General features: G+C 44.7%; 9 protein-coding genes across 11 annotated transcripts; 6 read left to right on the top strand and 3 right to left on the bottom strand.

Annotated features, from left to right (window-relative positions):
- Nucleotides 1-24,407: 24,407 nt before the first annotated feature.
- Nucleotides 24,408-53,760, bottom strand: srbd1 (S1 RNA binding domain 1). Its single transcript, XM_061286054.1, has 20 exons — nucleotides 53,364-53,760; nucleotides 52,989-53,247; nucleotides 52,702-52,917; nucleotides 52,372-52,538; nucleotides 50,958-51,075; nucleotides 50,744-50,882; nucleotides 50,533-50,629; nucleotides 50,282-50,465; nucleotides 46,530-46,633; nucleotides 46,343-46,450; nucleotides 46,114-46,271; nucleotides 44,466-44,556; nucleotides 44,277-44,384; nucleotides 35,496-35,587; nucleotides 33,759-33,841; nucleotides 30,284-30,390; nucleotides 30,045-30,209; nucleotides 29,572-29,715; nucleotides 25,330-25,514; nucleotides 24,408-24,762 (listed from the first exon to the last, which is right to left on the bottom strand). Exons 1-20 carry the CDS (start codon nucleotides 53,426-53,428, stop codon nucleotides 24,470-24,472), a joined length of 2,883 nt encoding a protein of 960 aa, XP_061142038.1. The 5' UTR covers nucleotides 53,429-53,760; the 3' UTR covers nucleotides 24,408-24,469.
- Nucleotides 53,761-54,543: 783 nt separating this feature from the next.
- LOC133158717 (SLC35A4 upstream open reading frame protein-like) lies at nucleotides 54,544-56,290 on the bottom strand. Its single transcript, XM_061286095.1, has 3 exons — nucleotides 56,208-56,290; nucleotides 55,672-55,770; nucleotides 54,544-55,353 (listed from the first exon to the last, which is right to left on the bottom strand). The coding sequence occupies exons 1-3, from the start codon at nucleotides 56,220-56,222 to the stop codon at nucleotides 55,156-55,158; spliced, it is 312 nt and encodes a 103-aa protein (XP_061142079.1). The 5' UTR covers nucleotides 56,223-56,290; the 3' UTR covers nucleotides 54,544-55,155.
- A 9,446-nt stretch (nucleotides 56,291-65,736) lies between these two features.
- LOC133158701 (inactive phospholipase D5-like) lies at nucleotides 65,737-73,767 on the top strand. Its single transcript, XM_061286062.1, has 10 exons — nucleotides 65,737-65,877; nucleotides 69,081-69,217; nucleotides 70,141-70,327; nucleotides 70,817-70,925; nucleotides 71,077-71,204; nucleotides 71,272-71,469; nucleotides 71,574-71,710; nucleotides 71,797-71,962; nucleotides 72,060-72,150; nucleotides 72,374-73,767. The coding sequence occupies exons 1-10, from the start codon at nucleotides 65,872-65,874 to the stop codon at nucleotides 72,820-72,822; spliced, it is 1,608 nt and encodes a 535-aa protein (XP_061142046.1). The 5' UTR covers nucleotides 65,737-65,871; the 3' UTR covers nucleotides 72,823-73,767.
- Nucleotides 73,768-74,932: 1,165 nt separating this feature from the next.
- dnajb12a (DnaJ heat shock protein family (Hsp40) member B12a) lies at nucleotides 74,933-78,838 on the top strand. 2 transcript variants are annotated; one of them, XM_061286074.1, is made up of 9 exons: nucleotides 74,933-75,129; nucleotides 75,266-75,443; nucleotides 76,154-76,299; nucleotides 76,368-76,538; nucleotides 76,616-76,695; nucleotides 77,026-77,135; nucleotides 77,221-77,393; nucleotides 77,477-77,619; nucleotides 78,273-78,838. In XM_061286074.1, exons 1-8 carry the CDS (start codon nucleotides 74,997-74,999, stop codon nucleotides 77,596-77,598), a joined length of 1,113 nt encoding a protein of 370 aa, XP_061142058.1. In that variant the 5' UTR covers nucleotides 74,933-74,996; the 3' UTR covers nucleotides 77,599-77,619; nucleotides 78,273-78,838. The 2 variants fall into 2 exon arrangements, with proteins under 2 accessions (XP_061142058.1, XP_061142059.1); XM_061286075.1 differs by having other exon boundaries at nucleotides 76,368-76,520.
- Nucleotides 78,839-79,151: 313 nt separating this feature from the next.
- Nucleotides 79,152-80,909, bottom strand: LOC133158713 (DNA damage-inducible transcript 4 protein-like). The gene is made up of 2 exons (XM_061286090.1): nucleotides 80,602-80,909; nucleotides 79,152-80,156 (listed from the first exon to the last, which is right to left on the bottom strand). The coding sequence occupies exons 1-2, from the start codon at nucleotides 80,750-80,752 to the stop codon at nucleotides 79,642-79,644; spliced, it is 666 nt and encodes a 221-aa protein (XP_061142074.1). The 5' UTR covers nucleotides 80,753-80,909; the 3' UTR covers nucleotides 79,152-79,641.
- A 2,301-nt stretch (nucleotides 80,910-83,210) lies between these two features.
- LOC133158705 (zinc finger protein 501-like) lies at nucleotides 83,211-86,550 on the top strand. 2 transcript variants are annotated; one of them, XM_061286072.1, is made up of 3 exons: nucleotides 83,211-83,317; nucleotides 84,794-84,903; nucleotides 85,047-86,550. In XM_061286072.1, the coding sequence occupies exons 2-3, from the start codon at nucleotides 84,801-84,803 to the stop codon at nucleotides 86,153-86,155; spliced, it is 1,212 nt and encodes a 403-aa protein (XP_061142056.1). In that variant the 5' UTR covers nucleotides 83,211-83,317; nucleotides 84,794-84,800; the 3' UTR covers nucleotides 86,156-86,550. The 2 variants fall into 2 exon arrangements, with proteins under 2 accessions (XP_061142056.1, XP_061142057.1); XM_061286073.1 differs by lacking the exon at nucleotides 83,211-83,317 and having other exon boundaries at nucleotides 84,398-84,903.
- Nucleotides 86,551-87,390: 840 nt separating this feature from the next.
- mcm8 (minichromosome maintenance 8 homologous recombination repair factor) lies at nucleotides 87,391-96,232 on the top strand. The gene is made up of 21 exons (XM_061285525.1): nucleotides 87,391-87,491; nucleotides 88,402-88,686; nucleotides 89,081-89,146; nucleotides 89,219-89,301; nucleotides 89,363-89,512; nucleotides 89,795-89,892; nucleotides 90,148-90,346; nucleotides 90,413-90,498; nucleotides 91,236-91,381; nucleotides 91,479-91,553; nucleotides 91,622-91,763; nucleotides 92,374-92,404; nucleotides 92,479-92,616; nucleotides 92,698-92,758; nucleotides 93,034-93,114; nucleotides 93,593-93,788; nucleotides 93,866-94,082; nucleotides 94,284-94,493; nucleotides 94,569-94,645; nucleotides 95,083-95,272; nucleotides 95,730-96,232. Exons 2-21 carry the CDS (start codon nucleotides 88,404-88,406, stop codon nucleotides 95,820-95,822), a joined length of 2,622 nt encoding a protein of 873 aa, XP_061141509.1. The 5' UTR covers nucleotides 87,391-87,491; nucleotides 88,402-88,403; the 3' UTR covers nucleotides 95,823-96,232.
- A 175-nt stretch (nucleotides 96,233-96,407) lies between these two features.
- Nucleotides 96,408-98,998, top strand: crls1 (cardiolipin synthase 1). The gene is made up of 7 exons (XM_061285526.1): nucleotides 96,408-96,950; nucleotides 97,363-97,500; nucleotides 97,669-97,798; nucleotides 97,889-97,974; nucleotides 98,076-98,144; nucleotides 98,245-98,336; nucleotides 98,609-98,998. Exons 1-7 carry the CDS (start codon nucleotides 96,546-96,548, stop codon nucleotides 98,700-98,702), a joined length of 1,014 nt encoding a protein of 337 aa, XP_061141510.1. The 5' UTR covers nucleotides 96,408-96,545; the 3' UTR covers nucleotides 98,703-98,998.
- A 2,971-nt stretch (nucleotides 98,999-101,969) lies between these two features.
- plcb1 (phospholipase C beta 1) lies at nucleotides 101,970-115,321 on the top strand. Its single transcript, XM_061285844.1, has 32 exons — nucleotides 101,970-102,306; nucleotides 103,363-103,440; nucleotides 103,813-103,881; nucleotides 104,217-104,357; nucleotides 104,412-104,491; nucleotides 104,644-104,697; nucleotides 105,362-105,437; nucleotides 105,579-105,679; nucleotides 105,935-106,098; nucleotides 106,270-106,416; nucleotides 106,499-106,656; nucleotides 106,776-106,858; nucleotides 106,995-107,079; nucleotides 107,151-107,322; nucleotides 108,582-108,637; nucleotides 108,988-109,084; nucleotides 109,194-109,278; nucleotides 109,749-109,873; nucleotides 110,247-110,401; nucleotides 110,479-110,646; nucleotides 110,831-110,930; nucleotides 111,021-111,125; nucleotides 111,280-111,392; nucleotides 111,594-111,738; nucleotides 111,890-111,949; nucleotides 112,072-112,249; nucleotides 112,318-112,444; nucleotides 113,592-113,668; nucleotides 113,764-113,853; nucleotides 113,954-114,011; nucleotides 114,090-114,176; nucleotides 114,309-115,321. The coding sequence occupies exons 1-32, from the start codon at nucleotides 102,208-102,210 to the stop codon at nucleotides 114,459-114,461; spliced, it is 3,486 nt and encodes a 1,161-aa protein (XP_061141828.1). The 5' UTR covers nucleotides 101,970-102,207; the 3' UTR covers nucleotides 114,462-115,321.
- The last annotated feature ends 385 nt before the right edge of the window (nucleotides 115,322-115,706 follow it).

Consider the following 115,706-nt stretch of genomic DNA (forward strand, 5'->3'; position numbering starts at 1 on the left):
TCACCGCTGCAGTGGCCATTTGCAATACATCATGTGTGTGCTTGTGTGTGCGTGGGTGGAGCAAATCCCCATTTCATAGTCACGCTTATTTGCTGCCTTTGACATCAGGTTTCTCAGGGACACACTAAATCTCTCCAGACAAACTACATTCATGATAGATGTGCACGATCTTGTTTCACTCGGTCTAAGTGTGTGTGGTTGTGTGTGCGTGCGTGCGTGTGTGAGAGAGAGAGAGATTGAGAGAGAGAGAGAGAGAGAGAGAGAGAGAGAGAGAGAGAGAGAGAGAGAGAGAGAGAGGGAGAGAGAGAATTTAAACTGCTTAAAGCAGAATGTAATGGATGCTATTATATCAACTATCTGAAAATCATTTCTTAACAGTTATTAAAAAGGACTTCCAGTCGTTTACAGCATCATAAATTGTTCATTTTGCCTCTTTTCAAATTGTCTGCACAAACGTAAACAGTCCATTCACACTGTCTTCACTTTTTTTGTAACATCAAGAGGGTTGCCAAGTAAAAGTGATGGAGAATTGATGGAAGTGCAGAGAGGGCGGCGCTCAACTCCATGCGAGGCACATTCGTGACTGCAACACAAAGCGTGTGAGGTTCAAAGAATTCCAATTCAAAGCAGGGTGAGGTTCAACAAATTCCAAGTCAAAGCAGCCAATGGTGTCTCCTCACCGTGTTTCTACGGGACATGACCGCCTGGAAAGTGACTTTCTTCGCATACAGACTAAAATCAGGAGGGCCGCTCCTCTGGCACAAGACTCGTCAGAGCAGAAACACGCACGGTGCTAATGCTACCTAGCAAAGTTGCATTTTGGCTTCAGTGCTTCTCATCCAAATTTGCCGCCTTCGAAAACTCCAAGAAAAAGCTCCTTCCGCACTTCATCCAAGTCCGAGTCCAAGAAGATTGCAGAGAGCAGAACCGTGGGCGTTTCCGTCACATTTGCAGAACAGCGAGTCGTTCACAAAGATGGAGGACAATCTTGGTCGGGGAAAATCGACACAAGGGAAGGCCTGAACCGTTGCAAGTGTTGGTTTGGGTTCAATTCAGTTGGACACTGATGTGTATTGCGGATCAAAGGCGGGGAGTTTATTGTGGTCCGCTTCCACTTTGGGCCTTCTCAACCTCCCAACTGATAACCTTGGCGGCGCAATCACCTGCCGCACGGCGGTTGCCATTCCAGTGCGATAATCATCTCACAAAGCAAAGTGTTTTGAGTCGCTCGTAAAAACCAGAGCCTGGCCGGCCGGCCGGCCGGGGGGTAGGGGGGCGGGCATTCATTTTGATTTACTCGCTCGGCATCTGTCTGGTCTTTTTCTCCCTGGCTTTTCCCAGACACCTGCGCGAGTCTCGGGTTTCGCCCGTGGCCCTGAAAAATAAATGCAGCGTTCCAATCTCTTAATCCTTTTGGCTCCATGCGGCCACGTCACATGACACCAACGCGGCCATCGCGGCCGCCGCCCCAATGCCCGGATGACATTCGGGGAGAGATGTTTGAGGGCCAAAACTCAAGCATATTTGCTGCCATGTTGTAACCATGACACAATCCAGGAGATTGTTGTCACGTGTAGGACAGGTGAAGATTTTATTCAGGTTTAGCTTCAAATTTAGCCTCGCCGGAGATCCATTTGTCTGCAGAAAAGTCGTTAAGATTCATCAAATAAACAGAAAACAACAACCTGAATGTTTTTCTTTTGAAAAACACAACATGAGCGATTCTTGTCATTGAATTGGATTCAGCCTATCTTGATTGTTTTTTTCTTTGTAAGATTCTGTCTTGCACAAGCACAAACATGAACAATCCAAGAGACTGCTGGCACACGAGGGCAGCTTACCTTAAGAATTTGATTTAGGTCTAAATTAGCTTAGCTTGGGTGTTATTATATGACAGAATGCTTTTGTCTCCTCATCCTTCCTCCAAACGTATGAAGAATAGGGGCAATTGCTGTAAGACGGGTACAGTTTAGAATCAGGCTGAAGTTCATTTTAAGGAAGAGGGATTTTATTGATTTGGCTAAATGGACTGTCCTCACAAAGACGCAAGTATGGACTGTGTGTGTGCGCGTGCGTGTTCACATGATACCATATCCAGCAATCAGTCTGACCTCCGCTCCGGAGTGAACGCTTCTCAATGATTAATGGATGTGCCTCTGCGCTCAGTCGCCAAGGCAACCGGAAACCCGATAGCCCTCAGGAATTTGCGAGCTGGCCCTCAAACTTGAGACTGCGCGCGTACGTGTGTGTTGCTAGGATGCGGGTCGGAGGCGTAGGCTACTCAAATGTGACTTGTTGGAAAGATGGAGTTGGTCCGATCCTGATGGAGTGATGACAGTTCCGAGATGGGCCGACAGTCAATCATGTGGGGTGGAGGCGAGTGCATTCTGACTTTTAGCTATTGCTTGTAACGGATGGATAGAAGTCTTGGCCGCCGCCATTTGTTTTTCATTTTATATGAACATTTTGGAGCACGAGAACACAAATATTTCACTGAGCTTTGAGAAATGGAATGACTAACCGCTGAAATTCATCTGTAAAAATGCTCACTTGTACATTTACCACCTCTGCGAATAATGTTGTTTTATTTTGGAGTCTTTAATAAAGCATGCGGGGGATTGGCGTTACATGTATATCAAGTGGTGGTTTTGCGTCAAACAACAACAGCAACAAATGCTTGCCACCCTCATCCCGTTAGCTGACAAGCTGGCTAGCATGCTAGTGACAACATTTATTTTTTGTTTACCTCCGTATGCTAATGAAAAGCTAATGATTGTTTGTAGTGTGCACCTCTTGAACTCAAGTGCTTGTGGATTGTTGACATTGCGGAGCCACTTAAGGCCATGAAGGAGTCCTCCCTCACTGCGATGGGGGACTCATTAGCACACGTGGAAGGTTAGCGTCGCTATCTTCATCTTGTCAAGCAGGACTTCCTGCCGTAGTCAAAGTACTTTTCAAACATTTAATGTTTCACTCAGGGGAAAATGTCTTCGCCCTGGCCTGGATTTTCTGAGCTTGAAGATGGACATGCGTGCGAGTGTTGTTTGATGGCAGCCCAGTAAACGGGCTCTCGGACAACTTTATGGGACAATAACAGGGCAGTGGAGTTTGCTTTTTGGTTGATTTGCAAATCTCCCTGGACAAAAAGTGCAGTGTGTTTGCGAGCGAGCTGTTGTGGGACATATTTATGGCGCTCGCTGACTTCACGCGCGGGGAGGACTTTGTGTGTTTATTCCTGAAGGCACTTTTCAAAACAAGCAGCAGGCATCAGGTGACGTCCACGTGTGAAATCACAGCGGAACATTTGACACTCATCCCAAATAAAGACGCTTCTGTGACCTGGCCCAGCGCAGCCTAATGAAATGTTTATTTTTGCTAAGTGTCGTGAAATCATCGGTCGTGGCAGCAATAAAAGTACGAGAAGGTGCGTGTATGCGCGCGTGTGTGCGGTGTTACAAGATAATGTGCCGAGCTCGGCGACCGCGGGTGTCGGAACAAATCGATGATTGGAGCCGACGCTCTGGCCATGAAGAGCCGATTGTTCTTGAGCGGAGCGCTTTGACATTCAAAGGCGTTCTGTCGGGCGTTTTTCACAGCCGGCGTCCTGACGAGCACCCTGAAATTAGCCCGAGTCAAAACACGCACGTGTCGACGCCTCGCTTCTTCTGAACGGCGGCGGCGGACAAGCCGCAGGGCCACGACCGCAAACGACAGCTTCTGCTGGGAGCGCACTTTCCTTCCAGCTTGTGCACACTTGCTTGACATAATTCCCCCCACCCCCCTTTTCTTTCAACATAATGACGATCATGATAATGTCCCTGCTGGGAAGCTCAGTTTGCTCAATACAAAAGTACAAATGGCAACATGAAGAATGAGCCGCTGCACGTGTCGACTTTTTGCTCCGAAATGGAAGGACACGAGGAGCGCAGGCAGGTCTCCCACCTCCAGCCCTCATCAGGTTACATGATTAATGAGGAGGGGGGGGGGGGAGGCCATACTCAAGAGGGTCTGGCGTTGTATCGAGAAAAAGCACGTCTGTCCCAACCCAAAGCGGCGCACTAATGCATCAGCCATCGACAGGAAAATCGAGACGCGCTGTTCGCCGAGAGGCACCGCATCCATTCTACCCAATTCGACGTGTTTCTCGTCGTCTTTCCCAAAGCCAGAGGTGGTATAAGTACTCATGCAAAGAAAATCTGGTCATCAGATGAGAATTATTTTTGAAGCTATACTGCAAACCAGCTGAGCCTGATCATACAAACGGCATTATTTTTCTTTTGATGGGCTTTGAGCAAATGTTGATTTTTTAATGGGGACTTTTGATTCGAGAGTAAAGTGAGTCACAAGCTGGGCCACGGAACAAATCCAAAGTCTTGCAAGGTACGGCTGGGCTCCATTCAAGTCCACTCGGTGGAGTTGCAAAGTATTTGTACTTTTGACTTGCCTCACTGCCAATGGCCGTCCGGCTGTCCGGCCGGCTGGCGTTTTTCCACGCGATGCGATGGCCCGTTGGCTCCATCCTCAATGTGTCAGCCGCACAAAAGCATCAGTGTTGTCTGCTTTTTCGCTCCTGCGCGACTTAAGTTCGCTTCTGGCTCGGCGGCCGCGGCCGACACTCAAGCACGGGGCGCTCCTTCCATCTGCGTCTGATATATTAGCCGGCGCTGCCTGCTCCAATAAAGACGCCGCGCGCTGAGCGGGCAGAAACGGCAGCTTGTGGGCCTCCGACGATTTATTCATTAATAATATAGCTCGGCATTCCCTTAGATAAATAAAAAATCAAAAAAAATCATGAAATGGTTTCTGTGTGAGCGGGCACGGTTATGCCTCGGCAAATAACGCGGTGACGCGGGCGAACGTATCTGTTGCGTTTTTCACCGCCAGGCCAATTAAACGCTTTGAAGGTCATCCGGCCGAGCGCCGATGAGTGATGAGCCGCCACTCCAATGCAAACAGCAGCCTAAAACAATATTCGCCCGTCGTGGCCGTTTGTTTGGCTTAACAGAGTGAAGGCAAGGGAATTTTGGCTTATTTTACTGTCGCTTTTCCATTTCTGTGATGATTGACTAAAAGGTTCTCAGAGTTTGGTGCTCGTATTGGGCAACATTGCCTTCTGTACAAGTTCAAAATTTGTTGTGGATTTTGTTGTGATGAAAACATCTCTTAAGGGAATCTAGACTGAATTGGGGAGATCTGAGATGGATCGTTGTAGAGCTTCCTCCCTCATCTGGCATGTGGCGCGTTGGGGGCCAGCCTGTGTTTTACTGCCTTCAAGTGAACCATCACCTCCGACTGGGACGTTTATGCTACAAAGTGCGTTCACGTGCGGAGACCCAACGACGAGGCGCGTTTCGGGACAACAAAATAACCTGCGGCTCGGAGAAGACAATCTCAACAAGGGAGAAGATAAATAAATAGACGCGGGCGGGACGGAGCGCTGCTTAGCGCAGGAAAGCCCGCAGCGATGGAAACAAAGCTCCAACAATGTAGACAAAGCATTAGCGTGCTGCGTCGTCCCAGGAGATGAGTCGCCAACGAGGCGCCGGGGTAAACAAGCGGCGCTCAGACGGCACTTGCGCGTGACCCCTCGCCCCGCCGTCGCATTTCTTTCCCCGTCATGTTGTGATGTTCTCATTTTCTCCCCTGTCAAACAAATCAAACGCGCCGAGCCGGCAAACGGAGGCCAGCGCCCGAGCCCGTGGCTCACACTTTCCGAAGCGGGCTTCACAAACGCACAAACGAGGTCTGTGCGAGCAGACGTGACCGGCGCGAGCTCATGGCTCCGATGCGCCGGCACACGCAAGCGACCAAACAGAAGTCATTTTGTTTGGGGTCTCTCACTCCCTCCCCCAGAAATTGCTGACAGAATTTGTAATCCTGACCTAATTAGCTCAAATATAAAGACAGTTCAATTATCATGATAATTATCAAAAACCCATCTATGCGAGTACACGGAATAGAATTTTATTTTATCCTAATTTTGAATTATGATCATTAACAGTAAGAAATCAAAAACACAGACAGAAAATTATCGCTGTAAATGGCAATACGAGAACAGAGAAAACATCATATCTGACCAACACAAAACTACCAATATTCAACAATTTTAAAATAAAATGAGAATATTTCAACTTTGACAAAGATACATTCCCAAAATATACAGAGTCCATTTCCGTCACGGATGGGTCAAAGGTCGGGAGGATTCATCAAGCGCACAGCAGACGAACTGCTGGAGATTTGCAAAAGACCGCCAGTGTTTACGGCTCTCCTCCATTAAGCGGCGGCCGAGGCCCGTAGCGGACCTTCCATTAGCTGCTGTTTGGACACCTGTGGAGGTCCCGACCAGATACGCCCACCAGGGAACACTGACAGATGATCCAAACAGTGTGACACTTGCTCAGCAAAACAATCCTGACACTCGGCCCCGCGGGGGAGAGTGAGGGGTTCTCGTCTCTACTGTATACACGCACGCGCCTGGCCACAACAGTAGGTACACCTGCACATCATCACACTGACAGGAATGTTTGTCAGGATTGTGACAAAAGAGCAAAAGAGGAGACTTGTGATGACGAGTACGCTTGAAAGATTCGTTTTTTCAGTTCAGGGCTTGTATTCAACGAGGAAGCGGCTCGTTTGCTGCCCAGTATGAATGAGCGGCATCGACTCCATCTAACCAACCTCCTCTCCTCTCCTCTCTTCTCCTCTCGGCGCACACGCAGTGTTCCCGCAAATGCACGGAAAATGAAATCATTCCATTTCCTTTCCCAAAAAAGCATTCAGTGCATTTCATCATTTATTGACACAGTCAAAAGCCTCCTTCTCCACCTCTCGACATGCACTGTAATCCGTTTGTATGCTTGTAAACTCAGGGAGGGATTAGCGGAAAGAAAGTCAGATTGCCTGAAATAAACATTTTGTATGAATGTGGTGTCGACGTGTCCAAATTGAAAACAATGCAAAGTCATTATTGTTTGATTTGGGTTTGACTGCTAATGCGCCGGTGTAATGCCATCGGGTCCTAATTGGCCGTTTCAGAGGCGCCGGCGTTGACGCTGCAGGCAATAAGTGAGCCGCTTGATTAAAAAGTGCTTTGACGACGGGAACTAAATTCATTAGCGCACTCTATTAGCGCGCCTCGGTGGCAATAAGGCGGCAAAAGCCTCCGGCACGCTTGCAAAGGGCTGAGCTTGCTTGCCTGCCTGACAAAAAGTCAAATATCATTAGAAAAAAAGACAAATTCAAAGTACATTTATTAGGAACGCCTCACAAGCCCTCACTTATTTCAACATAGTTCAATGTCCCCTCCAACACTACCACCAAACCCGCATGTGCCCCGCCGGGAGCCCCTTGCAGTCAACTTTCACACTGGCAAAGTGTTTAACCCAAAAAATCCAAACACTTATTTTTCCGCCCACATCTTTTTTTGGGGTGTTTACGAGCCGCCACTATGGGAGCAGGTCTCAAAGTCGGTTTGCGATCAGGAACAGATGGACAGGGTCATGACCCCGAGCGCAGGCCGCACCAACTGCCACTCAAAACGCGTGCGTGTGTGTGCACGTGTGCGTGTGTGTGTTATGGCTGTGTGAGGTATACTGGCTCCACATGATGACTGACAAGCAACAAAAATGCATCGGGCCCGGAGCAGAAGATCGAGAATTTGTTGCAGGGACATTTGGGGGCTTCACGCACACACCTTTCAATATGAAGACACGTACACAGCTTCCCAAATGGCCCCACAAGTTACATAAACCTCACAATGATAAAGTAACATATATGTATATATTTTTTTGTTTTTGTTCCAAATTATTTTATGAAGCAGGCTTTCGAATCATTTTATACTGCATATAAAAAAATGCATTTCTGTGTGCGCAGGTTTAGGTGTCAATCACATTGCTTTTATTAATTTATGAGTCATAACGTTAGATCGCGGGAATGCCGGGAAAGAAATTCTTTCATTTGATTGGAAGGCTTAAAATGAATATAACTGCAAAGTCAACCTAAACTTGAAATGAACACGACAATACGCAAGTTTGAGTGTGTGAATAATCCTCAATTATGCGCCTCCTTCACTTATAGGCAGCTTGAATCGAGAAAAAAAGAAAGAAAGAAAGGTAGCCATTAATCATCAGGTTGACAAGCGCTCTGGACATTGTTGTGGCGTAATGAGCGTTATTAGAGCTAATACACTCGGCTGCTGTTGCTGCTTTGGTCAGGTGGATGGCTTCGTGCTGCACGGTGACGCCGCACAAACGTGCCGACGGAGGAGTTGGGTTTCACTCATGAAATTAAAATATCAACATGATCGTCAACAGCTTTGCTGCAATGAATTTGGTTGGATCCACCGAGCCGTCCAAATAGATTGCTGTCAAAATTCAACTGGAAAATTGCGGTGGACGCTCATGAATGAGATTCACGTGCTGCGACAGACCTTTAAACTTAATTTCTTTCTCTCCTTTGGTGTAAATCAGTGACATATCAAATAAATGTAAACACGGCCTGCTTGGGAGAGGGAATCATTTTAGCACTGATGATGACTTGCACAATGATGATGTGTTGTTGACAGGTTGTAGTTGTTTTGGGGGTGGAGAATGTCATATCGTTTGAAACGGGCCAAAATCATGTTTGGAGTCTTGGTAATTACTCACATCCCTTTCTGGCAACATTGACACTATCCAGATCTCGCTCCACTTTGCCACCACACACACGCACGCGCACACACACACACACGTACACACGCACGCACGCGTACACACAGAGGACGTAAACATAGCCGTGAAAGGCAGTCAAACACGCTTGGGCCGCGCTGCCAATCAACAAGGACAGACAGATGGAAACAAAATGTTCAAAATGATGAGACAAAGGTTGAACTTTTCCACCAGCCTTCCCAAAAGACACGTTTGGAACAAGCAAGAGCGCAAATGGCCAAAAGGACGCCAGGTGGAGCGAAGCAATGTGGCAGTCGGTGTTGCCAAAGTTACCTTGAAAAAGTAGCCAGGTTACTTGACTGATGGCAATTTTAAAAGCAACACTTTTTTGAGTGATGACGCCAATGATGCACTTTGCATAAGAATGGCAACTGGTCAGGCGAGAGCATTTTTAACACTTATGTTGATGGATAAAGTTTATCCGAAAAATTAAAATCTATTTAGGCTTAAAAAAACATAAATAAAAAAAAAAATGCTTCGTCAATGGTATGGATTGCACCGTCCTTTTTAATATTTTTATCTGTTGCTGTCACAACCTCAACATAGTTTGAAGATACAAACATGGCTGCTTAGTTTTGTTTTCCTGGAAAGTGGCCTGAAAAGGATTTGATACGACTTTCTACTGTCTTGATAAATTTCACTAGAATTTGAAACGAACGAAACGAGTCGATTTTTGAAAATGCTTCATCCCGCCGTCATTTCAGCACTTCGGCCTTCTTCGCAGCCATAATATTGACTTTCTGATCGTGTTTTGGTGATGGGCCGCCCGCGTTCCCGCGCAGACCAAACACGTGGCGCCTCGGCCCGGCCCGGCCTGGCCCGGGACAGAACGACTTATGTTGCCGTCGCCTTTCACCTTCTGAACCAATAAATGGCGTTCTTTCAGCCGAGCGCGCGCGGGCTCATCAAGGGCGCACTTGCCGCGCTCTTAAGAGGGGCCCGTGCTCGTCCAGGAAATGGACGTGAAAATATACACAATTGGCCCTAATTACATGTGAACGTTTATTTGCCTTGGAGGGGAAGCTGGCCAATGCACGGGGTGGGGGGTGGGTGAAGCTCCCTCTATGTGTGCGTGTGCCACATTGTGGGCTTGATGATGCTGTCTGAGCCAATCTGGCCAAGTGAATGGTTTGAATTTACTAGGCCGCGACACTCAAATTGTCTGTAATCACAAAGTAAACAGATACTTCCCCGAGCTATCGAGGCAAACGCACACACGTGCTCACGCACACACTCACGGCGGCTCCAAGGCCGACGGGGTGAAAAAGAGAACGCTCGCGCCGTTAATTGTTGTTTTCCTTCTTAGCCCAAGCCCCCAAACATCATTTTTCATAAGTGCCACTTTGATTTGGTTGGAAGAGGCTTAAATTGTAAGTCATGGAGGCGAGCGAGAGGGTCTCATGGATTGAATTACGCAGCTCGTGCCCCCGGCCCGGCCCGACCCGGCCGCCGCTCATCTAAGCCAAGCTGCCTTTTGGCAAACCTTCTGCCGCCATATTTTTTTACATGCCGCGGTGCGGGGTCTTAAGGGAGGGATGGCCACTGATGAAAATAATCCACTCAAATCAATTAGATTGGTCTGGGAAGGGAATGGGCCGACTGGTGTAAACATTTCATTAGAATTCGCAGCGGATGGAATCGGGATACGCGAGGCTTCCAAACAGACGCGCTTTCGATTCGAGCGGGTGAAATTGAACGGAAAATAAATCATCACCGTTCACGCGCTTCTACAGCTGGTACAAAAGAATCCTTTTAGAATTGAATAGGCAATGGATGAGTTAATCAATGGCTCCATAGTTCATCAATACACCGCTTGGGCTCCAGTGGGCTTTTGCTAGCGCGTGCTATCGGGTTGCGGCTCATTTGCATGATGAGGCACAAACACACGAGAGGCCTCAGCTCGGCTCGGCCACCGTTGCTCTTTGATTGCTTTGCTAGCTTGCCTTTGCTTTTGGCTCGCTTGCATGTACACAAAAGTGCAAGTGAGGACAGACAGAAAGCAGAGAGGCCGTCGTGTCGGGGAGCTTTACTCTTTGTAATTGCTGACAAATTTCTGGCAATGTCCCCCCCCACCCCCAAAATAGGTCAAAATTGAAGCACACTGCAAAAATAATTTGAACAGATATCTTCGTGAAATCAAGCTCAGACAAAGCGATCCGGAGCAAGTTCCACGCTTTTCATTGAACACCGACATTTTCTGTGACAAGCGCAAAAAAAGGTCAATATCGCACACGACTTATTCCAGTTGCTCTTTGAATTCAACTAAAAATAAACTTTTGGCGCAGTGGGCAATTTCTAGTGTTTACCTTCCATGTTGGAAAGTGCGACTTGCGGCCATGCATGTTGGCCGCACTTGAAACAGACGTGACAGGCGTGAGTCTATTTTTCCTGCGTGTGCATTGACGTGTGACTGAATTTTCTTTACACTTCACTCTTGACATTGACATGAGCCATTTAGGCGAGTGTGTGTGTGTTTGTTTTTACGTCAAATCAAATGCCACGCTCACTTGGACGTGTGTGCGCTGTTTGTTTGCGCCTGTGTGTTTTTTCAGACGCGCTTCCATTTGCAAACGCTGCAAGCAGCCAAGCGCTGCCGCCGGTTTATTTATCTCCAAATGAAATGAACGTTTCGGGACAGAGTCCGGTCGGGAACCGGCATGTTTGTAAATTTAGCCGATTACGACCGCAAGCGGCTGAGTGAATGCGCTGACAGTTGCAGAAGGAAAGTCACAAAATGAAGATGGCACTTTGTATTCATCGTCCTAAAAATACCAGACGGGCTCTCGTCCGGGACGTCCGAAAGCACGTTTACTGGATTTCACGCAATTGTTTCTCCATTCATTCATCAAAATGCCCGTCTTGATTTCCACACGATGCCTTTTGAAAATCTCGTTGACATAGTAGCGATTGTTCGACGCCAAGGAGCTGCCAAGACGAAAGTCAAGCGGAAGGTTCCCACATCCCGTGTCGGTTCATCTGCCTGCTCGTTCAACCATCCCGTTGTTTGCCTCAGAAGCGTCTTTTCTTGCTCTCCCCACTGGGCTTTGTTTGAAGTCTGCTCGGGGCTCCTAAAGGGACTCGGCCCGCTTGCATAAATGACAGCTAGTGAAAGGAGATACGTCGGGGCGACTCACTTCAAATGTTGCTATCCGGCCCACTGTACTGGATTTGTGAATTTCTCCTTGTAATTGTCCCGTGCCTAACCAAGCGCACAATGGGGCTTTCCCGTGACGTTAACCTCTGACCCCGCAGCGTTGCTTTCAGGTCTGAGCATTTATATACGGTCGCGCCGCCGTCAAGGAGTTGAGGACCGGGATGACTCTCGAGGGAGCCTTTCCAGTTCGCCCACTCCATCTCTCTTCAGTCCTCCCGCCTCGTCCGTCTGCTTTTTCTACATCTGCAGCCTCGCTTGCTCTCCCATAAAAACACGTTGAAGTGTCTGATCACTCGGGAAGAGGGCATAATTGCGGTCATGTGCCATTGAGGATGAACGGCGGCCAACGCGATGCATGTTAACCATTTCCTGCTGTCACTTTTTGGCAGGAATATGCAAATACTTTGAGCGCTTGTGATTGTGAATGCAATTCCAGATTTTCTGCAGTTCTAAATGGCAAAGCAACATGTGGCTCTTCCATTGCGGAGGCCTGACCGCCAGTGTGAACTGTGTCTCGAAATAGTAACAGCGCGTAAGCGACGAGTCCGCGCTCATTTGCTGGCTGCAGTGGATTGCCCACCTGTTGTGGTGCCCAACTGAAAGGACCGTTCCCAAAAGCTGTTGGTTAAAATTGAGTTCTAATCTTCCGACAAAAGCTAGGAAACATGCATGATTAGTCGACACGCACAAAAAGCAAGAATGGCTGAAAAGAGGAAAAAAGTCTGCCTCTCGGCTTTTGAAGAGTCAATTTTCAGGGGGCCGACAAACAATTCAATAGCTCAACTCCGTAAGTTTGACCAAAGATTTGGTGTGGTGACAGTGCTGCCCCTCCTGGCAGAAACGTGCAAATGCAATAATAACTCCACTCCTGAGCACAGATTTAACAAGGTGCTGCAGTGAGACACACAGCAAAAGTCCTGACCTTCTTGCTTTGACACTTTCACTCCAGATATAAATAACACTTTAACACACATACAGGTAACCCAACACTCAAGACCTCCCACCCAACACGCCTCCGATTGGCCGACACCGATCACATGCCCTCGCTTGTGCCCAACCGGCGTCAAATATTTTTATCCCAACTATGCGTTGTTGGGAGGCCTTGTGCAGAAATTGTGTTAGGGGTTGGAGCCGGCTGGTGTCAGGTTGCCGCACGCCTGAGGACCGAAACCCGATAAGTCGGAGGAGCTTGCGCTACTATGCGGAGAAGAATGCTAATGATGAGGTGCTAACGCGCAGCCGTCGCGACCGCTGGTGGCTCAAAAGAGGTGGTGGAAAGGTGCCACCGTGTGTCATTGGCACACAGCGTTTGTCAAACGATATTTGCTCTCTCGCTTTCTTTACATTAGGGGTGAAATTCGAATGCAATAACTTGCCACGCAGCGGTGTACCACAAGGTTCTCTACTAAGGGCCATTTTCTTTTTCTCTTTTGCTAAATTAAGAACTGTCCCCAACTCCCAATGAATGATGATTAATATAGGTACAGGGCATATGGTTACAGTTACATCATTTTATAATAGTCATGTTAAGGGTTACATACGCTGTACCCCGGGTGTCAGCAGAAATACATCGAAAGATTCCCAAGCTTATGTTGCAGGTCAAATTAACACAGCAATGGAAAAAAAAAAAGCCTGGACATGTTGTTCTTTTTTAATATTTTAAAATCTACATAGTATATTAAATAGAGGATACTGACCATGAAGTGATCAAAGTAGCAAAATCTAAAGCAATTACGTGACAATATTTTAAGAATTCTTCAATTTCATTTTTCATTTACTTCCCAATTTTGAACAATGTTCATGGCGATTGGTGATATTTCAAATTCCAATTGTTTAGTGTGTTGTTATAAAGACCTTAAAAATGATTTATTTTGTCTCATAAAATAAAACCTAGTCTGTTTGTCTCTTTGGTACATCAAAAATAGAGATGGGCGACCCACTACATGTGTAACCTTGAAAAAAAAAAAAAGGTAAAAAGAAAACAAAACTCATTTTGTCATAGCTTTTGTTTCAATCTTAACACAGGTCAATTTGACACGCCAGCCACCTATTATGAGGCTTTTTAACGTCCCAACACACATTATCAACTTGATCAAGTTGCTAATGACTAAGCATTTTGTCTATTAAAAAATTAAAAACATGTTTTCATCTCACAATTCTACGTGAAATAGAATTTCAGAGGACGATATTGAGACACTTTGACGTGTGGGCTGTTGAAGAATTTGAAAATCTGTATTTATTAGCATAACTAATAGAATGATCCAGCCGAGCCTGGCCATCACTCGGTGCACCTTTCTGGACATCTGTTTGTAATAAAGTGTGTGGGCACATTAATGCGTGCGCCTGTGTTGATCGATAGCGCTAATGGATTTTCTGCCGGCCAAAAGTTTGTTTGTCCAGTAACCCAAGATGAACGAGCAAATCGCTTTAGAATAGAAGCGCGACTCACTGCGACCGTGTCGGACACTCTGTCGGCCCAACAGTCCGGTTAGGGTTGTTAAGCGACGGCGGCAAAAAGGGGACGACCATGACGATCGATAAACAAGCCAAGATGAAGTCTAACTGCAAAAAGAGAAGGAAACAACTTGGATGGTGGATTCAGAACAGGAGGGAAGGGGAGGAGAAGTGCTTGAGATTAAGGGAATTTTTCAATACTTGAACCGGTTACTCATGTAGAAATTGGAAGAATAAAGTGATGCATAAAATCTTGGACACAATATCCACAGATTATTTTCTGTATAAAACACCATTTAATTTAAAACTGAAGAAAAGTTATTTTTAGTCCTTTGAATATATAGGAAATATATTGTTGGGAATATTGTGACTTTTTGTTTAAAAAAACAAATGATACTATTTTTTTTACAATCAATAATATTGATAAAATCCCTAAATAATTTAATACCAGTTGGAATATATTTTCAACTCAAGATCAAAACAAGAAATAATAACGAACATACGTTTTAATGTGTTGTTGCATAATTTCTTTTTCTCCAATTTAGTAATTTTAAAAAGATAAAAACTGATTCAATCAATTAATACTCATAAAGAGACACAAACACACACAGACGCGCACATACACACACGTTCCCAATTTTATATACCGTATTGCTGCCAGTATTTGTTTTGGTTGAAAAATAAAAAAAATGGGGGATTTAGGATGCATACTTTTAAAAGACCAGAAGGACGATATAATCGTGTACATTCTTATAAACACATTGACAGTTAATATGAACTGTATTAAAAATTTAGAATGTATTTCTATATTTTTTCATTCTGTAACCTCATTCAAATATACCAAAAAATAAGATATAATGTTAAAAATGTTAACATGAAAAACTTATGTAGAAAAAAAAAATCGAATCAAAATCAATCTGATTGTGAAATTAAACAACCAATTCAAACGTGTTTAAATCCCAGTGTACTAACTTGCTGCTCGGCTTTGTGTTTCTGGCTCCTTGAGGTGGGGAATCCAAAAAACACTAATGCACGCACAAACACACACTCACACACACGCACGCGGTAGATGTTATCAATCACATCAGGTATGTATGAGAAAAACGACACACATACACAACACACACTCTCACTTGCCCTCTAGATAAGGAGGTACAAGTTTCCAGCATTCTACTGCAGACGTATCCTATTACTAATGCTCTGCCTGAAGCGTGCACACACACACACACACACACACACACACACATGCACACAATGGCTTGAGGCGCCGGAACATCATCTCACCGAGCTTTCTCAGCCTTTGCGCGTCTCTCACCTCACCGTCACCTCGCAGCTGACACTTTGACCCGTTCACACCTGCTCCGGCGTGAGCCTGCCGAGGCGGCGCGAAAGCCGATCACTCATCATAACAAGCTCGTTATTCTGCAAGTGTCGAGTATCGCCGAGACAATAAACACTCGCCGCCGGTGGAAACAACCGCTTGGAGTCAACACCGCGGACGAGGCGGCTTGGAGACAGACAACCGCGCATCGGTCACTCATAAGCAGTTTTTGTCTCCGCGACCGAATCAAAGTTGCGCATCGTTCACGACAGTGGACAGCTGCCCAGAAGCGGTTGTGAAATTTATGCATCAGTCATGACAGTTCCATTATTCCAGTTGAGGAGACCCTTAAGAGCACTTTTCATTTTTTTCACCATTCGTAATGGCTGTTACTCTGATTGAAACTAAACTTTGCCACTGGCTCTAAAAAACAAAAACTGCCTTGGAATAGCTGTGAGTTGCTGAGTGACGTTTAGCAAGGTCAAATGTTAAAATGACTCGATAAATACATATAAAAACAGCAAGTGACATTCAAAACACAATTAATGATCAATTGACGCTTTTTTTTTTTGCTTTAACGAGCGTTAAAGACAAAATGGCTGTTCATAACTGACAAGCACATAATAAGACGAGAGTATCAACGGCTGGACGTGACCTCCGGCAACAAGGTAAGACACAACGTCTGACATAAAGCACTCAATTGTTTCCTTTCACAAACGCTCAGCCTTTGCCCTTTTAGCCTCACTCAATTAAAATAATACACAGGCGACACATTTACGGCTCGCTGCGCGTAAATACGCAACACGATTAGCCGCTTGGCAACCTGACACCCACTTGTGGACAGATGCCGCTTGTCATGTGTCACACTTTTTCTCACCGCATTTCACTCCTGCTTTCAGTGTGTGTGTACGTGTGTGCGTGTGTGTGACAGTCAAGCCAGCAGGCAAACAGATGCATTGGCTGCGGGTGACACTTTTAGGTCAAAAAATGCTTGCAACTTTGAGGACGACTGATGGTTTTGTGCCTGACAGGCATTCTCGTTCATTTATTTTACTTCTATTACGACAATTGATCTTTTTAATCCCATAATTGTGCAGTCAGACTATGAGCTCAAATTGAAAGGCATTGTTTCTCCAACAACGATTGAGCCAAAGCACACGCGAGATTGGAAACATTTCACGGCACCAAACAAGAATAATAAAAGGATGTGCATACTTTTTGTACGTCATATTTTTAGTCGAGAAAATTGCACTATCCTAATCACACAACAACTTGTCACAGCGCGCCTGAGCCAAGTGACAAAGGAACACAAGTGAGCAACAGTCCTGACATGTTCTGTACAAGTGCCAGATTATATGGATCCACACAAACGCACACCCTCGCACACACACAGACGATAGTTGGACAGCTCCCTCACTAAAAATGGCCCACAACAGGTTTTGGGTGACATGTGGAAACGGCTCTTTCGTAACAAGCTCTTACACAGTTGGGAATAGTAGTGTGCGCTTGGGTGTACGTGTGTGCGTAAGAATGCGTGTTTAAGTGGCAGATTTAGCATGATGAAGTGGGTGAAGTCAGAAGAGATTAAAAGTGTGAACAGCTGGCCACACGGTGGCAACACGGGGCAAAGGCCATCGGCACTGAACGCAGACTGCGGGCTTACTCAATAGAATGGGTGATGCGATATGATCCAGACAAAAGTGAAATACAAACTTTGCTAACAGCTAGCATGCTAACAATCAGTTAGGCGCTAATCTGCGAAAGCCGACTCAAGATAGGTAGAATGCTAACATGCTAACAGCTGCAGCGCTAAAGCAAGGTGACAAGTGGATTACAGAACGGATGAAGGCAAATTTTCTTATTGACTTCCATGAAGAACTCAGAACAAATGACAACAACTGTCAGTGTGGGTGACACAATTTGCTATTCAAGTATTTTGACAAATATTGTGTGATTGCTTCCGCGGGCGCTAGGCCGCCGTTTCTGTTGCGTCTGATTCAATTTCCTGGTCGTTACCTAATTTCCAGCCGGGTGTGTTTGCACTTGCTCTAATTTTAGGCCCTGACATAATTGGCCCAGAGTCACAGAGAGTTCATCCAACAAGAACGTGCCAGGACTGTCCTGCCCTGACAACTTTGTATACACACCTAGCTACCCACGCACATACCGCCTTCGCTCTATTAAAGTCTGAGATTCGGAGAGTCCCTATACCCCCCCCCCCCGTGAGCCAGTTCCATGAAAGTCTGGGGATACTAACAGCAGTCACTCAGATGAGGATTTTATTTCTTGCCCAAATGGTCCTTGAAAAAATGCTAAGATGCTAACAGTTGGCAACCTAGCAACATCACATGGAGGCATCACGGTGAAAAAATAAGCCAAGAGAACGAGGGGGTTTGGGTTCCCTGGCGTGATGCAGACGGACGTCTTCACTGGATGCTAGCTGGCTTTAATTGCGCATATACACGCACACGCACACACACACGCACACACACAAACACACACACACAAAGCACTTTTGTCTAATTTAGTGAAAATCAACGCAGGGGTAAATCAAGTGCATACGCCCGCCGGTTAAAGGCAATTAATGACAAATGAATACAAATCAAAGTGGAAACACAAGAACGGCATGTGCGCACTTAACAAGAAGGTAATTTGATCGCCACCCACATGAGCAGGAAAAGTGACACCACAGATGCAATTGTGGGAAACCCCGCACAAGCACAACGTACAAATGATTCACCCGCAAGCACACCTTCTATTGTTGAGAGAATTTGACTTTGGGCCAGGGACTGCTTTTTTGTCCAGAGTAACTAAGGGATATCATTTGAATATTGCTACAATTTCCATCTATATATCGCAATATTGTACCACTCAGCAATATTTGTATCGTTTTTACACTTTCCCTATGACAAGTGTCTATTTGTAGACTTTGTACGGAAAAAGCGACTCCAGCCTTCAGTTAATCTTGGCAAGTGTACAGAAGGAGAAGGAGCCGGACTGGGATGGAGATTGAAAATATAATTGCCGCAAAATGAGCTCTGAAAAGTGTGTAAATTGACACTGCAAGACGTTCATTTCCCGCGGTATCCGAGCAAATATTATGAGTCGTGCAGCGCCCGATCTGTCAAGCCTGACCGCTTTCATTTTATTCCGCTGTAGTCACAATTAGTCGGAGGCTGTCGACTGGGGAAAGTGGGCATTTTGACGGAGCGTCGAGATAACCAATGTCTCAATCGCCAGGCTTTCAATCTTGCAGCCGGTGGGCTTTTATTGGAAATCAAGTTTGTTTCTCCCCGTGGGACGCACGGCTCATTGGGCAGAGCGCCAGCACGGTCATCCGAGTTGGGTTTCAAAGCAGCTCTGGTGCAGTTTGCTTGCAGTCAGATAGTGATCCAAACACATCGAGTAACCTTAAATGACATCATAATGTCAAACCTGCAAGTACAATTTTGCCACTCCCGCCCCTTTTAAACACATTCCCTGCCAGCCCAGTTAAAAATGATCTTTGACATTGTTGCCAATGGCGACACAAAACCGGTGCCAAACCCGATGGGCGGGGCTTCCCGCGGGCAGGCGGTTTGCACCAAGAAGCTTAGGACCCATCACGCTCTTGTAAAGAAATGGTCATTATTTCAAACGAGCTCATCCACTTTGACAGGACAGAAATAAAGTGACACACTTTTCCATGTCTCCATTTGTATTGGAAGTGAACAGGCCCAGACAAGATTTGTGTTATTCATGGCCAAGCGGCAAAAAGCCGTCACGACTGCTAATGCTTGAAACAGACTTTGGTTGGGACGAGAAAATTCTGAAAAGGATCATTATTTCAAGATGTACCAGAAAAGAAAACATGCGCGGGGCCAACGCAAGTTGTCGGCTTGCTTGATCTGCAAAGCCAATTTGCCAGAAGGAGCTTTTTATCGTCACTCTGCAGTTTGAATGGACGCTTAAAATTGTTCAGCAGGTGTCAGAAAGGACACAAAGGCTTCCATTGTCAAAGTTACGCTACAAGTTGCAGTCACGGCACTCAATGGTTGCATCTTTATGTGAGTCTCGTCTGGTCTTAGCAAGGAATTTTAATATCAAAGATCGCCTGCAATGTTAATTTGATGACGACTGCACCCTGTTCGGGATTAGCTCAATTTCCTTGCTATTGGACAGTTTTTGTCTCGACTGTCTAAAGTGACTTTAGTGCTGTGGTACCTTAACTTTTCAATTCCCGCCTCTGGGAATTGGTTAAATCACATGACCCAGATTAAAAATTTACACCATCTATAAGATTTCAGATGTGGGTTTAATCTCCATCCAATCCAAGTCTAATTTTGCTAGCCCCGAATCCATATGTGTCAGTAAACTGCGGAATTGCTCCCGCGTGTGTTTAAAGCTACTCCAAGCGCTATGACTCGTCGGTATTAAGAGCTTGGTGAAACTCACAGCTAAACAAACACGTGCCAAAGCTGGCTAACCCCCGAACGGTGTGGAGGCACCGTAGTGCTGCGGCATGTTCGAGCGCCGTCAGTGACAAGCAAGAATTAAGAGCAGATTTCCAATCTCTGTCAAGGTTTTGTTATCGGCGCTGGTTTTAGCATTAGCATTCCCGCTGCTATCCGGGAATGTGAAACGGGGAGCATAAACAACAAAATATTACAAGATCTCAAAATAGACATTTCCCGTATGTAATTGTTTGTATTTTTATTTTTTATAAAATAATGTAATAATAATCTTATAATATAATATAATTATAATATTTTTTTCCATGTATAATGCGCAAAATTTAACTAATTTATTGTCCTAAAATCTGGGGTGCGCATTATACATGGGTACATAAAAAAAAAAAAAATCAAATTTTTTTCTTTTAAGAAAATCATGGTACAACAATTTTTGAAGAAAATCTTGCCACGGATGGTTTCACTTTCCTCTCTTTTCATTTTAACCTAACTGATCGCGGTGTTGCCTTTCTGGGCAGTCGGAGAAATCAACGCCAACAAAAGTCAAGTTTATTTATTTCAAAAAAATACATCCAGCCTAGTTAAGAAATTACCAGAAAGATCACCATGACAATTGTAAATAATAAATAAATAATTATTATATATATTATATACGTATATGATTATTATAATAATAAATAATTGTGATAAATAACTGGAACATCACTCAAATATTGGTGATCCCGTTGAGAGTCTCACATATTTCTTCGCTATCGAGTTTGCTACTGCATGCGCAGTGATACTGACCGGCAGAATAACATCCGGTTGTTCCCAAAGATGATTTTTTTTCTGAAATAATTTTACGTTTACGGACTTAAGTAACCCGGCCGGGTCATACCAAAGACTATAAAAATGGGACCCATTGGTTCCCTGCTTGGGACTCAGCATTAAGGGTTGGAATTGGGGGGTTAGATCACCAAATGATTCCCGAGCGCGGCGCCGCTGCTGCTCACTGCTTCCCTCTCCCCCAGGGGATGGATCAAAATCACACGGGGATGGGTCAAATGCAGAGGACAAATTTCACCACACCCAGATGCGTGTGTGACAATCATTGGGACTTTAAAAAATAAAATAAAATAAATAAATAAAAAAAATTAAAAAGTTAAAATTTGGGTGCGTATTATATATACAGTCTTTTTTCCAGCATCGACATGCCATTTTTAGGGTGCGTATTATACATGGGGGCGCATTATACATGGAAAAAAACAGAAATTATTTTTTACTTGTGAGTACCTTTTGCCACCTCTGGTTATTTTAAGTCAGCAGAAATTCCACGGTGACTAAAGCACACAGAACCGATCCAAAATATATTTACAAAAAAAAGGAACGTAAGGGATCATAATGTGGTGCTTTTGGTATTTTTTTATGGCTTAGCGGCATCTAAGTGCAAGTGAATTCCCCCTAAGCTCCGACTTCCTTCCTCCCGCCCGCCTGCCCGACACAATGTTGCTGCGATCCCAGACTGGATGCCCCGTGGGATGAACACGAGATATGCATGCCAGATATGTTCATCCATTTTACGTGGATGTGTGTGTGCGTGCGTGCATGACACAACATCCCGGCGTACTGTGGGAGAATTCTCGCCAAGACTTGTTGAGCATTGGACTCTTTTCAAGCAACTGCCTGGCGGTGAATTCCCAGAGGGGGCAGCCTAACCCAAACAGTGGGCTGTCAATCATAGCGAGCCACCAATGGCGGTCACGACCCGGGAACAGGAAGAGGCCTCGCTGTCCCTGAACGGAGCCGCCGCGTATGTGTGTGAAACGGAGCGGTTGACAGAATTTTCATGCCGCTTCGCAGGACGACAAAATAATATCGGCTTACGCGGGGCCCAAAAACGTTCACATCGAGAGTGGGGACGGCCAAATGCTCCCCTATGGAAGGATTGTTCTCCTCTGGTGAAACGATACCTAGACACTCTGAAATCAGACAAAACTAAACATGCTTTCTCAAAACCATTCCATTCATCTATCCATTTTCTATAACTCTCATCCTAGTAATCGTTCACTGCCATTGACGTGTATATTTGTCAAGTGGAATCCGAGCGTTTGCTACCAATGCTCAGCTTTTCGTAGGCATAGACCGATAATGGCTCAGGGCTAATTCATCAATATTCAATTATTTGACAAATGTCGGCATCACACTTTATTAAAAATATAAATAAAATAACGGCCAATAATAGCTCAATTTAAAACTGTGTGCATTTTAGGGATCTATTTTTTAAATATTATTGCCAATGTTTTGTGATGTTATTTTATGTTACATGGATGTTCTGTAAAGCGTTTTGCTCCAGCAATAAGATTAGCAGCGAATCCTCGATTCACCCGCCAATGTGGCTGTGTCGCTTATCTTCCCTCGTTTGTTTACGAAATCGCAAGTGACACTTTGTAAAGCGTCTCTTTTGATGTGTTTTTTTTTAGTGCTGAGTGACATTTTCAAAGACACAGAGTGAAAGCGAGAAGGACGAGCGCTGGAGGAGAGATGGAGGAATGAGGCAGGAAAAAAAAAAAAAAGCTTTCTCCGGTTTCACTTGCAGTGACCTCATCAGAGTGATGGTGGCTTTTATGAGCGTTCCCTCTTGACGCCCACGCGGCAGCCAGCACGCGTACACTCACACTTTGACGGGCAAAACGCTTTTGGAGGTTGAACGCCATGTCACGTTCATCAAAAGTGATTTTCAATTCTCGGCAAGGTGTCCCATTACTTTTGTCGATGGCTCCGTTTGGAGGAGTAACACTTCAAGCCACCCGGTGCGTCGTTTAGTAAAATGATCATCCCTCAATGCGCAGTTGGGCCCATCGTGTTTGATTTAAAGGTTCATAAACGCAATCGATGTGTTTTCCCTCCGTTTTTAGTCGAGGGTGGGATCCTCTTACGCGAAAAGCTCGTGTTTTACACCGAGGCCTTTCTACCGCCCACGGAGAAGCGGCCGAGTGTTGCTTTGCTTGAACGTCAAGTGTGCTGATGATGCCGAGAGAATAGCGCTTGTGCTGCGCTGATATTCCCGTCGGTGTGACGCCATTTCAAACAAGCTTGACGCTGAGAGGAAAAACTAATGGGGGACTCAAAGTCAATTGAGCATGATTTCGGTCAAGGCATAACTTTTGATCCAGCTCGAGTATCAGCTCTTATTACCAGAGGACTATTGCGAGTTTAAACTTTTTACGAGGCGCTCTGGGAAAAACATTCCTCTGCCGGTGTGGCGTTTGTTATGGTTGGGACGCGCTCAGCCGCAACTTTTACAACGTGGATTTGTCTCTTTGGCTTTCACAGGTGGTAAGTCTCTTAGAACGGCTCCCAAGCCAGTGAGGCTCGCTAGCGCTTTGCTCAGAGAGATGGAGAAAAATTGACTTGAGCCATGATCAATGTCTGAAAACGGAGGGCGTGCGAAGGTGCCAACGCACATTTGGGACGGGGACGACAAGAGCAAAGCGAGAGTCGGCCGCAACGCGACGACAAAACTAGTTAACATCAAAAGCTGAAAATGTAACCCAGCGGTGAGTCAAAATGATTGCGCGTGATCTTTGCCAGATCATCTCCGAGCAAAGTGCCGCATGTGATTAACCTTAATCCAATCTTCCTTTGTGAAAATGTATTCTATTGGCAGCCCGAGGGGAGGCGGCAGCCGGCCGGGCCTATAGCGTGATTAGCTATTCCGCATTCGCTCTCAAGTTCAGCGCAGGGGACCGGCGGCTTTCTCACAACCGCTATTACATTTTGCGATCTGCTATTTACTGCGGCTTTCCTAAAAACAAACAAATGAGATAATGCGGACGGGGAGTCTGGGATTAATTTTGAAGCAGCTGATTAGTGCGCTAGCGTCCCGGGATAATGATGTCTGGGACCGAGCCGAAAGAGCCTCAGGGCTACAAAATAGACGTCCCACATTGCAGCCAACGCCCCTCCGTCCTCCGGCACACGCTCCTCCGTCTCTGCTTCGTGGCGTTTTACAGCAGGCGAGGTCAACTTACGACCTGTGAGTCGTTTAAAGCCCCGCGAGAGCATTTGATCCGCCGCACAATGGGAATAACTTGAGCAAGTGTGATTCCGAAAAGACAGCAGGAAACATTTTTCAAAATGCCATCATTTACAGTGTGGATTACAACCATTGTTGTATGAGTAATTTTTGTATAGTTTGAACATTAAAAGCAAACACACACCTTTTTGGACAAATATGTACAGTATATCTTCCTAACGAGTTCAGTGGCATTTTTAGTTATTTCAAATACGTGTGTCCACCTTGATTTTGACACACAAATTGAGTGGATAAAGTAGATCAGCACAAACAAGATTATTTTTTTATTCATTGGAGGAAGCAAGTCTTCCCCGAAGAACAAAGAAGTGCAAGTCAGTGCAGCAGCCGGATCAGGTCCAAGCCGATGCGTCCCTTCTGAGCGTCCACATTTAACACACGCACCTCCACCCTCTCCCCAGGTCCCAAGGCCAAGCTGCGGCGGCGCTGGCCAACGGGCAGTTTGTCCAAAGTAATTTTGCTCTTATGGATGAGGCCCGAGCGGCCCACGCCGATGTCTACGAAAGCCCCGAACAGACACGTGTTTTCCACACGGCCCGTCAGGACTGCACCCACATGTAGGTCCTGAATGGACACAATGCCTCGCTTAAAGTCCTCCTGCCCAAAATCTGGGGATGGCAAAGACACAAGATGACATCACGTCAGTTGCTTCGGGGCGGTAGGGGAAAGGGATGCGGTGGAAAAATAAGAGGCAGGACGTGAAACGGCAGGATTACATTTCAGGAAGTAACCAAATCCTCCTCTTTACATTTTTTTTGTCTTCCAAGTGATATCTTTCTTCCTTTCTGTCATTTTAAAGCAAACAATGAAGTAAAGGAAATGTTGAGGTCCAACTCTGCTCAACAACATGAGAAGCTCAAGGCCGTCTGTTGACTCAGCTGAGCGTGATGCAGATACTCGACGTCACCAAAAAGCTTCGTTTTTGACATTCTGGTCACGGAGGCCCGCCCGCACAGGCTTTTTACTCGCAAGTGACCGGCCAGCAAATCAGCGCTTCATCGCATTACGTCATTTAGGTTGACAACCCATCAAGTATCACTCAGGTGTGACACTTTTTCCATTCCTAATTACATACAGTAGCTTTATGGATGACAACATCAATACTATACGTCAAGGAAGCACGCGGTTTTGTTCAGCACAATGCTGCGGTCGGGGTCCCCGTGAGACGGACTTACCTTGCCGGATGTCAAAGCCGGGAGGTTGGGTGAGGCCATCGACGATGAGCCCGAGAGTCTCAGGAGTGGTGCCGAGCATTTTGGACAGTTCGTCCATGCCGCTTTTGGCCACTTTCTGCTCCACGCTCCGTTTGAGATCCGCGCTGCCGATCTGGCTGGCACTGCCGCCAATGAGGTCAAGGAACCTAGAAATAACCATGACACAAAAAAACTGAGTTTGAGTCCTCTTGGCTGGGCTACTTTAACCAGCCGTGATCGACCCGTCAATGGAAACGCAAGAAAGAACACCAATTTTTTATTTGTTTATTTTTCTGAACCTGTTTGGGCACTTTTGGTTTTACAAAAACTTAAGTGTCATGGCACTACTTTTGTGTAAGTTGCAATGCCCGCCCCCAAAAAAAAATAAGGGAGAAAAATTACATGTAGTGGTGACAGGACTGAGAGAAAATGTAGCGCTGCTTACATGTTAAATATGCACCTTTGCTAAATCCAACACATGTTGACTGTGCTCCTATCCCAGTCACACCTCATCTCCACTTGTGTGGCAAAATCTCCTGTTTTGGGGATGTTGACACCGATTCAAAGCTATTAACGCGTGCGTCTACTCAGCACCAACTCCAAGTGGCATGGGAACCGCAGTGGTAAATAAAGCTTATGGAAAAACGTGTGTGCGTTGCGTGTATTATTTACAATGGAGGCTCCCCACAGCTGGTGATAGATGTGAATGCATTTGCCTGCCTGTGCGGACCAGCTGGATGGTGCCTGTGATGGATGTCGCTCGCTGGTAGCCTGACGCCAACCAGAACCACCCCCCAGCTGTCCCACCCACTCGCCGCAGTGATGGACTGAACAGGTGGGCACGCACATAACATTGCTTCCTAGAAAATGTGGTTGGGAAATGCTTATTAGGCAGCAGTAGGGCCAGTGCGGATGTGAAGGGTGCACGCTTAAAATGCTCCAGACAGCTGTGAGGGGCAACGGAATAAATGTCACATTTGTACGGATGAGTCTTCCTTTGTTAAGGATATTTTTTTCCAAGCCATGTTAGCTGTTTTTTGGGGGGCAGCAGCTTGGCGGTCCAAAATCACAGATCACTGTTGCACAAGCTGTGAGGCGATGCCAGAAAAGGATGCGCGTTTGTCACGCATGTTCATGCTTATTTGTTTGGACTCAGCAGATAATTGAATTTGAATCAACATCACAATATAGACGAATGCACTTTTCAAATCACAGACGCCTTTATGGAAGTTTATCTGTGCCATCGGATTTTGAATTCGAATTTGTAGCACTGAATTTTTTTACATCCAATTTTTAACACAGAATTTTTTTTTGCATCTAAATCAGACTTTGAATTTTAAAAGCCATCGAATTTCTAGCACTGAATTTTTTTTTCCTAAGACTTTTTTTTCAATGTCTCAAAAAATCCAGTGTCAAAAAATTCAATGTCTTAAAAAATTCAGTGTAAAAAAATTCGACATCTCAAAAAATTCAATGTAAAAAAATTCAATGTCTAAAAAAATTCAGTGTAAAAAAATTCGATGTCTCCAAAAATACGGTGTAAAAATATTCAGCGCGGACATCCGGGGTAACCAAGGGAGAAGTAATCGATCCCTGTATCAAATCATCCAACGTTCAGCCAATCAAGTTAAACTCCATTGGTCATGTGACGTCGAAACAGGAACGTCGTGAAGTTCAAAGGTAACAGTAACAGTTAATACTGTAATACTGTAATGAACTTGAACTTCACGACGTTCCTGTTTCGACGTCACATGACCAATGGAGCGTAACTTGATTGGCTGAACGTTGGATGATTTGATACAGGGATCGATTACTTCTCCCTTGGTTACCCCGGATGTCCGCGCTGAATATTTTTACACTGAATTTTTGGAGACATCGAATTTTTTTACACTGAATTTTTTTAGACATTGAATTTTTTTACATTGAATTTTTTGAGATGTCGAATTTTTTTACACTGAATTTTTTAAGACATTGAATTTTTTGACACTGGATTTTTTTAGACATTGAAAAAAAAGTCTTAGGAAAAAAAAATTCAGTGCTAGAAATTCGATGGCTTTTAAAATTCAAAGTCTGATTTAGATGCAAAAAAAAATTCAGTGTTAAAAATTGGATGTAAAAAAATTCAGTGCTACAAATTCGAATTCAAAATCCGATGGCACAGATAAACTTCCATACGCCTTCTTTATTTTATTACAGCTAGCATATAGATTTTATTTATTTAGATTGTGTCGAGATAGGTTCAGTGCTTAGGAAGTGCAGTCCACATATGAATTCCTGCTTCAATTGCCTCGATTTTAGCATAGGTCGAAGCCATCAGACCACTTATGAAAAATAAAGCAATGTTTTTGTTATTGAGATTGCCATATAGATTCATTTATTGCTTGTGTTGGATCAATGAAACATGGGATGTAGATTTTGAAAAAAATAATCGAATATGAAATCACAATTGCAATAAAGAGGGTTGTAATTTGATTACTTTTCATTTTTTATTTTGTGTGTGTGTGCGTGCGTGTGTGTGTTGTATATGGTTACAGTGGGGAGGGGGGGTGCGTGGGTTGTGAGCAGTAATGGGGATTCGGTTTCTCTAATGTGATGAACGCGATATTCCTTGCATACCCCCTCTATGCACGCACGCATACACACACACGCACACACACATTCCTCAGCCATCCTCCTTTCTGTCAGTTTCTGCTACTGCGTTGTATTTTGGGATGTGAGTAACAGATTCTTGCACCACTGCGCAAACTAATTTACTGCGGGCCATTAGTTAACCTTGAGTTACTGTAGGACTAGTAAACGCCTCCCTCAAATACATTTGATACCTCCCTCCTCAGGACTCTCCTCCCCGCCACTGGTGCCAACTATTATTTTAACTGAGCTTGATTGTGAATTAGTGAGAAAAGGATAACAACACACAATATTCCAAAAATGTGTTTAGGTGTTTCAAAACAACTGCCCTAATAGACAATAGAATAGTGCTTCTCAAATAGTGGGGCCCGCCCCCCAGTGCGATACCAAGGGGGGCGCATGTTGAGGTTTTTTTTTTTTTTTTTTTTTTTTTTTTTTTTTTTTTTTTTTTTTTTTTTTTTTTTTTGTTTTTTTTTTTTTTTTTTTTTTTTTTTTTTTTTTTTTTTTGTTTTTTTTTTTTTTTTTTTTTTTTTTTTTTTTTTTTGTTTTTTTTTTTTTTTTTTTTTTTTTTTTTTTTTGTTTTTTTTTTTTTTTTTTTTTTTTTTTTTTTTTTTTTTTTTTTTTTTTTTTTTTTTTTTTTTTTTTTTTTTTTTTTTTTTTTTTTTTTTTTTTTTTTTTTTTTTTTTTTTTTTTTTTTTTTTTTTTTTTTTTTTTTTTTTTTTTTTTTTTTTTTTTTTTTTTTGTTTTTTTTTTTTTTTTTTTTTTTTTTTTTTTTTTTTTTTTTTTTTTTTTTTTTTTTTTTTTTTTTTTTTTTTTTTTTTTTTTTTTTTGAGGTTTTTCATCAAAAACGGGCTGAATATTGCCACCAATCATCCCACTTTGTGAATGCTACTTCAATCAGGAAGCACTGTAAGTAAGCATCATATAAAGCAGCGTACCAAATTGCTCAGTGCAAGAAAAAAAAAACACATAGCAGAAGAGCTGATACTACCTGCAGCCGTGGATATGGTCTCCGCCATGCTGCCTCATTTTGAGCACAAATTGTTTTTCATTTTTGTTTTGCAGGTTAAAATGTTTTATATGTTGTGCTCCTGAGTTAATGTTGCTGATTACTTTGAATTGAATATTATTTATTGATGTTCGGTGGTGAGGTGATGGAAGTTCCGTAGAGTTGCACCACGAGCGCCAAACACGCACTCGGCCGCCTCGCACCTTTAAAAAAGCACATCGGAGCCTCGAGTGTCACAAGGCGTGTAGACTAAACATGGCTGAGTGACTACAGCTGGAGCAGAGAGGGTTCCCACACTCACAAGTCAACATGAAACGCATGCTTTGATTCCATGTGCTTCGGAGGACCGTGGGCATCGGCCCTGTCAGCAATAGCTCCTCAGCCGCCAAAGCCGACACGCCTCCTCTTGCGGAGCAGAGGGGGCCCTCTCTGAAAATTGAATCAAGAATGCCCGCACGACGATAAACTTCGCCATATGAGGAGGTGTCCAAATCGACTCCATCCCAGCCCAAACATGCTTCGGCCAAGTGTGTGTGTGTGCGTGCGTGTGTGTGTGTGCGCGTGCGTGCGTGCGTAATGTCCTGTACCTCTGTGCCACATCGTAGGACTCTGGATGGATGCAGGTCTGGTCCAAAGGATTGACATGTGCGGCGACGCTGACATTGCATTTCCTTTTGACCTTCTTGGCAACTGCTTTAGCTGGCAGCATTGGCAGTGGCGCATGCTCAGCGCTGCCGTGACATGACAAAAAATCAATTAGAAAGTAGAACATTGAGCACTACTGTGCAGCGGAAGCTCAGAATAGTCAGAATTGAGCCCAAATTGTCAGGACAAATATGCATGAAAAAAGTCTTTAGCCGAGACAACCTTGATCTCTTCGGTATCTGCTACAAATCATTCATTAATACTGTTGTAACCACTTTCACACAAATGACGGAATCCAAAGTTGCTCTGGGTCCGATTGTGGTTCCACTGAACTTTGGAATCGTGACAGTTTTGTGATTCCGTTTTCTATAGCTTTTAGTTTTTTTTATGAACTTGCGGAAATGGTATTTGTTACCTGTGGCCAATTTGGTTGATTCTGATGAAGCCAGCGCACTGCTGGTAGCTCTTTGGTCCCATGCCTTTGACCAGCTTGAGTTGTTCCCTGTTGACAAAGGGCCCGTTCTGCTCTCTCCATTCGGCGATGCTGCGAGCCCTTCCTGTGTTTAAGCCCGCGACGTGCCTACATGAATACGACGACAACAAAGATATCGTTGTATGGCGGTCCGAATACGGTACCGAGACGTGTCCGCCTACCTCATCAGAATCTCAGAGCAGATGTTGATGTCGACCCCGACGAAGCTGACACACTCCTGCACCACGCCGTCGAGCGCCGCCTTCAGAGCGGCGGATGAAACGTCGTGCTGGACAAACACATACCGAAGCTTTCAGGTGAGCCCACACCAAAAGAAAGTCAGAAGCAGGTCAAATGACGGTAATCCCGAACTTTGGTTTCATCAACCATTCCGATAGGCATCTGAAACTTTGTAGGCAGGAAGTCCCCCGGGAGGATGATTCAATTTCATCCCGAAAAAGAGATTAGCGGCGGCCGAGCCAAAACAAATCCTGACACGACGGGCGACGTTTGACTGACAACGACGGGGAAAGGAGCTCTGATTGACAGATGGAAAGAACGCACGGAGGGTGCAAAGGCGCTTGGTGTTTAACTTGGCGACGAATAAAGATGGTCTCGATGAACTCTTCGTCTCCGTGCGCGTCACAGCCACCAGCCCAACAACAACTTAGGAAGAGCTTGCAAAAAAGGCTTGGAATGTTTTCGCTATTAAGGAGGACAGCGGGCGGGATGGGGGACCAAAATCAAAGAGGTCCGACACTGGACACCAATACCTCAGCAAATGCCGGACGATTAGCTGACAAGCAAACGACTTTTACCGACTGCGAACGTGATCGAGCCTGCTTGAGTCGTAACACGATCAAGCTCACAAGAACCGCTTTCAAGTTAAAAGCCAGCAAGGAAGCAGGACAGCAAAAAAAAAACGCCGTTGGCAAAGTATTGCAAGCTGCTACGCTCGTTGTATTTATGTGTCGACCAAGTTCAACTTTGTAAAAGTATTGTGGACCGGGCACTAAATGGAGCACGCAAAAGTAATTGTCACGTCGTTACTACGTCGCTCAACGCTAATTCAGGCCTAACAAGGTTTTCACTTAAACGGGCTATGTGATTTTAGCTAACGCTGAGCCAAAGCTCACGCGAACTTTTCAACTCTAATACGACCGAAATACTCTGTTGTTTCTGATAACCAAAATCAACATTAAAAAACTTCTACGAGCTAACTTAAATGATAATTCAGGCCTAACTAATTGATTGCAGGTTCCTTAGACTCCTGAGCCCCCTTCCCCACACACACACAAAGAGCCAGAGGCATGGTGAAGACAATAAAAATGAGGCTTGAAATGACACCGCGTTGTCATTTCCCAAGCGGGAGCACGTGAATGATTGATGAGTCGGCGCGAACGAGGGCGGAGACGAGCGAGAGTACGGAGCGCTGGAGAGGAAATCACCTGAAATGTTACACCGGGGGAGAATGTTTTCACACGAGAAAAGTAGGTGAAGGCATTTGCGCCTCCACCTGCGCTCACATTCTTAATGCGTAGGTCAGAATAGCGCACGCACGCACGCACGCACGCACGCACGCACGCACGCACACACGCACACACGCACACACGCACACACGCACACACGCACACACACACACACACACACACACACACACACACACACACACACACAGAAACGTTCCCAATTTCTGACTCAGATGCAACCTGCTCTTGGTGATTCCTTTCAGGGGCGAAAGCAGAGGCAAACGCTTTTCACTATTTATTTTTTATTGCTGTTGTAGCAAAGCATGGTTGTTTTAGCAACACAGAAAATGGTGGCAGTGGCCTTTTATCGGCTCCTTTCAAATATTTCTGATGCGTTAAGTTACTCTTGCTTGTCAACCTGGAGACAGTTCTCAGGAAGTGGCGAGGTTTTTTTTGAATGACTTAAATATCAAGTTGCACTCATCTCTCAACCTCCCTTGTCATGCAGTCATTCACGTACTCTGACATAACAGTAGGAAGTCATTAAAATTGCAAGTTTCTACCATTGATAAAAGTCTCAAAGGTTGGTTTTTTTCCCACGCTTCACAACCATCCATCTGTTAGTCTTTGCTCATCTTCCCCTGTGGGCCAAATCATTCAAGAATGAGTGACGACGTGCACGCACGCACACGCACGCAGACCTGCCCGTTGTACTTGAAACCTTCATGTGTAACGTGACTTGATTTGTGCAAGATGGAACCAATTGGAAAACTGCCAATCCAAAACCCACTTGAAAATGCAGTCATGTGATTCACCTGGAGATATATAAACTCTCTATATAAACTTTCTCTAACTCTACTCTAAACTCTACTCTAACTCGAACTCTAAATAAACTTTAAGCTCCTTATTCTCGTTCCGATTTTTCAGTCGGAATGAGAATAAGGAGCCGCTTTTACAGAAAACAATTTCCACTGAAAGAACAGTACTTGCCACTCAAAGCGCTTTTATCTAGGCAGCCATCCAGCAATTGTACTGTTGTAAGCATGATGGCGGGATTTTGCTGGATTTCTGCTTCCAGCACTGATTCCACACCATCTCTACCAACTCAGGATGAGAGGAGTGTGGTAAAAATAAAGGAGGTTAGAGTGACAGTTGGCTTAATATCCGGCAGGCAGGCAGGCAGGCGATGTTTTCTTATGCAGCAGAGAGCGAGTGTGTGCGTATATATAGAGTGTGTGATCCAAATAACTATCACACCCTTCAAGTGTCTAACTTCAGACCAATTGATTGCAATGATAGCATAAAATCTGAACACTCCGTGATCGTGTTTTAAAGGTTATGGAACCCGCGTATGCCACAGCGAAATCGACGTTCCCACAGCAATCGTAAAGTCCGATCTGGTTGCAACGCTCCTCCACTTTCCTCATTTCCTCCGTTTTCTCCAAGCTGTCACTCAACGGCCCGAGCGGCGGGAGAGGCAAAGGGTGACCCCGCTGTGCCAGCTGGCTCAAGTTACACGTGCCCCAGTGCCATTTTTCTCTTTGGGCCTCACGCGCAATCATCTCTCAAAAATCTCACAACGCGCACCTACGGAATGACGAACAAATAGAGCTCCTACAAACCTGCATAGTGCTCGCACACACAAAGAGAAATTGGCGAGAGCTCGCAGGTCAGAGGGATGCCCCGTCTCGTATCTGTCAGCGCCCGGGGTTTATTTACCCGCTTATATTATCATTTGGTGTTGACCTAGTCACATGATCTGAGGGAAGGAGGCGAGCACCCGGCAGGCACCCCGGAGAGTCATGTGATGAGAGACGCGGCCCCGTGACCCGAGCGGGCTTCACCGTACAAAACGACAAATATGAGCACACTCATATTTGGATCATCAAATTTGCATGCCTCTCTCCAAACAAGATGGAGAGTCCAGCGTTTAAAAGTTGTCACAAAGCGATCGATGCGCACCGAGGGAAAAGCTGCGCACGCATACACGTAGCCACATCTGGACGACACGTAGCAAAAAAAACATGGACGTCACTCCGGGCCATTAATTGAGTTAGCGGTGAGCGTTAGCGTCATGTGTTGACACAGGCCTGCGCCGACTTGATCTCCAACCCCGGGCGCCTCTTCATCTATCTCCTCCCTTCCATATTTGTGTTGAAATACGAGGACCCGCCGTGAAGCCTCCTACCTGGTACGTTCCGATCCCAATGTGTTTTGGATCGATCTTCACGAGCTCCGCCAGTGGATCCTGGACGCGTCTTCCGATGGACACTGTTGACATAGTACACAGACGTCAAGCCAGCCAATGAGGTGTCGCCGGAGACTCAATGAAAGGCCTCAAACTATCCGAAGCGGGTCGTTGAATATTCACCGCTGCATTATTTCTAATCCCCCAAAATGCAAATGTTCTCAGGCCTGAGGGGGAGGCCAAATCTAATCGGCAATAATTAAAGCTGCCTTTAAATTAGAGCCCCCCGCATCTGTGGCTTGTTGTGGAGAGGGACTCATTTACACAGGCGCGTGCACACAATTTGGACTCTATTGAATTTATAACCATCCCCAAAAAAGGATTGGATAAAACTGAATCAACAATTTAAGATATAAAACATTTTGTCATTTTAGGGAAATAATACACGAAAATAGATTTAATGGTGATGATAGACGGAGCACTTGTTTGTTTATGTTTTGCCCAAAGAGAGACGTCTTTAAGAATGAATGAGTGTTGATTACGGGAGATCAGACTTGGATGTCCCTGGCAGAAGACAAGGGCAATAAGAGGGAAAACAACAATGACGAAAACAACAACCAAATGGGACGAGCTATGGAGTGAGGAGGGAGCATGTCTGCAATCAAGGGCTCCCCTCTCCCTCTTTCTCTCCTCCGCCGCTGCAGCCTGAGAAAATATTTGGACAGGGATGGAGTTTCAAACCTGCCCTTGCTCACTGCACCCACCAAACCCCGCTGTCCTCTTTTCTCCGCCACTTATTAAAAGTTTAGGAGCACAACAGTTTAGTGTTACTTCAAGCACAAAGAGGGCAGAGAAGTCGGATCGTTTTGCTGGGTAGTCGTGATTGATCAGCTGACAACGTAGAGTAGCCTCCTCTGTCACCTAGGCAACCAGGTGAGGGCTTTCCTTTCGCCATTTAAGAACGTGTCCCCGTTTCTGGAAACGCCACCAAAGGCCCGATTATCAGCCACTTCGGAAGATTATACCGAGCACTTAAACTGAGGTGGTGTGTGTGTTAAGAGCGAATTTCCTTTCCACCCCATTCCACTCGGAGCCAGTCAGGGTCAATCAAAGTCAATTTTAAAGCGGTTAAATTGATTAAAGTGCAGTCCAAACATAACAATAACCTGGCTGGAGTTGAGCATCTTCCCCCTATTTGCAATTGTTGGCAAAGTCCGATTATCTGATGTCCCTAAAGATTATCATGTGTTATGGGGAAGGTCCAGGCTGACTCACCGTAAATGTCACACACACAAAATGGTAAAGAATCAGTATGTGTGTACCCCGGGTTGAGAGAGAGACTGAAGACAAAAACAGTCATCTTGCCGCCTAGTTCAAATATCCCCTTAAAGCTCCATGCGCATCGCCCCTTTGTGGCCATTTCAAAGAATACCAGCGTGACACCGCCACGTCGTCCAAAATGCTGGGAATGGCGATGAAAAAAATAGAGGGCTGATCACAGGAAACGGGTGAGGAATAATTCAGTCTCGCTTGATTTAAGGCTTTTTATAGAGGAAGTCTGCTGGAAACATTTGTTCTCGGAAACAGTGTTTCAGTGTTGCCGCTGTGTGTTCAGTGATGGAGGACGTGGAGGAACGCCGCAGAGACATAAGCCCGTCTAATAGCAAAGCCAGATCTAAAGTGGCAATCGTCCTGCTAGAGTGGAAATATCATCAAAATGCCACGGTTCAAGATTACCTGCACTTCGGAGGTTCGGGTCCAAATCGGGCATCTCTTTAATCGCCTCGGGGCTCACGCTGTAGATGGATGCGCCGGCCTCGTTGGTGATACTGGTGGGGGTAAACAAAGGTAGTCAAAAATGGTGAGGAATATATTTGCAATATTTTGAGTAAAAAAATAAGAAAAGACTTTTGGCCACGTTAGCAATTACACAAGGGAAAAATGTTAATTACATAAGTTTTTTTTAATAATTCTTCATCAAGTTGTGAGCTTTGTGAGAATAGAAAATAATTTTAAAGACCATCTGCAGAAGTTGCTTCAACATTAACATCTCCTATGGATTCCAACCGAGATATGATGTTGACGAATCGTCGGGGAAGCAAGCACTGCGTTTAAAAAAAAAAGAAAAAAGAAAGAAATTCACTGGCGCTGTCGTGACTTCTCTACTCATGTTACGATACTGACATCTAGCGGACGTTGAGTTGTACTGCAAAGAACAACTTTTTTTTTTTTTTTTTTTTTACTTTACATACAAAGTTTGGCAGGAAAAAATGTCGTTTTACAAATATCAATAGAGAAACGAAGTAAATGTACACCGAATACAAAATGTCAGTACTACTTCAGTCGTATTGTATTTGACAAACTTAATATTTATTAAGTATTTTACTGCATTAATTTAGAAAACCAGCACTAATATTTTACAATGACTAGCACACGCACAGAGAAAAAAACCTACAGGTTAATTATAATATTAAATCAGTAAAAGACGAATATAATAATTACTGTGCTGTACAAAAGTGTTATTACATGACGTATGTGACTACTTTTCCACATAATGTACCATGTAAGATCTTTGCAGTGTAGGTTTGCAGCAGACAAATAAGAAAAGGAAAAATATATATATATATATGTTAGCATTTTGTCCGCTAACTCGTTAGCCTGCCCAGTACTTCTTGTTAACATGTTACACGCACACACGTATAACATTTACATTTTCAATATTTATACAGTTTTCTGTATGTTATTTATACTATTAATGTATTCTTTGCATGTTTGAATCAATTATTTAATGTTCTAATAATAAAATATGTACTTAAATGGTTTCGTATACATTTATTGACACAAAAATTAGGGTGACCGGATTTCAATAAACAATTACTGTGTGCTGTGTGTGTGTGTGTGTATATATTTATATATATACACACACACACACACACATATATATTTAAATATACATATATATATTTATATATACATACATATACATACACATAGATACACACACATATATATCTATTTTATATATGCATACATACATACACACCTTGGTATTTCTTGCCAATCTCTTGAGTCAAGAATTATTACAGATGTGTGCTGCATCATTTATACATGTTCTACTTCAACAGGATACAACAAAACAAAGAAAACCTTCAGAATTCACGCTATCTCTACGTATATACTATATCTAAAAAAATAATTTAAAAAAACTAACTTGTTGACGATTCGGTTTTGATTGAAATTTGGAGGCTTTAGTGCGATTGCTTTTGGCTCAAGAGATACGAAAGATGGAAAACGCAGAAGAAGAATAAGGAGGCGTGCCCTTGAGGCTTTCAAATATGATGATGAGGTCAGTGCCTCCTCTCAATATTGTACAATTTAAACTGCAGCCTTCTTTCACTCTCACACGCGCACGCACGTGCACTATTGCTAAACCCTGCCGCAGGCCCGCAATTTAAAAAGCGATTCGTGGTCACTGCCAGCACCCCCCTGCTCTGCCCCACTGTTCTTTTTGTCAGATCACCGTCCATCGCGCTGACAGCTGACAGATCGCCATGGTGACACCGCTAACGAGCAGTGGCACATGACCTTCAGAGGGGTCAAGCCAGAGCCGATCATTAAACCAACGGCACACACACTGAGATGGACGCCAAAAGAAGAAGTCACATGTCTCGGATTCGAACAGTCAACTGCGACACCACATTCGAATTGAACACATATGACACTTTCAATCACAAGTGACGAGTATATAAATTGGGCTAACGGTTGCTACCGCAGGAAGCTAAACACAGGCACTCTGGTATTCAAGTCAAGTCAAGTCAAGTTTATTTGTATAGCCCTAAATCACAAGCAGTCTCAAAGGGCTTCACATAGACAGAAATTGACAATTATTCTCAAAGCATCCCCTGATCTTAAGCTCCCAAAAGGGCAAGGAAAAACTTAAAAACCCCTAGCAGGGGGAAAATGAGAAACCTTGAGAAGGGACCACAGATGGAAGGATCCCCCTTTCAGGATCACCAGGTTGAAATGGATGCAGAGAGGGCACAAATGATACAACATGAAAATCAATTAAATAAAAAGTGGATGTCCATGTCACAGCAGAGGGCTGCCGAAAGGAGCCCTCAATTGTCCTGGCAGTGCTCTTCGAAAAATATCAATTTTTTTTACCATGAGTGATTTGAACTGCGACTGACAATATGGTGTTGGCAAAATGTTGTTCAAAATCCAAATTTTACAAGCAGGGTACTTGACCACATTACAAGCTAGTACAGCGAGTCCTGCATTTTAACGCTTTTACGAAGAGCACACAGTGAATGAGTTTGCGCAAGGGTGTCACAATACGGTTGCTTTGTGCTCTTCTGTTTAATGGTTTCATATTCATGGCCTGGAAGCGTTTATCGTCATTCTGACTCGACTACCGCGTTGGTCTCGGCTAGAGGACGGAAGAAGCTCCATTCCAAATAAAGCAAAAACAAGGAGCTCTACGTGTGACAGAAAGTCGGCTCAACTCTGCCAACTGCATCACCGCATCATTCCGTCACCATCAAGGGGCAAAGGGTGAAAAGACACCGCAAAGCATAAGCGAGCGTCGCCAAGTCCCGATCACGTCCAAGTGAATTGAGGCCGGCGGGGAAGCCGCCGGCTAACGGCACACTAGTCACAGATCCACCTCTGAGCCCTCACAGCATGGCTGGTCACCGTGGCAGACCAGAAGCTCATCTACTGGCCAGCTCCGAGGCCTGCGTGGGTCACGCAAAGTCATTAGTTGCCTTTGCTTGGAAAGACATGACTCGGAGGCCCTGCGGGGTGCTGCTAGAGAGGGTGGGTTGGGGGAGAGGCAGGGGGCATCGTTTTTCGCACCCCACCCCCCATCTACTGTGAACACATGGAAGAAACACGGGCCCTGCCAGTGAAGCCGTCCCTTCCCGGGGCAAAGTCACAAGCTTGGCTCCCGCTATCCTTCTCCATATGACTGCTGGTCTTGAAGGAAGCTACGCAGGCGCACATGCACACGGACACCCTTGGGCCTGACACACAAAACGAGTGACCCCCGCTTGCTGTCCAAATAGCCCAAGAGACGGATACACACTTTGATACCTCATTACAGCCTCTGAGCACACATGCACGCACGCACACACACCCACGAAGTCTGCCTGTAAATTATAAACAGCCCATCAGATCAGTCAGAAAAGATGAGGGGGCGATAATATCACCAACTCATCTGATACAGAGGACGAAAAGTTGACGGGAAGGAGACGGGAGGGAGAGGAGGGGGACGGCGCTATCCACACGTGTCATTTGAGTTAGCATCCAATGCCTTGTTACCGAAGGGCTTTGGCCATGTGTCCACTGCATGCGCCACATGCACAAATCTGCTACACTATTTGAAAAAGCAACTTGGTGATGAAATGCTGCGCCCATGAGGAAAAACACTATCAAATCTTGGGCGCAAACGAGTGAGGGAAGATGCGGTTTGGTAACGGAAGGGTGAACAAACATCTGGATAAAGTCTCCACATGTGTCCACCCTGTCACGACAGAAATTAATTTGTTTCAGGAGTTTCATTCAAAAAGGGAAGCTTTCAAGCCGACTTTCGTGTGTCTCAGATTAGATTGACGTCAAGTAAAAGCCTGGAAGGAGCTGCGAGGTCACAAATTAACACCCCAAATGTCTTCATGCAAAAATCACACAAACAAACAAACACACACACACACAGACACAAGTCGCTGTGGACGGGGCAGCTCAAACAGCTCGCTTCCATTGTTCAGTCAGCTGCAAAGCGTCACCTCCGGGATACGCATTTGAGCGATGTCTCCTTCTGCCCGCACACGACTCACGCGGGCACACACACAAACGCGTACATGTCGGCTTAGAAGACGATGACATTTTTCACAGAGAAAAGCGTCCAAATGGCAGGTGTCAAGGGCCGTCAGTCTCCAGCAAAGACGCTAGGAGGCAGGCGGGGAGGGCCGCGTGCGCAAACACACACACACAAAGCCCAACTGCCAGTGTGAGGCACATCTGAAAAGAGCAAAGCCTCACAGACACTCATGTCAATTCTTCTGCAGCAAAGGCCCGTCTCTATCACACATACATACACACACACACACCTCCAGACGGAACCCCAAATATTTCTGTCACACTTGTGTGGCCCTGATGGAAGGTGAAGAAACAGAAGTTGACCAGGTGAGGCCTGATGGGCCAAAATGTGTTACTAATGGAAGAAGAGGCTACATGATAATGACTGTAAATGTACTCAGGTCATGTGACACAAAAAGGACACACACTGAAAACTTCTGCTACCATTGTCAGACTAAAGCACAGTGGCTAAAGATTGAGGGAAGCCGCCAGTAAATAAGTATGTCAAATGTTAAAAGAAGGACATGCGGGAAGGGCGAATCAGCGGCATGTGAAGCGACTCGCCTCACGGACACATTTGGAAGCATCAAAGGCAATCAAAAACAGAACGCAGCTCATCGCTGCGTTCTGTCGGGCCCGACCAGCCTGGACGGGGACACGCAACACACCGGTGGTGTCGCCACTGCGTTTTTGTCATCGCTCTCTCGAGCTGATGCCTGGCAGCGGGCCCAGACACAGGTCTTGACAGAAGATACAGAAGGCCATCAATGCGGTCGGCTGCGGCTGTCCTGCTCGTCCCTCGAAATGATCTCATCGCGCTGGAGGGCGGGGTCAAGGGCGTATTGTGAAGACATCTCCCCGTGGGGGCCAATCAAGGAGAGAATGATGACTACTACTTGAAAGAGAGAGACTACTTGGGGCAAAGGCATGACAGCCGCCCGAGAGTCCAGCGTAACCAATCCAGAAAACAGCAGAGTAGATCAGAGACGGAACAGTTGAACCGGCTAAGATTCAAAACTAAGCAAGTCCGATGATCGTCCCCATCGTTGCACTTCAATTCCAAAGGTTAATTTGCCTTTTTCATTGACAAAGCAAGCGGTCGAGAAATGAGTCGTCGTTATCGGCCGGAAGCTCTCGTGTGTGTGTGTGTAATGTGTGTTTGCGTGCATCTGTCTATCATCACCACTGCCCAAAGAGCTTTCTAATCCCCCACACACACACATATTCTTGCCCTCTGCTATCATTAGCATCAGCTTGTTTGAACCAGACATGGCCAACTTGTCATTGTCGGTGCACACAAGACTCACACATTGAAAGAGGCCTTTCGCTGCAGTGGAACAAAAGCTAAAGTTCCAGATGACTTGTATCATTATTTTGGAATGTGTGCATAAATCTTGAATTAAAAAAAAAAAAAAAAAAAGGGAAGGGAAGGGAAGCCTAAACACTACAGCAATTATAACAAGAGATTAAATATTTTTTCAAAGTGTTTATGAAGCAGGACATTTTTGTGGCGTTTTTTGTCAAGCTGTTAATATCACTGACTTATGTAGCAACAAAATCATCAGCTTGTGAGAATGCAATAATGTGAGGGAATGTAACGCCATTTGTACGTAAACAACCACCACCAACAAAACAGCACATGGACATCAAAGTGTCCGCAAGCGTAGAAGAATTGATTATAAAATCGCACGCAATTTCAAGTTCAGGGAAGCCGGCGGGCTGCCATTTCTAGCCGTCATTCCAGACGAGCACTGAAGCAGAAGGACAGTGGGAGAGACAGGCGGGAAGGGTGAGGGTGGGGGTGAGGGCTGTGGGCAGAAGACACACGGAAGCCTCAACGGGCGACGGGAAGCAGACGGCGCAAATTAGGCTGCGGCCTTTCCGTGCACTAAAAGCAACGGCGAGGCCTGCATCGACATCCATGTACAGTGGATAGGAGAAGTCCACATACCCCTGTTTGAATCTCAGGATTTTGACACTACGGTCAAGTCCCAAAATGTCACTGAAATTGGGTGACTACTACAACAAAGGCAGTCCTGACAATTCATCTTAGATAAACATGTTTGTCGCCGTCATAATGAGACTGGTCGGGGTCGGCCGCGGGTCAGCCAGCGGGGGAGGAAGACCAGAGGAGCCGTGGGCCCCAATCATCGTCCCCGTTGAGGAACTCGATGATGGTCCAAAGTGGCAGGCCAAGCAGCTGGAGAATTTCAGGGTCTCGTCAATAAATACAAAATACCACTCTGGACTTTTCTGCCCTAGCATCAAAGATGCTTTCGATCAGGGATGAGAATGGCAAATGTGAAAAAACACAGAAAAGTAGCCAGGGGGGGACGATCGGGGGTCTGGGGGGCCGATGATAGACGCCCCGGCTACTCTATATATATATATATATATATATATATATATATATATATATTTGAAGATTTATTCTTTAATGATATCATGACAATATCATGACAATATCATGACAATAGCGTAACATTAGCTTACACGTAACATCATGTTACTTTCTAAACCCACATGCTTGTAAAAGTACAAAAGTACCTTTGTGTTTTTTTGTTTTGGTGTGCTCCTTAATGTTCCTAGCGCCGCAACCTCCATAGCCAATCATAATCATGACAGAGAATACACAAAACCTTCCCCGGGGCATCTATTTTACGGATATGTTCCATCGGGCGCGTGGTTACCGACTGTGTTCCGAGTTGTACGATGACGCTGCTCTCGAGCCATGCCAATCTGAAGAGTTTCTTGATCCCGTTCGGCTTGTCTATTACCCTGGCACGATCCTCATGCTGGCGAAAACCTTTGCTGAGTAGGCCCTAGATCTATCTAACTAAATAACTCGTCTACAAGTGATGAAAACCCAATCACAAATTCACATTGTGGCGGTGTAAAAACACTAGTTCTCCGCGTAAGTTAAATTAACAAGTGGAAATTATGTGACAACAGTAACGCCAAAATGCTGTCGAAAATAAGGCGGATGTTGTCGCATCACTGCTGCCAGTGAGTTATGTTTACAGAGGCAAGCCGATTTCCGTACTCACAGGTTAACTCATTTTGCCTTGAGATGTGCCAAAAGATGCCGTCGCGGCGGGCGGGCGAATGCTCGCGAGTCGCCGAGGCTAACGTTAACTTCCATACCCATTATACATATAAAAAAAATTCTTTCTCAGCGGATTTACACGATTCACGAAAATGATACTTTCGACAGAAAAAAACACGTAAATCCGCGGATCAGCAGAAAATTCTCATCCCTGTTTCTATGTATGCATACATTGAGGGCCATATGTCATTTGGGAGTGAAGCGGTGGCGTGTGCTTTGAGTACGTAGCTGTATTTCTGGATTACTAACAGCATGAATAATTCAATCAACGTGCTTATAAATTTCCCATGAAAATGTTGTACAAATATAATTCGGGGTGATATAAATAATCAAAAAATGGTTCCAAATGTCTTTCAACGGCTAAATAGCTCCATGATAAGAACGAACAAGAGAGACATTATATCTGGAACGCCTCAACCGAAAAATATCTCAACTCATAACAATCCCGTTAATGTAATAACGCCGCGCTTTCCCCACGTCTGTAAAAGAAGACGACAAGGCGGGCGATTGGAGCAAAGGTGTTGCCGCTGATGAACTCGGGATGATACGCATTCCGGCTTACGTGATTCTAGGCTGCGGTCCCGACGCGGACCTCGAGTCAACAAACAGAGCTGCGGTGAGCGCGGCGAGGCCGCCGGGCTTGTTATGCTTGGAGCGAGCTCCTGCTGCGTTGCACGCCCAAGCGTGGGCCGGGCCCGCTTACAGACACAACCTGCACCGCAAAGCATCCCCTTAATTGGCCCAAAGTGAAACAAAGTCCAGATGGGTTTAATAGACAATATGGGAGAGGAGGAGGGGGGGGTGCATTCCAATTTGCCTGTGCGCCTCTGTCCCTCTCTCTTTCGCCCTCCATCTTTTGTTTTTTCTCCATTCCTCGTCCCTCTGCTCACTCAACCATTCCTGTCCACGCTCGAACCTTTCATTTAGATAACGACTTGACAGCCACGACATCGGTGACGAGGAATGCCACCTGACGATCACCTCTGACTGACAGCAGTAAAAACTGCACTGCGTTGTTTAGCGTCCAAATGACTTTAGCAATGAGTGACAGACGCTGCTCATTTTTTTGCAGTTAGCAATGTGAAAATTTCGATGAGCAGTATTGTGGACATTGCCCAAGATTATTTTGAATCCTGCGCAGGGAACTCACTAACAACATGCTGTAGGTGCTGAGCATTTTTGGAACATTATTCAAGTGCTACAGAATCTACAGAATCTTCTACTCGGTAGGTGAACGAGAGGTCCCGCTCGTTGTTATGCATGGCTTCGTCACAATTAGATTGAAGCCTCCAATGAAAGGGAAACCGTGTTTTCCTTTGGCCATATCAAGTTATTTGAGGAGAAGGTATTACAACTGCTTTTGATTATTTTTACCCCCTGGGGCGTACCTGAGGGAACTTCAAACTGCGCAAGAGATAAAGACGAGAGCATCAGCAGAGCGGTCACGGCTCCTTGTGCATTCAAACGTGCCAGAATAAGCACAGAGAAGCGCTGACGCTTTGTAGCTTCGTAGGTGACCCTTCTTTAGTCTGAGGCGCTCGGACGTGAGATCTTACCAGTAGGATACGTCCAGGGGGTGAAAGTAGCACTTGGCGATGAGGTCAGCGAAGAAGGCCTCAGTCTCGCGACATGCCGTCCCATTGCCGATGACGACCTTGCCGCAGCTAGTGTTGACAAGCAGACGGGAGGAGTTAGTGACTTACCAATTAAAAAAAAAAAAAGGCAAACTCTTGCTGTGGCAGTACCTGTGTTTGACCATAAGGTGGCGCAGTTTCTCCGCTTCTCTATCATTGCGGCAGCCATGCAGGTAGACAACGTCCGTGTGGAGGATTTGACCTGCGAAGAGAAGAGAAACAAGACAACATTTTGAGGATCTTTCAACTAGATATATATACAGGACTGTCTCAGAAAATTAGAATATTGTGATAAAGTTCTTTATTTTTTGTAATGCAATTAAAAAACCCAAAATGTCACACATTCTGGATTCATTACAAATCAACAAATATTGCAAGCCTTTTATTTTAATATTGCTGATTATGGCATACAGCTTAAGAAAACTCAAATATCCTATCTCAAAATATTAGAATATCATGAATACAGTATACTAGTAGGGCAGTGGTCCCCAACCACCGGGCCGTGGGTCACTTGGTACTGGCCCGCCAAGCCGCACAGAATTTTTGTTTTTTTATCGACGATCAATTAATTCAGGTCAAGACACTCGTCCCGGTCACGTGACATGGTTCCCCAGTCGAGCCCGCAAAGCTAATATGTGGCGACAGGCTAACTAACCAGGCAATGAAGCATTCAAAACTGCTTCAACACATGGAGACTAAGCATCCTGCAATAAAAGACAAACCTTAATCACTTCGGGTGTCATTGTCTCCGATTACGTCTAGATGGGACCGGCTCGTTTCTGAGAAACAAACTCAGTGCTCCCACAAATTCAACATAATGGTGAGTTTTATTTTTGTCATTTGTACTTGTTTTTATGTCAGTCGTATCATTTTATTACATCGTATTTATATATTTATTATAAATGTATTATTTATTTATTTATTTATTTATATAAATGTATTATTTATTTATATAAATGCCGGTCCGCGAAAATATTTCTGACATGTAACCGGTCCGTGGCGTAAAAAAGGTTGGGGACCACTGTAGTAGGGTATTCAACTACGTGTGTAGGGGAAATTCGCTCCCCTTTGGGCTTCAAGTTATTCGTTTGGAAGCAATTTTTAATTTCCTAAATAAAGAGTTTGCAGTACCTTGTTGATTTTGCATATCAATTGTTATAAATCAGGATATTGTTCTATGTCGAGCGTAGAGCACTATATCGTGATGTATCGTGAATGAATCACAGCAGGCTTTAAGATATCGGCAAATATCGTATCGTGCGTCTTTGTATCGATATATTGTATCGTGACAAAACCCGCGATTTACACCCCTAATATATATATATATATATATATATATTAAAAGTCAAAGTCTGCTTTATTGTCAATTTCTTCACATGTCAAGACACACAAAGAGACCGAAATTATGTTCCCACTATCGCACGGTGACAAGACATAGTACACAATATACGTACATACAAGTAAACAACACAAAAAGTAAAACCAAGAAGGCACAAACAATGAATACATAAGAGTGATGAATAAATAATAAACAAATAAAATAAGAAATAAGAGGAGCAAAAATGGAGCAAGTGTGCATACACCAGACAGTCAGTATATATGTATACAGGTATATATATGTAAATGTATATATATGTAAATATATATATATATTTATATATGTATATATTTGGCACGCTCAAACATGGCGAATAAAAACTCTTGAATCTTGAATATGTACACACACACACATATACACACATATCTCACGTTCCCTCACCGGTGGGGGAGAGGATTGCCAGCTTGCAGCCATGTCTGAAGCCAGGGTCCACCCCCATCACGGTGCAGCCCCGAACCGGACACACCAACAAGCGCTGGCGGAGGTTTCGCACAAACATGGCGACCGACTCTTTTTCAGCCACTTTAGTCAGGTTGGTTCTGAAAACGGGGAGACAGGGTAATAAGACTTGAATTGACAGTGAGGCTAAAAACAAATGAGTTTGGCAAACCTGAATGTTCTGCTGAGAAAAGGCACAATGAGCCTTTTGTAAGAGTCCTCCACTGAATCCTTTATAAGTGCTTGATGGTCATCCCGAGCGTACATTTTTGGTTTCCACCTGCATTCAAACAAAGGTTATGCATGCGTGTGTGTGTGTGTGTGCTCGTCTGTGCGCTCGTCTGTGTGAGTGTTGTGACCTGTTGTTGATGCACCAGCATATAAAGTTCTTTTTCACCCTGTCAGGGATGTTCACCTTGACTGTCAGAATCTTCAGACTCTCGCCTCGGTTGATGGCCAACGTCTGGGAGTGCGAAGAAGATGGAGTTCATGCAACGTAGCAAAATTCAAATGTCAATGTACAATGTCATGAATTTTGAATTATTATTTAGCACATCACATTATCATTGTTGCTGTTTGGCAATATAGTGAAGTCACGGCTTTTCTTGATGAGAATTCTCTGCTGGTTCTCAACGGTGTTGAGGTCAGGAGATGGCGTTGGCCAGGCCAGCCATGAGTTCTTCTCCTCTTACACTGATTCAAATGATTAAGCATTTGCTCTTTTTGTTCATTTTCTTGGATAATCAATGTGACTTTTTATGACTTTGTGGGTTGGTGGATGGATAGCTAAAACTTGGTATTATCAAAGGCAGATTCTCATTTTGATATTAAGAAGGGGTCCCGTCCTCTCATTTGATTATGACAACCAACTTGACTCCAAATCTCGAGCAGAAAAAAGTTAAATATTTCCTACTCTGCATGCACCCAATTGAGTGATGATCCTCTGAGCGTGTCCTGCAGGCAGCCAGTTGTGCTGCTGTGTTTTGACCCCCCCATTAGTTGTTACATGCTGTTAAGCAAACAGTAGTAAGTGTCTGACCTTTTCAGCGGGGAACCTTTAGCCCGCCACGGCGCAAAGCACAAGAAAGGAGACGTCAATCTGGAGCCCAAGTGGAAAAAGCGAGCTGACAAATGCCACCAGTATGCCAGCGTCAGCAGCGGGCGAGGACCGCCAGGCCTACCCCCGCCGCCCCCGCCGTGCCACAACCGTTCGAGCTCAGCGCCACCCTCGCGCAAAAGCAGCAACGTGAGAAACACAGCTAATGGCGTGTCAGGGGCGTGCTTGCTGGAATTAGGAGGAAATGTACATTTCTCCCCGGACGGCATGTTTCCGCTGCAGGCGGACGCCTCGATTGCCATGACATTTCTTAAGTCATCTTCGTCAAATGGCACACCTTCCGACGTGCGCGCACGCCTGAGCACTTCAAGTAGTTAAACGAACGCGGTCGAGGTGAAAATTTGGAAAATCTGGAAGTCAACCAAATCATTGTCAAACTGCCTAAGCGACTCCTTTGATTGGAGAAATACAAGGTATGCACTCAACTGTACCTTTTGGCAGCCTAGACTTCACTTGGGCTTTGACGCAGTTCACATTTAGAGAGATTTAAAATACTTTCCAGTTCTGATTTCTGACTTGATGATTTTTTTTTGTTGGGAATCAACCCACCAAATTCATGAAGCCTTTTCCTTTCCCTCCCCTATGTGTTGTTTCTCTCTTTCAAATGTCTCAAAACAAGGCCGCACGCCATAGCCGAACGCGCATGTTCCTCACTTTCTCCCTGGGTCGGGTCACTAGCCACACACAGCGCGTGATCCGAGAGCAAGGGTGACGCGAGACTGAGACAGAAGAGCATGGTTGCGCATGACGCGGAGCCCAGAGTGACAGGTAGCGAGGTAGCTGCCAACGCCTGACGAGAGAAGAAGGACGGACCGCCATCATCGCCCGCTTGGCAAGCAGCAGAAAGCTCCCCGAGGGCAGGCGGGGGCAGCCGGCCAACCGCTGTTCTCTCGCTATACAACTCCTTGTCTTTCTCCATCTTTCGTTAGAGGAATACTGTCATCAACACATCCATCCACACCATGCGGACAAACATGCACGCTGTCCCGGATGACGCAAGTGGGACACGAGGTCAATCAAGTCCAAGTCTGCGTAAAGGAACTGTCGCCATGATACAACTTTTTTTCATAAAATTCCATCGATTCGTACGATACAAATTTTCTCAAACGGAGGAGCCCTTAAAAAAAATCTCTGTGTATTGTATTCTTGATACACAGTGAATGTGCAATGTAAATGATAACTAAATGAAATGATTTAAGGCAGTGCCATTGTGGATAAAGTGACTCAGAGTCATCACACGAGACCGCAGCTCATCTCCATCGAAAACACGGCGCCAAGCTTTTCGCATGTTAAAGACCGAGCAAAACAAACGAGTTGCACCTGTCCATCAAAGCTGAGTGTTGAATCGATGAAGCAGCTCCATTCATGCCGAGCGTTCTGCAGGCGAGCCCCCGACGGCTCGTCTTAGCAAGCGGCATCGCGGCCCGCAAATTGGTCCTGGCGTACGCCGCCTGCTCATAGCTATGAGCTAAACACGTACTCTTCACTAGAAGGCCTTAAAATCCGACTTGATGGCATGAAGTCCCAGCTGGCCATGTCGGCGTGCCTCTAAAGAAATACGCAGCGTGATTGCGGGAGTTCCCGACAGATTGAGATTGATTCAATTAGCAAACTGTTCAATCAGTCGTCAAGAAGGAGTCGCGGCTTGGTGGCTATGGGACATCTCAAGGCGTGAGAAGGATGTTTTTCTAAGAGAAACTTTGTCAACAACAAAGAGAAGATTGTGAGTTCATCTATCTCAATGCACATGCAATCTTTTACGCTGTATCTCAATCAGCAAAGGTTCTACAATGTCATCTTAAACCACGATATGCGACCTTTCCATCCAACAGGGTGGAGGTGGTGGATTTGCACAAAAATGTGAAGAAGCAAGTGTATGCTCTCTCGCTCTCACACACCTCCCGTCTCCCACCTGCTCAACCAGCCCGCGCCTGGCCGACTTGATGGCAAGAAAAGGTTCCTTTTAGCCGCAGTCCGACAGCTAGCGGGGTCACTGCGGATTAACGCTCTGTGACAAAAGCGAGTCATCGAATTAAGTGGGTGGAGAGAAGAGGAGCTGGGGGGGTTTGGGTTGGGGAGGGGCTGGTAAGTGACGAACACTCCATCTGTGCTCTCTTCCTTCCTTCCCTTCCTTCTCTGCCCTTCCGCTCGGGGCAGCGAGAGCTGTCAGGGCCGGGGAGCGTCTGTCAGTCAAGCGCTCTAATCCAATGGCATGTCGACGGGGGACATGTCACATATGTTAAGAGGAGAGAACGAGGGGGACTTGCTGGATGTGTGTGCGCGTTATTTAAAGACTGGAGGGCAGAGCCCGCTTGCCAGAGAGCGCTGGTACGGCACAGAGGCGGCTGACGGGAGCCATGGTGACATCTGAGGCCCGGGACAACTCTGAGTAACCCACCAGTCACTGGGGGGGTCGGGGCATGGTGAGGGGTAGGGGGAATGCTACAGAGAGGGCAAGGAGGCTAACCGCCACTGACGTGGCTTCGCGTTTGTCAGCGACACGCGCGGGGCATGCACAGATGGCATGTGTTGCTGCGGTTCTATGTGGCGTCAAAACATTTCCCGCACATCAAACGAGGCTCGGTTTGGAGCGACGCCGTTCATTCATTCACACAAAAAAGACAAAAACACTATTCACATGCTAACAGTTAGCATCAACATCCTCCAGTTATTTGAATGCAAACAGTTTAGTACTATTTTTGTTGGATTGCGTCTGCGTGACGATTCTCCTCGCTCTCGGTGGCCACACCAGAAGGAGCAGCAGAATGAATGGAAGTGCAGCACGAACTCATGATGGACAAACTGTTTAGTTCTTCACTTTCAATCTACTCTAAATATGTTCTCATAAAGTACAACAGGTTTATTTTCCTTCTTTGCTGATTTCGACGGGGAAAGATGGTTTGGGATACGACTGTGCTCACGCAGCAAATACAATGTGTACCTCAAGGCACCAGTGGCAGACAGAGTGAAGACTTTCTGGACTTTGTGGCGTACCTGATGAGGCTGGACGCGCCGGAGTGTGCTGGTGAAGTCAAAGTAGAGGTGAAACTTGTCAATATCCTGTTTTTTGTTTTTCTGAGCCGCCGACTTATTGTCGCTCGCTTCCGTCTTCTCTTCTTTCTCCTTGAGGGCGGTCTTGGTCACCGACGAGTGGAGGCTCACGTTGTCATTCTCACACCTACGGGTGCAGCGCAATATTCAAAAAGAGGAACGGTGGGTTTGTCTGTGCGTGGATGTGCTCTCACAATGTTTTCACGTAGGTGAGCGTTTCAGGGTCTTTGGCGATAGTGTAGGCCAGGATATGGAGAACGCCGCTTGACACCTCTTCCACAGACGAGAGACCTGACGAAAACACACGAACAAAGGATCATGCTCAAGAGGCCGTTTGTTTGTCAAAAATAATAAAGAGAAGACTCATTTGTAAGTTGCTAAAACTCGTGCGCGCGTGTATCACACCCTCTGTTCCGGGTTGAACCCATGTCCTTAAATCCAGCGTGTGCGGCGCCTCGATCAGAGCAGTGGCAGCTGGCTCGAGGCCCAGTGCTTTTGCCTTCCTCACTTTGGTTACCTTGCATCCTTTCTTGTAAGGCGTGTACTGCAAACACAAGACAGTCAGACCATGTGCGTTTTTGATTCGTTTGATTTTAGTCCTCGGAAAGGACATTCTGACCACGTGATCCAGTTCATCGGCGGATCGGCAGCTCCTCAGGCTTTTTTCAAGTTCAGCAGTCAAAAGGCCGTCTTTTTTTAGAGTGGTGATCACAGACTGGGTCTTCTTTGCCAAAGCACTACAACAAGATACACAGAAGGTGACATGAATTAAAATCACGTGAACAACAAAGTGGCCGCTCCGTTCACAATTCCAATTGTCTGTCTCGCGACAAGATACAAGTATTGTAAGTCATTGATTTAACTTTATTCATCCCATAGCTGGGAAATTCACTTGTCACAGCAGCGCATACGAGTGCAAGAATAATACGGGTGCAAGAATAAAACAAGTGCCAGAATTACAAAAAAGGGTCAATAACAGACAAGGACAAACACAAGTGCTGCTAGTAGAGACAAAACATATTCATTCTATCAGGTGGCATGCATGATGTAAAGTCTGACAGCAGAGGGAATGAAGGACCTGCGGAACCGTTCCTTCCTACACCGAAGGTGCAAACGTCTGCCGCTAAAGGAGCTGCTCAGGGACCGCACAATCTTATGGAGGGGGTGAGAGGTGTTGTCCATGATGGATTTAAGCTTAATCAACGTCCTCCTCTCACCCACAACCTCAATGGAGTCCAGGGGACAGCCCAGGACAGAGCTCGCTCTTTTGACCATCTTATTCAGTCATTCATGTTCTTAAAGCGCAGCGCTGCTTCTGGCTAGCGGATGTCCTGGCCAGTAGGCGCACTTTTTGAGGGACATCAAACACACTCATTCTCTCAAAATAAAACAAACAATTCAAGTTACACTTAACAATTATAAGGAAAATATCTAAGAGGTGTTATACTATTTAATATTTCGTATTTATTTTATTGTATTTTTGGGCTGGTTGCCAGGTGCTTGCAATAAGGTTGCACATACTTAGATTTCTAGTAATTAAATAAAATCCTGAATCGCCTGCACTGCAGTTGTGGTGGGTATTGAAAAATCCTAAAACTTTGCCTCAACTCTAAATTGGGTTATTCCTCAAAACTTTACTGCAGGCTTAATAAAGTATCTGAATACATAAATGCTGATTGTGTACACATTTCCCTTTTTTGTTAACTCTCGGATAGTTTACTTAATGAGTGAATTGATGTGCACGGCTTGAATATGACTCGAAAAGACGGTTGGTTGGCGCCACCTACTGCCAAACATAGTATATGCAGCCTACATAGAAATCTATATGATGGCCCCAGCCAGAAAGTTTTCAAACGATGAGCTCGCTCCACTTAAATTCAGTTAAAAACATATGAGACATGTTTTATACTAAATGAAGCATATTCGGCAACAAATTTGATTTGAATTGAAACTGGTGGTTTGATGTCATCGGATCATTTTCTAACTTGGGACGTGGACGCTACACCTCAGAGGATGTCATTCACACTGCTCACCACAGCTCTCCGTAGACCAGCTGGACATCCCGCACGGCGTCGGCGTCCATGTGATTGATCATCTCCTTGCGGTAGCGCACCATGAAGGGCACTGTGTTCTCCTCGCGCAGCAGCGAGACGACGTTAGCGCAAACCCAACGCTGCACGCACGACAGTGTGGACAGCACCTGAGCACATAGACATGAGTATGAGTATTTCAATGACTGGCAGTTATCATCTTTTAAGCCATTGTTTTTAAGGGGGGAAAAAAAGAATACTCAAAAAACAAATTTAACAGGTTTTTGCTTATTTCTTGTAAAAATAAAAATTAAGTGCACTGAAATAAAATACCTCAATGGGGTCCCAGTTCATATCAAGTTCCCCTTTCATCGCCGATTGCGGCTGTTTGGACGGGCGAGCCGATTGGCAGCCTGTCTTCTGCTTCTTCAGCGCAGGCTCATCAAAGGTGAAGTCGTCGTCATCTTCTTCTTTCTTTGCGGTCAAGTCGGCAAATGATGAGACTTCAGGGGGCCCCGTATCTGATTGTGAGATGATATGTGACATCCTCTGCACAGGAAAGCAGATTTACAATGAGCAAATGAACCAAACAATGCGTTTTCAGTTTGATCATACTGCACCTCCTCTTTTGTCCTGACGCTTGGTCCAGACTCTGTTGAGCCTGATTGTACATCTCCGGCCTGTAGATTTGACTTGTTTTCAGGCTTTTCTTCCTTTAGCCCAGCTTTAGGGGCTTTTGTGCCTCTCTTGGCAGTCTCACTTTTAGGGACTCTGGGTTTGGAGGGTTTCTTGGAGGGTCTCTTCTCACCTGCAGCTGAGACACCAGGGATTGACTTTGGCTTGGGTGGCTTCCACTCCTCTTCATTGTCAATGCTGTTACTGTTGGGGATGAGAAAAATATATATTTACTTAATCTCTCTGCTGCTCAACACTAAACATTGTCAAAGAAATTACAAAATAGCGGAAAATAAAGAGAAACAAACATATTTGCCCACCTGTCCTCGTCTGAAACCAAATCCACGTAGTCCACTAGGACCGCGGTTCTTGTTTTTCGACTCATCTCTTTGAGAGGAGGATTACATATAAAGACGTCGGGCCCTTATGACAGTGAACAAGACGCCAAATCAAGAAAAAGTTATCCTTTTTTGCTAGCTGCTCTTCGCTAGTCTAATTACAACCGAGCTCATTTCAAATTTGGCGCGTCACTCCCTCACTATCCTGACGGCAAACTACGATTTGAACTCGACACTTTCGTTCGACTTCGATGCTTACAAGCAATAGAATGAGCAAGGCAACTTTATTTCGCAGACAATTCACACCATGTTAGTCCGCGAAATTGTCCGGTTGGAATAAACTCCGGTAGTGATTCAACTTCTTCTCACAAGTCAGACATGAAGCGTCATCGGTTTAACGCACGCTGTCGCCACCTAAAGGCGAAGAGGGAAATTGCATGGTTGACAGATAGCCCTATGGACAGACAGACAGACACCACAAACAGACAGAGAGAGAGAGAGAGAGAGAGAGAGAGAGAGAGAGAGAGAGAGAGAGAGAGAGAGAGAGAGAGAGAGAGAGAGAGAGAGAGAGAGAGAGAGAGAGAGAGCGAGAGAGAGAGAGAGAGAGAGACCAACGACAGCTTTCATTTACACACAATGTGCTTTGAAAATATAGACAATTTTATTCCTGTGAATATGCTTTTCACTGTATTCCTGCTTTATAATCTAAACTGAGTATTGTGTATTACAGTAATCCCTCACTATATCACGGTTCACCTTTCACGGCCTCGCTGCTTTTTTGTGAACTTCAGAACTTTTTCACAGTCTATTGTGTTATGGCTTCCGAAGAAAAAGACACTACAGAGCGGAGTCAGGCCGCAGAAGCGCACTATATAGTACGTACTTTGTAATGATGATTTGAATTATTTTACTGTAGTTAACTGGAAGAAAGTCTTTACTTCTCTTTGTGACACAAATGCTTGGGCCTGAAACAAAAGTTGTCCTTTGGTTTCAATGTTATACCTGTATAATAACGGTAGAAAAATAAAGGTTTCTACTTCACGGATTTCACCTATCACGAGTTCTTTTCAGAACGTAACCCCAGCAAAGATGAGGGATTACTGAAGTTTGATGTCAACCACAACCGGTTTTCAAACAAATGAGAACAAGTAGCAACGCAATGGGCGGATCACATTACCCGTTTATTGACAAAAAAGTGAGATGCACTTTGAAAGTGAGATGACTGGAGTCAACCAGCTGACCACTTTCAACAGAAATATAGAAATAGATATATGGGTCCCAGGGAGAAATTCAAAAAAACTAAACCATAAAAATATTTCTTCATACAAAGGCAGCATGCAAAACACAGCAAAATTGGAACTGAATAAGTCTGAGGTCCAGTTTATAACATTTTCATAACACGTTCAACTCAAAATAGCAAACAAAAAGTGCAATTATTGACTATTCCAGCATATTAAAATGCAAACAAAACCCAAGCGGGATGTCTATTGCACAGCACACTTTAAGGCACTTACATTTTTACTTTGGCGCATTTTTTGTGAACTTTAGAACTGTCAGATCGCATCATATAAACACTTAAAATGTGTACACACATCTTTATATGAATGACCAATGACTTTCCATGTGTTTCTTTAAAAAAATTGACCTTTAACCAACATCTGTAGACACACACATTCCTGCATAAGCAAAGAAGCAGACCAATGAAGTTTGATTGTCCCAAAAGAGTGCATTTAACAGGAGACAGAAGACAAATAGCAGACAGTCGTATCGTTTCTTATCGACTTCCTCCTTTCAGACTGTTGATGTAGTCCTTAACAGTGTTCTCCACATTAGGAATCTTATAGTTCTGCGCCGCATAGATTCCAGTGCACGTCCCGACCACGGCACCCAGCAGCGCCGATGAGCGGAACCTGGCCACCACATAGCCGGCCAGGAAACCCTTCAGGAAGGGTGAAGCCAGTAGACTGCCACCCTGAATATGACAATAGGATGGATCAGCAAAGTGTGGATGTTGATTATAAACACTGATTGTGTTTTTAAAACTAGCTCCTCTGTGGTTGGAATCAAAATATTAATAGAAGTCTTATTCATCAAATCCACATTGAATAAAGACAATTTTATTTCTTTAGTGACTTTCTGCTATACTGGTCATGAATATTTAGTTTGAAAATAACGCTCACGGCATTTAGGGGTGCACATGGTTATTATGCTCTTGGGAAATGTCATTCCTGTATTCTGTGGACCCAAAGTGTGACAACTCCTGCTCTGTAGAGTATATAGAGGCACTTACAGCAGGGACCCCGGCCTGAATCTCATCTTCCATCCGTTTCTGGATGTCCTCTAGCTGATCCTTCAGCTCCACCAGGTCTTTCAGCTGGCCCAGAGGACCCTAAATACACAATTCACGCACAAAACACACGTACTTGATGCTTCAATGCAACATATTTTTCTAAAATTGGCTAACAAGAACTAATACAGCATGCAAAAACTTTCGTCTTTGTCTTTTCTTGGTGGCGGTGTACAGTAGAGAGACGTCCAGCAGTTTAAGGGTTACCCTAACCCTAACCCCTAACCCTAAGTCATACAGTAATTTTCGTGCTGTCCGCTATTTTGCGATGTCTTATCATTTCCTAAAATCGAAAAGCTGAATGTGTGCCCGAGTTAGCTTAGGTAGCTGACGATGCTAAGTCACATTGTGAACCAGGTTGCTAGACGTCGGAAGGGTATTCTATTGTAAATTGGCAAAGAATAAATGCAACTACGCTATGGCCCCCTCACCCAGTCATGATAAAAACGATCAAATAGGCTGTGTTGTGAGTTACCAACCTTGTCATTTCCCATTTTTGCTTAGGTCGCGTTCTTCTTCGCTTATTGACAGTCGCTTTGATGGTAATAGAGTAGCACACTGCCCTCTAGTGTTGGTTGCCAGTCATGAATGTTCATTTTACAAACTTGAAAAGTTTTTGGTACATCCGGCCTGCTTATGCGTTTTGATGAGTATTACGTGTTTTGTGGGCAGAATCACATAGGTCCAATTCTTGTTTTGATTCCGATGGTCTTTCTGCCAAAAGGTAGTCAAATCCTATTGCTTCTGCACGCTTGTCCCGATTGTGGGTCAGATTGACTCGCTTTTAAGTTTTAGGAGTCAATCATCTACGAGGACAAAGCCTTGTATAATATAAAAGTGTTGCTTTGGCGCCTTCTTGGGGAATCTCGGTGCCAAAGAACTTTGTTGAAGTAGGTTGAGGAGCTTCATGTCGTCAGGACGCCAGAGTGGTGGTGGTTAATTTAGATTTGACAAAATTTAGTTTTTCACTTCTCATTCCGACATTATTTCACCAATTAAACCCGTTCCCACTTTAAACATTCTGTAGCATTCCCCAAGTATTTATACTTGTATATTAGTGAGAAGTCCAGCCGCCAGCTCCTTCCCCTGGTTTACAATCCGGCTACCTACACCCGACGAGCGCAGCCTCGCCCATTCGCCGCTTCAGTCCTCCACCCTTCCCCTCTCCCTCCACAAAAGGTCTGCTTCGCTTTGCATTTGGCTGTACTGTCCGATCTCTCACAGTACAAGCTGACCAACACTATGCAGCCAGCAAGTGATCAGACGGCATTGTGTCGACTGGAGCGGATTGAGAGCGGTCAGTAACCTATCGGCGGACATCCGAACCCTGATCGAGGTGGGCCAGCACCAGCGCCAGCTGCAGCAACAGCAACAGCTGCAGCAGCAGGAGATGGCTCAGGTACTCGGCACCGTCCGTACCATGTCCATAAGCCATCCACCCAGCCACGTTCCACCGGCTGTTGTCGCCCCCTCCTCCACATCCAGCTCATGTTCCATCGCCGAGTCCAGGAGAGCCGTGGATTTTCCAGAGCCTTGTCTCGGTAACCGTTCCACTCTCCCTCCACAATAAAGTCTGTTTTGCTTTGCATTTGGCTGTACTGTCCGATCTCTCTCAAGGACACAGTCACTCCACCCAGGACCCCAGACCGGTGCTGGGGGGAATGCCAACATGGAGCCATGACCTGAGTGAATGTTTTGATTGTGTCAACTAAAACAAAGCTTTCAATACACTGCAGTGCCCATATTAAAAAAAAATGGGCGTCATCCAATTTTTTCATACTGCTAATATCTATTGGATCTCATAAGATTTTGCCGGTGTACCTAAATAAGTGTCCCATCGGTGTAGCTGGTCCTCTGCATCCCAAACGGCTTCTTGATTAAATTTTGCCGACATTTGCGCTACAATCGGCATTCGGTGTTACCCGATTAGGACAAAAGAATGCCCTCCCTAGATTTTGTGATTCACCACAAGCTCTACCAAGGGAGCAGCAACTCACTGACAGATACTGCTTGTATTTATTGTTTTCATCAGGTCACACATTTGAAATTGTCCCCCTGATGCATCTCATACGAGTACTTATGCTTTCATAAGATGCCATCTCTCAGGAGAGCTACTTTGTGTGCAGCTGGTCCCATTCGAGTGCTGCGCACACGCACACACGAACTCGATGCCATTGAAGTGTTTCATCTGCACATTTTTATTTTTCTCCTTTTAGGTTGAACTGGCTGCCTTCATTCAGCATTCAGATCGCATCCAAATGACTGGATGCATGTGGCACATAAATGGAATGAGTGGACTGAATTAAAAAGGAAGGCAGGCACAATTTTATAAATTGGATGGGAGTCACATGACTCAGCATTGTTTGGAAGGAGAATGAATTAACTCTACGGGAGCTACACAGTTCAAGTGGACTAAAGGCCAAACATATATTGAATTATTTTTTTATTCATTTATTTTTGGGGGTAGATATGAAGGGTCTTTCAAGAATGTAGAAAGGCAACACTAACATCTTGAAAGCGGTGACATCATTCAAGTGGCCTCTGTTGTATTGCTGACGGATGTCAGCAATTAAAATGGATTTTACAAAATCCCTTTGCTTCTCTGCTGCCTTTTCTTCATCAAAGTATCCCTGCAAGCAATCCAAGCCGATTAAACATCTCCCTTTCTCTTTCACTCAAACAATTCTTGAGTCAACCATTCAAGTTTTGAAGTCCTTTTCCTTGCGTTTTAAACTTTAGAAAGGTTAGTGAAACCTCAGCAAGTTGGTGCTTTCTCTTTAAATGTTTGCACCACTGACTGGGCCAGCATCTCAATTTTGGCTGCTCAAGTTAGACTCCAGTGTGCAGCTGTGATTTAAAGCAAAGAGTCTTCCACACTGAGAAGATAATGATCTCTGAGCTGACTTTTTATGCTCTGACGCTTCTCTTGTTGGCATAACAGGAGGCCAAGTGGAAGTAAAGAAGCAAGCCACTGCAGTCTCATTGCACCACTCTGCTGTCATGTACCACTTCAAGTGTGTGTATTAGTGAGTCAGAGAAAACAATAAACAGCCATACAATATTAATTGAACTTGAACGTTAGCCCTCCAAAGGCAAAGCAACCAGAAAGGTTCCCGATATATATATATATTATGTGTGAGTGTCTCTCTCTCTCTCTCTCTCTCTCTCTCTCTCGCTCTCTCTCTCTCTCTCTCTCTCTCTCTCTCTCTCTCTCTCTCTCTCTCTCTCTCTCTCTCGCTCGGTCTCCCTCTTTCTCTCTCTCTCTCTCTTGGTCTCCCTCTTTCTCTCTCCCTCTTTTTCCCTTTCTCAGTCTCTGTCTGTCTCTCTCTCTCTCTTTCTCTCTCTCTCTCTCCCTCTCTTTCCCTCTCCCCCTCTCTCTCCCTCCCTCTCTCTCTCTCTCTCTCTCAACCACACCCACCCTACCCTACCTCCCCGTCGTCACACAAGGGATAACTGGGTGGAACTTCATCACTGCTGGGATGCTGTGCTGAGCCAGCTCAGCCTCTAGTCCAGATCCGACTTGGGATTGCCCCTGGCCTGAAAGGACCACTACTTGAGTTTTTTTGGTGCACCATGTACAGAGGAAGCCAAAGGAGGTTCCACGCTGAAGGGAAACCCCTATGCTAGGACTCCTTGGTGAGCTGTGGGGAGTTGCCCAGCAGCTGCAAGCATGGACTTACGGGCTCCCAGAGGGCCAGCAATTAGCCAGGACCTGAAGGGGTTCGGGAGGGGGATTCCGGCCACTGGGATCCCGGCCAGCAGCATAATTTTGGCTGTGCAGCAGCAGGACTACTCAGCCAGCGTTTGGCTCCGCAGGAGGGACAAATTGGAACATGTAAGTGCTGGACAAGAAAGCCCATCGTCTAGAATAGTAATCAATGGTGTCGACAGTTTCCTTGTGTGTTTGAACGGGATCCATAATTGACTTTTGGTTTGGGGTTGTTTGCTGGAGGTAATGGGCCACATTATTAGAAAGATTTCTGAATGAAGAAAATTGATTCTTTTTTGCTCTATTTTACGCTTTGTAAAGTGAATCCTGAAATGTATTTGAAAAAAATTGCTGCAGAAATCTGCAACAACACGAAACTGCATGTCGCTGCAAATGAGCACAGGCTGGCGTATCCGTGATAGGCTGCGCCGCTGTGGGAGTGGTCTAAGCCGACTTCAATTTTGCATTTTTTATTAGCATTAAGGTAAACAGACTTTTCGTTGGCAAAGTTATGTACCGTATTTTCCACGCTATTGGGCGCACTTAAAAACTTTAAATTTACTCAAAAAACCACAGTGCGCCTTATAATGCAGAACGCCTTATATATGGATCAATTGATGAATTTGTTGTTCCATACTGGTTGTACACAGCGCTCTGCCAAAATGTATATAATGATAGCTGCTATACGCACGAGGCTATTGCGTTTCAAAATAGGCTGCACCGTTAATGTTTCGAGTCAATTTACGGATCAATATAGAAGGGAAACATAAGTAAACAGTACCAAGGTGTTAGATCGAACTTTAGTCAGTTCCGATCATTTTATAGGAGATGGTTTGAGAAACGTGATTGTTTCAGGGGGCTGCCACAACACTTTGCTGAGGCTCATGGGAGTCTGCGAGCTGAGGCTCATTGGAGTTTGCGGGTGGCTAATGCTATAATGATAGCGGCTATACGCATGAGGCTATTTCGTTTCAAAATAGGCTGCTCCGTTAATGTTTCGCGTAAATTTACGGATCGATATGGAAGGGAAACATAAGTAAGCAGTACCAATGTTGTTGGATTTCGTCCACAATTTAGGGAGCGCGCTATCTGCGCCTCACGGCAAAAGCCTTTGCCAATCACCTGTTATCCAATTTACTCACTGCATGCTCGTTTGATTTCTTCAGATTTATGAAAATGCTAAGACACTGAAGCAGAAATTAGACTTACACAGGTTGGTTGAGTTCAATCACAATTCTTGTTAAGAAAGCTTTGTTTTCAGGAAAGTACAATACAGCGCTGGGCCTTTCAAGAGCAGAAAGTCTCCATTCAGAAAAGGCAACATTCAAGGTTCTTTGGTCAGCTTATATTCAGTTGCACATGCCAGTGTGGGCCGAGTTTGATGGGTGATGAGTCAGGGGGTGTGGCAAGTTCGCAGGAGATTCTGATTCCATGGGAGTGGGTGCTGGTTATGGGCGATTCGGTGTGTGTGGGGGCTGTTGTCTTCCATCCCGTCTTTCGGCCTTGGCGATCATCTTTGGCCGAGTTCTTGGGTGGGGGCTGTTGTCTTCCATCCCATCTTTCGGCCTTGGCGATCATCTTTGGCCGAGTCCTTGGCTGACTCCCTCTGGCACCTGCTGGTTTTCTCCAAGTGACCTTCCTGTAAACATTCTCCTTCATTCTTGCACATACACTGTCGCACCTCATTTTTTCATCATTCTTTCAATTTTGTCATTTTGTACGAAATTATGTGAGCCTTTTGGCTGTGACATCTTTAATGTATTAATGTTCCCTGACTATGCAAAGTTTGTTCTTTTGATACTCCATGTCTTTGCTTACGTCATTATATTCTTAGTTTAATCATGCTTCCAACCATATCTTTTTTTTGTTAGGCAAAATATTTCCCTCTGTCCAGAACGTTCAGTAGTAATCGAAAACTGGCGTCTAGCATTAGTCAAAACATAAGATACAATCAAGTACTGAACATTTTTAGATGACTTTGGCAGTGTCCGTGATTTTGAGAATCATCAGGCATGCATTAAACAGTTCCTTAAGGGTCATTAAGCTATTCAGGAAATATATCAAAAAACATTTGTTATTTCAAAGTGCTCAGAAATATATATCAGATCATAAATTTAAACCTTTGTCATTACCACCTGTCTGCTTTATTGATTTGGTGTGTAGGTATAATTATATGCTTAAAATGTTTCTTTTACTGATTTAATATGTGACTATACTTGTCTGCTTATGTACTTTATTCAATGAGGTTTGAGCATATCTGGTTTTGTAGCTAGGCAGGACTTTTTGTATTTCGACCCCATTCCTTCAATGTGTTAGATCAAACTTTAGTCAGTTCCGATCCTTCTATAGGAGATAGTTTGAGAAAGGCGATTGTCTACAGAGGGCTTATTGGTTATTGGCTAGTGGATGCATACCGCAACCCTAGTCAACCTCAGTTTGTTGCAGTATAGCTTCTATTTTATGCGCCTTTTAATCCGGTCGCGCCCTATATATGAAATAATTTCCAAAATGAAAAATTCAATGAGGGTGCGCCTTATAATCCAGTGCACCCTATGGTGCGAAAAATACGGTAATTGTTTTAAGACAAGCATACAAAGGCAGCTGAAAAGAACAGCAGCTCCGCACCGATTGCCCACATATGTACAATGTTGCGTGTTGTGCGGGGATGTCCGAAGTTGAGGCAGGAAAAACAAAGATGTGGAGTGTAGAGTTGGTCCTTTATTGGCAAGATCTTGGGTCGTTCAATGGCGGTCAGTACACAATGGCAAGGCGGCACATCAACAACAACGTCCGTCTCCAGGTCAGCTTGTTTTATACCGTCCGGAAAGGCGGAAACTTGTCACATGACCATTTGGTATCTGTGAGTGTGGGGGCGTCACCCCTCTGTGTGTGTGCCTATGTGTGTGTTGTATTAGTGTTCTGATTGAGCAGTTATGTTTATATAAACTAAGGAAAAGAATTGCAAAATATGAACATTAAACGTCCATGAGATTGTCTAACCTAATAGAATATGTACACATTGCTGTTGCTCTCTCATGAAACAATGGCTGCGTATTGAATATTTGATGGTGGAAGGGAGCAGGGGCTCATCCACAACGTTGCCATGATGAATTAGCCTTCTCAGGCGCTCTTCCACATAAAATTGCTGGAGAAACACATTTGGCACTGATGGGTCTCCTGACGTGGACATGTAATATCATGAAATTGCTTGCCCGTGTTTATTGTATAGGTACCAGTACACTCATGCAATTGACCCACAGATGTCTCTGAGTGTCATGTCTGTTCAGTGCAGCCAAATTGTGGCTAGCAATGTCTATATGGATTCTCAATAACTCGGCTGTTTATTGACACTGTCAGCGGGCTTCCCGCTTGCTAACGATGTATGACACGCCATTAGCCTTGAAAGGCAAGATGAATTCAGTTGCAGTCTGGATCCCACCCCACAAATGAGGAGAATATCAACAGTGTGGGTGAATAACAACATTTGAAATGTTTTAAATTGTAATCAAATTGAGCTTAGCTTCAGTGAAGCAGCCAGCCATGTTTGTGTCGAGTTTTGTGTAACGTTATCTTGAAAATGTGAATGACTGCTTATTGACAATACTAATGTGGTTTAAAAGATAACGATGCGGCACTTAATATTTGTACATACTACAGCGGTCCCCAACCACCGGGCTGCGGACCGGTACCGGTCCGTGGGTCACTTGGTACCGGGCCGCCAAGGAAAAAAAAAAAAAGATCGACAATCAATTAATTCAGGTCAAGACGCTCGACCCAGTCACGTGACATGTTTCCCCAGTCGAGCCCGCAAAGCTAGCAAAAATGAGTAAGAATTTATTTTGAAAAATATAAAAAAAATCGGCGATTCTCTCTTAATTACATTCGTCGGTTCAGGTCAAGACGCTCGTCTCGGTCACGTGACATGTCACCTCAGTCGAGCCCGCGAAGCAAGCAAAAATGAGCAAGAGACAGAAATGTTTGGAAAGCTTCTATGGAAAGGGAAAAAAGCCCAATGAGGAGACGGAAAAAGAGGCTATGACTTCTAAGAAAAGGAAAGCCGCACGTAAAAGAACATTTCTGGAGTCCTATTTAAAATATGGATTTATTGCCACAGGTGACTCTGACGCGCTAAACTCAATCTGCATAATATGTGGCGAGAGGCTAGCTAACGAGGCAATGAATCCTTCGAAACTGCTTCGGCACATGGAGACCAAGCATCCTGCATTTAAAATCAAACCTTAACCACTTCGGGTGTCATTGTCTCCGATTACGCCTAGATGGGACCGGCTCGTTTCTGAGAAACAAGCTCAGTGCTGCCACTAATTCAACGTAATGGTGAGTTTTATTTTTATGTTGTTTATACTTGTTTTATGCCAGTGGTATCATTTTATTTCATCGCATTTATTATAAATGTATTACATATCTATTTATATAAATGTATTATTTATTTATCTAAAAGCCGGTCCCCGGAAATATTTCTGACACGTACCCGGTCCGTGGCGCAAAAAAGGTTAGGGACCACTGCCCTACTAAACGTGTAAAAGTGGCCATAAAATATTGACTCGAGTGCAATTTTCGACCGATAGAGGGCGCCCTTGCCCAATGTTACAAATACAACTAGTGCAGGGGTGGGCAAACTTTTTGACTTGCGGGCCGAACTTGGTTCTAAATTTGGACCGGAGATGGATGTCGTGTTTGTTTGAAGTAATATAAACGACCTGTAAAAGTCATTGCATAAAAGGTTTTGGCCTTTAGTAGGTAGTAAAGCATGGATATTCAAAAAAAGTTTTTTGAAAACAAGTGCATTTATTAACAGCATTAAAAAAAAAATGCTATCAGTGATTCTCATAAAATACGACACTGTTATTATGAATAACAGTCTCCATCACTTCAGTGCCTGCAGGTCAGATTAATGAAAGATGTTTATCTTATGAGATCACATCAAACGGCAAACATTCTGACCAAATATGTCATCTTGAAGAATGTCCTTGAGCATCCCGCATTGTTTGAAAATGAGAATGGTCGCTAGTTTCAATCCCTGCTATTTGTACAAATCATATTCAAAATGCATTTTTATACAACAAACTTGAGAGCCTCCCCTTCATTTTCAGTGGGAACAGTGATGTTGGTCTCCCTTTTTTTTTTCCTAGTGCGTCATAGTCTGGAGTAAAATTTGTTGTGGCAATTCTTAGGAGAGATCCGAGGTCCGTTTACCTCGATCTGTGATGGGTTGATGTTGATGTTCATGTGGTTGAACGTCACGTCGAGCCACCAGGCTCAAACACTCGGCACTCAGTGTCCACCTTGCTTTTCCTTGGGCGACTCATTTTAATGGAAAGATTCCAGGGCAAGGTTTGTGGGTGGCTTTAGCGTAAAACTGTATCTGAAAGCTCAGCGCGCGAATTACAAGAATGCTGTCGTCACAGCCCACGCTCTAAATTCGGGACTGATACAAATAGAGCGCGAGTGCGCCATGTCCGTACTACTGAGTACGTACTTGTGAGTGTGCACCGAGCTTTCTGACACGGCTTCCGGTAGTAAATGCACAGGCAAGAGGTTCCCCATCTACTGGGGAAACGCAGTCATTGCAGGAAAAATGACCAAAAAAAAGGTTTAATAATACAATTTATTCAGGGTTGGCGGGCCGGATTAAACGGTCCCGTGGGCCGGATGTGGCCCGCGGGCCGTAGTTTGCCCATCCAAACAGCTTCATCAATCTCCACCTGAGGGTGCGCAGCTGCAGAAGGAGCAGAAAACACTTGTGCAGGTTCCATTTCACTTCCTCTGCATCTGCAGAGAAATTGGATGTCAATGTGGACGCAGACCAAAAAAGGGTCTCAAATACCACACTGCAGCGTTCACTATCTTTAATAAAGAGCGGAAGGAAACAGGATATCTTCAAGGGTGTGTGCGCACGCGCATATTTGCTGACGCTATTGAAGAAGGGCAAAAAAAAACAGGCTCGATAATGCAAACTATTTCAAATGTTGCACCTGCACCGTTTGGAAGCAAACATGAGTGTATACTACGTGTGTACGAGGGAAGAGCAGCATCACACGCAAACACACACGCGCGCGCGTGTACACACACGAGGATACAATGAGAGGCGACAAGAGGAAAGCCTGAGCCGGACCTTCTATTTATTCTGCCTTTCCCTCCTACCTTCAGTGTCCATAAGGGAGAAGAGAGAGAAATGTGAGCTTTCTATTACAGTGAGAGGGAGGGAGGGTAGGAGGGAGGGAGGGAGGGATGGATGGAGGACGGGTTGGAGGGAGAGTTGGAAAGAGGTGGACCAACACACGATGCGCAGACCTGAGAAGTGGAAGGGAAGAAGTACGGAGATGCAGATAAGATTAGATAGACTAGCCAGACAAAATAGAGAGACAAACAGATAGACAGAGTGGCTTCCATCAGTTGCGAACAAGGGATGCATCATGAAGGTGAGCTTTTTCAGTTTTAAGTGAACATGTGCTTGTTTGATGCTTGTGCCTGCCTGCCTGGCGTGCAGTACAGCAGTGTACAATATAAATGTTACCTCCAGTCTTGTAGATGGCAGTAGTGCGCATTACTAACTAGTGACAGACCACTTCCGTACAAACGAAAGATTATAGATTGGTCACAGATGAACTAACTAATGACGTTACGGAGTTTTGCTGGCCTAACTGGCCGCCACAAGTGCGACTGCTCCGCTCGTGGCTTCTGTCTGCCAGGAGGGTCGTCATAGCAATGGTGATGAGCAAGGAGGGGAAGAAACATCTCTTGTAATTCTGCTCACATACACATACACACACCCTTTCTATTACCCTGTTGTAGACACACACACACATTCCACACACAGATGCGGGAGTTGGCAAAGTGAAGAAACACCTGAAACAGTGTCCATGGCAACCAGACGACTGGCTCCTGCACCATCCGTAAAATACATCAAGAGCGAGAGAAAAGATAAAAGTCTACAGGAGGCTAGTTTGCAATGAAGTGCTCAATTGGGAAAAAGACAAAACTTATCTGCAGCATCATAGGTGGGGGGCTTCGGTGCCCGAGCATCCTTTCCCAAGCATGCAATAGTCCAAGAGATTTTCAACTGATTGCTGATGCTGTGTACGTGCCATTTGTGTGGAAGAAACTTAATGTGACCCCGACTGCTGTACGACTGCCATGAAATAGTTGGGCGTTATAAACTAAATATATGGACACCACGAGAGGAGTGGAGAAAATTGCTTGTCTTGACATATTTCTGGATGCGTCTGCTACACACACACTAATACTGGTAGGTGGGGTCGCAAATCAATTCAAGCAAGGAGGGAATGAGCAACAATTTTACAGTCAACCTCGTAAAAAGATGAGTTTGTATATTTATGTGTGACACGCCTGGTGGCTAGCCCATCTGTCTGCCTCACAGTTGCTTAGTGGGTAGTACTCTCAAAGACCCCCCCCCCCCCCCAGATTCTGAAGTGGAGAACAACTTTCAGCATTTGATTTAAGGCCCACACTTTATTTTTAATAAATTACGAAAAAGGCTCAGGGGGGTCAAAGACAAAATGAATCTCGTGGTCCTCCTCGAGTGACCGGGTGGGTTTACAGTCGGGCTCGGGCCTCATTTCAGTTGACACGGCTCTCATGTCTTCTTAACGGCGCTATCATTGATCTATTGATTTTGTTGGAAGAGAAGCCCGGATAAATGAACGGGCGTGGAGCGAGGTTGAGACCAGACGATGATGAAGGGGAACGCAAAAATTACATGACTCTTGAAAGCACTGGCCTTTGTAGCTAAAAACAGGATTTGTGCCCACGTTAAACTTGGAGTTGAGCCTTCACTTTGGGGGCGGGGCTATTGCTATGTTCCTAGTTTTGATCATGGAGAACCCCACATATTTGCGCTTCAGCATCTGTGAGTTTTTAATTTGCTATCCTCTGTTATTTGTTGAAAAAAAAACATTTGCTGTTTTTGTCTTGAGGCAAAAGTATGCCCTTTACAAAAAGATAGCTTTTAGCGCCATCTTGTGGCTGTAGCCTTGTCTAACAGAAAGAAAGTGCCAAGTTTGAGTATTCAATGGTCTGTGACTAATTTGTTCATACCAAGAGGGCTACCAATGCGACCCCGACTGCTGTACGGCTGCCATGAAATAGTTGGGTGTTACAAATCAAATAAATTGTTAATTTTTGTTGGAGACAAAACAACTGCCTGGAAGAGCCTTGCTGGCTTGTGCTGATTGGTAGCCTGATTGTTGCTTGCCTTCAAGGTGATCCAGTACCTACGCTGTCGACCGCTTTATCCGTCACGGTCGCCCCCGCTGTCCACATCAATTTCTCTGGCTGGCCAATCGGTTGTAGGACTGCTGCAAATTGAAATCGTAAATGACACTTTTCACCGCCACAACAAACAAATTGCTCTGACACGCAGCAGCCACGTGAAGTCAATCAGCGAGGTGTTGAGATGTGGCATGTTTTCTTACCGGCCAAATGACTTTGAAAAAAGTTGGCCCCGACGCAAAAAGTCCTTGTACAACTCTGGCCCAAAGCAAATGCCAAGAACTAAGTCAGTGATTTGTGACTTTTATGCGGATGCGGTCACTGTGTCACACTAATGAGACGACGGTTAGATCACATTAGGCAGAGGTGGAAAACGGGCCGCGGTCCAGACGCTTCCGGAACTTCATCGTCAGCAGCTTTGTAAACACCGTCTGACTCCTGGGCCCATTGAGCAGCTTTGTAAACATACGGCCGCTTCCTCTCATAAAGCAGCCGTCAGCGAGCTTGAGGAAGGCCACGGCGCCCTTCACATCTCGATTGACGTTGAGTGACACGGTCAAATAGAAACACTCGGAACCATCAGTCCCGCTTGATACCGGACGACCTGAATCGGCAAACGCGACTTGCATCCAGCCGTAGCTCGATTTTCACGGTATCAGTCGGCTTTGTTTGCACGTTCATCAGCAGAACGCCCGCTCAGCCTCTCGACAGCTGCCGACACTCGACTTGCATTCCCTCGGCGGCCGTTGCAGCAATGGGAGTCTCGAGTGCCCCGAACTAATCGTGCATGCATCAGAATCACAAAGCCGATTCAATCGAAGGAACGGGCCAGCCAACAAGAATTAGCTGCATTGAGAAACCATGAATACGCACGCTGCTTGTATTAGTCATGAGCGTGATCTCATCCGGAGAAAAGAAGATTGAAGATGAGACACCGGCATCAGTTGAGACGTAAAAGTGTAAAGATGGACAAGAGTTCACAAAACGTGACTGTGTTGCCAGCACACACACACATGCACACACCCACACACACAAATACGTATGTCTCGTCAGCAAAAGACATGCTTGGCAGCATTCTGTGATGTGCTTTTCCTGTCACTCAATATGCACCTTGGGGATTATTTTGCGTTATGCCTTGTGTGTGTGTGTCTGTGTGTGTGTTTGTGTGTGTGTGAGAGACAGAGCTGTTACCAGCACGCTTAGCTTAATTTGGCGTGCCAAATTGCAAAGAGGTGTACTTTAACTTTACAGAGGGGGGGGGTCCCCGTTCATTTGATTGGATGATGCCAAATGAAGGCAATCAATGGAGACAACCCAACCCAGGCTAATGCAGCTGTACTTTTTCTTTTTTATTGACAAAGGCGGCATGTTAAATCAATGTTTTTTTCTTTAGTCTCAGCAGAAGTGCATCATGGTTTTTGCCCTGCTGTGCTGCTTTGGCGTGCTGGTGGCGCTCATCTTCTCGGCCGTGGACGTTTGGGGTGAGGACGAGGACGGCATCACGGAGGAGAACTGTAGCCGGGACTGCAGGTGGGAGGCACATGGATGCGCCTTTGCCCTCAGACCTTTAGAGTGACGTCACTCGGGCGTTTGTAAGGCGGGATTGTGTGCATTTTAGGAGAGAGGAGTTCAACTAATATGGTACCTTTGCGAGGTGCGATGTTTTAATAAGGCCAAAACAATTACCGTTTTTTTTTCATGTATAATGCGCCCCCATGTATAATACGCACCCTAAAAATGGCATGTTGATGCTGGAAAATTTTAGGGCAATAAATTAGTTAAATTTTGCGCATTATACATGGAAAAATACGGTATATCACTTTTCCACCCTTTTGATTTTGCTCCATAGTCAACATTTCTGCTCTGAAGTACAATAGTCATAGGAATAACATTCTGAGGAAGAGTCAACATCTCTGCAGGTGATTTGGTCAATTAGCACTCATGGCGTTTGACCTTTGGACGCGTCCCAAAATGGCGGCGAGTTCGACTTGTGCCAGGAAATTCAAATTGAGAGCTGGCGAGTTCTGTGCCAGTAAATGAAAGACACCCGGGCCGACGTGCCCTTCAGCCTGATGGGTGCTTGGACGTCTTTGAATTTTTTGACTCGGCCCTCCTGAGGGGGTCTGCCAGAGTCCAATTCAATTATTTTGTCCTGGAAAAATCCATTTGGAAGAAATGCTTCAATATAGCTCTGGTGTGGTTTTGCAGCCGCATGTTTGTCGCTTCTTCCGTCATCACATCTGCAGTGGATGCAACCACATTAGACTTCCAGACACACGAAAATGTATGACGGTGTGTAATCGCGTTTACTGGCGGAAGCTAGCAAAGATATGCTGATGTTCCTCATTAAGCCAAGCCAATTTGTCGGGTAATCATTTTGGCTGAAACTGGCTCACTGGAGAAGAAAATCACCTCGGATGAGTTTACATTCGCCATCACAATGTCTTCCTCAGAGTTGTTCTGGTGGAGAACATTCCCGAAGACGTCACCTTCTCCAACAGCAGCGCGTGCCACCTATCGCTTTCTGCGGGACTTTTGGGCCTGCTGGATCAAGCCATTCGCGTGGTGGAGATCGTTTCCCCGCTGTGGCTGCTCAACTCCTCCGAATACGAGTCTAGCTTCCAGCCTGCAGCAAGACAGGTACAAAGCACAATGTGCTCAACCCCCCCCCCCTCATTTGACATTTTGTTCAAATTCCAATTGCCAATGAAATGAGTTTGCTGCCACAATTTTGAGTTGTTATTTTGGCTGCATTAAATGCGCCACTCATTACAGGCTTGCGATCTGACTATATGTTATTAGTGTGGTTCTGACACACACACACACACATCCAGCGCAATATATCAGACTCTGGACTAATAACATCTAAAGGCTGTTCATTAGAACGTAATGGCTCCCCCTCAGAGGCTTCATAACAAGAAAAGCCTTTTAGCCTGTAGCAATACAGCTGCACGGACGTGTGTATGTATGTGTGCGAGTAGTACGTGTGTGTTCGCTGTATGTCTGCGAGCATCAGCAATAATCTTGCTGATTAATGAGCTGCATTAACAAAGTGTTAGGTGTGCAAAAAGTGTGGTCAGATGAAGCAGGGTGCCTACTGGTATGTTTTTGGGCATGTCTCTCTGACAGGGCAGAGTCCTGCTGGCCAGGCTGCAGGCGCTGAAGTCCAAGAAAGTCCAGCTCAAGGTCTCAAGCGGGATCGTGGACTCGGCAGAGCTCAAAACGCTCGTCGGATACGGTCAGCATTCCAGTTGTCACAGTGTGGCCGTCCTGGCGCCGACGTTCTGGCCGGCGACTTGCAAACTCACTTAGCGTAACAAGAAGCCCTTTGGTGACTGGCCAAAAAGCTGCGGCGCCGTTTCTCTGACTGGTTGCGCGTGCGTTTGCAGGCGCCGAGGTGCATCACGTGAACACGACGGCGCTGAGCAAAGGTCACCTCCACTCTTCCTTCTGGGTGGTGGACAGCAGACACTTGTACATTGGCAGCGGCAGCATGGACTGGAGATCCCTGGCCACAGTATGGAACTCAAAGTGTTTTCCTCTTTGCCGAACAAGCTCCGATTGCGTGCGCTTGTGCTAACCAGAGGAAGGAGCTGGGCGTGTTGGTGTACAACTGCAGCTGTCTGGCTCTAGACCTCCACAGGGTGTTCAACGTCTACTGGGGGCTCCAGTACAAGGAGTTTGTCCCCTCCTTCTGGTCCAAACGCCTCTTCGCCATCTTCAACAAGGATTCGCCTCTGGAGCTCACCCTGAACAGCACCGAGGCCCGAGCGTACATCTCTGTAAGTTACAGTTAGCGGTTGAGGATGAGGGAAGGGCCGAGCACGAAGGGATTCCTGGAGGGGAAGCTATGATGTCATCCATTTCGCTGGTGCCCTCCCCACAGACCTCCCCAGATGTTTTCATCCCCAAAGACCGAAGCAGTGACCTGGAAGCCATTTCCTGGGTTATCAAGGATGCCCGTCGCTTTGTCTACATCTCAGTCACAGACTACTTGCCGCTGCTCAACGGCAGCGCTTACAGGTCAGCTCAGTCACCTCGGCCGCTCCTCGGTCCTCATCCAGTAGATCAGTTGGTGTCCCTTTATCGATGTCCGTCTTGTGTCCAAGGTACTGGTCTCGTATTGACGGCTTTCTCCGGGAGGCTCTGATCCTGAGGAGGCTACGCGTGCGTCTGCTTATAAGTTGCTGGGAAAACACTCATCCGCTGACGTTCAACTTTGTCTGGTCCCTGAGGAGTCTGTGCATGGAGCAAGACAACTGCTCACTCCAAGCTGTGAGTCCAAACTCGGATGGATTCGAACCATACGCATTGGGAAGATCCCATTATAAAGTGCGTGTGCGTGTGTGTGTGTGTGTGTGTGCATGTGTAGAAGTTCTTCAACCCCAGAGTGCAGAGGGATGGCAGTCTTGGAGGGATAAACCACAACAGGTTCATGGTGACCGACAGAGCCATTTATTTAGGTACGTGCATCGGCTAGTTCACTTGGTTGTACTTGATTTTGACATAGGCATAACAAAGCTGTGCTTGGTGTGCACATTGTCGTCGTAAAGTTCAAGCATGAGAACCAAAATTCTTGCATCATTAAATCAGAAGTAGTTTGGAAGAAAAGAAAATAGCAAATATTCTTGGCACAGACAGCGAGAGCGTGGGCAGAGGCAAAAATACTTGTTTCTCTCCTGAAAGGTAATCTGGACTGGGTGGGCAACGAGTTCACCTACAACGCGGGCGTGGGCCTGGTCATCAGTCAGCCCCGCGGTGTCGAGGAGGGCAAGAACTCTACTGTGGTGGATCAGCTCCGAGCCGCCTTTGAGAGGGATTGGTTTTCCAGCTACGCCCGCACCCTTCAGGCCAATAAAATCCCCGTCTGCAGCAAGCGTCAGATGGACAGAGCAGGACCGGTCAAAGAAAGTTGGGCAAATGGGGGGCCGGTGCCTGTCAGGACGGGTCGGCGCGATACCGTGAGAATCGATCCCAACGATAACGAACCTCACAGCAAAGGTAAGCGCCACGATGCAGTCCAGAGCGAAACCGACCCCGGAGAGCAGAAAATCGTTGGTCTTGAACATTTACAGGCACAAATCAGAAGGACCGTATGGGACCACCTGAAGGATATCTCAAATGGGTCCCTGTGAAAAAGAAATGATGCACTGGAATTTTTTGTAGCCTTTTTGTAGAGCACGTTCAGGCTAAGCATAGCTCAATTGTAGTGAAGTATAGCTGGCAAGATAATTGGATGAAATCAGGAAGGAGCCTCAGTGCAACTTCCAGTTCAGAATTTTGGCTCCAATTCTGCCTTGCAACGTTTCACCCCATACCCCCCCAAAAAAGTGCAACTGGCAGTTTCGCAAAGCAATGCAAACGTGTGTATCCCTACGCAAACAAAGCAAGGACTGGTGATGACGTGTTGCTCATGTAGCTTTACAGTAAGTGGCTGATATTGAAATATAAAATATATTATATGTAAATGTTCTGAAAAGTCCCAATGAATCATTCTTTAAACAATTAGCCGTTTTTGGGTGACCTCATCATGCCAAAAACATAGCAACTTTGGCAAGCGTACATGCTGATGAAAGTAAATTTCAGCGTCTTGGGTCCCCAACAACACCCTACAGCCCTATCTAGTGGTCACTATGATAAACGCAGAACGAGGAGGTAACAGATTCCAAAGATGATTGTAAGCAAAAAAAAAAAAATAATAATAATCATAATAAGCGATTACGATTTCAAGAGACATTTTTTTTTCCTCCGCAATGTTGATTTCCATTGATTAAGAAGAAATGTCTCCATTCTAAAGGAAATTAAAATCCTGGCGAGCTGGTCTGTTTTACAGTAACTTCACATAAACATGGGTGAAAAATATATCAATGGGAATGAGACAAGGTGTGCTCTTGGCTGTGTTTTACAGTTTTTCAATTTGAGATGTGAATGTTTAGCTTTGAAAATATAGCCTACCTTGAAATATTTTTCAGCATGATTGCTGCTGCCTTGCATGTCCTGCCTTCACTTGTGCACTGAGGAATGCCTATTTATTTAAATACATTTGTTTGTGCACACATTCACTGCATTATATGGTTGATTGCTGCATTTGATAAAAATATATATTCTCCTTGTGTTGGTGTCCTGTTTGCATCAGTTGTGTGCATTAAATTTGAGGTTTTTAAGTGCGCCTTACAGGGGAGAAAGTACAGTAACTCTTGTAGCTAATTTGTCCATGGAGGGTGCACTGAAGACCAAGCCATCTTCTACCCGACTACCGCATGAGAGACGCTCAGGCGTTTGAAGAGCAATACTGTCACTTTGTGGTGGTTTGTAGTTTCAGCTGGCAAAGAATAGTGACTCATACCTGTCAAAAACTACCTAATACCAAATCTCTTGAAACTCCAACTTCTAGTCCACTTTTTGGGCCTATTTTTTTTAAATTCAACTGTAGATGTTCTGCTGTACGTGGTTTATGATTTATTTGAATATGCAGAATTGATTTGATTAGATAGAATCCATTAAATGAATCCAGCAGCAGTGCAATTGATTCAACTGGTTTGCTGTCAAGCAATATAACATGAAATTCAAACGTTCTAGTAAATCATGTAATCGGTATTCAAAGTATTAAGGGACCCACGTAAAACCCAACTGTCTTGGGGTTACCGTCCACTCCTCTGTTGATAGAGAATGTTGACTTGTTCCGGTAACCGTCCCTAACTGGGGATGGCAGGATAGGCAGGACAGGGAATGGGATCTTTCCTCCACCACAAGGCTGCTCCAGTACCTTCTCCTGGTGTTTTTGCTTGACTTCAAGTCGCTCATCATAAGTGAGTCTCCATAGGGGGGTGACCACAGAGGCCAGCCTGTCTTCCCAGGACAGATCAGCCTGGGTGGGCGTCTTGTGACGGTTCACTGGTAGGAACGTGTCCTGGACAACAGCTATAGTGTCTTTAGATGAAAAGAACAGACAGGTCGCCCACCAAGGACGCAAGGCAGTCCGTCTAATAAGAATTAATGACCTCCAGTAAGCCATCTCGTCTCGCAAGATGCAACAGTGGCTGGAAATGCTAACACGCAATTAACGCCATTAAAACGCGAATGCACTTGTCTTTCCTTCCTCTTTCGTTCGTGGCGGTTGCACACCACTTTTTAATGCGATTCTGCCACTTGTAAAGGTCCCTCAAGACAAGAGTCAGAGGGGGGGTGGCGGAAACCGGCAGAAGTCCCGCACTCGTGAGTTGTGACGTTCAAAAATAGCGTTGACTTTGTGTGACGTCATCACCCCGCGTCCAGAGTTGAGTCAAGTAAATAGTTCCACCGTGTCGCGATGGACTCAAACAAGGACGAAGCGGAGCGTTGCATCAAAATCGCTCTGAATGCAGTCAGCAACAACCAGCCGGACAGAGCCAAGAAGTTTCTAGAAAAGGCCCAGCGTCTGTTCCCGACAGACAAAGCCCAAAGTAAGTCGAATAAACCGGGTTCCTCTGTCGGCGGACCACCGCTTCCCAATTACAATGCTAACCGTTAGCATCTTACAATTGGGGCTAATTAGAATTGTGAGGTTCGGGTGACAACCGTCGTTTTCTTCCCAAACAGGTTTATTGGACACGCTAGCGCAGAATGGGAAGCCTCCGGACCAGAATGGGCGAACTGTCCACGGAGAAAGAACCTCCCCGAGGCAGCGTCATCACAGAGAGGACGCCGAAACGTCTGCGCAGGGCCCTGCAGATTCGACCAAACCTTACACCGCTGAGCAGATGGAGGCGGTCAGGAAGTCAGTGTGCTTGTTTTGCTGCTTATTAATTAATGTTGCCACCATCATCGTATACGAATAACATCTAATACAAAAGCTGTAGAATTCGATTCACTGTAGACAATCACTCTTTTGGATTTATTTTAAATAGAGCCATTTAATTCGCTTTTAAAGAAGACTTTACAAGTTATACTTGTTTCCGTGCGCCTTAACTGCATGCCCTATGTCAAACCACAGCGACAATCAAGAATTATTGGGCATTTGCTTCCCATGGTTCGATGGGCTGGCAAAGGAGACACAGTTGACATCATACTTGTCAATAGTGGGGTCAATAGTTTTTAGTAAGAAAACAAGTAGGGGCCAAAAGTTTGACTTCAGTTCATTTTGGGACTTTTTTTTTTCTCATTAGCAAATCTATCAACAGAATATTACGCGGAGAGGTCGCTCTCTCACTCTCTAGCTCTCTTTCTTTTTCTTTTTTTTTTTTTTAAATTACTCCTGTTTTATGTAACTAGCGAAGGGGTCTGATTTTCAGAAGAAAACCTTTTTCAATCTCTAATCAATAAAATATTTGTTGTCCAAGTGGCACATCTTGACCGGGAGGGAATTACAGTCAAGATACTTTCAGCGGAGCGTCAGTTACCCATAGAAGGGGTGCTCGGTCCCACTGCCCCATGCCAATCCTCTGTTTTGGCCACAAACAGTTCATCGTGTTTGTTTTTCCCCCACAGGATTAAGGGTTGTAAAGATTACTACCAAATTCTGGGCGTAGAAAAGACTGCCTCTGAGGAAGATCTTAAAAAAGCGTACCGGAAGCTGGCGCTGAAATTCCACCCTGATAAAAACCATGCGCCGGGCGCCACCGATGCATTTAAAGGTAGACTCACAGCAGTCCAAACACATATGATACGATATGATGATACTCATCCGCCTGCATCTTTTCAGCCATTGGCAACGCTTACGCAGTGCTGAGCAACACTGAGAAGCGGCGGCAGTACGACCAGTACGGGGAGGAGCGCTCGCACCCGAGCAGACAGCGGCAACATCGTGACTTTGAAGCCGATATTTCACCCGAGGACCTCTTCAACATGTTTTTCGGTGGAGGCTTCCCATCCAGTCAGTAACTCAAAGTACAGGTACAAACCGTCAGCCTTCTCTCTTTAAAGCTTCTTTGCTCGTCCGTTTTTTTTTAGGTAACGTACACGTTTACAGAAATGGAAGAATGCACTTTGCGCACCACAACAGGCAAGAAAGAAGAGAGCAGCAGAGAGATGTAAGTCTTAATTTATAAATTTTTCATTTATTTTACTCAACCTGTGTCAGATATGACGTGATGCTGCGAAACTGAAAAGATGCAGATGAGCAATGACCCTGAATATTCATGACCCCCCCCCACCCCTCCATGAAATATGTGTTATGGTAATTCCCTCTTTAACGGGGAAATCGAATCAAAAATGTTGTTTTGATGTATTGCAAAGAAAGGTTTTCCTGGACTTGCCCCGGTATAAAACCAAACAAAAAAATCTGTCGTGAAATAGTAGGACCGTAAACCTGGAAGCCGCCATGGAGTTATAATGCTTGTGTCGTGTTTCTTTATGCGCAGGGAGGCCTGGCTCTGTTTGTCCAGCTGATGCCCATCCTCATCCTCATCCTGGTGTCTGCGCTAAGCCAGCTCATGATCACGCATCCTCCTTACAGCCTTAGCTACCATCCGTAAGTGGATCATCATCATCGCCTCTGGCCCCCATGTCCAACGCCGCTCGAGTTCCTAACCGCTGCATGTCGTCCGTCCCGCCAGGTCAGCAGGTTACGTTCACAAACGGCATACGTCCCACCTGAAGGTGCCTTTCTACGTGGGCGAGCGCTTCAGCCACGAATTCACCGGAGCCAACCTGAAGAATGTGGAGAGAACTGTGGAGGAGGACTACATCTCCAACCTCAGGAACAAGTGCTGGAAGGAGAAGCAGCACAGTTGGGTCCCCGCGACGCGCAGCACTCATGGCGTGAAGAACGCCTCGCGAGATGTGCGGCTCACATTTGTTCTGCGCTTTCAGAGGAAGGCCTAATGTACCGCGCACGCTATTTCGGGGACTCTGAGTTGTACAAGAGCGCAGAGAGGATGGGGACTCCCAGCTGCAACCGATTATCTGAGATTCACCTCATACTGGACGGTTAGAAACCCTTTGGACAATTACGGGTATGTTTCTGCCATTAGCATTTCTTTAATGAAGTGATTAAAAACCCACCAGCGGCCATTTCCATCAACACAACCGAGCGAGATTTTTGTAGCGTGTTTCCCAGTTTTGTTAGCGTTAGTCTTTTGCGTTAGTCCTGTCACTCTTGTTGGTGTGTAATATCCACCACGTCCTACTCAGATTTCCATATAGTGCAAAGACAGAAGGAGTTGGAACACTCGCTCCGCTGTGTGGCCATAGAACTTTGGCCGAGAAAATATAAGTGGTTTCCTAAAGCGCCAGCCAGGTGGGTATGGATGTCTCGCTAAAGGGAGCGACAAGACTTTTGACCTACATCAAAGTTTAATACACAACTAGATGTAGGTTAAAATGGTTTTAGAAATGAGAATGGAGTCAGAGTGAGTTGGCTGCTTTCATGATGTGCATTGCTTGTAGAAGATAATTACAGCCATTTGAAAATATATTTCAACAAAAATTAAATACAGTAACACGTCTTCGATTAAAAATTTTTTAAAGAGCTTTTTAAACAGCAGATTTGACTAAAATTCAGACTGGAGTGTTGGGACACCTAGAAAATGATGATGCATGAGGATGATCATCATTTCTATTATTTATATTTTATTTTTGCTGACGCATGATTTATCTTTTCTTTTAGGTTTTTTTTGGTACTTGAATCATTTTGGAGGACCGCTTTCGGGGCTTCACCCTTCCAAGTGCTTCTGTGCAGCAAACCCAAGAGAATCCAAACAGGCCTTACGCACTGTGGGCAGCAGCAGACCTCACCTGGGAACCACTCGGCTGATTTAGCGTACAACATGCAAGGAGCTTTGGCCGAAGTTTTCTTCCTCTCCCACTTGTCTTTGGGATGGGGTGGGTGCGCCGGTCGTCTCTTTTAAATAGTCAATGAAGCTGCTAAGATTTTGAGCCCCCCTCTTTTTTTTTTTTTTTTTTTGAAGAACGTCAACCGACCTTTTCATCGACTCATGTCTGAGCCACTCATTTGTTTTGTTTGTGTTTTTTCTAGTGTAAATACTGACTAGACTTTTTAACAGTGCAGAATTTCTCACAGGTAACATTTATTAATAATGTTAAGTGACTTTGCTCGTAGCCCGTCAAGATCATTGAAAAGAATTATTGCACAGGTAAATCTTATTTATTAAATTAACAATCAAAGAGTTGTATAATGGTTTTCTTTTGAAATAAATTTTGTCTGGAATCATTTTCATGACATTCATGATTTATGTATTAATGACATTGTTTTTTTGTATTTTTAATTAAGTTCAGTGCTTATTTTATTTTGTGAATTTTAAGTTAAATCGTCAAGTTAAAATTTTAATTCAAATATTTAGTTTTATAACTAGCTGTTTAATCCGAAAACAGGTATGACTTAAACTAAACTGTTTATTAAGTGTCCAGCCCATCTTCCCGTTTTAAAAATATGATAAATATGAACATTTTTCCCCAACACTGCTCACATCAGTGAAAGCAACTTTTTTGAAGGTCAAAAAAAAAAATCAACATCCAGCAGTCATCACACAGGTCAGAAAATTATTTATTTTTGTTCAGTACAAACACACGATAATACTTGATCATCCGATACCAAAGTTATCTTCTCAAGCCACTTTAAAATATTTTCATTAAAAAAAAATACAAAATATAAAAAAACTTCACCTGCAACCAGGTGAGCAGCTGCCGGAGACTGGTTCTTGCCAAGTGCAAGTTGTTTCGAGGATTGTGCATTTAGGGCTCTATTTTTGTGACCTGCCTAAATTCCTGCGATTTTGCGCATCAGCTCTGCAAGAGAAAAGTCTGCGTCGCAGTGGGAGTGGTCACAGCTGACTTAATCATAACCAATTATAAAGTGGCTCCTTTCATTGAGCCTCGCGCAGGATCTGCAATCATTTGTGCCAGGGCACTCTTGCACCATTTACAAAAACAGAGCCCTTAGTGCAGGGGTGTCAAACTCCCTTTTTTTTCATTTTCCCATTTTTCATTTGAGGCTTTTTAGACATGGAGCGCTTTGGTCAGGAGCACTCTTCAATGAGCAGCTCCCCTGAACAGTACAACTTCCTCTTCATGGCCCTGAAGCTAGAGGTCAGTCTGAGAGATTGTCGGTGGCTTGCAGGGGTCTCGCACATCCGTTGGGACCGGCTGCTTTTAAAGAACCTCTGGACCTTAGGCCACAGTCCACCCAACTCAGCTTTCAGGAGCAGAGTCACATGGAAGGTGGGCACCAGTGCAGTGTCCACGGCAATTTTATCCACGCTACACGGGGACCAGGGCGCTCCTCTGTCCACGCACAGTTCAATCAGCGCCCCCCGCAGGCCGCAAGGCTCGCTGGCCGCCAGATGGACGAGTTCCCGACCCACGTGGTCCAGCAGTGAGTCAGGTATGAGGAGACGGGAGCAACCCAGGAAGTGCGCGGCCCCGTAGAGGGATTCTTTGATGGTGGCCACCAGCTCTATGGCCAGGGTCTCCTCAGAGGGGTCCCAGAACAAGCTGCTCTCGGAATTAGACATGGACATATCCACTACGGACCCTGAAATAAAATAAAAAGACGACGGCTCATTAAAATACTGTGCCAAGAAATTGCATTACCTTTTTTATTTCATTTTTTAATTTATTATCATTTCTTTGTCATTTTATCAGTCAAAAATCACAAGTTGGGTTGAGCAAAACTCAAAACAATCAAAAAGACCTTGGTTGCTTTTGTGATGTGGCATTAGATTTCATAAAATTATTTAGAAAAACTAGCATATTTGGGTGATGTAACGTGATTTTGCACGTGTCTGTTCAATGACTACAACGTTACTGTTATTAATGCTTTAAATTGAATGCTTCATGTATGAATGACAAAGGCAAGGGAGGCATTCTGATGTCTATTCTCATGTTGCATTGCTTAGGTTTTAATTTGATATTTTCACAACCAGCTTCATAAAAAGAGTGTCCCGACTCAAGGGTTTGCTTAAGCACAGAGCACTCACCGGTGTCACTATTGTTGCACTGCCTGTGATTGAGCTCCTTGAGATTGCCGAGCCTCTGCAGAAGTCTGCCCCAGGACAATCGCTTGGAGTCGCCACGGTCCTCAGCCGGGGAAGGTGGTAAGCTCCCGTCCAGGGAATAAGCGCAAGACATTGTCAACAAGCAAAACAGGGGAGTTAAAATGAAAAGTGCCAAAAACGTGCCTCGTACAGAAGCGAACGTCAATCGAACTCAGCTGGCAAATAGAAATAACAGTGGAACAAAGCTTTAAACAGGCAAGCGACGAAGCTCCGCCTACCTGATTTCTCCACCAATCAGAAGGCATCTCACGTCCTCTGCGTCCTACCCTGGTTGGTAACCACTGCCCTAGAGTCTATCAAAACTTTCCATGCTTGTAACTTTTTGAATCACACCCATTCATCTCCTTTTTTTACAATAACAAAGCAAAAAAAAAAATCACTTGTTAAACAACATGGACAAAGGACAAACTATTCAAGAATTAGCGCCCCCCCCCCTTTTTTACTTTTCAAACGTTGCCCAATAGAGAGGCATCACTCGAGCCTCACGTTCTGCACGTAGGCTGCGGATTTGCGACGAAATCGTCGGAATAAACAATGACGATGCATCACAAACACTATCAAACGTCTTTGAGATTTGCCTGTGATTTAGGGGTATATACAGGACTGTCCCAGAAAATTTGAATATTGTGATAAAGTTCTTTATTTTATGTAATGCAAACCTTTTATTATTTTAATATTGCTAATAATGGCATACAGCTTAAGAAAACTCAAATATCCTATCTCAAAATATTAGAATATTTCCTCAGACCAAGTAAAAAAAAAAAAGATTTATAACAGCAAAACAAAATTAAACATTTGAAAATGTCCATTAATGCACTCAGTACATGGTTGGGAATCCTTTTGCGCGGATTACTGCATCAATGTGGCGTGGAATGGAGGCAATCAACCTGTGGCATTGCTGAGGTGTTATGGATGCCTGGGCTGCTTCAATAGCAGCCTTTAGCTCATTTGCATTGTTGGGTCTGGTGTCTTTCAGCTTCTTCTTCACAATACCCCACAAATTATCTATGGGGTTCAGGTCAGGGGAATTGGCAAGCCAATCAAGGACAGTAATGCCATGGTCAGTACACCATTTACTGGTGGTTTTGGCATTGTGGGCAGGTGCCAGATCATGCTGGAAAAGGAAATCATCAACTCCATAGAGCTTTTCAGCAGAAGGAAGCATGTCGTGCTCTAAAATCTCTTGGTACACAGGTGCATTTACTCTAGACTTGATGAAACACTGGAGCAACACCAGCAGTTGACATGGCTCCCCGAACCATTGCTGACTGGGGGAACTTCACACTGGATTTCAAGCAACTTGGATTTTGATCCTTTCCAGCCTGTCTCCAGACTCTGGCGCTTTGACTTCCAGATGAAATACAAAACTTGCTTTCGTCTAAAAAGGACTTTGGACCACTCTGCAACTGTCCAGTGCTTCTTTTCCATAGCCCAAGTCAGACGCTTCAGAAGTGGCTTGACCATGGGAATACGGCTTGTAGGCCATTTCCCGGAAACGTCTGTGAATAGTGGCTTTTGATACCTGGACTCCAGCTTCAGTCCACTGTCTTTGAAGCTCCCCCAAATTCTGGAAGCGACTCTTCTTCACAATGCTGTTAAGGCTGCGGTCATCTCTCTTGGTTGTGCAGCGTTTCCTGCCACATTTCCCCCTTCCAACAGAGTTTTTGTGGATGTGCTTTGAAACTGCACTTTGTGAACAGCTTGCTGTTTGAGAAATTTCTTTTTGTGTCTTACCCTCCTGATGGAGGGTGTCAATGATGGTCCTCTGGACAGCAGTCAGATCAGCAGTCTTCCCCAGACTTGTGATTTAGTTTACTGAACCAAGCTGAGTGTTTTTCAAGGCTCAGGAAGCCCTTGCAGGTGTTTCAAGTTAATTGAACCATTCAAGTGATTAGTTGAATACCCTACTAGTTTACTTTTTCATGATATTCTAATATTTTGAGATAGGATATTTGATTTGATTTCTTAAGATGTATGCCATAATCAGCAATATTAAAATAATAAAAGGCTTGCAATATTTCAGTTGATTTGTAATGAATCCAGAATGTATGACATTTTTGTTTTTTTAATTGCATTACAGAAAATAAAGAACCTTATCACAATATTCTAATTTTCTGAGACAGTCCTGTAAATAAAGTTGACTTGACTTTACCGACATGCTTTCTTCGTAGGGAGATGATCATGATGCAAACAAAACCACTTCCTATAGTACAAGCGTAATTTTAAATTTTAGTGTTGTTGCAATTGTACACTCATATATATATATATATATATATATATATATATATATATATATATATATATATATATATATATATATATATATATATATATATATGATTTTGTTTTTTATAAACGCGCACAACACTTCTTTTTTTTCTTTGCACGCAATGTAGGTTTGTTTGCTGGGCAAAAACATTAAACGTTCCACGGTTCTTCGCTAGAGGGCGACCGGGACCTCTTTCAAATGACATCATCACTACGTAGCAGCAAGTACAGTGACGACAATAAAACCGCGCGTGATTTAAGCACCGAAAGCAGAAGTTCATCGCCTTCTATTTGGCTGCATCAGATAAACACGCAACGTATGTGGTAAATCAATAACATTAGCTACACTACAGTTGCAACAACAAAAGTGGTAAGTTATGACTATAGACCCAAGTTATCATTTTAGCAACGTTATTTGTACTACTGCTTGGTTGCAGTATAGAAGTGCGGGCCGCTTTCATTAGCATGGTAGTTACCACACTGCTAACTTTATGATATTTAGCTTGATTATCTTGGACAAATGTCAAATGAGCCATCATCACTTGTTGTTTTTTGCCTGTACCAAGAGTAATACTGTAATGTGGAAATACTCAAAATTGAGGATTAACGTTGATGGTTGCCTCCTCTAACCGCACGTTAGAGGAGGCAAGGGAGGCTACGCTTCCCCTGCCATCTTGAACAGGTGAAAACCAAATTCAATTGTTTTTATTTTAAAGTCATTTTCCTTATTCATTTTAATAATGTTGTATCATTTTGAACCAAAATCGCAGAATTTTTATAGTTATTTTAAAACCGGACAATTCGCTCGGAGGAGCCAACTTCCTGTCTAGCCTCCTCTGAGGATTGCGTAATCACATGGCTGCCTATGTTGACAAGCTATGCAGTTAGACAGAACTCCAATTCGTGTGTCATTATTAGAATTGCAAATTGTCTTCACTTTTAATATCTATTTTTTAAATATTTGACCAGTTTTTACTCGTCTAATTTGAAAACGAGTTATTTGTCAGTTTGTTTTGTAGCTTTTACTGTATATAATATGAGGAACTCATACATTCATTTGGGTTGACAGTCATCATGGCCCTTCGAAAGAAGCTATGACTACAATGCGGCCCGTGAAAATAACGAGTTTGACACCCCTGCTTTAGATGAACAAAACGGCTTTGAAAAGAGACCTTACGGAGGCTACGAAAAAAGGTTCTCCAGCCTTATGGCAGGGGGTGCTAGTGATCCCGGGATGCTTCATGCGGCTGTAGAATAAGAGATCTCGAGTTCAAATTTACAGTGAATAACTGAGGAGCAGTCGTCCATTTGTTTCGTTTTACATTCGTTTTTTCTTTTTCATTTTTACATTTCGTTTTACAATGGAGAATTACATATCCAAACGATTTTCAACGATGGAATTTCGGTCAAAGCAGGAGGTCATCAGTAAAGGAAAAGCAACTCCGTAGTTAAAAGGTTTGATTCGGACAACGGGACTTCGGAGCATGTCGTTTCAAACGGAGTGGTACACACGATCGAAAACAAGTTTTTGATTCCATGTGCTTTATTGAGTGTTTTTATGTCGGTTGTTGCATGCAATCGCTGCTGTCACGGTAACGTCACCCTGTCTTTCTGTCCCACGTCTTGTTAGGTCAGTCCTGTTGTTAGTGTGGTAGTTACGTTATGTCAGTCTACCAAGTCTGTGTTTTGAGTTTGCTTCAATAAACCCTGGTCCAAGCTGCACTTGGTCGCCCTGCTCCATTTCCAACCCCAGCCGAAGCCTGACAGTTTTGTGTATTGGGTCGCTTTCAGTTTACGTTTGTTTGTTTGTTAGCTAAACATTGCTGAACAAGTGTTGTGATTACAGTGTGAAAATGTTTGCAAGGACCACAGCAGAGTATATGGAGGAAAAGGACCATAGTCGTCGACGACTGATAGATCTTTGGCTGCAGCCTTATGTTGTGTTGCGCAGAGCAGGTTCGTAAATGTCCATTTTCTATTATGAATCCTCTTCCAGTGTTTATTTTTAGTAGAATTCTATCAAAATCATGTGTGAAGAAGTCCTTGTACGGGTTTGAACTGAACTTTTATTGTTAATGTGTGTTTGTTTTGTTTTGCAGACATCAGTGAAGTTATTTGTCCTAAGCACCAGGAGCCAGAGCGCCCTCGCATTGACGAGGAAGATGTAGGCAAAGAGGTTCATCACGTCAATGAACAAATGGAGCAGAAGTTTCGTTGCGCCATAAAAGAGGAGGATGACCCGGAGTGGCCTTGTAATAAAGAGGAGGGAGAAGACTTCTATGACATTAGAATGGAAGAGGAGGAGGATGCCTGCAAGATGCCATTGACTGTTGTCCCTTTGAAGAGTTTAGATGAGGGTCAACATGAGGTGAGCAAACGGGCGGAGCTTCCAAGCTGCAGCTCAAGTCAACAAATGACTAGAGAAGGTGATGAAGACCACTGTGGAGGATCACAAGCAGGTCCACCATCAGATAGCGATAACGTGTCATCACATGTTCCTGCTCCTGCTGATGATGAGTCTCAAAACAAACACAGGCAATGTTCTCAGTGTGGGAAATATTGTGCTGATAACAGTGGTTTAAAACAACACATGAGAATACACGCAAGAAAGAAAAACCATTCCTGCTCAGATTGTGGCCGAAAATTCTCTCGAAGGGAAGATTTAAAAAGGCACACAAGAATCCACACTTTTTCATACTCAGTTTGTAGCCAAAAATTCTCTGACAAGGGAAGTCTAACAATTATTACAAGAATCTACACTGGTGAGAAACCTTTTTCATGCTCAGTTTGTGGCCACAAATTCTCTCGGAGTGACAATTTAAAAGAGCACACAAGAATCCACACTGGCGAGAAACCTTTTTCATGCTCAGTTTGTGGCCAAAGATTCTCTCATAATGGAAATTTAAAAGAGCACACAAGAATTCACACTGGCGAGAAACCTTTTTCATGCTCAGATTGTGGCAAAAAATTCTCTCAAAGGGAATATTTGAAATGTCATACAAGAATTCACACTGGCGAGAAACCTTTCTCATGCTCAGTTTGTGGCCGAAAATTCTCCCGAAGGCAAAATTTAAAAAAGCACACAAGAATCCACACTGGCGAGAAACCTTTTTCATGCTCAGTTTGTGCCAAAGGATTTTTGACGAAGACAAGCTTAAAAAGTCATACTACAAGAATCCACACTGGCGAGAACCAGGGCCGGTTCTAGGAATGCACATAAGAGGGGGCAGTCAGAAATGTGAAGGGGGCATGTTCTTATTTTTGTTTTGTGTTTTGTTTTGTTTTTTACACATTTTTAACACTGTTAGTGTTTTCTTCCCGGCAGTTGTTAGCTGTGTGTCCAGCTCTCAACCTGGAAAAGTTAAGTTTAATTCATATTCAGGGCAAGTTGCTTAGTTTCTATTAGTGTCTAGGGGTTTAAGTTTTGTTCAGCTTTTCATGTTCATGTTAAGGTTTTTGCCCCCATATTTGTCAAGACTTGTTAAGAAGAAAAGTAAGTAAGCAAGACACTTATCTTGTCTTGCGCTTGCGTGATGATTCGGCAGTAAACATAGATGAAGCAATTTGTGTAGAAATACTAAATGACAAATTATGACAGCATGTCAAGTGCCTTGGAATTGTGAAATAAAATGAGTGAATTATATGGAATGACATTGAACAATGTGGAATCATGTGGAATTATGTAGAATGATATTAATCGATGATGAAATGACACGCAACATGTGATATACCTTAAGAAATGGAGATCAATGAGATGTGAGTAATTCTCAACATTTTACGACACAAGTAAGGTAAGTATCATTAACTGCATATCATTAGTTCATTTGATATCACGGCATTAACCTCCAAATAATCAAACAGATCAAATGCTAGAGTTAATTTTGACAATGAAGGCTTTGACCGCCAGTGCGTATGAAACCTCACATGCTTAACTTTTTTGTGAAGCACGTGGATGGAAAGCTTCAAGGCTTCATCTGGCATCAATGACTCACCAGCGGCTGAAAGCTTTCTGGCTAGTTGACTAGCTTTCAACTGCACGCACGACAAACGCACGCTAGTATGCTATTAAAATATATTCAAGTTTTATTTTATTTTTTTAAACATGCACAATTTGTTTTGCACACAATGTTGTTTGTTTGCTGGGCAACATTATAAAAATGTCCTACGGTCTTCCGCTAGAGGGCGTCCAGGACCTCACTCAAATGACAATGACGTGGCAGAATCATGCGAAAGGAAATGATTAGACTAATGCATTGATTTACAAAAAATAATCAAATAGCAATTCGTATCATGCGAAAGGAAATGATTAAGCTATTGCATTGATTTTGAATACCACTTGTGGTATGCAATAGACAAATATCGTACAAGTGAACCATGAAGCTGATTGCCTGTGCTGTCAACTGTAGTGCCACAGCTATCCACTAAGTGGCACTAAACAATCGGCGAACGCAAAACAACGCCGAAATAAGGCGGAAAAGAAAACGCGTCGCTTGAGTGGAGGGAAGTTTGACGGCTCTTCGTGTGTAAATATCGACATTACATCGGTAACGTTGATACTTTTCTATTTGTCGAATGTGTGTGTTTACAGCACATAACTCACCTTAGTAGTTGTACATACTGTGTATATATTGCGGTTTTTATATTTTTGTGCTTTTTTGACTTTTTAATCTTTTAATTTTCCTTACCTTGTCTGGCGCTTTAACGGACAGCGAAAGAATTTCATTGTACAAAGAAAAAGTGCTTTCCTTTTGTACACATGACAATAAACGCTTTGAATCTACAGATGCTAAAATTTCACACGGGTTTAATGTACTGCGTTTTCTATTAATCGGGAAACTAGTTAATTTAGACCGTCCGAAAGATTCTGACGTTCTAAGTGTGTGGACGTTACAAGTTTATAATGTACATGTACTTGTTTTCTAATCCTGCACTAACTTCACGAGGGGTTCAGTTGTACTAATATGAGAGAGTTCTTTTCAAACACAGTTGAGTCGAACGTCCTAGGTTCATTTTACAGGACCTTAACAAAGTTTGTAATATTTTTCCAATCTTTGAAACATTTTCCCCACGATAAACGTGCATCGACGTTCTTTTACAGATAATATGAAAATAACCGCATGCTCTTGAAAAGAATGTCAGTAGAGTGCATCTTATGTAAACTTTTACAGGTGATAGCAAGACGATCTTATAGCAAAAATACATGCGACTTCACCACACGTCTTGAGTCAAAATTTGCAAATAAATGTTCCCACATGTCAACAAAGAGCCACTTTTGTAGTGTATCAATGGGCACCATGTCTTTGGAATTCAGCTGAATTTTGCTGTGATATAATTTCACAGGGCTAGCCCAAAACGCAATGCGGAGCAGGTTACCCTGTATAACAAATGGTAACTGGTACATTAGAAAAATGCGACTTGTATTTGGGCTTAAACAGCTCCCCTTTTTTTTTCCAGGAATGAGTGGACAGGAATCCAAAAGTGGCCCATGGAGGGGTGGCAATGGTGGTTGGAGAGGAAACAGTGGAGGATGGAGAGGAGGAGGTGCTGGAGGATGGAGAGGAGAAGGAGGAGGCGATAAGGGATGGAGAGGTGGAGGAGGATGGAGAGGAAGCAGTGGATGGAGGGGTAAACCTTGGAGAGGGGATTCCGGTACTGGACGAGGAGGACCAATGGGAGGGAAGACTGGCGGCGATAGCAGAGTGTCGGCAAGTCACAGCTCACACATAGGCACACATAGGGGTGAGTCTATTACATTTGGTTTGGAATGAAACAAAAACTGTTGTTGAGAAATAAATTCACTGAGAGAGGCAGAGCTACTACCATTTTTTTTTTTTTTGCCCCAGGTCCTGTCCTTACTACAAATGATTTCTCAGCAAAAATATTTTTACTGCGTAAACAGATGTGCCTTTGTGATTCCTCTACGGACCTAAAGCATCTTAACTTAGCAATATGTCTAATAAAATGTAAAAAAAAAAAAACCAATTGCCTTACTATATTCAGACAAACAAAATTTTTAAAAAAGGCAAGTTTTATCAGCTGAATATGTTTAGGTACAATTATATAAAAAAAAAAATAGTCTGAAGTGTCAGCGTCCAAATTTAACCTAACTAATAAAAGTCAATTTCCTTTTCAGTTCTCCATCAGCCCACTCTGGATGGGCAGGGGCCTTACAAAGGATGGTCACTGTACTTCACTGACGGTATTTAATGAAGATTAGGCGTCGCATTGACAGCTAAATTCACACTTGATCATCGGATTTGTCTTTGGCCAGGTTTCATCGAGAGCTCTCCCAGTGTGGAGAAGATCAAAGTGTTTGAGAAGTACTTTGCCTCCAAGATTGACCTCTACGACAAGGTGGGGTTGTGCCTCTTGGCCATTGCGGTGGACTGGAGTGGCAACTTGCTGTGTGTTACAGGAGGAGATCGAGCGTCAGGGCAACGTGCTGATAGATTACGCAGACTTGAGCGCAAATGAGACAGTACTTGCGGCACTTCCTGCCCTGGCTGTTGAGGTGAAGGAGCAACCCGAGGTGATCCTCAACTGTTTGGGAGTGGCCGTTCACCAAGTATGTGCACACTCACAAGTACTTCTTAATACACTATGTGTCAAATACATCCTTGTTAGTTCACTGTTGCGTGAGACAAAAGTATGAATGGCAGCATGTCTACAAAAAAATCTGATGTTGTATTTTTCATTTTATTTTGTCTGAAAAACTTGTTGACTGGCATGTGCGACATGTAATGTGAACGAATCTAAGTTAGGCCACGTTTGTGTCAATCTGTTTCATTCAATTCAAACCATATAGTTTGTTGTTGAAAGCCCTCCTTTTCTGGTCGTGAGCAATCAGGTGTTAACCGCGGACTTAGAAAAGCAGGCTGCCGAGCTGCCCGGGGACGAGCTACCTACGGCCACACCAATTATCCACATCCCTCACATCACCGCAAGGTATGCGGCAGCGAAGCTCACATTTGTTTACAGGCGACAGCCAGTGTGAATGTAAAAAGTCTACACACCCTGTTCAAAGGGACCACATTAACTACAATAAAATAAGACCCTTGCTATCTGTAACGTGTACAACACACATGGTGTACCCCCCCCCAACACACACACACACACACAAAAGATTTCTCTTTTTGAAGGGATTTTTTTTTATACTTGACCAAGGGTTGGTAGACTTTGGATATGTGACTTGCATTTCAGGCTGTATAACTATGAGCCGCTGACTCCGCTACGCAAGCTGCGCGCCAGCCTGTTCGGCTGCCTGGTGTGCGTGAGGGGCACGGTGGTCCGGGTGAGCACCATCAGGCCTCAGTGCAGTAGGCTGGCCTTCCAGTGCCTGACGTGCTTCAGCACGCTATCGCTACCGCTGCAGCGCGGGAAGTATGCGACACCCACCAAGGTATGGAGGTTGCATACGTTGAGTTCAATGAAAATGGAGCGGTTTCATACGTGCGTGCTCTCGCAGTGCATCGGTTCAGATTGCCGCAGTCGTGCATTCAGTGCCAGACGGAGTTCCCCTCTTACACACACCGTCGACTGGCAAATCATCAAGTAAGCATCACGCTGCACACTATTTGCTCTTGCCGCTCTACTGTTTTAAACAAGAATGACTCACCTTGTTACACAACATGTTAGGGTGGCGCTCACTCTAACTTATTTTGCGAGAACCACACTGGAGTCAAGCAAGTCATTTTAGACACCTGCAGGCGGAGAGTTCACTCGTCGCTGTGCTTACAGCGATGGTCGAATGAAGTCTGACTCAGGCCTCGTCAGGTGCTTATTTATTGAGAGAAACAGAGTGGGGTTTAAAGTGGGGGTTGAAAGTGGGGGGGTGGGAACACACAGGATAAGGTGAAGACGGTCCCCTTCTGATCAAAGCATAGCAGGGGACCTTTTACGACGTTCTGTAAACAAAGCAACTTTGATTGCTTCCTCTGCAGCTCGTCAATAAGTTGAAAAGATCTTAGCACTTTGGTAAACTAATTTTGTCTAGACAGGACAACCTAGTTAAATTATTACAGGTTACATTCCAACATAATCATACGATGAAGATATTCTGCAAACCCTAACACAACATGTTTCAAACCAAAATTAACACCAACATTAAACGACAAAAGCCCAATTTGACATGTTCATCAATGTCACAATGCTACCACTAGATGTCACACTTGACTGTTACCTCAGCAGTGACTCACCTGCAGTAGACTGACTGGCATAATTCATTGTGGTCCAGAATGTTGGCACAATGCTAAAGATAGGGTTAGATCTTTGCTTCTATGCTTTGGTAGGGTGCAGGAGTTGGTGTGCGGTGAGAGGAGGGAGGCCGGACGCATCCCACGCACCGTAGAGTGCCACCTGACCGCCGACCTCTGTGACAGTTGCGTCCCCGGCGACACAGTGACAGTTACGGGGATCGTTAGAGTCTCAACGGAGGGTGCGGTCGAACGCACACACACATATACACTGTCACACTCATGTTTTATTGAGTGGAGTAGGAAGAAAAGCCCAATCATGTTATATCTGTGATCCAGGCAACTCCCGGAGGAATAAGGACAAGTGCATGTTCCTCCTCTACATTGAGGCCACGTCAGTGAGCAACACAAAAGGTGTCGTCCAAGTTTCACTTTCCAGTCAGGCGTCATCATGTAGCGCAGCTCAGGAATGATGAACGCAGGTAGGCAGTCGAAGCCTGGAGGCGCGGGGTCGTCCGGCAGCTCGCCCGAGGAACGCACTGGAGGTGAGGAGTTTAGCCTGAAGGAGCTCTACGGCATCCAGGAGATCCAGTCGCAGCCTGACCTGCTCAGACTCTTAGTTCAGTAAGTGGGCCCACCTTAAAAGCAAAAGAGAAAAAAAGGGGAAAACAAGCATGCGCATCTAAGGACAAGATAGAGCAGTGGTTCTTCACCTTGTTGGAGGTACCGAATCCCACCAGTTTCATATGTGAATTTACTCCTCGCGAGTGAAAAGTATATTTTTTTAATTCAAGACATAAATGTTTTTTACTGGTGCACAAAATGAGCTGTGCATGAACATCACCTTGTTCAAAGAACGAAACCAACACAATCCATGCACTCACAACAAATGAAATACTGGCAAATCAGAATTTACACGATAAATCAGGTTTGTTCGGACCTCCTCAGCGGAGGCTCTGTTGAACTACTGAGACCGACTCACCAAACCCCTAGGGTTTGATCGAACCCAGGTTAAGAACCACTGAGGTAGAGGCTTTAGTTGACACTGAAAACGAGTCAAATCAAGCTCCAACTTAAACTGTCAACTATAGACACGAATATACCGCATCCGTTGGAAACATGTTTCTTAACTTGTAATTCTTTATCTATGCAACGTCTTCCTGCTAGTTTCCGATGTTTTTTTCTCAACGTGTACCCCTCTAACCCTAACTCTGTTCCTCCCCACCCCCCGCAGCTCTCTGTGTCCAGCCATTTACGGCCACCTGGTGAGCACCACGATCCACTCTGCATCTTTTCTAGTTGGCCTGTCACGCTGATGCTTTGCTGTGCGTGTTTGTAGCTGGTGAAAGCGGCGCTTGTGTTGGTGTTGTTTGGAGGCCGGCAGAAGCACGTGGGGAAGAACCGCGTCCCAGTCAGAGGAGACCCCCACGTCTTGATGGTGGGAGATCCTGGACTGGGCAAAAGCCAGATGTTGCAGGTCGATTCAACACCTGAGATGCTGACTCCTTTCTGCTTTTTTGCTAAATCTGTAACGCAATAAAGGTATCTTCATTTGCAGGCAGTGTGCAATGTGGCTCCTCGGGGGATCTACGTTTGTGGCAACACCACAAGCACTGCAGGTAAACTGTCACTTCAATTTTAGATTTGGTACTCACATGGAGTCTGTGAATTTTTATTGATTCGCACCACTTGGCCTCACCCACGCTGCCTGTTGAAAGCCAGCATTTTCCACCTTAGTCTCCATGTTGCTACTCTGGATAAATGACACTAACACTGAATGTTCACATTCTATAGCTGCATTCACATCAAATATGTTGCTGGCGTTTCCCACGACGCAATTCAATTACAGTCAAGTTGTTCAACTACACTTCTCATTTTGTGTGCATTTCTTCAGGACTAACGGTGAGTTTGTGCAGAGATCAACCAAGTGGAGACTATGCCCTGGAGGCTGGGGCCTTGGTGCTGGCTGACCAAGGCAAGTTTAACGTATCTTCAAATGTTTTACACTCATTGGCCTCGACTTCACATGATGTAAGTGCAGTATGAGGCAATCTTCTTTGTTGCAAATGTTGAAAGGGGTCATTTTTTTCCCCCCCAAATTAAAAACAATTCCCATGAGTCTCATGCTGTTCAGCCTTTCATTACCATGCCAACCATCAGTGGAGCGAGGCCTTTGCGACCGGGCGTGCGGGTGCATGTTCTCAACTCAGCCAAATTTTGAAGAGAAAGGAACACAACAAAAACATTGCACTGTGAGCAACGGTGACGCAGCGCATGACTCACATTGAATGTTTTTGGGACTTTTTTACGTGGCGTTCGCTATTCACTCAATAATCAACATGCCTATCTTCTGGCACCGAGTTCAAATCCAAAGCGAAGCAACACCGCCATCTTCAGGGATCTCTCTCTTTTACAATATGCGGTTCACCTCAGCACACGTGTCTTCTGCTCAGGATTGTGCTGCATTGATGAGTTTGATAAACTGGGCCGCCAGCAGCAGGGTCTTTTGGAAGCCATGGAGCAGCAGTCCGTGAGTCTGGCAAAGGCGGGCATCGTTTCCTCTCTGCCCGCCAGAACCTCCGTCGTCGCTGCCGCCAACCCCGTCGGAGGCCATTACAACCGAGGCAAGACCGTCTCTGAGAATTTGAAGTGAGGCTTCGCTCGGTGGCTAAACGCGTCTTCATCAATTGCCATCATTCTTACGCTGCATGGGGCCTCCTTTTCAGGTTGGGCTCACCGCTGCTATCCCGCTTCGACGTGGTCTTCCTCCTCCTGGACATCCCAGACGAGTCCCGCGACCGTCGTCTGTCGGAGCACATCATGGCCACCCGGGCCAGCGGAGGGAAAATCATCAGCGCCGTCATTGCTAGGAGCCGCGAGAGAGATGCCGAGACATCTGTCTTGTTGGAGCCCGCGGACATGCCGCTGTCTGAGCGTTTGCAGGTGAAGTAGTGTCCAGTATTAAAAATGTATGAAATGCTCTAAAAAGTCAGCAAGTATATAAAATAATCAACAGTTCCTCAGTTTGCTTTCCCTTGGCTTCTGATTGGCTCCTGGTAACATCAGACTGTTTTGAATCGAACACTTTTAGTATCTTTTCAAGCACTATGATGACGTCTGCTTGTCAATGACATGCTTTTAAAGATCCCAGTAGGTGAAGCGGTCGACCCCATTCCAGCGTCCTTGTTAAGGAAGTACATCAGCTACGCTCGCCACTACGTTCACCCCACGCTCTCATCGGAAGCCGCTCAGACACTTCAGGACTTCTACCTGTCGCTGAGGTTCCAGTCGCAAGCTGCCGACACCACTCCCATCACTACCCGTCAGCTCGAGTCTCTCATCAGACTCACCGAGGTAGGTGCCAACATGTCGCCCTGGATGTCAAATGTTGTGGAAATTGATGAGTGCAATGTGGCTGGTCCCATGCAGGCGAGAGCCAGACTGGACCTCAGTGAGACGGCCACCAAGAGCCATGCTGAAGACGTGGTGGAAATTATGAAACACAGGTAGAGCACAGCTTTGCAGGCATTTAGGAGCCACAAATTTCACGTTAGAAATGGCTCACGACTAAACCAAATGATAAATATAGTCAACTGATCTTGTCTCAATTTACTCACCAGTTGTAGGCCTTTTTAATTGAACATAATTTGGTTGTTTACATCTAGCATCAGGTTCATTGTACCTTCTGCCATCTAGTGGAAGAGTATCAAATTGTTGTGCTCATGACTAACGTCGCTGGCATGTAGCAGATGGATGAACGCAAATGGAGTCACATTTTATGCAGACTACAAATCTTTTTCGGATTACGTGAAATTGGTCACAAATCAAGCCCCTGGGTTTGCACGTGCATTTTCAAACCACCAAACGGTTATCTCACGAGCAAAACGTTGGCGCATTTCCTTGTTGCCTTGACTCACCCTCGTTGTTTGATTTGTCTGTGCAGCCTGGTTGACACATACTCTGATGGCCTGGGCAATCTGGACTTTGAGCGCTCGCAGCTGGGCGCGGGCATGAGTCAACGTAGCGCCGCAAAGAGACTCATTAGTGCCCTCCACGCGCACGCCCAGCGGACCAACCAGAAAGAATTTGACCTGCAGACCATCCGATCTGTGGCGAAGAGGCTGAACATCCAGGTACACTCTATGTGGGCGGGAATTTATTTGACAAAAGCGGATCTTACCTTGCTTAAGTTTGATGTTGAGTTTACAATTTCATTTCAAAACAATAAACAGGAATCAACAGCATAGCAAACCATCAAACAAACAGATTGCCAAAAAACAAATAATGTATCTAGTCCAATTTCCCCAAATAATAATCAGATAAAAAATAATAGTCGCTCTCCAAATCCCGCGTTGCTGCAATACAACAAACAAGGAACACTGCATTTGTCGTCAGGATTTTACCAATCAAACAGAAATGCAGGTATACGGCAAATTTAAGAGTGGTTCCTGCTTCTTGTTTGACATCTATATGTCTTCAAATTTTCTTAATTTTTTTTACATTACTTTATTTTTCATGCCTCAATATGCTTTCTCACTTCTGCTGCACTCATTTGCAGTCATCGATATACCGTGTCTAATTTTTGGGCAGGTAATGGACTTTGAGGGTCTGGTGAGTTCACTGAATGAACAAGGCTACCTGTTGAAGAAGGGAGCCAAGCTCTACCAACTTCAGACTGTCTGACAAGCCAAAAAGACTTGACCATCACTCACCCAAGGACTGAAATTACCATTCGACACCAAAACAAATAACAGACTAGGCAAGGAGTGTGAAAGGTATCTCTCTTCTTTAATCAGACCCACTATATCTGTTCTGCCAACATTAATTTACATTTTATTTATTATTTTCAGTATTTTATAATGAAATCCCATTGTTTTGAAAATCGCATGTGGTCTCAAGCACAAAATTTGTCCACCCATGTGATAGTACAGGCTACATCTACCAGAGAATTCACATATAGGTATCTGTAATTTCATTAGAATTAGTCGTTCTCCTCAAAAGACACATTTTTCTAGTTTTTGAGGGGGGTGGGGGGTTCTTGACTCGCATTTTGTTATAGAGCTATTTATTAAATAAACAACTTTTCGCAACTAGGCAATTTGTTCTTGTTTTAACAAATATATTTTCTAATTAGATTATCTCGGATTTATTTAACCATATAGAATACATGTACCTCCAAATAATAATGTATAGGTTTGCGTTAGGTAAGCACTGCTTCTTGCATGCGCTATGTTGTTAAGCGCCCCGCACCCTCAACAGTTTTACGACATTGCTTGCCTCCCCGCCGCATCACTTTACGGCAACATGTCAGCCCACTTACCCCAGTTAGTCCTCGGTAGGCTATAAGCTGGATAATTTGGCCATGGCCGGGCGGACGCATCGCTCACCGACTCAGTGCAGGTGAAGATGATGATTTTGTGTTTTCGGAATACTCCGGCGCCTCTGTGCCGCAAGGCCGTCGAATGTTTGCTGTTGGCACGGCGCGGAGCTGCGCGTGAACTGGAACTGGCGACATGGCGTCTCCAGCGCGCAACACCTGTCAGGGCGGCGGGGGGAGGCTCCTGGAGCTTTGGCCTCAGAGGGGCTGACTGCCGCGCTCCTTGTCGCCTCGGCCCGCTTCCGTCAACGTGGTGGAGAACGTGTGGGAGTCTGCTTGTGCTACGTGGAGGTCACCGCTGCTCGGCGGTTAACTCCTGGGCTCTCCTGTCAACCGGAGGCCGAGGGCTTAGTGGGAAGAACAATCAGCAAGGCGACACCGAGGGGAAGCCCGCCCCGGTGCCCGGACAGGGGCTCTTTAAGTTTAAAGAGCTGGTAAGTAAAAGTGTAGAATTGTGTTAAACAGTCTTCTTAAACTTTAGGGCTTAATTTTCTCAGAATCTACCATAGTGAAAACACAACAACCATCATGCATACTCCTAAAGAAGTTGTATGTTTTCAAAACAAGAAAGTAGTGATGTTGTGTTTACAAATGTTGATGCTAATGTCAATAAATAACGAGGAATACAACTTGGACTACCATGTCTTGTTGAGAAAAGACACCTTTACTACAAAATACATATTTTTCTATTCGTGCGGGGGTGGAAAACTCCACAAATGGAGGTATGCCATCACTTCAAAAATATTATGTTTATTGCAAGCTTTTACAGGCCCAAGCTTGACAACTACTGATCTATTAAATAGTATATGATGTCAATTGATCATGTTTTAATGTCACGGTATACAGTATGAGAACCCATGGACCATCCCCAACCTGTTGTGCGTGTGTCGGATAGTCCTGGCTCCTTTCCTGGGTCATCTGATCATTCAACAACACTTCCACCTCAGCCTGGCGCTCTTCACCCTGGCTGGAGCCACTGACCTGGTAACATCCACAACACAAAAACAAAACTGTGTCATGACGTAACACGAGCCTGCTGCTCGCCAAACAGAAGTCCATTTGATTCTGACAGCAGACTGTAAATTACTCATTATTATTCAACATGTGTCTTGAATATGCATGCTTGTGTGCATGCATGTCTGTCCCTCTCAGCTGGACGGTTACATTGCCAGGACATGGCCCACACAGAAGTCGGCGCTGGGAAGTGCCTTGGACCCACTGGCAGATAAAATCCTTATCAGCATTTTATACATCTCCCTCACATATGCAGACATCATACCTGGTATTATTCCACCTCTGCCTCAAGAGATTGTGGGAAATGATCTGGATTGAGTTGACGCAAGTAATCATGGGTCTGTTGCCCCTCTTGCAGCACCACTGACGGCTCTGGTGGTCTTCAGGGACATTGGTTTGATCGCCGCCGTCTTCTGGGTCAGATACAAGACCGTGCCGCCACCGGTGAGACTTTATCCGACCGTGCGTGCGTGTGTGTGTGCGCACGCGTGCGCGTTGCGACATAATCAAGGCTTGTGTCTATGTTGTTTTCTTGACGCTTCCAGGTGACTCTCAGTAAGTTTTTCAATCCCTGCTACACCACAGCTCAGCTCAAGCCTACATTCTTCAGCAAGGTGAGCTACTCGCTGTGTAAATTGTGCCACATTATTATTTGTAAATTTTTACGTGTTGCAAAACGAGGTAGATTGTTTTTTGTGTCTCGTCCCTCTACAGGTGAACACGGCCATCCAGCTGGTTCTGGTTGCGGCATCCCTGGCGGCTCCGGTCTTCCAGTACACAGACAGCATCCTGCTGCAGGGCCTGTGGTAAGATGCCAACACCACCCACTGGTCTCACCACCGCTTTAAAGGACTGTTGACCGTGCATTCTGCAGTCAGACCTAATTCATATGGTCAGCGTCACATACGAAGCGTCATATTTGTCATATTATCACTGGGAGAAATTTCCAAGCATATTTTCTTCTAAAAAAATTTTTAATTGCGCGGCAACCTCAACTTAATGTTTGATAAACTTAAATTGATGCCTTGTGTGTTTAGATGAATCGAAGTCATGTTTTCATTTGTCCCACCTGTTGCAGGTTCGTCACCGCCATGACCACCGCGGCGTCGGGCTACAGCTACTGGCACTACGGCCGTAAGACCGTCCGAGTGCTAAACACTAGGTCGCCATGACGACGAAATTCACTCGCAAACGAGCTTTGGATAAACAAGAGTCGGTGGAGGTCGGGGGAGGCACGAGCCAGACACGCGAGCGCGGGATGACGGCCAAGAGTAGTGAGAACAAACAAGCGACTGCTAAGGCGTCGCCATGGCGTTGACTCGCTGCAGATGGTGGTACTGCAGCTCATCCACTGGACCTACTGTATGTATGAAGAGAGAGTTTCTTATATTTTTACACAGTCCTCACAGTCACACCATGTATAAATGTTTGCTTTATCAGTAAAAAGAGAATATCTGTTCAATGTCAATGTGTCTTTAGTGCAATTTATACCTGATGGTTATGGCTCAGCGAATGACACAACTAAACAAAAAAATAGTTGCCATCCCAAAAGTATACACAATTAGGTGTAATGTAAATATGCTCCATTGTTCTCATATTTTCAATTTAGCCCCAATACTTAGTTCGTTTCAAATCTGCCCTTTTTCCATATTAATGATAATGTGTAATAATTATGATCAAAGGCTTAGTTTCAGCATCGCCGGGAATTTTTCCTTTGACATTGTGTGTTACGTATATTTGTTGAGAGCAATGGATGTGCGGGGATGCTTTAAGAAAGACTTAGCATGGAGTCAGTTGACCTCTTTTCCGTCGCGCAAATCTCCTTCAAGTCTCAGCCAAGCTCAAACGCACTGGAGCAAAGAAAAAAAAAGTGGGAAATGTTTCATTTTATATCTGCGATCAAAATTTGTATATTTGAAATCATTTTTGTCTGACTAATGTCTTGCGTTTGCCCTGGGGCCTTCTCAATATGTAGCACACGCCCCCGCAAACTCCAAATTTGAACTTTTCACGCACAGGCGGTGGGTGCTTGATTCAAAGTGCTTTCCAGCTCATCTCTGAGGACTGCTTAAAGAAGCGCTTATGCTTGACCCACCTGGTACACTTCCAAAGAACCTTTAGCAATGATGCCCTTGTTGCTTCTGTTTGACCTCTTCCATTTCAAAGGCTCCTTGAACGCATCACCTCTGAGCCCAACAAACTCCACTTTAACTCCTAAAAACACCCAAAGTGTTTCAGGTTCTTTTCAGTTGCTGCAAGGGTCCTATACACATACACACACACACACACACACACACACACACACACACACACACTCATTGGTCTTTTATGGGCTTGAAATAGATCTCCACCGCCTACTCTGCCTTATGTAAGATCCCAGCACAGAAATTTGCTGGTGCAGATGGGCTTTGTGCGTGTGCGTGCATGTGCGTGCTCGCGTGTGTGCGTGCGTGCAGGCAGGGGAGTTTCTTGGGCCTTGTGTGTCTGTGTGGTTTTTTCTTGTAACATGGCTCATTTACAAAACAGCTCTAGTTATTTTTTTTCCCCCCTATGACTATCTGATCGCAAGGGCGGCTCGGTGGCGCGCTGGTTAGCACGCCCGCCTCACAGTTTGGAGATTGCGGCTTCGATTCCACCTCCGGCCCTCCCTGTGTGGAGTTTGCATGTTCTCCCCATGCCCGCGTGAGTTTTCTCCGCCCACTCCGGTTTCCTCCCACATCCCAAAAACATCCTTGGTAGGCTAATTAACCACTCCAAATTGTCCCTAGTCGTGAGTGTGGATGGTTGTTCGTCCCTGTGTGGCCTGCGATTGGCTGGCAACCAGTTCAGGGTGTCCCCTGCCTACTGCCCGATGACTGCTGGGATAGACTCCAGCACGCCCGCGACCACATGGGGACAAGCGGTATAGAAGATGAATGGATGAATATCTGATCGCATGGACTGTTGACGTGTCTTGAAAGGGCAGATGTTAAAAATTGAACGCTTTGCATAAACAAATTCAAAACAAAATTGATGATTGGTTAGCTGGCAAACCTTTTACACTCAGCCCGACCATTATGACCAACGTTAAAATACACGAGGGCGGGCATAAGTTTATCAAAAAACGAGACAAAGGTTTCATTCCTAAGAAGTATACGCATGTCATTTTATTGTAAGGCGCAGTATAACCGTGTTGGTTTGGGGTTTATGACCTGAAAGTGGAGAAAAAGGGAAAATGTCGGCCCTCGTGTGACAACCGTGCTGCTGCTGCTGTTACACTTCTAACGGATGGAGATATTGATTCGAATCTTCCGAAGCCACTTTGCACAGAAGGAGCCTCAAGTGCTTCATTTATGCAGACGACAATTCATCATCCTGTCTCTTTTCAGACAGACGACATTTAGTTTTATTGGGCATAAACAAGACCGCCGTCCCTCCTCCCCTCCCTTGTTTGCTTCCCCACTTGCTCCATCAGCTTGTCATATTTTTGTTGGACGCTGTGTGGTTGCCGGCTTGTTTGTTTTCATTTCTCAGCAGATGCGTTGTCATTTTCTGCTTCTCCTTGGCGCCTGCGTTGCATTTTGCAGTCTTAAATCTCCACGCCCACGGACTTCTCGTAATAATCACTCGTCCCAGCAAACAAAGAAATACGTTGCCAACTGAATTTTTTATTTGCATCCTTTTGTTTTCTCTGTATTGACGTGTGTTTGAATGATTGCATATTGACTTTTATACTTCACAGCTCTCAAATACGCTCTTCACTGTTAAAACGGACTGAAGTGCCATGAATCTGTTCCAGCACACCCCAAAAATAACCAACTATAAATGTTTACAGACAAAAATCTCCTTGCACAAATGTGTCTGAACACATTCATATGTTTCATTATTTGAAATATTTGCAGCTGAATCTACGGGTTCCAAACTATGAGTAAGCAGGGGACCGCTACATATATATTCCCACGTACAGTATGTTCTAAAATGTTGTCATACATTCCACGTCATTTCACATCATTTTAAACCGTCTTATGCTTCTTATATATTTTCATTCAGCCTTTCAAGTGTCACAAGCAATTTCTGTCTTTCAAAATATACAGTTCTATTTTGTTCTTACTTTCTATTTTGCTTCTTTTTTTCCTCTTCCTTTTTTGGGGGCGTGGGGGAATTGTACATGTACTGTAAAAGGTACAGGTCAGGAAATGGCTATTCCTGCACTCGCTCACCTTGTCCATGCATTTGCACCTGTTGAACAAAAAGTCAACCATTTCCTCCTGCTGGCCTCATTTGACCAAAGTGTCCCGCTTCTTTTTTCCTCCGCCTCTTCACTTTTGCATTCCGCCTCCGCTCCAGCACTCATCTTCCCCTCGGTCCCTTTTTTACTCTCCTCCTCCTCTCTCCATCCCTTTCTTCCCTCTCATCCCTCCCCCATCTGTGGGAAGCCGCTTTGCGCATGTCGGCGATGAGTCAATTTGTGGAGGCTGAGCGCACGCACGTGTGTTGTCGTCTCCCATAAAGGCATCTGCTTCAGTCTTCAGTCTGTCTGTTGCAGCACAAAGGGGTGGGGGCGGACCACGCATAGCACCACCACAAGAAGACGATGCCAAGGAGGAGGAGAAGGATGCAGCAGCTCGGCAACTCTGCCTGTTGACGAGAGTTCGGCAAGCTCGGACCCCCCCCCACTCCACACGTGCATGAGGAGCCATGGCCAGCGCCCAGCCGGGGGTCCACGCCTTAAAACTCCAGCCACCTGCCGTGTCGCCAACCTTGAGGAACGGCAGCAACTTCATCAAATGGGACGAGGTAAGACGGCTGCAAAAGTGCAAACATTCATTCATGAAACACATTCAAGCTAAAAGAAATGTTTCCTGCTGTCCTCTTTGAGCCAAGGCGCAGATTTCATGGTATAAGTGTCAACTTAAATTCTGAGGACCTTGTTTCAATTGACTCAAAATTGGCACTACACATGATGAAATCTTTACCAGATTTTTTATTTTTTTTAAAAACAAATCCACATATTTGTTACATTCATTGACAAAACACCTCAGTTTTAGCTTAGCTCACTACTCTTCTCTGAAACAGTATTCTTTTCTATTCATTTTATGTATCTTCTAAACTAACTTGTGAAAATTAAGTTTGAATTAATATTAATTTTTATTCTTTTCTATTTTTTTTTTATGAAGTAAAAAATAATTTAGTCATGTTAATGAAAATAGCAAATGATCATTTCTTAATCACTTTTATTTTTTTAAATAAAAAGAAAATCCAGCACGATTTTAAACAAATTTTCTCTTCTTGTAAGCTAAAATTTATTTTATGCATCACATGTTTGTTTGCATGTTAGCAACATGAGTGTGAGTCTGTATTGGTATGTTCAAGTGCCCTCACAATGGAAACGTGTAGTGGTGTGGTTGCTATGGTAACTGTCATGGCTACCCCTACCTAAACAGAACTGATGCAAAATGTGATAGGAATGAGGTGTGTGTGTGTGCGGACGCGCTTGTGTGTGTGTGTGCATGCGTGTGTGTGTATGTGTGTGTTAGAGAGAGCAAGAGAGAGAGAATGTGCACATAAGTGTGTTTTCTTTTTTTTTAACTGCTGGCTGTTTTAAGAGTTGGTTGCCATGGCGACACTTGACAGGGATCTCGTTGGCCATCCTCAGCGCTTCGAGTTCTACTTTTTGGTCGTCGGCTTGTAAAAGCACTCGGCATGAATCAAAAGTACAACCACTCGCACATGGTTCAAATTAGAATTGGATTTAAAATGGTGACTTCAAGGCAGGTTCTCTGAAAAAGAGCAACGAGACCGTCAAGTTGGTTACAAGTGTTTTCTTCTGACTTTTCACATGTTCCTCCGCAGGATCTTTCCACTGTAACTCCTGTGACGCTCTTTGTCGACCCTCATGGACTTTATCTGTACTGGACCGACCAGAACAAGGTGCTCGAGTGCACGTAACACACGACTGCATGGATACTATCGGGTGTATTCCGTTTTACTTATCCACCAACATTTACTTGGGAGACCACGATTGTTTCGATTCTCGTCAGCAAGACGTCTTCCTATTGTAGATATATAATTGAAGGTTATTATTTGAATCCTGTTTAATCATGATTTGGAGATGAAAATAGCATTACATTATCGACATGCTTTACATAAATAGGAAGCAAACAGCCTAAAGATGCTCAGTATGTGGCCGTTATCATTGATTGTCAACATGCACATAATTCGGCGCCTCAGCAGGAAGCAGGATTAAGTGTGTGCATGTGCGCGTGTGTGTGTGCGCGCGCGCTTGTGGGTTACGTTTTCCAGGAGAGCGAGTTGTTAGACTTGACCCATGTGAAAGATGTCCGGACGGGCAGGAGCACCAAAACTGCCAAGGTAACGCCAGCCTCTTCACTTCCTTCATCTCAGTCTTACTCGCCTTCTTTGAATTGCAATCTCGCTGACTCTTTATGCAAGGAAAATGTAGCACCTTGGAAATCATTTCATGCCCAAGTGCTCATTATGTAGTCCAAAAGCACGACAGTATGAGTGCAACAGTGCACAGCCATGTTCCAAAATGGATTCTGTTAGTTTTTTGGCTCAAAATTCTAAACGTGAAGTCCTCTGACAGCTTTCCAGATACACTCTAAGTATTGACAGGACTTAGTTTTGTACGCAGTTTGTTCTGTTGCAGCCATTTTCCAAAATGATTGGGCCTTATTGGCCAATAGGAGGCCAAGCTGCGGGAGCTGCTGGACGTGGGCAACCTGGTGGGCCGGCTGGAGAACCGCATGGTCACTGTGGTGACGGCCTCCGACATTGTCAACGTCAACCAGATCATCTTCATCGCCTCTCAGGAGGATGAGGCCAAGGTACCACGACCAGGAGGAGGTGGAGGAAGATGATGGTGATGATGCTGTTTGTAGGTGTGGTGTGAGGAGCTCTTTTGTTTGTCTTCCAACCTGCTGAGCCACAACCTCAACAGAGACCACAGCCTCCTCAAAGCGTGAGTCAACATACACACACATAACATTTACTACGATTTTTTTCTTTACTTTTTTCAAACCTTTTCTCTTTTTGGTATATTTTTAACTCTTCAAATAGAGTGAGTCGAATTGCTGAAAAAAAAATCCAATCCATCTGACTTTGCTCCTGCAGGTACGTGAAGTTGACTGTGCAGCCCAACTCGGAGGGCAGAATTCCCGTCAAGAAGTGAGTGAAGCCTGTCTGTCCTGTTTGCGGCCAATCTGCTGAGACTTCATAACTTTACTCTTTCCCGTCGCCTGCTTCCCAAAATAAACTCAATTCCATGTGCACTTGGGAAAGCAAAAACAGGGACAGGATCCAGCAAAGTGCCTAATTCAGCGCTGACCCGCTAATGGGCCGGCGGCGCCACATGTGAGACCAAGATGAAGGAAGAACACGGAGGGTTCGCAAAGCCGGATGGGGACACCGTCGCCCTTTCCACCAACCGGGAATTAGAGCGATGCAAAATTGCGGGTCAAACACCGAGAAGTTATAGTTTGAAGTGAAGTTTGCCCCCGGAATTAAATTTTGAAAATAAACTGGGGGACAAAGTCATCCGTGCAACATGATTCAAATGAAGTCACTTAATGTATTTTTTGTCCTTTTTCAGTCCGAGTAATTGTGATGAGAAGCACAACTCCAATCTCAAACAAAGCGTTACTTGTTTAAATGCGGGACGCTTCTTTGTAAAAGGACCCCAGCCAAGTAATCCGTGGCATCCCCCCAGACCAGAACTCGTCTGCAGTCCACTCAAGGACAAATTGGGACCGTTACAGAATTTGAAATGATTTTGTGATGGGAGGAGATGGTGATGTGATTTATCCCCCCTCCTCCCTCCTCTCTCTTTCAGTATCGTTCGCTTGTTTTCATCAGACAGAAAGCGAGTAGAGAACGCGCTGGAGAACTGCCGACTTCCTTACGGGCGGGTCTGTCAAATAGTTTTTCTGTTTGTGAATTGCTCAGTGTCCCAGACACTTTGTAGATTTGCCATCAAGCTATTTTCAATCAATTCAATTGTACATGATAATGTGAAAAATTATGTGGGTGTTCTCGCGTGCACTCAACAGGGTGACGCCGTCAAACTGGAGGACTTCTCTCTGGAGGCGTACAAGAGCTTCCTGGAGCATCTTTGTCCTCGGCCAGAGCTGGCCAACATCTTCCAAATGCAGTGAGTGCGCCGCGACTTCTTTGAGCGAGCAGCGTGATGAAGTTGCGCTTGTCCTACTTGTCAGAACACACACAAGACTCACTTTGATGTGCAAGTGCAGCAGGAACGTGTTCACTGCACTTTGCCCACATTTTCACGTCTGAAAATGCATTTGCGCACCACAAGCCACTAAAAAAAGAAGTTCTGCCTCGCACCAAATGTGTCATGCCCATAAAAAAGCAGTTTGTGGATATGACAAAGTTGCGTTCCCCGTAGGGGAGGCAAGGACAAAACCGTGTCGTTGGATCGGATGACGGATTTCATCAACTTCAAGCAGCGGGACCCCAGACTCAACGAGATCCTCTACCCGCCTCTCAGGCCCGCTCAAACCCAGACGCTCCTCGAAAGGCACCAAAGCGACAAGACGCTGCTGGAGCAGGGTGACAATAGAGCACACGCATCAGCAAGATAAAGAAGAAAGAAAATACATTAATGAGAGAAATAGATGCTAGATCAATATTTATGCATGGATGGATGGCCGAATGCAAATTCGAAAGACGGACCGACGGCTTATTCACTTGCGTGTGTGTGTCTGTGTGTGTGTTGGCCAGGCCTGATCTCGCTGCAGGCCTTCTGCAGTTATCTGTCGAGTGACGAGAACGGCGTCATCCCTCCGGACAAACTGGACCAGTCTGAAGACATGAGCTTCCCGCTGTCGCACTATTTTGTCAACTCCTCGCATAATACATACCTGACAGGTCCGCCCGCCCGCACGTACTCAAGCTGAAAAGTGATCAACAACCCACAACAAAACTTTTATTCTTGTTGTTTTTCCCCCAGCGGGCCAGCTGGCAGGAAGCTCGTCGGTGGAGATGTACCGACAGGTGCTGCTGGCCGGATGTCGCTGCGTGGAGCTGGACGTGTGGAAAGGTCGCACAGCCGAAGAGGAGCCCGTCATCACGCACGGCTTCACCATGACCTCGGAGATCTCCTTCAAGGTCGACACAAACACACACTTGGTTCTTGGTTGTGCTTATTACTTATTTTGCCATTGTCTATTAATAAGTTTGATTCAGTTTGTGTGTGTGTGTTTTTTTTTTTTCTTTTTTTAAAACAGGAAGTCATTGAGGCCATTGCAGAGTGTGCCTTCAAGACATCACCTTTCCCGGTCATCTTGTCTTTCGAGAATCACGTCGACTCGTGAGTTATTTTCACAACAAAATGATTTAACTGCTTTAGAAAAAATCATTTGCGATAGATAACCAACTTTTAATTTTTATCCAATTTGTCCGACTTGAATGCTGCCCCCTAATAGGCTAAAATATCTTTCTATTAGTTTGAAGCAGCAGGCTAAAATGGCGGAATATTGTCGATCAATCTTTGGGGAGGCATTACTGATCGACCCGCTGGACAAATACCCGGTAAGCACTCTTACACGCAAAGAAAAATAGAAAAGATTTGTGACAATGGCTTCATCCTGATTTTATGACAGCTGGAGCCGGGCATGCCGCTGCCGAGTCCTCAGGAGCTGATGGGAAAAATTCTTATCAAGAACAAGAAATCGCACAAAGCCTCCTCTGGTGGCGGCAGTGACGTCAAGAGGTTGACGGAGCAGCCGACCAATCAGGACACGGAGCCCGTGTTGCCTAGCAACAACAACACAGGTATAACGACAACATGAGGAGGGCCTTGCGCAAAGTAAATTAAAAGTAATTTCAGCTCATTTTTTTCATTATTCATTTAACCACACAAAAGAAAATTGAAAATATATAAAATCATATTTTCCGTTATTTGGAATTTTAGTTTTTCCAATAAGTACCGTTTTTTTCCGTATATAGTGCGCCCCCATGTATAATACGCACCCTAAAAATGGCATGCTGATGCTGGAAAAAAGCCTGTACCCATGTATAATACGCACCCAATTTTTATGAATTTTTTTTTATGAATTTTTTATTTACTTTTTTTTTTTTTTTAAGTCCCAATGATCGTCACACACGCAGGGAGGCAATGGGTCCCATTTTTATAGTCTTTGGTATGGTCTTAACTAGGCTGGATGTAATTTTTTTTGTTGGCGTTGATTTCTCCGACTGCCCATAAACGCACCACCGCGCTCCGTGCGCGCACGGGAAAGAGGCGTGCGGACGTGAAAAAGGCGGCTCTGTATGGGAGAGACGTTGAAGAGGAATAAAAACACCCTTGGAAACCAAAACTTGGTGATTTCAAGTTTCATTTCGAGGGACATTTGTCACGTCTCGGTTGTGTCTAGGTTGCCATAGTTTCTGTTCGCGTCGCCCCTCTCTTCCTGTGTCACCTCAATCGATGTAACGTGTTTTGTATTTAAGTCCTGTCTGCCCCTCGCTCACCGTCGGATCATTGCATGTGTTACTGTCATGATGTCTGTTTGCTTTCTGTTCCTGTCTTTGGTAATGTCACCCTGTCTTTTTGTTCCACGGTCCTGTTCAGTCCTGTTGTTGGTTTTGTTTTCTAAAAAAAAAAAAAAAAAAAAAAAAAAAAAAAAAAAAAAAAAATTAAAAATTTTTTGTACCCATGTATAATGCGCACCCCAGATTGTAGGACAATAAATTCGTTAAATTTTGCGCACTATACACGGAAAAAAACGGTAAATAAATTCCCACAATGTGCTGCTTTTTGGGGCCCATAAATTCTTTATTTGGTATAAAGGAACTAATTGTCCATCGATCTATGCCAGCGTTGTTTAGTGACAGGCAAAACAACAAAATGTTCTCTGCTGCCTTCAGGGACAATCAACCGCTGTAAACAGGAACGAGTTAGGGTCTTAACTTTTTATGTGAGACCGCACTACGTCTACAAACATCTAAAGACTTTTATTGGACATATGATTGAATGAAAATAAAAATGATGCTGTGTGAGTGAAAGTAACCCCCCCCCCCCTCTCCTGCAGAGATAGAAGCTGAAAGCGAGGAAGAGGATGATGACGACGACGATGACGGTAAAAAGGTCAGTAGTGACGTCACGTTATATTTTACCACGAATGAGCTCAAATCATTTTGCCCCACTAAAATCATTTGCAATCATTTGTCCCGACCAGCACGGCAAATAGAAAATTCACGTTTTTAAAATAGCTAAAAACAACTTTGGCTCTCCTTTCCCACACGTGAGAGCGCTGAAACTAAAGATTATATTGAATAATAATCTGTTAATTTTTAATTTTTAATAATTACATTCCAAGGATGTGGAAAATTTGAGGTTAATGTCTAAATGATGAATTAGTTTGCTTAATTGCTAAAAGGGTAGAAAAACTGAGCAAGCCACGGCTGGAAAAACATTTATTATTTTTTTCCGGTCAGGGCTCAGCAGAGCGCGAGGCCGTGGCCACGGAGGAGATGTCCACACTGGTCAACTACGTGCAGCCCACCAAGTTCAACTCCTTTGAGGCCTCTAAGAGTAAGCCAGAGCACTGAATGACAAGCGGATGTTCACCTCGCCATCTCCACTGAGCAGGAAACGTGCTCAAGTGTGTGTCCTGTTATCCTGTGTGTGCGCGTGCATGTAGAGGCAGCCCGCTGTTACCACATGTCGTCATTTGTGGAGACCAAAGCTCTGGAGCACCTCACCAAGTCACCAGTGGAGTTTGTGGAGTATCCTTAGCAACTGTTGCCACGGGCGACTGCTCACATCCTGACTGCTTCTTTCTCTTTAGATATGATGCCTTTGCCGCTGGAATGCCTTTGATCGCTCATGTGAATATGTAAGCAGAGTACACTGAGCCCAGGGACAGAATATTAGGTAGACCTGCACGGTCTAATCAAATCCAATACCAGAGCCGCATTGAAAACGAAAATCTGCTGCATTTTGATTGGCACTGAGCTACCTCTTTTTTTTTTTTGTTAGGAACAGCTCTCGATATTTTGCTACACAAGCGCACGAATGATCCTATTGTTAAATGATTCCCTCCTGGCAGGGAAAAAATCAAACATAATTTTCATCTTTGGATCTCATTAGAGTGTGTACCTAATGAGGTGGCCATTGGGTGTATTTCTTTGTTGTTGTTCAAGCTTAACAAAAATACATTTTCAAATGTCATACTTCTTAACCAGGCACCAACCAGATACAATAAATCGCAGCTAAGTCGGATTTATCCCAAAGGAACCCGAGTGGATTCGTCCAACTTCATGCCGCAGCTTTTCTGGAACGCCGGCTGTCAACTGGTGGCTCTCAATTATCAAACCATAGGTGAGGAGTCCACGATTCCCAGAATGTTTTCTTTGCTCTTTTCCTGCTTTATCATATGGTTGTCATTGGAAGGACCCCAAATTGACCCTAAGGTGGCTGCTTTTTTTTGGGCCACGGCTTTTTGAGATGTTTTTGTGGTTCTACTCATGATGTTTCACGTTGCTAATTCAAACTGGTTTAAGGGGCAGAATTTCCAAACATATTTAGGAGCGGTTGGTTTGTGTCAAAGGACACTTGGAAATGATCAAAATGGCAGACCTCGTGTATTTTTGGGCAGGGCTTCTTCAGACTTTTTGTGGGTCTACTCGTGATAGACGTACATCCCCCCAAAAATAGGAGCAATTTGAGGTTATGTGTGAATTATTTGTCACAGATCTGTCCATGCAGTTGAACCTCTTCATGTTTGAGTACAACGGTCGCAGCGGCTACAGGCTGAAGCCCGAGTTCATGCGGCGTCCGGACAAACACTTTGACCCTTTCACCGAGAACACGGTGGACGGTATTGTAGCCAACACGCTCTCCGTGAAGGTCCGCCAGTAGGAAGCCGCTTCACCTCATTTGAGAAGGAGGCTTGTGTCAGCTCGTTTTCACGTCTGGCTTTTTAGGTGATCTCGGGCCAGTTCCTCACCGAGCGCAGGGTGGGCGTCTATGTGGAAGTGGAGATGTTTGGGCTTCCTGTTGACACCAGGAGAAAAGCTCTGAAAACTAAAACCTCTCAGAACAACAATGCCATCAACCCGGTGTGGGATGAGGAACCTGTCGTCTTCAAGAAGGTGGGGAACTGATCGTAGCTGTCTCAAGCATGCTTCAAGGGCTGAATTTTATCGAAAATGGCAGACTTCCTTTTCTGCCACAGCTTCTTTAGATTTTTTTAGAGGGGGCACCGACAATTGCTCTTAACATCACTTGGTCAGAATGGTCAAACGGGGCGCTTATGTTGTCCTGGTTCTCTGCCAGGTGATTCTTCCTACTCTGGCCTCACTGAGAATTGCCGCCTTTGAGGAAGGAGGGAAGTTCATCGGCCATCGCATAATTCCAGTGTCTGCCGTACGACCCGGTACGTGCTGTTCTTTGGCGCTCATCTCCGGTCACGTTGAGATCTCAAGACGATGCTCCTGCTCTGAGTGCGTCCGTGTGTTCTTTCAAGGGTATCGTTATATCGGCCTGAGGAACGAGAAGAACCAGTCACTTATTCTGCCCGCCGTGTTTGTCTACATGGAAGTCAAAGACTACGTCCCAGACACCTTTGCAGGTACGCACGTAGGCCAAAGAGTTGTTATTTTTTGTTTGTTTTTATGCACGCATGACTTGGAACCGTGAATACAAACCCTAAAAAGCACAATGAAACGATCAAAACTGGCTACGCACGCACGCACGACCGGCTTGGTGTTCCGTTTGCCTTCCAGACGTGATCGAGGCGCTATCCAACCCGATTCGATACGTCAACCTGCTGGAGCAGCGTTCCAAGCAGCTGGCCGCTCTCACGCTGGAGGACGCAGAGGACGACGTGCAGACCGAGGTCAGAAAGAAAGAAATGTATTTCTTGTCTGGATGACAAGAAAAGGAAAATTACTGCTAGAAAACAGTTTTTCAAAACCTGTTTGATCTCTGGACAGTTTCTAAATCAATTCTAAATCAAAAAGTCAAATTGTAACACAAGGCTCGTTCAATTGGGAAAAAAATGAATGATCAATTATATATATTCATTTGAACTTTTCAGGACGAAGCAGAAGGCTGCGCCGAGCGTAAAAACGATCCCAAGTCGGCGTTGGTGGAGAACGGACTGAGCCCGGCCCCCGGACCCACGGGCCAGGCTCCCGTCGTCGCGGCACCCAAACCCTCTGCGGCCAATCAGCAAGCAGCTACTTCAGGTAGTGGCACTGCCATAGACTTTGAACAGAGGTCTGAAGACTTTTGTTCTGAGCCCTTGACCCGAACTGAGCTTCAAACCAAAATCAACCGAATAGCATGTTTGATGATGAAATGTCCCTTACAGGTTTCTTGTCGTGTGTTTACCTTCAGATGCAGCCAAACCAGCAGCAAAGAGTGAAGATTTGGTGTTAAGCGTTTTGATAGGTCAGTCACAAGGTTCAGCTCACCAACCAAAAAACATACACTGCCCACAAAACAACACTCACTCACCAAATGTCTGTACTTTGCTCACCACTGGTGGAATGGTTCAATTGTGTTGTCGGCAGACATGCCCGTGTGCACGTTGGCCACCCTGCAGCAGTCTAAATTGTACCAGAAGGAGCAGCGGCGTCAGTTCAAGGAGGTGAAGGAACTGGTGAGGAGACACCAGAAGAAGACCTCTGAGCTCCTGCGAGACATCAACAACAAGTACAAGAAGACGGCCAGACAGTGCAGCAAGAGCAGGTGGGAAACACACCGGCTACACTCGCACGCCACTAAAGGAGCCTCCACCGACCCACCTGCTCACTCAGGAGCTCGTCCGAGGAGCCTGACGAGCGTCTCCGCTCGCTGCGAGACGAGCAGTGCGAGCAGCTTGCGACGCTCCGCCGGGAGCAGTACTACAGCCAAAAGTATCTGCAGAGGGAGCACATCAAGACGGTGAGCCCACGTCCACCCTTTGACCTCCACCAAGAAGTGGACGCTTGGTTGGGTCCTGTTCTACTTGAAATTGTCAAATCACTTTTATGAAAAGGCTGTGTTTTTACGTTTGTCATGACATTTTTACTTTTAAGAAATGGCCGTTTGTAGTTCTTTTTTCATTTTTGCTTTATTTCACTTTCACAAACTGGCTTGGAATATTCATCTTACCTTTAAAAACTTACTTCGTTTTTAGCTTTGGCCCTTGTGTGCGTTTCACTTTTGTAACTTTTTTTATGGCTTGTTATTATTACGAGCACATGGCTTGTTTATTTTCTTTTTTTATTACTTATTTATAATATTTTATATTTTAAAATATTTATATGTATTTTTTGACTGATTTAATTTTTCCCCATTTATTTTCTTCTGTTCTCACAAAGAGACCTACCGTTTTTTTCCATGTATAATGCGCAAAATTTAACAAATTGATTGTCCTAAAATCTGGGGTGCGCATTATACATGGGTACAAAAAAAAAAAAAAATCTTTTTTTTTTTTTTTTTTTTATCCGGATATGATACGGAGGCCGCCATTACAGATGCGCTTTCTTCTCTGGTGTTCACTTCAAACACGCTCCATACGAACACAATGCTCTCGTATCAGACGCTTGCTCGATCACCTGCTCATTTGCTGTCACAATGTACCCTACACAAATCCGAAACATTTCTTCGCTATCGAGTTTGCTAGCGCATGCGCAGTGATACTGACCAGCAGAATAACATCCGGTTGTTCCCAAAGATGATCTTTTTTCTGAAATAATTTTACGTTTACGGACTTAAGTAGGGTGCGTATTATACATGGGTACAGGCTTTTTTCCAGCATCAACATGCCATTTTTAGGGTGCGTATTATACATGGGGGCGCATTATACATGGAAAAAAACGGTACTCTGATATTTGACATTAGCAGCCGCAAAGTGAGAAGAGAGGAATCGTATTTGTTTTTGGCTGTGGTACTCTTGACAGATCAATCTGGACTTTGTTTTGATGGGTATTAGCACCATTCACGCATTGATGACGCGATGTTTACAGATGTCACGTCGGGCTCGGCGCTAGTCTTGCGTTCCTTTTTATTCTGAACGTCAGATTATAAACTTTTATCGGCCTCGCAGCTGAACGAGCGACTCTGCAGCCTGGCTGAAGAGCATCACAGCGCGCAGATGAAGAAACTCAAAGACATCTGCAACAAGTAAGTGTTAGAGCTCCAAATAGGCTCTTGCCCTGGCTCTTGTGCCATCGTCTCGGGCCGTCAGTTTACTGGTGTTTTTTTCGCCGCCAACTCAGGGAGAAGAAGGATCTGAAGAGGCAGATGGACCGAAGAAGAACGGAGAAAATCAACTTGGCCAAGACCAAAGAGAAACATCTAGCAGAAGAGTAGGATTTCTACTGATTGCAAAAATCAAGCTTTGCCGTCATCGGATTGAATTGTTTGGAAAGCTTTTATCTCCTCTCTGCGCCTGCGTGTGTGTTCTAGAGAGAAGATGGAGATCAACAAGCTGTACGTCAATGAAGTGGTGCAGAACATCAAACGAGTGAGCACGGACACAAGTCAAGTCGCGCATCTTTTTTCTCTGTGTAATAGGAAGTGGTCCGCTTGTGTGTGCTTATAGCTGGAGGAGACCCAGGCCAAGCGCCTCGAGCAGCTGGTGGAGCAACACGATCATCTGCTGCAGGAGATACAGCAGCAGAAACCCAAGGTTTGGAACAAATAAAATAGTATTATTAATAATAAAATTGGCAATTGGCTTCTCTGGGCCATATTTCATGAAGCTGAGGTTTGAACTTTGACCTAAACAACTTTATGAATCTTTTGAGCCTATGCCATTCAGCTGCAGGGCGCCATCGAGGCTGAGTTCCGGGAGAAGTTTGAGCGTTTGCCGGGCGAGATTCGAGACTTCCTGCAGGACAGGAGGCCGGAGGTCAGAGGGCACAGCAAGTCCCGACCGTCCACCCCCAACGAGATTCTTTCCGAGGACGACTGACCGAGCGGGAAATTCCAAAGCAAGACAGCAGCTGTAGGCAGACTAATTTTTTATGCAATGACGACTTGGACCATGAGTTTGGATCGTTGATGTCCCTCAACATTGAGGCATATTTCAATCATCTTCCAACCTACCAACTAACCGAGTTCGCAAACAGCCTGCCGGCTTCTCCCCTGGCCCACCCACCTACCTACCAAGCGTTTTGAGTTGCTTAGCAACCAGCTTTCTAGCCTCTCAGTCTATCTATCGTACAATCAAGCCGGCTACCAGCAGACCGACCGTACCATGTCTGACTTGCTGTAGTTTTTTTTTTTTTTCTCTTTGTCTTTTTTCTTGTTTTGCTAACACCCAAACTAAATCCTCTACCCTGGACTGTGAATGGGTTGAAGTAAGTTCGAAATTTATTTATTTATTTATTTATTTATTTATTTATTTATTTATTTATTTATTTATTTATTTATTTATTTATTTATTTATTTATTTATTTATTTATTTATTTATTTATTTATTTAAGCAAATCAAATTCCAGAGAGTAGAGCAACTTTAGAGCTTTCCTTTTTAGGCCATGGGTGCATCTTGAAAGGAATGTGATTTTTTTTTTTCTCTCTGCCACCCTGCATGAAGTTTGACCTATTTATTTAAGCGATACAAGATGGCAACTTTCTAATGGTGACTTTGATACTGTAGGCCTCATTGAAATGTTGTCGCATACAAACAAGCCATTTCATTTCTTTCACACACAACACTTTTCAAAATACCCTGCTTGTGCAGCAGCAGCATCCTCGTAGACTTTGTTTTCGCCTCTCTGTGTGAGGTATTTGTTTTCATGATACTTTCAAATAACAGCTCTCAATCAAAAAGCGAGTGTCTGATGAATTGGTACCATTTCCTTTTCCCTAGTCCCCAAGTCCAAATGTTGATCAATCATTATTTAATTGATATCTATTGTGTTTCCGCTCAAAAGGCTTGAAGTGAGCAGGCGATTCAACTGCGCATGCTTTGCATTTTTGGTTTGATTGCATCGTGATTCAACATTAAAAGATTTTGACGAAAAGCGCTCAGCGCACGTCCTTGGGCCTCATTGTGGCTGCAGAAGCATAGAGGGCATTCCTTAGTCCAAATGTTGCACACACACACACACTTGAATCTTGCACTTTCTTCCCCACTCCTGACTGAAAAATCCATAACTGCGCTTTTGCAGTCATAAAAGCAATATAGCTGTGCCAGGTGAAGTTGACAAACTAC

The sequence above is a fragment of the Syngnathus typhle genome, linkage group LG8, assembly GCF_033458585.1.
Source record: "Syngnathus typhle isolate RoL2023-S1 ecotype Sweden linkage group LG8, RoL_Styp_1.0, whole genome shotgun sequence".
Lineage (NCBI taxonomy): Eukaryota > Metazoa > Chordata > Actinopteri > Syngnathiformes > Syngnathidae > Syngnathus > Syngnathus typhle.

Bases quoted from the DNA above. Each gene is read 5' to 3' on its own strand.
- srbd1 (XM_061286054.1), bottom strand. From the start codon at position 53,428: ATGAGTCGAAAAACAAGAACCGCGGTCCTAGTGGACTACGTGGATTTG. The intron at 52,539-52,701 runs GTATTTTATTTC...CTATGTGCTCAG, and splicing joins TGAACTGGGACCCCATTGAG to GTGCTGTCCACACTGTCGTG. The intron at 50,883-50,957 runs GTCAGAATGTCC...TTGTGTTTGCAG, and splicing joins CCGATGAACTGGATCACGTG to TACACGCCTTACAAGAAAGG.
- LOC133158717 (XM_061286095.1), bottom strand. The intron at 55,354-55,671 runs GTAAGTGCCTCT...TGTCATATTCAG, and splicing joins TTCAGGCCGGGGTCCCTGCT to GGTGGCAGTCTACTGGCTTC.
- LOC133158701 (XM_061286062.1), top strand. The intron at 71,711-71,796 runs GTCAGCTCAGTC...CTTGTGTCCAAG, and splicing joins CTCAACGGCAGCGCTTACAG to GTACTGGTCTCGTATTGACG. The intron at 72,151-72,373 runs GTACGTGCATCG...CTCTCCTGAAAG, and splicing joins CGACAGAGCCATTTATTTAG to GTAATCTGGACTGGGTGGGC.
- dnajb12a (XM_061286074.1), top strand. From the start codon at position 74,997: ATGGACTCAAACAAGGACGAAGCGGAGCGTTGCATCAAAATCGCTCTG. The intron at 75,130-75,265 runs GTAAGTCGAATA...CTTCCCAAACAG, and splicing joins CCCGACAGACAAAGCCCAAA to GTTTATTGGACACGCTAGCG. The intron at 76,300-76,367 runs GTAGACTCACAG...GCATCTTTTCAG, and splicing joins CGCCACCGATGCATTTAAAG to CCATTGGCAACGCTTACGCA.
- LOC133158713 (XM_061286090.1), bottom strand. From the start codon at position 80,752: ATGTCTTGCGCTTATTCCCTGGACGGGAGCTTACCACCTTCCCCGGCT. The intron at 80,157-80,601 runs GTGAGTGCTCTG...ATTTTATTTCAG, and splicing joins GTGCAACAATAGTGACACCG to GGTCCGTAGTGGATATGTCC.
- LOC133158705 (XM_061286072.1), top strand. From the start codon at position 84,801: ATGTTTGCAAGGACCACAGCAGAGTATATGGAGGAAAAGGACCATAGT. The intron at 84,904-85,046 runs GTTCGTAAATGT...TTTGTTTTGCAG, and splicing joins TGTTGTGTTGCGCAGAGCAG to ACATCAGTGAAGTTATTTGT.
- mcm8 (XM_061285525.1), top strand. From the start codon at position 88,404: ATGAGTGGACAGGAATCCAAAAGTGGCCCATGGAGGGGTGGCAATGGT. The intron at 92,759-93,033 runs GTAAACTGTCAC...GCATTTCTTCAG, and splicing joins CAACACCACAAGCACTGCAG to GACTAACGGTGAGTTTGTGC. The intron at 93,789-93,865 runs GTGAGGCTTCGC...CCTCCTTTTCAG, and splicing joins ACCGTCTCTGAGAATTTGAA to GTTGGGCTCACCGCTGCTAT.
- crls1 (XM_061285526.1), top strand. From the start codon at position 96,546: ATGATGATTTTGTGTTTTCGGAATACTCCGGCGCCTCTGTGCCGCAAG. The intron at 97,799-97,888 runs GTATTATTCCAC...CCCCTCTTGCAG, and splicing joins ATATGCAGACATCATACCTG to CACCACTGACGGCTCTGGTG. The intron at 97,975-98,075 runs GTGAGACTTTAT...TGACGCTTCCAG, and splicing joins ACAAGACCGTGCCGCCACCG to GTGACTCTCAGTAAGTTTTT.
- plcb1 (XM_061285844.1), top strand. From the start codon at position 102,208: ATGGCCAGCGCCCAGCCGGGGGTCCACGCCTTAAAACTCCAGCCACCT. The intron at 106,657-106,775 runs GTCGACACAAAC...TTTTTAAAACAG, and splicing joins CCTCGGAGATCTCCTTCAAG to GAAGTCATTGAGGCCATTGC. The intron at 107,080-107,150 runs GTAAGCACTCTT...ATTTTATGACAG, and splicing joins ACCCGCTGGACAAATACCCG to CTGGAGCCGGGCATGCCGCT.